Source organism: Daphnia carinata, chromosome 7 (assembly GCF_022539665.2).
Source record: "Daphnia carinata strain CSIRO-1 chromosome 7, CSIRO_AGI_Dcar_HiC_V3, whole genome shotgun sequence".
NCBI lineage: Eukaryota > Metazoa > Arthropoda > Branchiopoda > Diplostraca > Daphniidae > Daphnia > Daphnia carinata.
In genome coordinates, this window is record NC_081337.1 from 9,817,094 (window position 1) to 9,938,989 (window position 121,896).

Below are 121,896 nucleotides of genomic sequence, written 5' to 3' on the forward strand. Positions count from 1 at the left end.
CCCCCCCCCCTCTTCATTAGCTGCTCACCGGCGCACGTATTGACGTTCCAAAATGCTCCCCGATGGAGTGACCTAAAAATATTTTGCCCCCGCACCAACCGGACCAAGACAAATGGTAAAATCATCTTATTTTAACCCTAGTGGCCGTTTTTCTCAGCTCGTCTCAACATGTAGCCGTGAAAATGTTTATTAGTCGAACTGTTGTATTATAAGCGTTCCTGACACTAAATTATTCAGCAAGTAAAGGTGGAGGGGGGGGGGGGAAACAAAAAATGCTGCGTTGTTGATTAGAGGCGAGAGTGGTATTTTAACGGATTGAATTGCTTGTTGGGAAAATCGTTTTCTTTTCTCCATCGCCACTAACGTCGTGTGCAAAACGGTTCCACCCATTGGCGCACGCGTAGCGCCGTATGCACATCAGTCCATATCCATATGGAGAAACATTATCGAGCGCGCTAATTGCCTTACTCGCTTCGAGATCGACTCGTCGGCGTCCACGGCTAGACTTGAAGAAAAAAAAAAAAATGAAAGAAAGACGGTGAGATAACAGACGAGGCAAACAAGAAAACCGAATAACCAGCATTCGCTTCCATGTCTCTAATAACAGGAGAGGAGGACTTGAAAGAAGAAAAAAAAAAAAAACAAGAGATAGAAATGAAGGAAGGAGAAGAAAAAAAAAAAAAAAAATAAAAGACAATACAAAAAGGAGAGACTTGGCAGTGTGGTGGTCGCTCATTTCCATCCGCACCATGGACATCTCTCCTCTTTTTTTTTTCTTTCTCTATAACGGTGAGGATAATGAACACTTGGAATAGATTAGCCGCGTCCTCTTCTGGTGGTGTATACTTTAAAAGACACGCTCAACGAAAAGAAACAAAAAGGCGAGGATTCCAGCTTTTAAAACATTGGCCGTGTCATCGCCATGAGCATCTTCCGCTTGATTTCGGTTTAACCATTTTATTTTTATGCAATTATAAATGGCTGTTTATTTGAGTTTTGCATCAGAATTTACGTGGATGTGCAATCCCCAAATATTATCACTCGCCATTCGATTTTAGTTCTAACAATTCATTCGATTAATATTTTTTTTTTAGTTAACTACATTTCCTTAAATTTTGAGCTTCCCAAAACTGATCGATCAAGTCCGTTACTTCGAACAATTTCCTTCCACGTCGCCGATTCTTGTCTTCCTTTTCCACTTGATCTAAAATCGACTAAACCGATTACATTTTCTTGCGTCTCTCTTTTCCTTTCGAACAAGACGCGACCCGCATTCTTTTTTTTCTTCCGTATCCTGATTACTTATGCGGACGGGAGTGGTGTAAAAAAAAAAAAAAAAAAAAAAAAAGACGAGGCTGTCACCGACTTTTCTTTTATTTCGCGTGACGTTTGCGTTTTTATTCCCCGCAGACACATTTCTCATTTTGATTCGCGACATTGCCATTTTATTCCTCAACCGCAATTTTGCATATTTTTAACTTTGCGTGTAAGAAATTAGAACCCTTAAGCGCTGACGGACGGCCAAAGTGCTTTTCGTTTTATTTGACTTGTTGTTTATTTTCTTTTCTTCAAAAAAAAAGAAAAATAAAATAAAAAAGGCTGGGTTTTTATCCTTGCCAACCTGTTGTTGCATATCTTTTTTACGTTCTAAAAAAAAAAAAAAAAAAAAAAAAAGCAGTAACGAAAACCGCACAGCGAGCCTTAACTCATCAATACCGATCGGAATGAAGAGCTGTCAACTGATAACTGTCAGCCAGTTCGTCATAGTCACTGGGTCGCCAGAAGCAAAAGGCAAAAAAAAAAAAGGGAAAGGTTTTCCGCTTGAATGTCCTGGCGTATGTGACGAGCAACAAATCAAAAGACAAACAAGATACAGTATACTTAGATATATAATTTCATTCTTGTGTTCAGTGGAACGATCAATCGACTTGTCTGGCACCAATCATTTTTTTTTTTTGAAGGGGGATTCTATCTTTTGTGCCTTCCTCCTCCGCTATTCGACTGTTTGTATTTGGAAAAAGAGAAAGAGATTTAACATAAAATTCAAGTTGTTCTTTTAAAAACTGGTCCAATAGCTAGGCTTCTGTACTAAAGAAAAGCAATGCGACTGAATGGATTATTGCTATTATTCCGGATTGTGTTTACAATTGAGATGTTTTTGTGCTGCTTTTTTTTTTCTTTCATCAAGAGAATAGGAGGATATGTATTAATTTTTTTTATTTTGCCTGGTTATATCGTCGAAGAAAATCAGTTGCATGCACATAGGAAACTTTAGAGAAAGTTGTAAAGAAAAGTTTTTCAATGGCGCGGTATTTACCAGTGCTCTACCAACCGTCATTATATCAGCGCAAACAAGCACCAAACTCCGTTTCCATTTCGGCATCAAAAGTTTGAATTTCAAGAGAAGCAGAAAAGGCTGATTAATAAGAGCCAGGGAAAAAAAAAAGCAGATCGTGAGTCGTACAACAACAAGTTTGCCTAGAATTTGCGTATACAACAAGTGATTACCATAAAGCAACACAAGAGATAGCCGCCATCATCTCCAACCTCACGATCACGTAATTCGGCAAACGTGGTGCGCAGACGTCGCATATGCCAACCTAAAGTCGATATTTTTTTTTTTTTTTTTTTTTTTTTTTTCATTCGTTTTTTACTTTTATAGATTCGTGCAACATGGGTCGCAATTTTCTCCCGAAAGTGATGAATTCAGCTTGTCTTTGAAACTTGAGAAAAGAAGGGGTGCTTCTGTTGCTCTCTGAGTTATATTCCCTGTCCCCCCTCTCTTTTTTTTTCTACATGGGTGATTTCCTTCATGTTTTATAGGTCTATATCTACGTAGTATGTAGTCAAGCAGTCAACCGAGAATGCAAAACAAGCCACGACAAGGTTATCCTTTCCTGCTTTTCAGTCCTTTTTTTCAAATTGAAAATTCATGGCACCGCGTGAGTGGAGGCCTCCAAAAGCCCTTGCGATTGTAAAAAAAAAAGACTCTGAATAAAAAAAAAAAAAAAAAAAAAAAAAAGGGAGTAAGTAATATAAAAAGCTGAAGAACGACTGAATCTCAAGTCTATAGCTGAATAATGCTAGCCAGCACTCTTTATGTATTACGTAACGCGTACTCATTTCTTCCCTCCCCGGAAAAAAAAAAAAATACATAGTGCGTCTAAGTTCACTGCTTAATTGACATAATATTTTCAGTATGGCCTTATCGATTTTGTTTTTAAATTTCATTCCTGGAAAATGCTAACTTTTCATTCTCGATCCCCTCCCCAGAAACTCTGGGCAGAGTACACGCTGTGCATCTACTGCATCATTTTGATGATTCGTCTTCTTTATAAATTTTTTTTTTTGTTCTTATAAAAACGGCGCGCCACTCTACCTGATTTCCCGTCTTTTTTTTTTTTTTTTTTAACGCAATCTACGTGGGACTCGGTGAATGTCTGGTTAACAAGTTGGCATCTGTTATAATCTTGTTCTCGTTTGAAGTTTTTGGCTTCACGCTGCTGGGCAAAAGCAATTCAATCGTTTCGAAACGTGCTCATGCACCTAACTTGTTTCACTTAGACGACTCTTGTTCGAATTGAATTTATTTATTCCTTCCTTTAATTTTGATGTGTGTCGCCTGATCTGTTTGCCGAGTTCTCCGGGAATTTTCCTTCCACTTATCTCGTCATGCGCGTATACGTTAAGTGGACGGACGAAATGATTCACGAGACAATCGCCAAACCTGCCAAAGACCCCCCCTCCTCCAAAAACACATTCTCCAAAACATTTAAAAATGAAAAAAAGATTTGAAATGTTCAACGGAAAAGCCAAATTTCTTCGAATGGGTTGCAACAACACCTGTGGGGCTCGTATAAATGACGTGGATCTGCCACTTCGTCAATTACTCCTTTCATTTCATTTCGTTTTTTTCTCCTCTTTTTGCTTGTCTTCTGGCTTTTCCTGTTCGACTGTGATTTTTGTCTATCTCTTTTTTCGTATAATTTAGTGTTTACCTTTTTATTATTATAGAATTTCTCGAGAGATGTCTGCTCTTTTAGTCCCCTCTGCCTCACGACCCGCCAATCACGCCGTGATCTGATCCTGTCCAGCCAGCCACCAAAAACAACCACACAAAAACGCCCCATGTGCGTGATGGAAGAACAAGTGGGCGGAATAAGCTCCGAAACGGAGAGAGAGACTAACCCGTCTCCTCTTTTCGACAGGAGTTTAGATGCCTCACACTGGCCCGTCGCCAAAGAGATGGGTAAATGCCCGGGAAACCGGTCGGCAGAAACTGATGAGAAAGAAAAATGTATATAATGTATTTATTATTTATTTTTTTTAGAATAGATAAGTGAGCGTTTTTTGCTCAATTTTGTACGTTTAAAAAGTACATCAACCAAGATTGCAATAACTCTTACATCGTCGTTCGCTCTCTGTGCTTATTAAATTTTTGTCGCCTTGTCTAGATTGAGCGTCTCGATTGAGGGTACTGCCGAAAACTCGTGTGACGTGCCTCACAACGGCCTGTTTCTTATGTTTCGTTTGATTGTATTGCCACTAATGTTACATTCGAACCCGAATGTTTTCGTCTCCCTAACATTCCGTGAGCCCATATGTGCTGTTTCGAAATGGTTGGCGTCTCCTGTTGTTGTTAATTCTATCTCCCTCATTCTTCAGCTCGACAGTGTTTCACACCCACCACGCCTACTTTGTCAAATGTTCCATGCCATTTTCTTGTGCTTCGATAAAAATCTATCACTCATTCTGTCTTTTCTCGATGTGTTGGATGAAAAATCTGGTCAAATTGCAGACTCGATCTATTCTTTTGACTTTTGCTAGACTAGGTGTCACCACATGTGGTACGAAGTGGGTTAATGCACCTATCGAATTGTTTACAACAAAACCGTTTCGTCTATGCTATTTATGGCTTATTCGTTTTGTATATGGCAAAAGGCAAAAATTCATAGAGAAAATTTGTCAACGCTCAATGCCTTTTTTCTTTCACCTTAAAAAAAAAAAATAAATGTTGGACGTTGTTGGAGCAATGTGGCGTGGGGTTCTCTGCTGGATACATAATCAATCTCTTTACTCCACAGAACTGGACGCTGAGTAATTTCAAGAAATTGAGCCAATGACGTGATCACAAAAAAAAAGAACAGAATTATAAAAGAGAAACGTTAAATCTCTTTCACAAACAGCCACAAACGTCTCATTTCCATAAGCTTTGGCGAGACTTTTTTTTTCAAGTTGAAAGCTTTTTTCTTTTCTTCTTTTTTTCATTACATAGTACTCACACAGACAAGGCAGTTAGAGCAAGACTTGAATTGCTGCACGCAGCAGGAGGTCCGTTTGATTTTTCCAACGTCAAGTAGGAAAAGAAAAAAGATGAAACAAGAACCAGATGTTTTTCGTTCTTTTTTTAAATCTTCATCACACATCTCTCTTTTTTTTCTCTTCTTGTTACTTGTACTACTACAATAAGACACTGGCTAACTTCTTAACATTTTTTTTGCCAGAGCTTATTTGGAGAGGGGAATCTCATCGTTGGTTTGAAAGTTTCTGAAGAGAGTTTGTGATGAAAAGAAAAACTTTGGGGTGTTTTGGATCAAAAAGAAAACGGGGGTGGGCTTCTGTAATGCACCGCCACCATGCAGATCCGGCGCTATCTTTCCAGTACAGCGTTGACTTTTTATTGTTTTCCTTAGTTTGGGCGATATTAAAAACAAAAAATGTGGTGAAATGATTAATTTAATTCTAGAACATTTCGTTTTTTTTTTCCATTTTGAAAAAAAAAAACCTATTGTTCAAAGTCATTAGCAAACCTTTTGTAAATTCTTTACCAGCAGAACATGAAAGGTTGCCAAATTTACAATCTTTCGTCACCCCTTCTCCACACTTTCTTTTCAGATTAGCATGTTTTTCTCGTTTTCGAATCGACAATGTTTTCAAAGCGGAGGGGGGGACTACCTTTCTCAAGGTTAGTAGGTCAGTGTCTTCGCTTGTACTGCGTCGTTCGGTTGATTTCTCGATTGCATAGTGACAGGCCATATTTTTTCCCCTCTTCGTTTCGTGCTTCCATCGAACAGTGCTCAACGTGGCCTTAACACACCAACAATAGTTAAACAGTGATGAAAAACTTGTTGCAACAAAAGACCAACACTTCATCGCTGACTGCGAGAGTCTACAGGAAGCTGTTGCTGTTTACCTGATGGAAACAATAATCTTATTAAAGGTAAAAAAAAAAAGAAAATGAAAAAGCTCAAGGATAGCTTCAAAGTCTATGGAGAAAAACTTCTTTTTCTTGAATATTTTCGTTTATTGTTGTCTGCACTCATTTCGGTCTTTCTCGAGGGATGACTCAGTCTCTTCTCATTGAAGCCAAAGCAAGAAGGAAGAAAACCTCTCAGTCTGTCTATCTGGCTGTCGTTCTTTTCTTCCATCTCTCTTGCCTTGATAAGACTTTTTATACGTTAAGAAAAACAGTAATAACAGAGCCGACAACAGCAACGGCAACAAAAGCCCAGGGAAAAAGGTGTAGACGTTCTCCTTATCAAACGGGCTTTTTCTCTCTCTCTCTCTCTACGTTAGTTTTTCCCCCCTTCTCTTTGAGCTTCCATGTCGTTTTTTTTTCTTTTACTCATTTCAAGCAAAAAGCTTATCTCTTCGTCATTATTTTTTTTTTTTTCGGGACTTGAATTGGGCCTGGGGGGTCTTCGAATGCGTCTCCTACACGTGTACACACTTTTATACACTGCGTTCAATCTCTGTGTATTCTTCCCCTCTCTTTTCGCTCCTTTTAGTCGTCTTATACATGAACTTCAAGACTCACGAAAGATAGAAAACAAAAAAAACTTAATTTGCTTCTTTAACCCCCCATCCAAAACGTAGTCTACCTAAAAGGCAATTGAGACGGGCGGGATATAACGAGCCGCCCAGGATATCGAACGAGAAAAGTCATGTCCCTTTGCACGCGGAGTTGATGACATTGATCTCTCCCAGCCACCAGAGACTCCCGTAGTTTTTTTTTTTTTTTTTTTTAAAGCTCTCTATAAGTACAGAAAGTACGAGGCAGTGAATCGTTTGACTCTTTTATGTAAACTATTTACTTCGTATCAGCAGCTATGCCAACAGCTCCCCCCACCGCCTGAAAACTGATTCCATTTGAAGAGGATGGTGAAGGCAACGCAAAACGGTGAGACCCCCTGTCCTGTTGAACAATGTGAAAGAACTAGGCGAAAGAAAATGAGTGTAGGGGAAACATAGAAATGCATAGCAGTTGAGTGTGTAGTAATAGTAGTTGACTAGTGACGATTCGACGCGGGAATTCAAATTGTATTTGAATTTCAAACGGGTGGGGAGGGGGGGGATTTGTGCCGATGAACTTGAGAATGTCAGTAAAAGTTTGTGCGCTTTCTCCTGCTTCTTCCCTTTTATTTTTTTAAATAAAAAAACTGGGGAGCGGCTCCCGCTGTGATGGAACGCATCGTTCATTAGTCTCTGAGAAATATGATGCTGTGCGATGATTGTCGACGAGAGCCATACGTTCGCTCAATTTAACAAGAGACCCACATCACACACGTAATTTTCTTGTTTTTTTTCTTTGCCCCTTTCGTTCTTCGCTGTGTGCCTTGCTAGTTTGCGACGACGTATACACAGAGGCGCGCAAGTCTATCTATAAATAAGACTGGCAATCGGGGGGCTGCCACATTTGACGGCAGCTCTTAACTTGTTTTACGAGGCCAGCTTAATGGCGGCAGTTTCTGTTTTTGTCCGACTCTCTTGATCCGTTGCCTTTGCTATCTGCTTCGTCCCACATAGGCCAAAGAAACTTAAAACGTACTATATACAACAAACAGAGGCGGTGCGCGCACTACCCCTCCACCTCCACCCCCCTCCCCCCCCCGCCCGTTTCATGGCTTTTTGTAGCAGCTCGAGTTGGAGGATCTCAAGTTTTTTTCTTCTTTTCGCCATCTCTCCTCGCTTAATTTTTTTTTGTTTTTAAACATTTTTCACGAAAAGATGTCGTGGCTTTCTCGTCCAAGAGTTAACGCGCGACCATTTTTTTTTTTAAATAATAATTTATTTAAAAGATTATGCGACCCAAAAGAGATGGCGAATAAACCCCGTTTTCAGTTCATTCCTCCAATTGTTTTAATATAAGGTGAACGCGCGTTATATGGTTGTTCTTTGCGTTCGAGTCGTTGCGTTGCAGCCATAAAGAATGCGATGCGTTTCTGCGTTCGTGAATTGCTATACTTATCCGACTATATAACTGAAAAAAAAAAAAAAAAAAAGTTTCTGCGTTGCATTTTCAAGACAACCTGATTTATCCCTGACCACTTGTTTTTATTTTTTGTTTTGAAGAAGGCGCTTGTTGACGGGCAAACAACTTCACCACATTCAGGTGGGGCGGATTTTGCTGGGTTGATGCTACTTTAGAGGTCCGTTGAATCCATTAAAGGAAAATCAAAAATGACTACCTCCCAGGAATGAGCGTCGGTTATTATAGTGTATCCTTGTACGTCAAATGCAATCGTTCTTTATGACTGTTTTTTTTTTTGTTTTGTTTTTCTTCTCGTCTTCCTTTTATAATAACAACAATCTTTCGACTCTACTGCTGCGGTTCAATAAGTTCAAACACTCACAAAGTCGGCGGCACGATATTTATTATTCGCTCTTTCATTAATGATTGTTTTCTGATTCTCGAATGAGCACTTTTAATGGAGACGAAGGAGAAATCTGTGATCCTAGTGCTAAAGGATTTTTCTTTCTTTCTTTCTTTCTAATCTGTGACCTCGTCTCTAGCCGCTTTCCCTATTCTTCCTCGACCCTACGTCTGCCCGTACGGATAATGATTATGATAATGAGAAACATACAAATATCTAATAAACTCGAAAACAATATGGGCGGCGATAACCCAAATAGACGATCATTTCAAAAAGGTGGCGCCCCATTCTTTAAACTCGTTTTTGTCAGCGAAACGAAGGGAAGAACGGGAAGCAAACGTGAAATGGAGCAAAGAGTTAGTAGAACGCTTTGTTTCTTCATTTCCTAAATAAAACATAAATTTCGGAATTCCTCTAGGAGACGGCCAAGGACTTTGGGTGGGTGGGGGATCTGGTTGATGGAGACAAATGCGCCAAACATTGTGGCGTGTAAATGTCACACTATCCTCTCTTCTAGGGCAACGTTCCGTGCAACGAGTTCCTACCGCCTTCGCTGGTCGTTTTATCACTAAGCAAAAAGAAAAATCAAGAGAAATACGAACAAAAACGTTAAAAGAAAAAGAGAGTTGAAGAATAGAGATGGCGTTACGAATTGCGAAAAAAAAAAAAACAAACAAGGTTTTCCTTGTGGAGAAGATTATTTATTTGCTTTGTTTCTCTTTTTTTTTGTTGTTGTACTTTTCAAGAGATATTTATTCTCGTAAGCGTTTTTTTTTGGGGGGGGGGTGGGGGGGGGGTTATACTCGTCGTCACGGCAAGTCGACTGATGGACCCCGGCTTCGAAAACTAAAAAAGAACTAGAATCGAATGAGCATGAATCATGTTGTTGTGACACATAAATTAAGTCTGCACTCCTTGCAAAAGCATTTATCTTGAAAACGAAAGAAGTAAAAAAAAAAAAAAAAATCCGTTATAAACGTTTCTTATTTTTTTTTTTTTTTTTTTTTTTTTGGGTAAATTGTAGGTGTTGCGTATGATGACGTTGGCGACGTTGTGCGCGCCCGGCTTGGGGCTTGCATCGCGTCGCTAAGACACAGCAGTCCGGTTTCATCTATGTATCTTAGGGGTACGTCAGATAACACGGAAATCTGTCGCCACAACACCCCTGAAATAGCTCGCGACTCCCGCCGAGCCAAAGGACTTGTGTCATTGGGAACCCCCCATGGCAACAACAACATTGGCGACAACACGCATAAACTTTCTACGTAGAAACAGGAAAGAAGACGATCGCAACTTCGTGGAACGACGGCTACAACGGTAAGTCAAAAAGACACACATATTTTTTTGTTTTGTTTTGTTTCTCTAGTTAGATGATTTTTTGGAACGAGCGGGACGAGAACGAGTTTCATTTTTTTTTTTTTTTTTCGTTAGAAGTCTCATTAAAAATGCCGAAGGAAAACGGGCGTACCAAACAAAAAAAAAAAAAAAAATATCCAATTTTTTTGTTGTTGAAGGGCTTAATCAAAGGGTCGTGTGTTTGGACTATGCGTTCGTGTTTTTGTGTTCAGCGTAGCGTGAAAAGGTGCGATTTTGATTTTGTTTCTTCTCCCTTGCGTTGTCGTGTGGGGACGCTCATGGAAAAGACGTACTAATCATCTTGATATAGGCTTTACTTACACCTTGTCCGATCTTTATTTTCTACCACATCTTGTTCACCCGGAAACAGAAACTGTTTTGCATCAGCAAAAAAAAAAAAAAAAAGTACGTCCCAGCGTAAAGAACTTCATTTTATTTGTCCCAAACAAAACGATGTGGGACGTGGTTCCAGCTTCGTTTGAACTGCGCTCTTGTTTTTCGTGTTTCTCGTCCATGGGACAACACTATTTCGCGGCCTCTCGTTTTCGTATGCAAATCAAGAAAAGCATATATATATATTTTTTCCTTTTTACCTGCGGTTCTGCTCGTCACCTTTTTCGAGAGTCTTTCCCTCCCTGTGCTGTTTCTTTCTTCGAGTCGTATTCTCGTCATAGCATGGAATAAAAACAGAAAGGTTAACGACTTTGAGCGTGAGTGATGGCCCTGTGCGTATAGAAATGTTGATTCCCGATGGGCTCTAAGTTGTGAGGAGAAATCCAGTTAGTGTGCGATCTTTTTGGGCACTTTCGCTGGCCTTTTTTTTTGTGCTCCCTACTATAGTGCCTTTCACGTCGTGCAGACGTCTTTAAACACATCTCGCTAAAAGTCGTCAAAAAAATATATATTGACCCACCATTACACACGCGATAAAAAAAGGTTTTTTTTTTTCTTCTCCCTTTTTTTTTTGATTTATTTTTCGAGTTACAGGGTGAGTTGTTCGAGAAAATGATTGCGTCACGTCAATACAAAATGATATCGGGAACCATCAGAACGAGGGAGCGTGACCAATTTCGACTGGCACTTAAAAATGAGAAGGAAAAAAACAAAGTCGTTTCTTCCTCGTCCACCCTAATCGACGTACGTACACACGAAATAACGAGTTTGGTGCATATTCAATTATTCATCGCGCCGTTACACATATCTTAGACAAGGAAAAATAATAATAACAATCGGGAAAAGAACCTGTACACACGCATCAACTCTTCGTTTTTGATTGATACCAATTCGACTCTAGGAATGCTGCACTTATCAATTCGTACAACGGGCGGCTCTCGGGACTGCATTTTTGAAAAAAAAAAAAAAAATCTTTTTTCGACTCGAAATTGTACGTCGTGTTCCGTCGCTATGGCGATTCTGCTCGCTTGAATTTCTGACATGAAGTAATAGAACAAAAAGAAATGCTCGTTTCTTTTCGATGCCATTGAATCGTAAATACTAAAAGAAAAAGAGGGAAAGTCACGAATGTGTTTGCGTGACATTTACGGCTTTGAAAAAAAAAAAAACGATTTTGTTTTTATTTTTGAGGTTTTCGGTTTCGTACTTAATTTTCCCCTCTCTTGATTTTTTAACTTTGGTGGCGTAAGCCAACCACCACCGTGTCGGGATCGCGACGCCGATGGAATGGCTAATGAGTCGCACCGTTTGCGTTTTATTATTTACGTGCAGATTTAAACGAGAGTGTCGCGCTGACATTCCTTGCTCAAATTATATTCGAAAACAATAACAGTTTTCGTTTTTTTTTTTTTTTTTTTTTTAAGAAACCAAATCTAATTTTTCGGGAAGTAAAACAAAATAAATGTAAGACATGTGAACAAAACAGCTTCATTACGGTGCGTGCACTTCAATCTATGCGACCGACTCGAATAACTATTGCCACATTGCTTCTTGTACTTTAGGGACAGAAACACGAATTTCGAGTAGCGTGATTAAAGAAATGTTGGATAGGACGCGGAACAGCCTTTGTCGTGTTGTGTTCCAGAAATTTTGCTTTTTTCTGGGCTTTCTACTATTTTTTTTTTTTTTTTGTGAATTGCAACTTGAATGAGAAAAAGACATTGTCTTGTCAATTAAATAAAAATTTCTTGTCTTTATATAAGCTGGTTTTTTAAAAATTCTTTTTGCCCATGTTGTTTACTGAACCTTTTTTTCTCTATTCGAAATCAGCCAATGTGTTTCTTAAACGAGACTATATAGTAAAAATATAATTTTTGCTCAATGATCGTTTTAAACTGTTGATTACGTTGACTTTGGTTCGGTTCCGCCATTTAACGTTTTCGCGAAAAGGAACTCGCATTTTTCCTGAATTTTCGTGCCTTTCTTTTTCTCAATGTTTTGTTTGGCGGCCATCATCTTGAACGTAATTAACGCGTAGAAATTTAGCGAGCGATTGTACTAGAAAACAAAAATTAAACAGGGCCTAGGTTAACGTTTGAAATATTGCCTATATCCCTGGGCGCCGTCGAAATGAAAGGGCTTGTGCGAGTCAATCTGATTTCACGACAAGTACGCGTGTACAGCTGCTTTGAATTCGATTGCCATTCCCACGGAACCGAAAAAAGAAAACACGCTGGCGCTGGCAACAGTGGGGGAATGCTTTGCGTTCCACTTGTGCCCCATTTCTAAACCGACTAACAAGCGATAGGCAAATTTCAGCTCTAACAGCATTTCTAATAAAAGTGAGGGGGGGGGGGGGAGAGAGCAAGAAACATACGTTCATTCAAACGACTTTGCGTTAGATGCGTAAGTACGACGATGGGATCAAACGTCCTCCCTTTCTACTGGGCCCAAACACGCCGACAGACTGATGTTCATCCTTTTTGTTTTGTACTTTTTTTTTAGCGCTCAAAACAAAACAAAACAAAACAAAAAAAAAACCATACGAAAATGAGCGAAAACAACATAGGAAACGATTAGATTCGCCTTGACGAGCAGGCGGAATGCTGTTGTAAAAGCAATCTCGTTAGATCGAACACATTTCTCCCACGTCTATCCCCGAGTCTTATCATTATCATTCTTTTTTTTTCTTTTTGAATGTGTGGCTGTCTAGAAAATGAACTTTGTTTTCTTCACAACTATCGTTCAGTTTTGATCAAAGATCTGAAGGAAAAATTCAAAACTTACCGGTTTTTTTTTAAATCTTTCGTTTCAATTTTTGCTGTTGAAAATTGTGTGCGTGGTGAAAAAGGACGGCCAACAAGTAAAATCAATCGGTTGTTTCTACGACAGGATGCACGATCGTGCTCGCCCCACCAACGCAATTTTCCCACCTTTCTTTTTACCGTGAACGATTGGGGGTCAAACCAAACAAAAAAAAAATTTATTTTGTGATTTCATATTCGTAATTTATTTTTTTACGTCATTTACTGGTGGGACACTTAAATCAAAAGAAAGAAAAAGAAAGAAAGAAATGAATAAAAAGAAAATGACCGTCCTGTCGTATTTCCGGTCCAGTCAACAAAGCTAATGGCTGGTGTAGATATGTTTGATAAAAGCGTACATAAATTTTAAGTAATAAGGTGGACTCGTAGAAATATTCAAATCTGTTTTATTTTTTTTCAACAAAATTATAAAATGAAACCAAGTGACTTGTTCCCGAAAATGCTCATTATCACCCAACTGCCCGCGACAGGTTCTCATTATCCACTGTCCCAGCAGGTTTTCCGTTCTTTTAACTAATAACTGTCCGTATTTTTTTTGTTTCTTTTTTAAAGAAACGACCGAGGTATTTGTTAAGACTTGATTTAACCATCACCTGCATATTAGTCGTCTGCCTTTTTGCCGTTTGCTTATCCAGCCACCGAAGCAATGATACCGCTGGCTTTTCCGTTTGTTTGATTTCACGTTGCGTTTCATCTCATGCCGCGCGCACACACATGTCGTGCAAACGGGGTCATTTCAATCGACTTTTGCGGGAGTGCATTTTTCGTACACGCGCATCCCGTTAAGCAGTTTCTTGACGGCTAAAACCGTTCCAAGATGCTCATTAATCTCGCTCGTTAGTCATTTTTCTCCTAAGAGACGGCCAAGAAATAGGTAGCCGACATTGAAGTGGGACTTCGCTCCGACCGTTTTTCGTTCTCCCGTGTTATCATCATTGCCCCTTCGGCAGTGGGAAATCTTTGCTTCTTCTTCTTCTTCTTCCGAAGTGGCAATCGCATGAAAAGGCTTCTTGATTGCATTTACTCACCGACTTGTTTTGCTTTTAACTTTTGCTGCCTTTCAAGGGATTTGCTTATCAAAACAGAAAGAGAAGAAGGGGAGAGACCTCCCTTTATTTCTGGGAAGTTGAAAATGGGAATGGAATAAAACATTAAAATAATAATCAACGATGACGAGCCACACGTGTCAGTTGGCCTTTTCTTTCTTGGCTTGTCACATTTGGCAAAGGGCCTGTTTTTTTTTTACGCGTCTATAGTGGGCAAGGTAATACAAATGCGAAGATAAAACGAGAGCCCATAGAGAAGTATATTTTCGAAAGAAGAAAAATCCAAAATCAGCTTTTTATTCTTTTATTTTTGGGCTTTTTCCTCCCCCCTTTTTCTTTATTTTAGAAATTCTTCAACTCGGTTTTCTCCGTTTTTGTTTTATTTCCTTGTGTCTCACGCTCCTCGTTGATTATGCATCGATACGACGAAACAAGCAAGTCCTATCCAGGTAGTAGTCATTCCGAGTGGAGGAACACCCTGCCGTGGATGTATCGCGCTGGAACGCGAAGGGCTTAGAATACAGATGAATCGAAAATAAATATAAAAAAAAAGATAGCTTTTTTTTTCAGGAACGATATCATTTCCCTTCATCTTAGAAATGAGAATTCGTGTGACTTGAATCAGAAAAAAAGAAAACGGTCAGTCGTACGCTTGGATTGAACTGAATCAAAAATGTTCCAACCGAGCGGACTAATAAAAAGAACAACTACAAATTCCCTTCTTAAATTATGAATAATAATAATTTTTTTTTTCTAATCCAAAAGAAAAATAAATTTGTTTTATAATTACTCCAGGTGGAATTGTATCTGATAAGTTGTTGTTTTTTTTTCTTCTACTCTGGCAAGGAAAATTACTTGGAACGCGATAGTCTGAAAAAAAAAGGCTCTTTTTCTTAACAGGCTATTCACTGTACATTTTTGTCTTTCTCTTTTAAGCTATGCGCTGATTGAAAGCCCACTTTCAATTGTTTAAAGCACTGCTGGTGGCTAATGACCGCGCGTAAACATGGCCATTCTCGGCTGCCAAGTGTATAAGGCCCATTTTCTTTTTCAACAATCATTTTCACCTGCCAAGTATGGCGTTTGGGGCTAGGTGTTCAAGGTGAACTACACCTTGAACGCCAGTCATGCTTTCGTGCGGTTTATTCTTTTTTCTTTTTGGGCCCTCCGTACAGCCTCGCATTTTTGTGGAACCGTTTTTTTTTTTTTCTTCTTCTTTTTAAACGATTCCTCCAATCTTCCCCCCTCTGTGCAGCACTTTCTATATTCATCTCGTCTCTATAGCTTCTTATTGCCGCGCAGTTGTCTTTCCCCCGTGTTCGTTGTTGATTCCTTTACACTAACCGGCCGTCGCGCTTGTAATCTGCTGTTTCATCAATTATGCTACTTTCTTTTCACCATTTTTTTGTTTCGTTTTGTTGTGTTTAAAAGGCTCTCCAAGAGAGGCATAGGCAATTGCGCCGGCGGGGAAAGGCATGTGTGTGACGTATCAGTCGGCAATCGCCTGTATATACGCACGCCTTCAAAAGTATTAATATACATATTGATTATGGTGATGAGGGCGTTTGAGTTTTGACACCAGTCCTGACCAGTTTTTTTTTTCTTTCCTCTCTCTCTCTTTCTTTCTTTTTTTTTATTTTTTTTTTTTGAAAATGTATTTTTGGGGTTTGTTCGTTGTTTTGGGCTTATCGGCGGTGTACAGTTTCATGGGGCTGTTGGCCGCCAGGACGGCGCTACCTATTTCATGGTCCCCATATATACGTTGGTGAATGTGCCAGGTTAGTAGTAGTCATCTGGTAGTTGCCTTCTTCTTCTTCGTGTAGACGTTATAAATATTGATGCAAACGCCATTGTCAGCGCACAGCCATCGATGGGCAACAGTCCAGCCACAGAAACGGGGGAAAGAGAAAAGAAAAGGAACTCGCCAGGAGAAAGACAATAAGAGATACACAGGCGCATTGTGTGTAAAGCCTCTTCTTAGACGTGTAGGTGGTATTTGAATGTTGGATGGCGAGCGTCGAGAGATTGGGACAAGACAAACACGCTATCCACCGACATAAACATTTGAAAGCGCTGCCTTTTTTTTTTTTGCCACGGCCTGTCTATTACGTGGGAAAACTTTGTCGTCGCCCCTCGTGAAAGGCTTGAATAATAATAATGAACGTTGGATTTTGTTTTATGAAATGTACGCCAAATGGAGGAAGATGGCCTTTAAAAGAACAAAATAATGTCTCTTCTTCTTTTGCTTGATGTCACCAGGCATTCCCTTGATGCAATCAATAAGTCGTAACAAGCACATATTTTCCAGTATGTTGATGACCGGCACTAGGGGTACGGGCCCAGTGACGTGCCAATAGGTCCCCGAGCCGCGGGGGACGGACGGCCTGAAGCGACTGATGGCCATTTCTTTTTTCTAGACTCCCTTTTTTTTTGTGTGTGTGTGTGTGTGTGTGAAGCTTTTCCTTGCCAACGGAGTTGAACACCATCAGCGCACTTGAGTTACCGTCTTCGTCAACAGGAATTGACAATTCGTCTGAAGGTTCCTTTTATCGGTGCGAGATATTAATCGTGCGGAATCGTCACGCGGACGAGTTGAAAAAAAAAAAATGGGCAACCGAGCGGAAATGTTGTTCCATAATCCAATCTTTTGTAGCCTTGGAAAGACGCGAGTATAATCACCGATTACGTTTCTTCTTTTTCAAGGATATGCGTCTCCTTGATCGTTAACGGAATTTTCTTTCGGCTTTTTTTCTTTCTTTTTCTTCGTAAAATAATCGACAACCATCCACATTAAAAAATAAATTACCGTGTGGGCATGTCGAGCGGAAGTGACGGAAGCAGGGAATTTCAAAGCGGGGAATAGCGCCAAGGCAAAACACAGTGTGTTCTTAAATCCGTGTGCGTTCCCCCAAAACAAAAACAAAAAAATCGAGCGAAAGGGAAGAGCTTTGGGGTGCGCTTGACAACGCACGGATGGTTGCGGATAAAGCGATACGATCGTAAGAAGCGGGAGCACTAGACGTAGCCTCATTATCAACACGAATAATAGCGGAAGAGAGATGGAGGTTAACCAGTCAGTAGAAATATCCCGAAATATGACAATCGATTTAAAAAAATAAAAGGCCCATGTTTTTTTTTTTTAATTTCACTGCCAGGTTTCGTTTATTTTTATTTTTTTTTTTTTGGAACGCGATGGTGCCATTCGGACGGTTTTTTTTTTCATCTGTACAATCGGAAAATTCTGATGCAATTTAACTTGTTTCTCCAGCTGAGAGTAGGAGGATCGTAAGCGACACCTACACGTAACAAGCAAAAGGGGCTTATCTGCGAAAGGCCGGCTGTGTTATTTTAATGCATTGTATTAAGGAAAACGTTTTTGTTTTGTTTTTCTTCTATTTGTTCTTTTAGATTAAATTTATTCGTTGGGCCTCCATGTCTGTTTGAACCTCTCGTCTTGTTTCTCATCTCCTAGCGCTTTTTTTCCTGTCATTATGCGAAAGAAAGAATAGGCCACGAAACAAATGTTTGGTGAAAGATATCCAGCCCGTGTGCCATTTCGAATGAAAGTTACTTGAACGCGTGACTCTCTTCCATGCTTCTTTGTTTGTTTTTGTTTTCTTACCGACTTTCTATTGGTAAAGGGTTAAAAATATACAAAAAGGCGCTGAAGTTCTGCCTTTTTTATAATTTTGTTTCGAAAAGAAATCAGGAGAGAAAAATAGATTTCAGATGGGCGTCTTCTTTTCGAGTCCGCCCTTCTCGTATTTGTTGGACAAGCAAAACATTTCATTGCCAAGAAGAGGAGAATAACCCCCCCCCCCCCCCCCCCAAAAAAAAAAAAAAACGAAGAAATGAAAAGGAAAAGAAGAGAAAAGTAGGGATCCAATTGTCTGATCGCTAACGTAATAGATTACAATAGCACGAAGCCGTGACGAAGGCAATCTTTCTATTTCACTCTTGACTTTTCTTTTTTTTTTTTTCTTTTTTTTTTTTTTTTTTTTTTTTTTTTTACAAACAGAACAAAACCGCTTGCAATTAAATAGAGAAGCATTGAAACAAAAAAGGGGAAGGGGGAGTACAATTTTGTTTTAAATTTATTGTTCGTGTCATAATCGCCGTCACACTCCCGCAGCTGGAGTAGTAATTGATTTTTTTTTCCCCTGTCTGTTAAGAAGAAAACGAACGCTAATAATTTCACGACACGAATTAGCGTAATTTGATTCGTGTATTTTTTTGCTTTTGCTCGCGTTTTTTTTTTTTTTTTATAAAAGATTATAAGACGCTTTCGAACTTGTGTGCTTTACGTTTTGCTCGAGCGATCACGCTGATGGGCAGAACGACACAACGTTTTGGACTCAACGGCGTGCAGTCAACTGTTACCTCTTTCCCTCTACGCCGATAAAGTCCCCCCCCCCCCCTTTCTTTTTTAAAGCATCCGCCCCTATTTATTTTTTTTTCTGTTTCTTTTTTGTTGTTCGATAATTTTATGGCTATCGTTAAAAAAGGTAAAAATTCGAAAAAAACAACGGGAGACGGGAAGGTCAAACCGCTCCCTCCCTTCGTTCAACACCTTTTCGTAACAATTTCATTCGACTTCTTTTCGTCTTTGCCCTTGTGCTGACGAGGAATTATTATTCCGTTGGTTGCATCTTGCGCGGATGACAAAAAAGGGGGGATGGAAATAGACGGTCACTGGTTTTAGTCAGCGATGCAATTAACGGGGACCCTTCATCTTCCCGCCGAGTTTGCCACGATTCCAAACGAAGTCGATGGCAATGCGAGTGCTGTATTACCCGAACTGTATTAGAACACAACAGGGAAACCGGTGCGTGCAGTAATGAACACAGCGCTAGTCGGGGCAGCAGTCGCAGTCTTTGTAGCTCTTTAAATGTTGATTGCGTTTCATTTCGTTTTTCAGGGAAGAGGGAAAACCAAAAGTCTTATTCCGTTCTTGTCTCTCGTTCTTTTTAATAATAAATGACGTAGCACGACTGCGACGGGACCAAAACGTCATCAGTCATGTAACTCGGTAACGGCCACTAATGAAACGCCCGCCTTTAGACGCCGTTACGTCAAAATGTGGGTTAAAAAAAAAAGGGGGGGATAAAGAAGACAAGAGTAAAATAGGACAATTTCAAGTTGGCTTTTCTTGTCCTCATCATTTTCTTTCCCTTCTTTTTCGTGTTATTCAAACGAACCGTAAGGGGACTCCCCTTGAAATCAGAGTCATCTTCTGAGAATGAAGCGAAACACACGCGGATTAAAATGCGATTGAGCCCCCCCGAAAAAAAACACGGACACACGCACAAATACAGGGGAAATTAAATGTTAACGAAGGAGACTCGTGAGCAGTGAAGATTTTTTTTTCCTGCTTGCTGTTGTTTGCCTTTGCTTGTTTGCGTTCGATGCTCCAAAAAGAAAAGAGGATCACGGAATAGGCTGATGTGTGAAATCCGTCTGGGCTGCATCATTAAAACGGCAGCGAGGCGCTTCTTTGATACTCCGCCAAAGTGGGGGAAAACACATGGCAAGTCTGGTTTTGTCTTGATCCGCGTGCGACGTCAGGGCGTTCTCATTAATAAGGATTTGTTTAGCAACAAATGTAAACTTTTTCTTTCTGTTTTTTTTTTTTCGTTACAGCCTCATCCCTCCCGTTGCTTTTCCATTGAAGGTATCCATCCACATGTGACTTGATTTGCGCCCAACTCAGCGGAAACGAAAGAAAAAGGAAGGGGGAAATTCCGCCCTTTATCCTGTAATTTTTTTTATTTGTTTTGATTCCTCTCTGTCCTACCAAACTCATTTGAAATTCTTCCGGATTTTACCGCCTTTTGTTGTTTTGCCGTTTTATCTACATCAATAACAGCGTCGCTCTGATTGTAGATTTCTTTTCTTCTGTCTTTCAGTCCGTCATCAACTTTTTCTTTTGTTTCAGCGTTCCTTTTTTCATCGGAAAGTAAATAAGGGGGAATAAATGCAGGGGGAAAGAAATTCACCAAACAAAGTTCTATTGATTTGTTTGATATACACCGTACATCTCATTATTTCTACGGTTTGATTCCAAAAAGATTTTTCCGTTCCGATCCTTTGACTTTATAGCGACTTAGAACATTCACGCATGGTTGCGTTAAAACTTCAATCCTTTTTGTCTTCGACTGTAGAAAATGTTTCGTTTAATTCATTTGATTTGATGCCCAAACTAAAAATTTTAATAGGAAAAAAAAAATGGCAACCAAAATTATTTTATTAATCGCCAAGTTTTAGCAACCACTACCAAATTGAAATAATTGAATAGTCTGAGAATCTTTTATTTATTTATTTTTTTTTCTCAATGTTTGTACGGCAGATGGTGGGGGATGAACAGTAGTCTGTGCAATATCTTGTCGTACACTATGTACAGTACAAAACGCCCCATTCTTGAGCCGCACTCTTTTCTAAACGTACGTGTATTTCTTTTAACTCACCCCCTCTCTCGCCTTTTCGCTTTCTTTTTCTTTAGCTCCCTTTTTTTTTTCTTCACGCAATAGAAAACGGGCCCAGTCTATGTGTATGGTTTTGAGCCGCTTGAATAGATGCATTCTATAGAGAGAGAAAGAGAGAGAGAGAAGAAACGTGGAAGGCGCTGACGGTTCCACTTTTCCTCATCTCTCTTGCCTAGCTGTTTGCATAATGATGCAGCAGCAGCAGCATGTACTCTGTTGGCTATGAGGAAGGGAGATTGGGGGGGGGGGGGACGAAAGAGAGAAGATGAGGGAACGTGTTACACGCCAAGCGCTGTTTGTATTGACGCCGATGGGGCGCCCCAGAAACCTTTCAACTTGAATTCGGTCGATGCGGGCCACGCGCTTCCATTTTCTTTCTTTTTTTTTTCCCCCAGTTTGGGGGGGGGGGGGGAGAACTTGGCCTTTGCCAAGTCAAGAGAAATAAAAAACTAGACAGACGAAAGGGAAGAAGAATTGGACAACAAATCAGCTGACCGCAGTTTATATTCACGTCCAGCGCCCGCGTGAAATACACCTCTAGCACAAAGTGAAACTGCGCGTTATGCGTGACGACCGTCTGTTCAAACTCCTTAAAAAAAAAAAAACATTTTGCTGCTTTTTGCTCTATCCAAATGACGTTGTTTCTGTATGTGTATTTTTATTACACATACACACAGAATAAGGGAAGAAGAAAAAAAAAATAGGCAAAAGTCAAATCGTGACATTTGAAATGTCTCGTGTCGCCATCGGTGCAGTTTCTTTCCCTTCGGTTCAATGCGAAATGGCCTTGCCCAGTGCCCGGCTATAAATCTCTGTCGACCTCGCCGTAGATACATAAACAGTGTAGGCTGTATACATAACATGTCTATGTATATAGACGGGCTATATAGAGGACTATACAATACACACAGCTGGCGTAAGCTGGCCGTTTATTCGATCGATGGGCCAGGACTTGAGAGCGAGACCCAACACACAAACAACCGAGTTTTTTTGTTTTTTTTTCTCCTCTATTTTTCAGTTCTAAAAGGAGACAACCCAAAAAAGAAAATCTGGGGTTAGCTGAGAGGCGAGCCACCGTGTAACGGCCGTTCACCGTATTGCCATATAAAAAACACGCCTTACTATATAAGCAGGGCACACATACACACACACACACACACAAAAAGAAACATGAGACGCTGCTAGAGAGACAGAGAGACGCAGTCTAAACGTGAAACATAGTGTCCTCTGTGCGTATAATGCCCCTCTTGTTGTTATTCCCTCTTCTGAAATGGAAACTGGCGTGTCACTGATCTCCCGTCGTGCCACGTAGAGCATTAGGGATAAAAAGAAAAAAAAAATATCACGGAACGAAAGCGGGGCGTTTAACGTTATAAATTTGTTTCCGCAAATGGGTGGACGAGATTTTGTTTTTAAATCACGCGAGTAGTTCTTTCGTACGCGTGAATGTTTTAGCAGTTTTTCTTGATCTTGTGTTGCATTTTTTCTGAATGCTGAAATCATTCTTTGGTAAACGGGTTTAATAGCGCGTATTATTCAAATCAAGGACTATGGTAAGTTGGCGTATCTGCTGTATCCACGCCAATGTTATTCAAAATACATGACCTGTTTGCATATCAAAAGACGGTGGCAACTGGCAACGACAAATTTAGATAACGGAGATAACGCGAAACTCGAATTGTACAACACTCAATCATTTTGATCAATAATATAACGCGTAACCATTTACATTATTGACTTCTTTCGCTTACCCTGGCTTATGGGCACAATCAATTATATTAACACGTGCATTCATTTTTGCGATTTCATCGTTATTAGAGGCTCAGTCGATTAGCTTTTGTTTTAAACAGACGAAACCCGGAGGTGGGGATCACTGTTTTAAATGTTTTTCAATACTTTGTTAAGAAAAGCTTCCCCCCCAAAAAAAAAATGATGTTGAGGACACGGGGTACGTTTCCACGGTCGGCCAAAAGAAATGGATTTATACACATACAAAAAAAAAAAACAACGAAAGATTGAAAGCCGATAAAAATAAAAATCGAGATTGGAAAAAGTAGGTTTATAACCAGCGTGAAAAGCCGCATGTGTAGCCAACAGGTTTTGTTTTTCCTCCCGCTTCTGCTGTATAGGCTATGAATCTTATTTTCTTTAACAACATCAATGTAAATGGCTGCCCAGTAGGAATTAAGAACGGACACATGTACAACATTTTTTTCGCCTTCGATTCTCTCAATGGGGCCTAGTTATCTGCCGTTAGATAACAGGCGGTCAGCAAAGCTCCTTGTTGAAGTAATTAAGAGCTGCCTCTCTTATCAGTGCAAGTTGTACACGATGTCAGGAATATATTAGAGCTGTCTCACCTAACAGCTGGAACTCTTTTGTGCATTTCTTTCCTCTCTCTTCTTCGCTACAAATAGAGGTACTCGATTTTCATAACATTTATGGCTGGCGCAGAGTTAAAAAAAAAAAAAAAAAAAATGAAGCGTTCTCTTGTGATGCTGAGAGAGAAAAACACCAAAGGGTTCTAAAAATCTAGATCTAATAGATGTAATAGTTGGCCATGTTTTTCATTCGATGTATGCAATCCTACCGGCTTCTAAAAAACGTGTACTCGTTTTCTTATTTGGGAGGGTTACGTTCACAAGCACCAAGTTAGACGCAGATGATGATGGATATCATGTGAAAAGTACTTCTGAAAGAGCGCCTCCCTCCTCGCGTCCCTTTTATATTCCGCTATTGATAGACGAGAAATAACACTGGTTGTTCACCAGCGATTACGGTGATTTCATTTTGCTGCGAGGATATAACGCTGAATGGCTAATATCCCAGTTGCATTATGAACGGGAAATTGGGCAGCGTGGAAGACGAAACGGCAGCCACTGTAGTAGCTCCGGGGGCCGGAACAAAGTTTCTCCCTTTTTTATTTAATTTTTTTTTTTACGAGACGGCAACGAAGAGAACACGAGCGTATAAGGTGTGGTACAATGCGTCTATAGTACCAGTCTCCCGCTGATCGATTCCGAGTCTTCTCTTCTTTTTTTTTTTCTTCATATGTTTTTGCTTATACGATGTGCAAGTTGGCTGTCGGTAAATGGTTAGCCGCCACCACTATGCTTTAATTATGCAATGCATGTTACGGCCAACTAACGAACTGTTGCGTACAGCACGTTCAGAAATCCATTGAATTCAAGAGAAGGAGATCATTTTGGTAACGTAAAATGTAAACCTAGTTCCCGAGTAAATGTAACGGCCGTAAAATTTTGGAAGCGAGAGGGGGGCGAAATCATTTTTTGAAGAGCGACATAATGTGCGACGTGGTACGGCGATGGTTGGCCTTAATAGATAGGGAATATGTAGCGCCACACTCGGGTTACGTAGGGATCGTGAAGAGCATCACATTACGCGGGGTTGCACGTAATGAGGTAATACTTTTCCGCTCCGTTTCTCTTTGCTGAAATTGAGAGGCCTGATGTCGAGTCATTTTTGTTGTCTATCAAACTGTTTTTGAAAGTCCTTTATTTTTTTCGCGTTACGTACGTTGAGCGCTACATGCCCCGACTGCTTTGAATATAGAGAGATACCCTACAGTATGGGGCCATTTATCCCCACTTTTTTTTCCCTCTTATATACCGGAAGGGTCGTAATATCCTATCGACGCAAGAGCAATCAATGCTTTTGCCTCATCATCCGCTTCTTTCAGTCTCTCTCACGTTGTCTCACGTATTTTTCACCCTCCCTTTCTTTACATTTAAATATATGCGCAGCAGTATTGATAGCAAAATAGCAGCCTATAGTGCGCATGCTGCTGCCTAATATCCGCTCTATCTTCTTTTTTTTTTTTTGCATCTTTCTTTGACAGCGCACGACTATGTCGGCTCAATTTTGTCTCCTTTTTTTTTTTTTTTTTTTTTTTTTTTTCATTTTCCTATTGACATTGGCTCGTTTATTATAAAAAAAAAAGACCCCATCTTTTTTTGTGTGTGTATATTTACATCAAAGTATTCATCGGGGAAATGAATTGGATGGAGGCCGGCTGTGACGATGGCGATTCGAATGCGCATCAACGTCAAGCCACCGCCACCACGTCATACAAAACATAATTTTTATCTGCCCTTTCGGTTCCGACTGCCCCCTTTTTTTTTACTTCAATATATTCAGTAAAGAACCCATAACGAAAAGGTATAGGCCTACTTCAAAAACAATATCGTTGATACGTCAAAACTATTACCATATTTTCTTTTTCTTATTTTTATTTTTTTCCCCCTCCGTTTGAATAAAATCCATCCGCTATTCTTCGACGGTTCATATTCCAGTGAGCATTGGAACGACCCACTTTTTCCAAATATTCCATTTTCTATAGATCTGTATCTATTATTATCCTATTCTACATTTCTCTATCGTCTTCGGGTGGGTTCGTTTTGGCAATGCCTAAATGCGACTGTTGCTTTTACTTTTTACTTTCGATATTACACTATATACCGTCTGTTACATTCACTGTGTACATGGTATGGTCGCTGCTGGTATTATATAGTGATGGAGGGTTGCATCAGTGTGATTACGTCCCGTAATTGTGTGGTGCTGGTGTGTTTGTTGTGCACGCGCCTGTCTGCAAACCTCTCCCCGTTTTTTTTTTGTACATAATAATAATAAGGAAAAAAAACAACAACAAACGGGATGGTGTTTATTTTTATAATATATATAGTGATGGTCGACATACATAGAGCTGCTGATACAGCAGCACTCTTCTTTCTGTTTTTTTTTTGTTACGCCGTTTTCGAACCTCCTCGCATCTGGTTTATTTCATATATATATACGATAATCAAAAGTCCTTTTCCCTCAATCTCTTTTCTTTTTGCACCATATAGGCTATCCTTTTTTTTTTTCTAGTTATTATTATTATAGATGTTGTAATCATATTTCTATCCTACGCCCTTCTTTGGCACACGATGTAGGGTCTGAAGCTAGAGCTTATTTTTTTTTTTTGGGAGGAGACGCAGTTTCTAAATTTATCCCGAATTGCTCTTTCAATCACCCTCGATTCGCTGTCATCTCTGAGTTATTTTTCTTTTTAACTTCACTCTCCTCAGCGTCCCCCCCCCCAAAAAAAAAAAGAATAGAATATTTAATAACACGGGATACCCTTGGCACGACGAATCAATATAACACAGAGGGCCTACACGGACACTTTGATTTCCATAGGATGTGACTCAGCTGAAAAGATTTGTTTTGCTTCTCGCCCACTATATTCCCCCTTTTTTTTCGTTTGCTATTCGGACAGCAGCACGTCGTAGTTTTTCTTCATTGACCAAAAAAGAAATGGTGAATGGGAATCTCCATGTCGAACCGATATTTATTCAATCATTGCTGCCTATTTTCCATATTCTTTTGTCGACGTATATTACTGTTACGAGTGGGCAAACATGTACGCTTGTACTCTTGGAATCACATATTTTAACGAAATGTATATTGAATCTGCTTTTGTCCTTTTCCGTGCCGTTTGCATCGGTAATACGCCTACCTCCGAATGTTGTTGTTGTGTATAGAGAAAAACACTAGACACAACGTATGCTGATTTTTTTTTTTGTGGCACATACACCCATTTCGCTTAAAGTTTGTACGTGTATATCCCGTACAATATGTAGATGAGCATTCTATTCTCGGTGCGAACAAAAAGAATAGAGAAATAATGAAATGTGCAGCTAGCCTCTACATACTGTATACGTCACTCTCTATAAAAGGGGAGGCAAAATAAGCTTTTGGAAAGTGAAGAATACAAAGAGGGGAAATACCCGACGCCAGTAGTCACGAATCCTTTTCTTTCTTTTTAAATTTTGAATTGTGTTCTTGTCGATACACGTGGAATAATGCGATGTAGGTAAATAACAGATAGCAAAGGGAAGACTTGCTCTATCCAGTGTATCGACCTTTCTCACGTTGGATGTAATTCCTGGAAACATCCATCAAACTGGATGTGAACCCCTATTAGAATAATAATATTGCCAGCCTGCGTTTGTTTTGTTTGCTTCGTCTTCTCTCGTCGTCTTTTCTTCTTGGATTTCCTCCTTTTTTTTTGCCCCAGATTGAAACAACTCAAGAAGCTCGTGAATAGCGTTATAGAAATTGATTTTCCTAAAAAAAAAAAAAAAAATCGTGGATGTATTGCTTACATTTACCGTAAGTAAGATGTTTTTTTTGTACAGCATACATCATTAATATCTTGATGGGGAAAAACTCGTTTGTTGCTCCTTGCCAAACAAGTTGAACAGCGTCCGTGTTTGCCCGCACTCCGATGACGAGACAATCACCACGCCAAATGCGCCCTATTAAAATCCATAGAAAAGTTTGTTGAACGCGTGATAATACAGCAGGCGCCTTCTTTGATATTTATAGGCCAATGTCAAGTTTTCTCGTAATCAGACTAAGTGATTTTTCTGCGAATTTATTTTCTCGACATATCGAGCTAACCAGTGAACGCCTTTTAATGAAGTGCACAAATGTGTCACTTCGGAGAACGAGAGAGACGTGTGCAGCACTTCTTTTCTCGGACATTTCGAATATCTCCAAACTTCTTATTACGCAAAGTGCGTTGTTCTAATAAATATAAGAAGACGGAGACATCCGTTTTGTGCGAAGCGAACGAAAAAAAAAAAAAAAAACCGTCCGGCCTGAATTGCGATATGCCTGTAAACATTAATTTGTGGGATTAGATGCGCAATGGATTTCTTTCGCCTTTTTAATACAGTTAATAATAACGATGAGCACTAAAAAAGAAAAGGCTCCTTATCAAATCGCATTATTATTGGCTGCTGCTGGCGCTCTTGTCTCGCGCCAGTTTGTTGACTCTCTTTCTGGTTTTTCTCTACCCCCTTTGGCCACTAAAAAGGCTATCAAGATCCATTCATCTTCATTTCCGGTGGTGTGCGCACACATATGTGGGCGAGAGAGAGGGAGAGAAAAAGAAATTGCTAACGTTATATGGACGCCGGCTAGTGCGTTACGATTCAGGCCGACGTAGGAGGGCAATTCATTTTCATAACTATTGCTCACGCTAATTACTCAAGAGTATAATGCACATGGCTGTGGGCGAAGTAAACAGCGTTTTTTTTTCTTAATCGTTTGACTTGGTGTTGTTGTCACTTATGGCGTGGACGAAAATCATTGGAAACATTCACTAGAATCCATTGATTCAGTTGTCTACGACTTCCCAAAATAATTGATCTACATCGAGCTGTTTTTTTTTTTCTCCTCCAATCGTTCCCACAGAATTAAAAGTGAATAAAAAAGGGAAACCTACTTTGTAAAAAGGACTGTTTGAAAGAAAGGAAAAATCCTTGTATAGCGTCTTAATACTAGACTGTAATAAATCGAATCGTGGAACTTGTCGTCGTCGACTTGTCTTTTTAAATTGACAGTGGCTGTTTGTTGCGTCCCCCTTTTCTTGTGCCTCTCGTCTACGTGTCACATCTCACGGGCTATAGATTTCCTTTTTCGATCCCTCCTCCCTGCTTCTCTTTTCTTTTCTACTGTATTTCATTTTATTTTTTTTTTCATTATAATAATTTAGATCTTCACGCCTTTTTTCAAGTTCTATACATTTCGGGCCATGAAAAAAAACAACAACAGAAAACAACTGCCTTATTGCCCCCGCCACAATCTTGGATGCTTTTCTGATATATACTCTCTCGATAGTCATCAGCTGCTGGATTGTTTACACGTTCTTCTGATGCTTAGCCCCCACTCGTTCTGTTTTTCTTTTGTTTTTTGGTAGTTCGTCTCTTTTTCTTTCCTAAAAATTTAATGTCTTGTTATTTCTTTACGAGTTTCGTCAGAGGACCGTGAATATATCAAAGCTAATGGAACGAAATAAGAAGGGAAACTAAAACAACAAGCATCCTCTTTGCGCCCGAAGGTCGAACGACTAATTAATAACTTTAGAGTATAATTTAACCCTTTTGCGTCTCTTCTTCCTCTTTAGTTATGTATGTACAGGCAACCGATAGAACGCAACTATGCACACCACCGTAGTAGATACACTCGCCTTATTGTTTCCATTCAAGCGGAGGCTCTTTTTTTTTTTACAAGCTCGTTTAACGAAAGAGCTATTCGATGGAACAGAATCCTCTCATTTGTGTTCGTTGAAAAATCCACTAGGTCGTCGTGATTCATGATACTGTTGGAAACGATAGCGATGTTTGAAAATATCGAACGGGTTGAACTAAACGAAGGAACGATACTTGAGGAGAGAAAGTCGTGATGCACTACTTCTTTTAATGAATCGAGTTCAATGGCCGCGTGTCACTGATCCAGATCTGCTGATTGCATTTCTTAAGGCGGTTGTTAATTCACGAAGAAAATGAAAGCTCTACAACATTGAATCTTGTCATCATTTTTTTTTAAAATTTGAATTGATATCTTCTCTTGCGACAGCGAACAAAATCTTGGTCAGCATCGGGCGAACGCATTAAATAGGAGCAATATAACACACGTTTATTATTTGTTGTTGTTGTGTTATCTTTAATGAAGCAGTGCTAGTGTTGCAGGTAACTGCAATCATATAAAAACATATGATAAATTCACCTCTCATGCCAAATGATGCATTCGAGTCTTGAACGTTGAATTAACGAAAAGCTCTCTCCCCTTTGGAACTAATCAAACTTTGTATAAGTAGCAGAATAACCGATTACAAGTCGGCCGCATACTCTTCTGCACTGTGTGTGTGTGTGTGTGTAGGCAGTGTAAAGCTTTTCATTGGGAAGACGATGCGCAACGCCTTCGCTGAATCGCTGTGTGTGTATGTGTGTGTGTGTGTGTGTGAAGTGAACTGTATAGAGAGGTTTTGCTTAGCATGCAGCACTTGTCGTCCTTTCTTGTGTACTCGTCCCTCTGATGAATGGTAATAAAAAGAATTATTTATAGAACGTGGGTCAAGTAACGCTAAGCCTGTGCATTGCGGTTTGTATTTTCCTGTTGAATGTTAGGCCAAAAAAAAAATGACGTCTTTTTTTTTTGTGGCTTCGTGCTGTAACCATATTGATTTCGATATTCTGGCGCTAAATAGGTGAGGTTGAATGCGATTTTTTCAGGCTTGATTTTCTTATCACGAAAAGCTTTCTCTTCCCACTAGTCAATGACCAACCACGGGCTGCTTAACTTTTCTTGTGCGCAGTGTTAGTGACGCAATCTGCTATTAAATCTGCATTTTGTTTAGGACGCATTGTTTCAAATTGGTGGACCGCTGTGTTCTGTGAAAGACTGTTACATAAGAAAATGGCGTGATTTAAGAAAGTGTATATATCTTGCAATCATTAAAAACACATTTCATCGAGATTTTCAAGTGAAGCGTTTTTTTCCCCTACGACGGACGGTAGTTTTATTACCTGACATAAAACAGCTGTCACATTTATTCACTATTAAACTGAATGTAGGAACACAAACATCCTGACGTAAACATGTGAGCAGACAGTCCAGTAAAGTTTGTTGGTTACAAGTTGCGTTAACCAACTCGCATTAATAGAATTCCATTGCCCATTTCACCATTTTTGTTTTTAAAACGGGCGCTTAGCGCATCGTGAAAACCTAAACATAGTCGATGTGGAATTTTCGGCTGTTTAGCGAATGTGATATCATCGAACTTTTTCGTCTTAGCTCATCGATAAAATTTTTTTCGAATTTCTTTTTTTTTTATTACATTATACTTTTAAGCTCAATTTTTCTGACATGGATTATCAAATTATTATTCCATCCGCTTTAACAAAACGGTAGAACGAGTTTCTTCTTAATATCAACATTTCTCTCACTCTCCCCCGATTGACAATTCTCTTGTTCCACGTATTTTCGAATCTAGAGTGATTTTTGAACAACGTCAAAGCTTCGAGGGGGGTACGAGCTTTATGTGTGCCATGTTCAAACATTCATCACGTTGATGTCTTTTTTTTGTTGTTGTTGTATGCTCAACATTGCTCGTATACATTGTCTGCAGAGAAAACACGTAGAGGGGGGAAGGAAACGAGCCTCGGGATGCAGAGGGTGTTCAGTAGGGTCGATATTTGTGTCGCTTTTGATTGAAAACGGAAGGAATGAAAACGAAGATGTATGGAGCGGACATAAAAGCGCAGAGGACTCGTTAGATACAGACATCACCAACTATTTCGTATATGTACATATTCTTGGAAAAAAAACGTTCTGATCCATTGCGTTTCGCAGCTCAGCGTGTAGCGATCGTGATTTATCGAGCCCGATGGCAATAGCGAAAAGGAAGAAAAATATATGGCTCTGTGTCGACCGAATGCATTGTACTGCCGAGCGACTAAGGGAAACTACGCAACGCTGCTGTAAACATTGTTCTCGACTACAGACAACTTTGTTGAGAACAAGCGGCCAGAAAAACAAAAACAAAAGAGGAGCGCCGTTTGCTGCATAATTTACCCCACATTCGATCAGCGCGGTATACTGCGTGAAATATTCCATTGAAAAAAAAAAAAGGGGGAACTGGAGACCAGACAGACGGATCAGTCCGTGACACGCACACGCATCCATTGGCCCACTCTAAATCTCTTGAGCAACGCCGCCGTAAATGTAGCGATCGCTCGGTGGCGCATTCGTGGAACGATGGCGTGATGCAAAGAGGTGAAGAAAAAAGAAAAACCATGTGGAGGGGAATGGGAAATGACTCGGAATCGAGCGTGACGGGACCGTTACGAATCCCTCAAGTTGGATCGATTCCGAGATTGCCGCCATTTTCCGTCTTGTCGGCAGAACACTTGCTTCGGTCCGCACATCTAAAAAGAAAAATGATTACACTTCTTTTTTTTTTTCTTTTTTTTTTTGGCCAGAACTCCAAGCGTCTAGTCGTAAAGAATAGGCCATGAAAATGAGGAAAAGATGAAAGCAGACATCTGCTTGTGTAGTAAAGAAAATCGAAAATGTTTCTCCTGTTTTTCTTTTGAAACCTTATTGTTAATCAATTCGGACGTCAGTTCATTGTTTCCAAACACCAGTCTATTTATAAGCACTTGGCTGGACGTGACCGAAAGATATAGACGTAAGCGCACACATGGACATTTCGATAGTTTAGTATCAAATTTATGTACTAGATGGAAATGAACGAGAAGGTCGTATAAGTCGAAAACTGTTACACAACTTTTTATATAGTGTCCGAAAGTTAACTTGGGCTTGACGATTCGTCATCGCAAAGTCGAGAGTGAACGAGTGATGGGATTTTAAAGAAGGGCGTAAAAAGAGGGCAGAAAGAACGTGCTGTGTGATGGTTGTCGTTGAAGCAGAAGCAAAAAAAAAAAAGAGAATTGGGGAGAACCATCAAAAGTTTCATATTGGAACAGCTTGGTGCTCGTTGAAGAAAAAAAAAAGGGCTATTCGATAGAACAGGTTAGCGTTTCATTTCACGCTCCAACTAACTCTCTCCACTCTTCATGTTCCATAAACGTTCCAGCGTATACCGTGCGACGAAAAAATCGTTGGTGCCGACCGCTCTTCCCGGTCGCCTCCGAGAAAATACAAGCGAACATTGCGCTGTATAAAAAAGACTTAGTAAAGAAAAAGGGAGAACGTTGTTAACCCTCCCCAATCTTTCTAGCTCTTGGGTTGAACTAAAAAGAGAAGATTGGATCCTTTTTTTTTCTATCTCTTTTGCTCACGATTCTTTTTTGTTTTGCTTTTTTAGTCCGCTCTTCCACGAATGCCTCTCCTCCAATTTCCCTTTTTTTTTCCTTCTTCTTCTAGGCTTTTTTTTTTTGTTCCTCCCTGTTATTATAAACGATCCGCCAAGCTCTTTTCTTTCGCTGCCAGCTTTCGTTCAGTTGCGTCCGTTACTTCCCTTCTCACTTTTACATTTCCACGTATACCATACAGCTTGTATGTATCAACTAGTACCACTACTATACGATGCCATTTATTATTATTTTTGTTCCCTTCTTGTTTTCTTACAAGTGATAAATATCCCAGGCGATTGGTTCTGCCGTTGTCGAGGAAGCTCGGCGTGAAATTCAAATGTCGGGCCTCGTTTGATTTGGTCTGGAACATGCATTGAATTCGAGATGCCTCTTTTTTTCCTCTCTCTCTCTTTCTCTCTTTCCAATTTTGTTCTCTTGCACGCTCGAGTTCTTATTATTATACAGCAGTTATATGCTATACGCAAGCTTCTTTTCCTCTCTTATTCTCGCTGCCTCCCGTCGTGTTGGCTTCTCCGCCTTTCGCCGTAACCGATTGAATGACACTGTGGAAAAACAGCTGGGCTCTCTGTTTTGCGCCTTTTGCTTTTACGCCAACAGTCTCGCCAACTCTGTGGAGGCCGCTCCTGGCGTTTTTTGTTTTATAGCGAGATTTATACACGCTTCCAATGTTGTTGTTGTATTGATTCTCCCTCCTCACTAGAGAAACTACCAACCTAACCTTGCAATCTAAAAAAAAAAACAAAAAAAAAAACATCGCCATTTTTCAAGAAAGTCCTGCATACTAAAAAAAAATTGTCTGCCAATCGTGACGGCAAACGACGGGAATATTTCACGAACCCTTCGCATACGGACGTGAAACTACTGGCAACATAACATATGGATTGTGTTAGCTTCGGGAAGGGTGTAAACGTAGAAGAAAACGCTGCCAAATCGATGCAGTCTGCAAATATCGTTGTGCACTACGGACAAATCATGTTTTGATTAGACTGGCAAGAATATTTACACTGTACAATCAGAAGGCTGCTGTCTTTTTTTTTTATTAGAACTGCTCCCTTTCGGCGTAAAGGTCACTGAGAATACGATCTCAATCTCATAAAACGAAAATGGTAGAGTAAGGAAAAAAAAATCAAGTAAAAATAAAAGATTGATTTAAAAAAAAACGTTTCCACGTTATTGCTGTGCATTAGAAGTCGTGTATACATTATGCAATGCATTCTTCCGTAACGTCGTTACGATGCGTCAACCCTTCACCCCTTTCTAAATTTCTCCCACCCTTTGAAAAAATAAATAAATAAGAAAGGAAGAACAAAAAAAAAAAAACTGCCAAAAAAAAGAGAAGGGGCAGGCTGGGAAGGAACAAGAATGAAAGTAATGGACGGAGCTGGGAGAGGCGAAGCGGAGCAGAGGCATGCGGGATTGAATCCAAAGCGGAAATTTTCCGGGTTGTTGGATCCTGGCAATTGGCTGGATTGTTATATACTTTAAGCTATGCAAGACGAATGAAAAAAAAAATGAACCCAACGTTCAATAACAACAACAGCAGGAGAGCAAAACCCCGGCCTGCGCCAGACGGCCATTTGACGCCGCTTGCCAAAATTGCGTGCTGGGTCTCGCAGGCATGAGGTCATGGCGCACAAATCAAAAAGTCGACGCCATCCTGTGTGTGTGTGTGTATGTGTGTGTGTGCTGTGTTAAGTTGGCTGCCTGTTTAATTGCATTCAAGTATCTGCGACGCTTGCTACTCCATAAACTATACGAGAGGAAAGGGGCATTGGCAAAGCAAGAACAGCTAAAATAATAAATAGTGTAGAGAAAATCAAAAGGAGACTCTCGATATGAGCTAGAGCCCTCGATTAGTTTTCAGTTCTCTCATCTAATTCCCGCTTCTGATGTTCCAGCGTTTGTTCTCGTATCCTGTGCGTGTGTGTGTCTAACGAGCAGATTCAGAAAAGGAGGTGATGATGTGGAAAAGAAAATAGAATTTTTAAAAAAATTATTAAGTACATTGCTCGTGCAATGTAGTCTATATGTTTAACAAACAAACCCGATATAGAATCCACGTTTTGCTCCATTGAACGGTACGTTTGGCGCTGATGTTGCGCTCTCATAGCAATTAAGCGGGCGGCTGCCCGGCAGCGAACCAAATGTCACCCAAAACGGCAGCCAGCGCCGTGGAGACAGTGATCCAATAAGCCGACGACGAACCAACTCTATGGTCATTGCTAGGCATAATCTTCGTTTAGTACGTAATAATACTCGACCCTGCAGCTATTCATATTGATGCGTAGCCTTTATCTTTCAATGCTCGTTTTTTGTTTTCAATGTACTGCACGTAAGTAACTTGTACAGCTGTTCTAATTAAAATTTGTGGCGTTTTTTTTTAAACAGGGTTGTCGATCTTCACGAGCAGGCTATCAGTTTTGCACTGTAAAAATCAATCTTCGTAACTGGTGCACTGACATTTGACTAAACTGGTTTTATTGAGATAATGAACGATAAAATCTTGTCCTTGGCCGTGATTAATTCTTGAAAGTAATCTCAAGGAATCACAGTGGTAAGTCAAAGGAGCGAATGCTATTTGTATTTCATTTCTTTTATAATTTATATATATATATTTTTTTAATGGGAACTCGTGATTTATGACGCTGGTCCTTGTAAAAGGCATTGCGGATTCTATGCCCAAAATGGAAGCGACGATTGGAAAAAGGTATTTCAGCTGAATATATCAAGGACTTTTTATTGTGAAACGTCATCCCAAAGTTTTTATTGACGCACATTTAGGATATAGCAACCGAATTTCACTAAACGGCTGAAGTTTTCTGGATGTAACTGTGAAAAAGGTCCCATTTGGCCCAGGGCAAGCATCTTCATCATCAACTGCCAACAGATTTGTAAGCCCCATTTATTATCACTCTCGAAACTGACAATTCCAGCAACACATTTTTCCGCCTGTGAAAAATGGCGAGGAGAAAAAAAAATCAAACGAAAGAAGTCGCTAACAGATCGCGCTTCCCGGGATTGTAAGTGATGGTTGTACACTGGAGCAGAAAGAAAAAGAATTAGTCCGGCGAGAAATTCGAAAATGTATTTCAAAACGTCACCCTCTGCCCCAAAATGTCTCGGCATTCCCGTCGTGCAGAGGCACATGCATGACACAGGTATGCTTTGTAAGATTGCTATAGAAAAAAAGAATTTCAAAAAGAAATTCAAAACGAGACATTTGACCGTTGAAGCTTCAAGTACATCCTTTTCACTGTAAACACATTCGTTGCATACATGTGCTATGCTGTTCGAGCCTTTTTTGCATTGCGTAGTGTCAAGTTTCGGGAAAAAGAAAAGAGAGAAATCCAAGTTGATTAAAAAACTACCACTCAACCTGCCTCACAATCCTCGTGTTATTTTTTCCGAAGGATATGAAGAAGAGTAGATGTAGCGAATGAAACGGAGACTGCTAAAGCCTACTTCATCTCATGCTGCGTTTATGTGATACAGCACTATTCACTATTACTACAAGCACTAAAGCACATTCTGGGCGCCGATTTCCTATTCTTGTATTGTTTAGTTTTTCTTTGGGTGGGAGTGAAGTTTTGGCAGCTGTACATCAACGTGAAGTTTCTACCGCGCTCCCTCCCCCTCTCCATCTAAATTAACATTTCTCTTCTTTATGCACGTCTCTCTTGTTGAATTGAACTTATTTCAGCAATTTATTTTTTTTTTTTATTTTCCATGTACTTTCCAGCGGCTTTTCTTATGCTAACTATTGATATGTGTTAACAGGCTTGGCTGTAAGAAAGGAAACTACGAAGAGCAGGCGCGTGCTCTTAGGAGGGAAATGGGCCAACACGAAATTCAAATTGGATGCGTTATCGCCCCTGGTATTGTAACAACCAATCACGATCTGTTTTAATTCTTTAGAGCTATACATGTTTTCAAATTATTTTGGTTTTTTCTTTCACCTTCGGTTGTTGGTATCCCTCACCCCTGTTCTTTGTAGATCCTGAGAATTGATGAAACGTTCCTGGCAAAGAACAGTTAAAAAAAAAAACACATGCCCTTTTCTTCTTGTTAAAAATTTCGCCAAGTAAATTCTATTGTATGCCATAGCCTATATTGGCATACAAAAGAAAAGGTTTGGAATGGGATAGGCAAGGCGAGTATACATAATGTGATGCCTATGCGCACAGTTCCACTCGATAGCTGCTTTCCAAATTCAATTCATTTACTGTGGCTGTTTTTCACTTTCATTTTCGTCTGTGTCGCCAATAGCGTAGAATTTATTTCCCACTATTCCTTGGTCTTTTCATCATAGAAAGCTATGTGATTATTTCACCTCAGTTGTAAAAAAGGGTACTATGTCGGTTGCTCATTACAGGGCGATCAAGAACAAAGCATCGCAGCTCTTTCCCATTTTACGTATCCTCTTTGATCGAAAGAAATTGTTTGGTGTCAACGCCAGAGTTCATCAACAAGACAAGTGTGGAGTACGGAATCGATTGCAACGAAAAAAATGGAAAGAGGGGTTCGCACCTTAAAAGCTAGAGGGAAATTAAAAGACAGCGGGACAATTATTAATCATGTTGACGGGAAACGTGGGAGGTTTCTTTTCGGAAAGGTCGGGAATAATCCAAGGCTTTAGATTTGGGAAACCTCGGTGCGCAGGCTTCCCTGGCGTGGTGATGTCTGTTCGGGCCATTAGCTCGCAATGACGAGGACACTGGGACAATGTCTGACGTGTCACATGGATGGAGCTCAATAGCGTTTCAGTCGGTCCCTCCTCTTTCGGTTGTTTTCTCGTCATCCCTATAAATCATGCGATCAACAGCGTCAGCGCATCAACTGCAAAAGGGGGAAAAAGATGGAATGTAAGGAGGGTATTTAATGAATCTTACAGGGAGGATTGGTGGGACAGAATATAACGTAAAGCTATTTAGAAAAGTCGCGCTCTGCGATTGAGTCCATGTATTTTTCTCAGTTGTTGCGTGTTTGTTCTACAATTATCCGTGTAATTTAAACAAACTGACATTGAACAGTTCGTGAGATATGGCATCGAATACTTCCTACATAAATATGACACTTTGCAAGCCCTTTAACATACTCAGTTTTGTAAGCGCTTTCCCCTCCTGTTTTATAAAAAAAAAAAAAAAGACTGCGGATGTTCAAAAACGTTAATGACTATTTTGAGGGGCCTGAAAAGGGGAGCCATTTTTTCGAATTGGCAACGCTGTTTTTGACGTCTGCAGTGCATCCTATCATAGAATCGTATTGTGCCACGTATTTTCCTTTTAGGACACATAACTCTTGACAGATCGTTGATACTCACATACCAAGGATTTAAAGTAAATAATTACAATCAACTAAGGGCATATAAGATGCCATAAAATATCTAAATTCTTCTTTACTTTGTTTTAGGAAAATGATTACGGATATTCAGTTGGCTATCTTTTCGAACGTTTTGGGAGTATCACTTTTCCTAATGGTGATACTCTATCACTATATCTCAGCTAATAATCCAAAATCTACCTCTTCATAATCATTCTCCATAGATGGTACTAGACAATAATAATTGTTTAAAAATTATGTAGATGGATTGTTATTGATTTTCATATTTATTTGGATTTCCTAGGTATTGAGGGTTCTTTTGGTAAAAATGTACACGATGGTCCAAAAAAGCAAATACATCCATCTGACTATTGTAAATTTTTTCTTAGTTAAAAGTTGAATGCAAAAATGATGCAACAGATGGATGGCAAACTATCCATGGCAAACCACCTATTTGTTGTAACATGACCAATCTAACACCTGTGATTAAACTTGTCATTAGCACATGAGGATTGAAAGGGATAATATTGTAAACCATAAGCTATATTGAAATTCTACAATGCAAATTTATGGTTTTGTAGGACCATAAATCTGATTTAAATGCGCTGGATTTCATTTTTCAAAAACATGCAACACTCATAACTTCTAGTAAATGCATGAATAAGAGCTAATTTCACGATTGTTTCCAAGTATTCTGTAACACGACAATGGAGCTAGTGACGCGGATGCATTGCAAACACCTGCTTGAAGAATTCCTACAAGACCTAGAATGCTAGCAGTCAATCTGTTTTTTTTTAATACTACTGAAGAAGACTCACATTTCAGTATCCCAAAGAGCCAATTTATGAATTAAAATCCAGCTGAATAATGTTTTCATAGTCAATTAGATGATCACCAATTGGTGTAAATCCCAATGTAATAATGATCAAAATCATCAGATAACAGACACTTATGTCATTTCTTTCCTTCTACCATAATGATGTGATAGCCAAACTTTGTTTTAACAGGTGGGTCTGTATAAATAGGATTGCCTAATGATGAAATTGGTAAGGAGAAGGCAGCATCCTGAAATGGGCCAACCATGGACCCCCTCACCATCCAACCAAGATCTCCCTGCAAAATGGTAATCTTATTGAATTTATCCTACTAATTTATCACTTTATTGATACAAACTCCTGATCTGGCTTTATCTTCACTGTATGTGGCAGCTACTTCATTGAATTTCATGCCAGCCTTTAGCTTTTCCAGTGCCTCTAGTATTTTGGATTGCTTTTCACACAGAATGTGTCTAACCTGCAGAGCATAGTGGTTAGATACACAGGACAAAACCATACATCCTATTTACCTTAATTGTACTTCCTGTTCCTGCTTTTTTCTCTTTCCCTTTATCTTCATCTCCCCCAGCAGCTCCTTTTCCTGACTTTCCCCCAGCTGCTGCTGCCTTTTTAGGTGGCATGTTACTTTAAAGATTTCAAATTTGGCGACGAAACGTTTCCCTTTATTGCCAACTTCCTGGACGACCTATTATTAGCTTCGATCAGTGTATTAACATAACAGCTCTTGTAAATGTTTCTTTGAATTAGTTTAATGCGTCTGTAGTTTGACTACTGCCAAGTACTACTATAGTAGTTGTAGTTGTATTATTGTGGTTACACCATTGCTGTTTACAAACTAAAAAAAAAAATACGAATAATAAGCTTCGAAAAGGTTTTAATGGAGCCAAATTTATTTAAGATTAAAAGTGCGCTGTCGCAGTTTTATTATTTCATTTCCAACTGGGACTGGATACCATAATTTTGATTATATGATTTTGATTTGGCTTGAGGCTTGTTCTTCCTATTCCCTACCTCCTGTACTGGCTGTACTGCAATTACATTACCGTAGCGTCTGCTTGTGTGTGTGTAGATTTCGCCCAAAATTCTTCATGCAATGTTCGCATGAATAGTTTTGGGACCAATTGCTTTGCTTCAAATTGTTTAGATAAAAAATGCCGAGAGATACTGTTAGGCCTAGTTTGAGCTATTTGGCACAAGCTATTTTCTGTCAAAAATTTAAATTTTTGTAAAACAATGTCCAGACAAAATTCCAACTTCGTCTCGAGGACTCAGTCTTTGAAAAGTCTCGTCGATTTATTCAATCTGTATCGGATATTTATGGGAAAGACGAGATGGAAGAGTTGCTTGACGAAATCCGCCATTTAGAGCCTTGCAATTTTCAGTCTGATGATATACAAGATTTTGAAATTGATGGGAGTCGGCACTTGCATCACGCTGGGGAATCAACCATTTCTGTTTCTGTACAGTCGTGGGACTCTCATGCTGTATACCGCCACAGAATGGATAACATGACTGCCCCAGTTGAGGCTATCCAATCTATCCTAGTTCATTTCCGCCCTTCGCAATGCTTGGAAAAGCTTGAGCTATTTCGATTGGCGTTTCTGGTAATTTCTAATGTAGTATAAGCCATCTCAAATCAAAGTAATTCTTCTTTCAAACTTGCAGACATGTTGTATTGGAAGTCTAACCTGTGTATATCTCAGTGAATGGATGTATCTATCGTCCTTCCTTGTCTTCATAGTTTTATTTTCAGCGTTCTGCACCGTTTGGCTGCTTATTGCTGACACAATAGGAATCATATACTTCTTGCCGATACCATGGCCCAAGTTTGTAAGTACAATAGAAGTATTTGACCATCCCACTAATAGGCTTATGTGAGAACCCTTTTTCCAGAATACTCTTCTCTTTCTATGCATTGCTGTGGCTCTTCTAACAGTCTCTTCATTACTTATTCATCATGTTAACCTACCTTCTTTGCTGGATGAAGCTCTTACAGAAGATAGTTTGCATTTTCTTTATATAGCCGGAGTAAGGACTTAGCAAATTGTCTTAAACACTGTGAGAAAAAAAGAGAGATAATTTTCTATGCAGATACTCAGCCTAATGGCCTCGCTCCTAGCCCTCATCCAAAGCCTCTTAACTTCTTTTGGTCGACCTTATCCGATATGGTGTTCGACGTATAAAAATGAACCAGACTGCCCTAGCCCTGTGTCTCCACCAGGTAATTAGTAGTTACGTTTCTCCGCATCGAACTCACCGTAAAGAATTACTTCATTAGCATCAATGCCAGAATCCCCTACAACTCGTCCAGTCATGGCGACGATGGCTGCTCTGGCTGGCATGTCCTCCGCAGTCGTGGCTACCGCACCTCGGCTAGGGAACCGTAACCGTAGTGCTCTGCATGATCGAGAACAAGTACCTCTACGATCTGTCAGAAATTCAGTCAGCTGGGACGATGGAGTCAAACCAAGCAGTTCGCGATTGAAGCAGCTTAATGAATACCCTCCGTTGCTGAATGAAACGTGAACAACAAACAGCTCTTCAAATTTGTCTTGAAGTGTTGTTGCGATTTTTTCTTTTCCAAGTCTAGCAACTGCCCTTTTCCACCGGACAATGTTGCGCTGGTTAGAACTGATGTCCATATGACAATGAAGTTGCAGAGAATATTAACTGAATGTTCAACGATGGCCCGAAGGTGAAATTTCGTTGTCAAATAATTGTAAGCATTCTTCTACTAAGGTGAAAGGACCGCGATTTCTCAGTTTTAAATCTAGTTTTTACAAAGTTGCACATTTCCAGGTTTTAGCCCATTTAATTATCTCGTTGAATTGATTTGTCTTGGACCTTTGACACAATGAATGCCCGTTGAATTGAGTGAATTGAACAGGCATTCTTTCCAATATTTTGTTTAGGAGTGCCATAAGTTGGTTTCGAAAATAATGCATCTTAGTCAGTCATAGTTTGTTGCTTTGTTCGGTAGCCCCAAAGTATTGCATCGGTATTTTTGCAGTATGTAAGTAATTTTATATTGAAATTGGATTAGTGTAACTTAACTTAATGTGAGTGGCGACCATTTAGCTTTTTTTGTTTTCATCGTAAACAGAAAACAGTTGATTGGAACTAGTCTCGTAATTCCTTATACATCTACTTTCTGTTACTGCCTGAAATAGCTCCCTCTTAGCTAATAATTTAATCGAAATTAGGTTGGTCGCGTATGCGGTTCTTCCAGATTTGTATTACCCAATGGTTGAATTTTCCTATTGGGCACTTCATATAATGTTACATCACCAGAGGACCTCCTACAACGTTTGGTACGAACTGTAAAGATATTGTGTATTCGTAGTGTTAATATACATTTGAGGCACACATTGGAGTTTTCTAGGATATAGTCACAGGTATACTAGGCCATATCATGAAACTGTGAAATTAAAATTTGATGGCGAAGTTCCAACATTGAGCTGTGTGGAATGGAGCTTACTTACTAATACAGATTTCGCAGCTGGTTAACTTCCTCACGCAACTGCCTAACTTCTTCTTCCAAATAGGCTTTGTCTTGGATTTGCCTTCTCAGCTGTTCCAGCTCATTCTGAAGAAATGGAATTTCTTTTAAGTATTAAATTTACTTTTATTAAATCAGTAAATGCATTACTTGAAGCGTGAGAAACTGTTGAGCTGACTGGATGATTAGATCTCCGAAACGACAACGGAGGACTTCACGTAAATTATCTTCCACATCATGAACTATGCGTCGGATGAATTCTGCTTGAAAATCCGTAGATCCGCTGGAATTCGGGATAATATCGTCCTCGGTCTGCTTACATTCTTGAAGATTGGGTAAGTCCTCCTTAGGGATGGAAATGTCTACGGATGTCGAACTGACGGGTGCTTCTGTTTCGTACTCAGTTTCGTTGGGTACCATTCGATTGTGTAGTGGTGAATGATGCTCACTGTAAATTTTCCCTTTATATTTCAATAATGGGCTGGTTGCCAAACTAGGACTAGAGAAGACATCCGTACTGGTGTCTCCTCCTTTCAGCGGCGAAAAAAGCGAACTATTTTTGTGCTCCAAATCTTTACTTTCGCTTTCCAATCCTACTGCTGGAAAATTCGCGCTACAGCCGGAGATTCCAACCTCAGGCATCAAGCTTAACGTGGAGTGAGGCTCCAGTTCACAAGGCAATGGGGAAAGAAAGGGGAAACGCGAAGGCTTTTCGCTTCCTTCCTTTGCCGATAATGGCATCAATCGCTCTCCACTGCAAGATAGTGGAAATTTGGTAGTATCCTTGGATGTCGGTATTCCCCATTCAATTTTGTCCTATAATGCCAACGTAACAAATGCTGACTGTCAAAAATGGTGACGAATAGATTTGTGGGATACCGGAATTTGGGTGCAAGCGCGACAAATTATTTTTGTTATAGGTGACGTATGTGCAACCATGCTTTGTACGGGAGTACTGATGGAACGCAGATCATAAACTAGAACTTTCCCACGACTCGTACCAACAACCAATGAAGTACCATCTGGGAAAAATTCAATCGCTGTAACTGGAGAATCAATTTCAATTTTCTTGAGAATCCTGCAACGAAAATAAGACACCAATGATTATTCCAACTAATTCCAATAGGATATTTGATAACTTACTTCTTTTTTGGCCAATCATACAACATGACATTTTTGTCCAAACCACCAGACACCATAAGGATATCGGTGACCGGAGATAATGCAACTGCGCTTGCCGGGGACTGGTGTGCGCCTGTAAATTCAACGACTAACGAATTGTTTCCTTTGCTCGAAACGGTATTCCAGGCGGCCACTGTACCACTATTAAAGGCTGCAGCCATTAGTGAATTTTTTACTGAGCTAATTTTCAGGTCTCTTAGCCCCTGAAACGTTAACATGGCTGGTTAGCATAAGCAACTTGACAAAAAAAGTGAATAGTATTTATTTGTACAGCGGAATTTTTTATTGAGTACTGCCCAATTGCCTGTCCTGTTTTAATACCATAGACTTGGACAACACCTCCATGATGACCACAAGCAATGATGGAGTTATTGCTTTGAATACGACACACAGCACTTCTATCGACCTGAAGGAAAGACAGTTAGGTGTTGATAAGATTATTGTTATGAATAACAGAATACTCCATCATATTTTCTGATCAATTTGTGTTTTGTATAGTCCCACAAAATAATATTTCCTGTGTTCGTGCCTGCCAGTAGTAGATCATTCGAAAATCCTACAGCTGTTGCATCCCCCTAGAAAAACAATGAAATTGTTTCAGTCTTCAAGACACCATTAAAAGGGTAACTTAAACCTCTAATAAACTTGTGCTGCTTTCAGAAATTTGAAGGCCAATAGATGCAGTAAAAATTTTTTTGCTGTTCTTTTTTGTAAACGCCAGAATGCTACCATCATGGCTCCATGCAACATCCAACACATTGCCTAAACATTTTTTTATTTTTGAGCAATTATTGATTTCATGAAGTTCTTGCATCAATTATGTTACCATCATCAAACTTGTGGAGGGTTTCAAAGTTTTCATCCCAAATTTGGCATGTTTCTGCAGCTATTACCCAGCAGTACTTTCCTGGTCCCATAGTGAGGTTACCAACAAAACTGAACAGAAAACCACAAGTCCACAAGTAAACTTTGGACCGATGAGAAAATGAAAAGCAGAAAATCAGATTCCTCGTTTTGATTTACAACACTGCGTTCAAACCACGAAAAACTGCTGAGCAAAAAGTGACTCTAATTTAAAAAAGCAGTTACTACAGTCTGTACGACATTGTCGGATACAAGAGAAAGACGCAGCTGTGCTACAGCACAATATTCAATATATTCAAAAATCAGCTGCTTCCACGAAAAGAGGAGAGGAGCTAAGCTTTTTGAGATATGACCTTAGAAATGGAAAAAGTCATATTCACTGAGGCCATAGTTTTTTAAATAACTTTATAACCGATTGGCTTTCGCCAAATCTGACTTAATATTTGAACTCCTCTATGAATTTCGATCAAAAAGACTTAATTTCATTCAATTCTGAGACATGTCCTAAATTCTCAAAAATTGAAAAACACCAAAGGCTATAGCCTTCTCACTTTTGCGATTTTTGGTCAAATCCGGATATTGGCTAAAAACACTTGATTCCTACTCAAAATTGAACGAGGATCATGAAAATCGGAGTCGTTTTGATGTGAGGCTAGTAGTTTTTGAGATAGGACCTTAGAAAAGGAAAAAGTCATATTCACTGAGGCCATAGTTTTTTAAATAACTTTATAACCGATTGGCTTTCGCCAAATCTGACTTAATATTTGAACTCCTCTATGAATTTCGATCAAAAAGACTTAATTTCATTCAATTCTGAGACATGTCCTAAATTCTCAAAAATTGAAAAACACCAAAGGCTATAGCCTTCCCACTTTTGCGATTTTTGGTCAAATCCGGATATTGGCTAAAAACACTTGATTCCTACTCAAAATTGAACGAGGATCATGAAAATCGGAGTCGTTTTGATGTGAGGCTAGTAGTTTTTGAGATAGGACCTTAGAAAAGGAAAAAGTCATATTCACTGAGACCATAGTTTTTTAAATAACTTTATAACCGATTGGCTTTCGCCAAATCTGACTTAATATTTGAACTCCTCTATGAATTTCGATCAAAAAGACTTAATTTCATTCAATTCTGAGACATGTCCCAAATTCTCAAAAATTGAAAAACACCAAAGGCTATAGCCTTCCCACTTTTGCGATTTTTGGTCAAATACGGATATTGGCTAAAAACACTTGATTCCTACTCAAAATTGAACGAGGATCATGAAAATCGGAGTCGTTTTGATGTGAGGCTAGTAGTTTTTGAGATAGGACCTTAGAAAAGGAAAAAGTCATATTCACTGAGGCCATAGTTTTTTAAATAACTTTATAACCGATTGGCTTTCGCCAAATCTGACTTAATATTTGAACTCCTCTATGAATTTCGATCAAAAAGACTTAATTTCATTCAATTCTGAGACATGTCCTAAATTCTCAAAAATTGAAAAACACCAAAGGCTATAGCCTTCCCACTTTTGCGATTTTTGGTCAAATCCGGATATTGGCTAAAAACACTTGATTCCTACTCAAAATTGAACGAGGATCATGAAAATCGGAGTCGTTTTGATGTGAGGCTAGTAGTTTTTGAGATAGGACCTTAGAAATGGAAAAAGTCATATTCACTGAGATAATAATTTTTTAAATAACTTTATAACCGATTGGCTTTCGCCAAATCTGACTTAATATTTGAACTCCTCTATGAATTTCGATCAAAAAGACTTAATTTCATTCAATTCTGAGACATGTCCTAAATTCTCAAAAATTGAAAAACACCAAAGGCTATAGCCTTCCCACTTTTGCGATTTTTGGTCAAATCCGGATATTGGCTAAAAACACTTGATTCCTACTCAAAATTGAACGAGGATCATGAAAATCGGAGTCGTTTTGATGTGAGGCTAGTAGTTTTTGAGATAGGACCTTAGAAAAGGAAAAAGTCATATTCACTGAGGCCATAGTTTTTTAAATAACTTTATAACCGATTGGCTTTCGCCAAATCTGACTTAATATTTGAACTCCTCTATGAATTTCGATCAAAAAGACATAATTTCATTCAATTCTGAGACATGTCCCAAATTCTCAAAAATTGAAAAACACCAAAGGCTATAGCCTTCCCACTTTTGCGATTTTTGGTCAAATCCGGATATTGGCTAAAAACACTTGATTCCTACTCAAAATTGAACGAGGATCATGAAAATCGGAGTCGTTTTGATGTGAGGCTAGTAGTTTTTGAGATAGGACCTTAGAAATGGAAAAAGTCATATTCACTGAGATAATAATTTTTTAAATAACTTTATAACCGATTGGCTTTCGCCAAATCTGACTTAATATTTGAACTCCTCTATGAATTTCGATCAAAAAGACTTAATTTCATTCAATTCTGAGACATGTCCTAAATTCTCAAAAATTGAAAAACACCAAAGGCTATAGCCTTCCCACTTTTGCGATTTTTGGTCAAATCCGGATATTGGCTAAAAACACTTGATTCCTACTCAAATTGAACGAGGATCATGAAAATCGGAGTCGTTTTGATGTGAGGCTAGTAGTTTTTGAGATAGGACCTTAGAAAAGGAAAAAGTCATATTCACTGAGGCCATAGTTTTTTAAATAACTTTATAACCGATTGGCTTTCGCCAAATCTGACTTAATATTTGAACTCCTCTATGAATTTCGATCAAAAAGACATAATTTCATTCAATTCTGAGACATGTCCCAAATTCTCAAAAATTGAAAAACACCAAAGGCTATAGCCTTCCCACTTTTGCGATTTTTGGTCAAATCCGGATATTGGCTAAAAACACTTGATTCCTACTCAAAATTGAACGAGGATCATGAAAATCGGAGTCGTTTTGATGTGAGGCTAGTAGTTTTTGAGATAGGACCTTAGAAAAGGAAAAAGTCATATTCACTGAGGCCATAGTTTTTTAAATAACTTTATAACCGATTGGCTTTCGCCAAATCTGACTTAATATTTGAACTCCTCTATGAATTTCGATCAAAAGGACATAATTTCATTCAATTCTGAGACATGTCCCAAATTCTCAAAAATTGAAAAACACCAAAGGCTATAGCCTTCCCACTTTTGCGATTTTTGGTCAAATACGGATATTGGCTAAAAACACTTGATTCCTACTCAAAATTGAACGAGGATCATTGAACGAGGATCATGAAAATCGGAGTCGTTTTGATGTGAGGCTAGTAGTTTTTGAGATAGGACCTTAGAAATGGAAAAAGTCATATTCACTGAGATAATAATTTTTTAAATAACTTTATAACCGATTGGCTTTCGCCAAATCTGACTTAATATTTGAACTCCTCTATGAATTTCGATCAAAAAGACTTAATTTCATTCAATTCTGAGACATGTCCTAAATTCTCAAAAATTGAAAAACACCAAAGGCTATAGCCTTCCCACTTTTGCGATTTTTGGTCAAATCCGGATATTGGCTAAAAACACTTGATTCCTACTCAAAATTGAACGAGGATCATGAAAATCGGAGTCGTTTTGATGTGAGGCTAGTAGTTTTTGAGATAGGACCTTAGAAAAGGAAAAAGTCATATTCACTGAGGCCATAGTTTTTTAAATAACTTTATAACCGATTGGCTTTCGCCAAATCTGACTTAATATTTGAACTCCTCTATGAATTTCGATCAAAAAGACATAATTTCATTCAATTCTGAGACATGTCCCAAATTCTCAAAAATTGAAAAACACCAAAGGCTATAGCCTTCCCACTTTTGCGATTTTTGGTCAAATCCGGATATTGGCTAAAAACACTTGATTCCTACTCAAAATTGAACGAGGATCATGAAAATCGGAGTCGTTTTGATGTGAGGCTAGTAGTTTTTGAGATAGGAAATGGAAAAAGTCATATTCACTTAGAAATAACTTTATAACCGATTGGCTTTCGCCAAATCTGACTTAATATTTGAACTCCTCTATGAATTTCGATCAAAAGCCACTGACTAATTTCATATCATATTCACTGAGAAAAACACCAAAGGCTATAGCCTTCCCACTAACTCAAAATTTTTGTGAGGCTAGTAGTTTTTGAGATAGGACCTTAGAAAAGGAAAAAGTCATATTCACTGAGGCCATAGTTTTTTAAATAACTTTATAACCGATTGGCTTTCGCCAAATCTGACTTAATATTTGAACTCCTCTATGAATTTCGATCAAAAAGACTTAATTTCATTCAATTCTGAGACATGTCAAATTCTCAAAAATTGAAAAACAATATTTGAACTCCTGTGAGGCTAGTAGTTTTTGAGATAGGACCTTAGAAATGGAAAAAGTCATATTCACTGAGATAATTTTTTTTAAATAACTTTATGAATTTTTCGATCAAAATTTGAACTCCTCTATGACGATAAAAAGACTTTCATTCAATTCTGAGACATGTCCCAAATTCTCAAAAATTGAAAAACACCAAAGGCTATAGCCTTCCCACTTTTGCGATTTTTGGTCAAATCCGGATATTGGCTAAAAACACTTGATTCCTACTCAAAATTGAACGAGGATCATGAAAATCGGAGTCGTTTTGATGTGAGGCTAGTAGTTTTTGAGATAGGACCTTAGAAAAGGAAAAAGTCATATTCACTGAGGCCATAGTTTTTTAAATAACTTTATAACCGATTGGCTTTCGCCAAATCTGACTTAATATTTGAACTCCTCTATGAATTTCGATCAAAAAGACTTAATTTCATTCAATTCTGAGACATGTCCTAAATTCTCAAAAATTGAAAAACACCAAAGGCTATAGCCTTCCCACTTTTGCGATTTTTGGTCAAATCCGGATATTGGCTAAAAACACTTGATTCCTACTCAAAATTGAACGAGGATCATGAAAATCGGAGTCGTTTTGATGTGAGGCTAGTAGTTTTTGAGATAGGACCTTAGAAATGGAAAAAGTCATATTCACTGAGGCCATAGTTTTTTAAATAACTTTATAACCGATTGGCTTTCGCCAAATCTGACTTAATATTTGAACTCCTCTATGAATTTCGATCAAAAAGACATAATTTCATTCAATTCTGAGACATGTCCCAAATTCTCAAAAATTGAAAAACACCAAAGGCTATAGCCTTCCCACTTTTGCGATTTTTGGTCAAATCCGGATATTGGCTAAAAACACTTGATTCCTACTCAAAATTGAACGAGGATCATGAAAATCGGAGTCGTTTTGATGTGAGGCTAGTAGTTTTTGAGATAGGACCTTAGAAATGGAAAAAGTCATATTCACTGAGATAATACTTTTTTAAATAACTTTATAACCGATTGGCTTTCGCCAAATCTGACTTAATATTTGAACTCCTCTATGAATTTCGATCAAAAAGACTTAATTTCATTCAATTCTGAGACATGTCCTAAATTCTCAAAAATTGAAAAACACCAAAGGCTATAGCCTTCCCACTTTTGCGATTTTTGGTCAAATCCGGATATTGGCTAAAAACACTTGATTCCTACTCAAAATTGAACGAGGATCATGAAAATCGGAGTCGTTTTGATGTGAGGCTAGTAGTTTTTGAGATAGGACCTTAGAAATGGAAAAAGTCATATTCACTGAGATAATAATTTTTTAAATAACTTTATAACCGATTGGCTTTCGCCAAATCTGACTTAATATTTGAACTCCTCTATGAATTTCGATCAAAAAGACTTAATTTCATTCAATTCTGAGACATGTCCTAAATTCTCAAAAATTGAAAAACACCAAAGGCTATAAGCCTTCCCACTTTTGCGATTTTTGGTCAAATCCGGATATTGGCTAAAAACACTTGATTCCTACTCAAAATTGAACGAGGATCATGAAAATCGGAGTCGTTTTGATGTGAGGCTAGTAGTTTTTGAGATAGGACCTTAGAAAAGGAAAAAGTCATATTCACTGAGGCCATAGTTTTTTAAATAACTTTATAACCGATTGGCTTTCGCAAAATCTGACTTAATATTTGAACTCCTCTATGAATTTCGATCAAAAAGACTTAATTTCATTCAATTCTGAGACATGTCCTAAATTCTCAAAAATTGAAAAACACCAAAGGCTATAGCCTTCCCACTTTTGCGATTTTTGGTCAAATCCGGATATTGGCTAAAAACACTTGATTCCTACTCAAAATTGAACGAGGATCATGAAAATCGGAGTCGTTTTGATGTGAGGCTAGTAGTTTTTGAGATAGGACCTTAGAAATGGAAAAAGTCATATTCACTGAGATAATAATTTTTTAAATAACTTTATAACCGATTGGCTTTCGCCAAATCTGACTTAATATTTGAACTCCTCTATGAATTTCGATCAAAAAGACATAATTTCATTCAATTCTGAGACATGTCCCAAATTCTCAAAAATTGAAAAACACCAAAGGCTATAGCCTTCCCACTTTTGCGATTTTTGGTCAAATCCGGATATTGGCTAAAAACACTTGATTCCTACTCAAAATTGAACGAGGATCATGAAAATCGGAGTCGTTTTGATGTGAGGCTAGTAGTTTTTGAGATAGGACCTTAGAAAAGGAAAAAGTCATATTCACTGAGGCCATAGTTTTTTAAATAACTTTATAACCGATTGGCTTTCGCCAAATCTGACTTAATATTTGAACTCCTCTATGAATTTCGATCAAAAAGACTTAATTTCATTCAATTCTGAGACATGTCCCAAATTCTCAAAAATTGAAAAACACCAAAGGCTATAGCCTTCCCACTTTTGCGATTTTTGGTCAAATACGGATATTGGCTAAAAACACTTGATTCCTACTCAAAATTGAACGAGGATCATGAAAATCGGAGTCGTTTTGATGTGAGGCTAGTAGTTTTTGAGATAGGACCTTAGAAAAGGAAAAAGTCATATTCACTGAGGCCATAGTTTTTTAAATAACTTTATAACCGATTGGCTTTCGCCAAATCTGACTTAATATTTGAACTCCTCTATGAATTTCGATCAAAAAGACTTAATTTCATTCAATTCTGAGACATGTCCTAAATTCTCAAAAATTGAAAAACACCAAAGGCCTTCCCACTTTTTGATGTGAGGCTAGTAGTTTTTGAGATAGGACCTTAGAAATGGAAAAAGTCATATTCACTGAGATAATAGTTTTTTAAATAACTTTATAACCGATTGAATTTCGAGTATAAAGGTTTAATTTATTGTATAATTCCAAGTGGTTACTTTTTTCCGCAACCTATTGGGCTCTAAAATAAGCCCGACAAAATAAGTAAGCCCGACTTTTCCACCAATTGTTGAAAAAAAGATGCTAAAAAGGTAGAGAAAGTCGTTTTGTCCTTTCTCGAATTAATTAATATTTTAACAAATAAAATAATGTATGTATAACAAATAATAATCTATTTGAAAACAATTAGATACAAAATTTACCTGTACAAAAATACCTATGTGCATTTGTGGAGATTGAATAGAAAATATCTAGCAATCAACGCCGATACTTTAATCGGTGAGCTACTTTTCATGTCCGCTTAACTTCATTATGCATGAAGAAATTTCAAAAGAGCCTCCTCATGTACATTAAACACTAGCCTTAACACTCAGTTGATATTTATTTTACTAAAATCTGCTACTTCCAGTTCTATTCCATATCTACTTAATTGGCTGCATCTAAAAAAGACCGACCCCTTTAGCTGGATTTATTTTGAGGTTGTACAATAAAGCCACGATTTCCTATCTGGAGACGGTTTTTCTTTTCTTTAGAGGGGTTCTTGAGAGAAAAAAAGGGAGCGTAGAACCACTTTCATTGCATTCGTCAGTGTCGCTACAGCTGAGGAGAGTGGTGGTACAACAGTTCCAAAGGCTAAAAAAACAAACGGCAGGAAGTCTAGTGCTTATTTACAAATGCTTTACCCAACTGTATTACTGATTCTTCAGGTAGGTTAGTCGACGTCCAAGTTTTACCTAAATCGCAAAAAGTATTTTTATGAATCTAGTATTTTTTTATAACGAATTTAAAAAGGTGAGAAAGTCGTATTATGTGTCAACATTTTTTTTGCTACTGGGAAACCCTAGCTCAGAGTGAAAAGTATTCAACTGTTTTCCCACGCAACGTAAAATCCAAACAATCTTTGGGCGATGTATTTTGAGCTTTCTCTCTCTAAAACAGTTACAACGCCCTGGCGCAACGCATACTACATGAGACTAGTTCAAAGCAGTTAGTTAAACCGGCGGGATCAGACGGGAGGCGACTATGTGGAATTATTTCATGTAACATAAGCAAAAACTAATACACCCAAGTGGAGGATCTCTCAGTGCACCACAAATTTTAATTTGCACGGCAGCTTATCAAATTAGGAAGCCATGATAGATGCGTCGGAGATGCGTAGGAGATGGTGATTAATAATTCATATTTAACCGGATCGTTTTAACAGAATCAATGTTCCTACGTAGATGGACATAAAAAAGAAAAAGGGGCTTGCAAATTATAAAGCGAATGTTAGTTTTAGCTTTTATTGGTGCCACCCTAATAACCTGCCAAAACAAAACCTTAGGCGATGTGCTGCATGGGTGCTTCCATACTTTCACCAGCGATGGAGAACGGCAAGACGACAGAGCAGCACGTTGCTCAAGAAAGTTGTTTATTTTTGCAAGAATCAAGTCATGAAGAATGTCCTTTTTTCTGGGCGGATGGACAACCACCCGTCATTTTGATTTCTCTAGACGGGTTTCGGGCTGAGTATTTATCAAGGTTTGCACTGGAAAACACAGAGCATCGCGGTGAATTTGCAGCTGCGACAATCAGGTGTTTGGCTGAACGGGGAGTATCGTCTCCTTACATGATGCCTTCGTACCCAACAATTACCTTCCCAAACCACTACGCCATCGTAACCGGTTTATACCCAGAATCGCACGGAATCATTGGTAACCAGTTCTACGATCCGGATTTGAAGGCTACATTCAGCATTAATACGGAAGGAACTGATCCAAAATGGTGGCAAAATGGAGAGCCAATTTGGACGACTGTGAGAAGACAGGTTAGCTACCCCACAAAAAAAGGTTAAGTTAGGTGGAATAACAATCAATTAATCGATATGATACCAACTTTCAGGGAAAAGTATCCGCCACTTATTTTTGGCCGGGCTCGGACGTTAAGTTTTCCGAAGAAGAACAACGTTCACCGAATTACTTTTTCAGATACAACAAAACCACTAGTTTCCGACAGCGCGTTGATCAAGTTTTGGAATGGATGGATCTGCCTGCTGGTAAACGACCAGCACTGACTACACTCTACTTTGAGGAACCTGACTCAACTGGCCACAAGGCAGGCCCGAATACAGCAAATGTAAATTTCAAAAACGCAATTTTTTTTCGTCCTTGCTCTAAATTGCACATAACAGTACGATTTTCCCCCCTCATTAGGTTACCGAAAAAGTAACAGTAGTTGACCGCCAAATACGAAGACTAATCGACGGGCTAGTTGCACGCAACATTGCCAACTGTGTGAACATAATAATAGTTTCTGATCACGGAATGGCTGACTCACCTCCGGGCAAACAGCTAGTAGATTTGGAAACGTACGTCCCTGATATACAGCAATCTACTTTGACGTTTTTGGGTCCAGTCACGTCGATCCGTCCTTTAAATGAGACGCAAGGTAAATAAGGCAAACGCAAAGGCATAGAGAAAATTAACAAACTACAAGGTACCTCTGGAATTTCTTCATAGAAGAGGAAGATCGAATTGGCGAGGCCTTATCATGCAAAGATTCTCACATGCGCGTTTTCAACAAATGGGAACTTCCTTATCGAATGCATTCGGTTCGTTCGCGGCGAATTCCGAACCTTATGGTTGACATGGATCTCGGCTGGCGAGGGGTTATCAAGCAAGAGGCATGGTCGGGAGGCGGGGCTCACGGTTGGGACAATGTCTTTCTCGACATGCAGGCAATTTTTCTTGCTCACGGTCCCTCTTTCAAGAATCAAGAAGTTGTCCGTCCTTTTGAAAACATTCAACTTTACAATCTCATTTGTCACCTGGTTAACGTCACTCCGTCTGAAAACAACGGTACTTGGGGAGCCCTTCATCACCTCTTGATCGATCCGCCAACATTACCTGTGGACGCAGATCAGGAATTCCCCGATATGCCGTCAATTCTTCGTAAACTTGCCGACAACAGGGAAGAAACATACAAACCGTCCGCTTGTGCTTACGTGAATCACCAAGAAACGAGGAAAACAAGTCTTGCAATGGTAAGACAAATGGAATTATTTTAATATGAAGCATTAATAGTGTTATCCAACTACACTACCATTATTACCTTTTAACACAGGAAATAGAAATGAAAATGACCGAGGAGCGAGAAAATGAACTTTTCATCCTTCACGCTCCTCTTGGGATTCCAGTCGTTTTCCCCATAGAACCTTCTAAGTCGAATGTGTCCAGTGATCCTAATCACGTTCTGCTGGTGAACGAAGATTATTTGACAGGTTAAATACGCATGTAGCCAACATCAAACGGCAGCATAAAGACGAAATCATTTGTAGGATTTGACGTGGAAGTCGGCATCCCCTTATGGACAGTTTACACCATTCCAGGCAATACAACAAACAATATCAACGATGGCTACTGGATTGAAGACCCACGCCTCGACCAAAACCACACGGGAAGTTGCCAACGTCTGAGTAACATCGTCCGCAGGAATGAAGTTGCCTATACTCACTTGTTTCCGAAAGGTACATGCAAAAGACAAAGTATCTGTGCAGTACATTAAACACCATAAAACAATCAACAACTTTACATTGATTCGTAGAATTCGCTACACAAAATGTGGACGCCTGGCTTGATACTAACCTTTTGGAAGTGCCATCAGGCATTTCCCACATTATTGAGACAATGACAAACATGTTGGCTGAAGCATCAATTAGCCGTGGCCCATTGAACGTCATCAGCGGCCCAACACGTCATCGCCCTGCTTCCATTTTCTACGTTGTCACCGCTTGCAAGATGGACGGCACCGTTGGCGAATGGAACCATACCACATGTCCTGCTGAGTACAGAGATTTACAGGCATTCCTACTGCCAATTGGGAGATGGAAATACCAAAGTCCATGCACATCGGATAGAAATTTTATCGCCTACAACGTGGCCAGTCTCAAAGATGTGGAACAGGTTACTGGTTTCCAGTTTTTCCCCGACCTACCTTTGGAGGACAAACTCAGCTTGTTAGCTAGAACTACACTTGATTCTGCTTTGGTACTTGACCCTACGAGATACTAAGGAATCTTTAAAGAGTCCGAAGAAATTTCACGATGTAATTCGTGCATACGCTAATGCTAATCTTTGTTTGTGAGTTCCAAGTGCAGAAGATGTTTAGAATACGGGATGTTTTATGATATTTAGACTACAGTGCATATAGTTTTATTAAAGAGTGCGGCAAATTGGTGCAATCCGATTTTTCTATAGGTTATGTGGTACGCAGGCGTAGTTGGTGTTTACAGGGTACTGGGATCAGGATTGACAAGTAATGTCGAGGCCAAGGGAGTGCGAGATAAGATGTCTGCTTTGTCACCGTAAGACAGTGAAGGAAAGAAACGGATGCCAGTCAAATGTTCAACATCAGGTAGCGATGCTAGGTGTGCGTTGAAAAATGCGGCAAATTTGATGCAATCACGACTATACCTTACGTTGGTTGGTATAATGAATGACTGCATGTCTAACTGATCAACGGAACAGTCTGCCAGGGCCACGCCATTGGATCGGCAAGTGGAAACTATGAAAAACAGGCCGGAACTCGGTGAATCCCTGACAGGTCCCACTATGACATTTGTTTCTCCATTAGTTTCAACAGAACGGTTCAACATGGCATGGAATTCGTTCCAGTACGTTTCGAACGGCTTTGAAATTTCTATGGCATTTGTATCAACTGCTACGTCAGCAGAGTTCAATGGTGTGCCTTAAAAAATGAAAAGAAAAAAAGTAAGACAATATGTTGTTGACCTCACAGGAATGCAAGAAGATAAAAGTGGGAACGAACCGAAAGGGAAAAGGGGCACCGCAGACCAACCGCTATCGATTCCGTCGGGAAATCTATCACAGATGGAAGCATGGGTTGCTTCAAGGCGGACATCCAGACGCCATTGGGGCTGAACAGTGGCTAACCCTGGCTGATTTATTGTGTACGAAGTCCAAGATGGCATACCGGATACCACATCAAACGCTGAAATAAAATTCGTAAACGATATCAATCATAACACGAGATGTTATTCTTAGCTCAGTCTGAAACCAATTTTACCGGCGACATAATCGTTGCTAATAACTCCCTTGATTTGGGTTGCGTCCTTGGTTTGAGGAGACCCCCAAGGAGCGTGCATCTTGAGGGCTGCACTGGCAGCGTCTTCCGTTAGATTCAAGGTCGAATCCTACACCATATGGCGAACAGGAGGAATAAGTTTAGCATCTGAAATCTATCTGAAGGTTTTGACCTACGAGGCTTGGGGTATTTGATCCAGTAAGGAGGTTGCATTTTTGCCGCGTGAGGTGTGTATTGTAGGTTCCCTCATCCGCTGGGAATGGTAGATTGGAAATCGGATTCAAAGGTTCCGGCGAAGGATCTGCCGGAGGTGACACAAGCATGTGATGTAGGGCGCCCTGATGAATCATTTTAAAAAAATTATTAACAGACAAAACCCAATGAATATAAAAACTGCCACTAACCCAGGTGCCATTGTTAGGTGATGGATCGACGCCTATCATGGCGCACATTAGATTGTACAAATCTATATTGTGGAAAGGTCGAACTTGAGTGCCCTTCTTGAAGGAAGGTCCCTGAGCAACAAACAAGGCTTGCATTTCAGAATTCAAGTTGTCCCAGCCGTGATTTCCAGGCAAAATCCACTCCGACTTGGCATACGCTATTAATGGAGGAAATCTTTATTTTTAAGATGGACTTCAATTTATACTTTTAACTATCTGAGGAACGCTGGAAAATAAATTAAAGACGAACCACGCCAACTGACTGTCATGTCAACTAGAATATTCGGTATACGGTTGGTATTGGCATAGTGGTGGCGACGAGGAAAATCCCTGAAACGTGGCAAAAGATTGGATTAGTTATTGAAATATTGCCGGTAAAATGTATAAAATTGCGGTGCACCATTTGTTGTAGACGCGCATGTTATCATCTTGGCACTGCAATCCTCCGGCTATTCTGTCATGCTCCTCTGAATAGAACCATTAAAGACAAATCAACATTTTTAGCGTTCTTAGTCAACTATCAAACAAACAAATTGCTTCATTCAATCAGGATGTTTCCTTGATCGGCTTGTCGAAACTTAGGCATTTTGATTTCGTTTTATTTCATACTTGTGAAGCGTAAGGATAGTTCAAGGTGCAGATCAAAGGTTGTTAATATTACCCTCTCCCCCTGCTTGCTATTTCCATATGACATCATAATCTTACCATAAATTTGAATATTTACATTTCCCTAAGCCGCCTTTCCCTCGCCCCTATCCCACTTGGTTTGTCCAACATGGGATTTAACGGCGATACGTGTAAAAGGCAAATATTTAGAAGACGTTAGCATCTACTCTAAATACATAAGCACTTTACCAGCTGGTGACAAAAAACCAAAATGTTCTACAATGTTCGTTCATATCATCAAATTAAGCGTAATCTTTTCCTTAAATCTGGGAATATAGTTCCTTGTTTTATTTCTCGAAGTGCTCTCTTTTCGCTTAACAGACGTAGATATTGCAATTGGCGAAATGCTATGAAAAGTCAAATGTTTGGCTTACCTTCTGTATCGAGTTTGGGCCGGATGGTGGGAAATACACCATCATAAATTCGAGCATCATTTAGGATATTTGGTACGTAATCGTTCATAATGAGAAACTTCTCCCCGGGAGGTGACTGTGCCATGCCGTGATCGGCAAGAACGATTAAGTCGATGCAGCCGAGAATCCCGACCTCTTCCATATTGTCAAACAAGACTTGAAGCTCTTGATCTACAATTCGAACTTGATCAGCGACCTGGGGAAAGAAGACGCGGTAATTCGAAGTTTACGAGGAATACAAACAAATAACGTGCAGTGCAAGTTTACCAAGGGCGAATCGGGACTCTCGCCGTGTCCGGTATGGTCTCTACGGTCAAAATAAAGAAATCACAATTGGTAGACTATTCGAAAAGCTGTGATTTCGAAATAAACTTACGGCTCATCCAGGTAAACGGTAACGAAATTGGGTCGCTGCGAAACTGGTAAAATAAGCCAATCAAAAACTTGACGCATTCTCTCCGAATACGTCACAGTACCATCTATATCGACATTTGGAGGAAGATAAAAATATCACACTCATTTTTAGTAATAAACATTTGTGTGTTGTACCATACTGAACCCAATAATTTGGCGCTCGAACTGGGTCTGTTTGATCAGAACCTAAACAACAGTAAAACGTAAAGGTTAACTGAACAACTGATAAGTAATCGTTGGTTTGTTTTATAATCTACCTGGCCAAAAGTAAGTTGCGCTGATTTTTCCCTGTAAAAAAAATCAATAAAGGCCTTTAAGACAAATCAACCAGATTGAAACTATAAAAAAGCAACGAGAACGAACCTGGCGTTTGACGTCGTACCAAAGTGGATCACCAATCCACCATGTAGGATTGGTCTGTTGCGATGAAGACAAACTGAACGAGGCGTTCAGGTCCGGATCGTAAAAGGAGTTGGCGACGATGCCGTGCGACTCTGGATATAAGCCGGTAACGATGGAATAATGATTAGGGAATGTTAGCGATGGGAAAACGGGTGTCATTCCTGTCGGAGAGAAGACACCACATCGGGACAAACGGTTAAGCAGGAGCGCCGCCGGTTCTTCCACACCACCAGCATTGACAGTTCTCTGCAAATAATCTGGCCGGAAACCGTCTAGGGATACGACCAGCAACGGAGGTTTTTCACCTGCCCAATAGGCAGAACATTCGTCCGGTGTCGGATTCAAAGCTTCACATTCGTCCGCCTGCCGTTTTTGGGCACGATGTATCGACCGTCCGGACAATCCGCCAAACTGAAGAAGAACAAAAAAATAAGGACCGAATTTGTACAAGTTGTTACAAAATTTTTACTTACCGCCGAAATCAGAAGAAAAATTAAAAGGAAGCACTTCATCTTTTCAGACAATGCACCAGGGCTCGGCAGTGATCGTCGATGAAATAAACGAAGGCAGAAGTCAAGTGATCTGTGATATCATATACATACCTGGTTGACGGATATCAGTTGGTATCGTCTAGAGTTCATGTAGTGGTATCGTATGGCTGCACGACAAGCGTTTGTATCTAAAATGTAAGGCATGTTACTGATTTAAGCCGTCTTATCTTCCCTCATTATCTGCCGGGAAAGATGCTGACGTCATATTAACATAGTGTCGTCTAAGTGCACTGTTGTTTTGTATTTGACGTTCCAAGCAGTAGGTGTTTGTAGCAAGTGTTTTGTACATAAACGAAACGACGTAAACAAGTGAAAAAATGTGTGGTGGCCACTACGAAAAAGTAATGGCTGTTTGATAATTCGGCGCAGATCACAAAGTGGGACGACAAATCGTTGGGAGTTGAGACACGTTGGGATGATGAGCCGGTCAAAATGTGAAGACGGTACAAGGAGAATAATAAGATTAAAGAAGACTAAGCGCAAGAGACAAACTAAATTCAAACAATGAAAATATGACATTTTGCTTCTCTACAACGCAAAAAAGAAGCCAATTACGTTCTATTACCCTTAATATTTGAGTGTGTTCAATAAACCATACCATCATACTTGATCTATTATTTTCGTTGTTGCTTTGCTGCTGTCAAGACTTGTGTTGGAGAAAAATGAAGAATAGATTTTTCATTAAAAAACTATTCCGTCACGTACTTTGTTACTGAAAGAAAGGCAATCTGTAACTCCCTGAACTATCCGAAGGTCTAGTAGAGAAGGATACGTTTCTCGACGGCCTTCCGGCAGATGGGGCATTCGGACATGCGATCGCCGCACATTTGACACACTCCGTGACCGCAGAGGAAAATCATGTTGCGCAGCCGATCCATGCAGACGGGGCACATCGTCTACAGGAGTTTGTCAAGATTGGAAGGCACGGGAAACAAGAAAACAGAAAATGTGATGACAACGAACTAAGAAAAATTCTACGTTAACGCGTCACTCTTACTTGTTCTTTGATATCCTGGAGCTGCTGCTGGAGCTTCTGAATGTCCGTGTTGCTGTTATCGCGGCAGCCGTTGTTCATGAGCGGGCCCTCTTGGGGTGAAATCCCGGTAGGACGGCCAATTTCGTTACTGATCGGACTACGACAGCCGGGCGAGAGCGTGGCTGGATTATTGAGGCCGCAGCAGACCACATATGGGATGACGCGATCGATCTGCGACCGGCACTGGACGCATTTCTTCATGAGAGCGGCACAGCCGTCGCAGGCGCACATGTGGCCGCAAGGCCGGAACAGGACCGACGCCTTCTTGTCTGAGCAGACGACACACTCTTCGATCTAAACCATCCATCAAGGACGTAGGCAAATAAATTTGGGAAGGAACAACAAATTATAACTAAATTCAATTTAAAAGCAATAGGAATACCTTAGTACGAGTCGTTATCGGATCCTTGCAGACGAGGCATTTTTTGACGCGTGGGGCACACGCCGAGCAGCAATTGACATGGCCGCAAGGTCCGAATAAGGTATCGCGCTTCATGTCCGAACACACCATACACTCATCGGCTGTGTCGGTCAAATCGCAGGCCATGTCGGTCAAAGCTACAGCACCCATTTCTTGCGATAACGTGTCACCGTGAGCACCGCATTCGCCACGCCTAAGAATCCAATTCGTCGCAACGAATCCAATTCAAATCCAATTTAAAAAACTTAACCGAAAAGAAACAAATAACAAATTTATATATATAATGTCATACGTCGACTTCTCTCCGTAGCACTTGGTCAAGGCTCGGCACAGGTTCGGATCCGGGCAGAGATCCAGCGGAGTCAGTCCTTTTTTGTTCTTGATTGTCAGGTCGGCGCCGTTGGCGGCCAGGAAACAGGCAATCGAGGCCGAGGATTTTTTGCTGGCACCTTGTGTCCCGAGGCCCATCAGTAGCTGAGAAGGGTGAAAATACCAGATGTCAGCATAAGCTACAGACATGCAGGCTGGATGGATACAAACATACCGAATAATTATGACCAGACGTGGCCGTCGACGTCTTGCCGCTTCCGTCTTGCAAATCTTGGAGCTGGCGCAGCTGAGAGAGTGTGTGGTGGCGGAGGGCTTCATGGAGGGGCGTGTCGCCGTCCTTGTCCGCTAAATTGAGACTGCAGTTTTCTCGCACCAATAGCTTTACGACGAGAATATTGAAACATAGTTGAACGTTTACCAATTCTTGTTACTAATACCCGACGCAACATAGAAGAACAATGGAAACGAGAATCTAAGAAACGTACCCGGACGATTTGCGTGTGCTGTCTCTCGACGGCCAGATGCAGGGCCGTTTGCAAGTTGACGTTTTGCAAATCGAGTTGCGCCCGGCCGGCGCGGACGAGGAGCTCGGCAACTTCGACGTGATTGTTGAGCGCGGCCAAGTGAAGGGCTGTGTATCCGTCATCTTTCTTCTCATCGACGATCCACGGGCGCGGAAGCTTCGACAACAGCACGCGCATGGCACTAAACCAAATCAAATTGCAAAATGATATTCACGTGTACAACAACACTTCAAACTAGAAATAGTTCGGTAATTTAATACTAGAAAATACAAAAATAAGTTGAAGAATTTCAGGGATTCATTAGTCAATTTCAGGCTGTCGGCTCGAATGATACGGGCCCCAGGCGTGGCTGAAATTTGGCGGGCGAAGAAGGGAAAAAAAAGGCGCACACACACAAAAAAAGAAAGAGGAAATATGCCCACAGTTGTCATTTACTTCCACTGGCGCACATCCATCAAAAGAAATAGAAACTAATGAACGGGAATAGAGTTCTTGTGGGCGGCTCCGGTTATATCTAATACCGGCCGGAATACTTGACGTAGTCGGGTTGACGGGGTTTAACGGTAAGTTGTTGACGACGGAGAGCTAAATACGAGTAACCGTCAGCCGCAGATTTTGTGAAATAAAAACAAACACAGGCAAACAGACGATTTCGATAGCCAGCTGTCGTAAAAAGACAGATGTGGTCTCTGATACATGCAAATCTCCTGGTGACGATCACGTTCTGATGCGTCCATCGCCTTGAATGTCTAATGCTAAGCTAGCATTTTTATACGGCGTGAAACATCGAAGCCCATCGCATTCGCTTCACAGATCCGCATCTAATGTGAATCGCGTATCACGGTCGCGAATCTTCTTTGTGGTTCTCAACGACTCGATTACTGTCCATTCGCAACAAATGAACGGTTGGCATTGTCTCCCAAATGAATCACATTCAATCAACTTTGGGCCCTCTTTGGAAATCTTCCAAAAAGGAGAAGTCGACTCGACTACAAACAAACTTGATTATTCCATATTTCGCTGTTCAAACACATCACCCTCCAAGGCAAAACAAAAACAAAACAAAAACAACAACGTAAAAACAAAAAGGGGATGAAGGATGGCATGCACACGACTACAAGACGTGGGAAAAAGGATCTGCAACAGCCGGCCGAGATACGAAAGGGGTTAAAAATAAACAAGCGACTTTGGCTCGCGTTATGTGAAAAATAAAAAATAAATTTAAATAACATAACTAAATTGCAATAAAAAAAGGAGGGTAGAGAGTATAAGAAGGGCTTTCAGTTGGAGAAAATAAAAGGGACTGATGGTTTGTTCTTCTTCATTTTTTTTTTATCATGTCAGTCTGAAAGGCCAAAAAATAAAAGAATTGTTTTTGCTGCAGCTTTGGCTGACGTGCCAGGCCATAAAAAAAAAATCGTGAGAAGAAGCATGTAGACAGAAGGAAAGAAAGAGTAACAAGCGAACGAGACGCGGATGGAACCAAAATTCTTTTTTTTTTCCCCTTATTGTCCTTGCCTCCTATTCCCCTACATATCGACGGCGACGCTGACGGCGTCGGCAGTAAGCAGCCGAGTTTGCCGGCGTGAGCTCGAGCTAAAATTGGAATCCAAACTTCCCGTCTCCTGGATTTTTTTCTCCCTTTTCCTTTTTTCTTTTCTCGGCATCTCGTAGCTCTGCTCCCACTCCTCGGATCCCTCTCCGTTTCCTACACTCCATCGAGTTCTTCACGAACAACATCTGCAATATGCCCTCGACCAACGAGCCAGAACCCCCAGCGGCGTGGAAATATTTAATGAGTGGTAGTCTGCGTGTTGGCCAGCCTCTTTCTGGCACAGGCAAGCGCGTGCGTGCATTATCTATTTATTTATATTTACACCATGTACTACTTCTACTACTACTACTACTAATGGTCCGGCTGTACACCAAACGGCTCTCGTGCACATACACAGGTCGCTCTTGGGAAAAAAAAAAAAAGGCCATGAAGATGCACCATAAACACACATGTGTACCGTCGTAGCCCTACGCGCCCCAATGGCTCGACATACTGCAGGTTCTTTCAGCGTGTCGGGGCCAACATTTTTGCTTGTTTGGGATCGATTATTCTTTTCACTTTGGTGTATTATTCACAAGAGTTTTGTACCGGGAGTTGGATGGGTATATACGTTAATGCCTGATAAGCAAACACAAACGAAAAGAATCGTTTGCGTATTGTATTTGGTTTAAAAAGAACATAGACGTCGGTTTTGGGGAGGGGGGGGGGGGAGATCTTGAACGACGCCAAGAACCTTAAAAAGCCACGAGGACACCAAACGTTGAACGCCTCTACCGCCACCTCCAAATAAGGCCATACAAACCCATAGCCAGAAAGGGCGTCGTCATCGCCGTCGTTTGAATTCCAACAATGAAGAAAATCGAGTTGCCGCACCGAATTGGTCGAGCGGATGTCTCATCAACAGAGAGATTCAACGAATTAAAATCGATTTTAGTCGCAATCGGACCTAGCAGTAGCAGATCACTCGGGAGGACGAAAGATTTTTAGAAATCCTTGACGAGAAAATTATGAAAGAAACGGAGGTCTTTCTCTCTTTCTTCCCCGTTAATCACGACCCCATCCATCTCACAGGACTTTCAAATAAGCATCCGAGATCGATGTCAAAGAGCGAGCCGAGTGGGATAAGCGCTGAAGGACGTCAAAGAAATAACCTACAAAGTGTATGCAGTATATCCTTGTCCAGTTCCCAATCCGGAGAAACAGGCAACAAAAAAAACAAAACACGAAACGAAACGAAACGAAACGAAACGAAAGAAAGAAAGAAAAAAGGGGGACTACAAAAATGATGGCGGCCCAGCAGGAAGAAGGGGGTTCAAGAGGACGAGACAACGTTCTTTCATGCCCAAGAAAGAAGTACAGGAATCGGTTTAGACCAGTTCCGCAGACTTAGAAGCTCGGAGAGCTCCGGCGCCTTGGAAAATAAAAGGAAGAAATACAGGGAGAAGAGAGTGAAAGAGAAAGCGAAAGAATACAAGAGAGTTCGAGGCGGTTGGGCCAGCTGCCAGCCACATGTGGTATGGCCATTACGACACATGACAAGATGTGGCCCTTCTTTCATTAGTTAGGAACTGCAAACAGCCCCCCCCCCTACCGTCTTTCTCTCTTGTCTTCCTATTCCGTCTTTCTTTCATCCCCACGAAGGTTCTTTTTTATATTTTTTTATTATTATTTTCTTCGCCGAGTTTGCGAGCAAGTGTAGAAGTTGGCGGTTCTCTATGGGAGCCCACGGCCGGGCCAGGGGGGTCGCCATGACCAACGCAAGGATGGAATCATATTTTACCTCCCACTTTCCTCTGACTCGTAACTTTTAAAAGACAACAATTTCAGGCGATTGACTTTCCATCAAATCACACTTGTTCCATTCCTTTTTCAAATTTTACTTTTGGGTTTCTCGTTTGTCTAAAAGGTTATTCAAACCGATTTATGCTGGTTTCTCCCTTTTCCTAAGTGATCCCCAAACGAATACTTCCGACCGGAAAGGTCGTGTTCCTTTATTTTTATTTCTAAAATTTTTTTTCTTCAATCTTTCGCGTCTTACGTTTCGGCATTTTTACCAACACAATTTCTAAAAACGTGGAAGAACTTTGGGTGATGTTGAATTTGGTTACGCTAGGGAGTAAAGACGATTGAATATGCAATTGAAGTGCATCTCAATTTAGAAGCAAACGCAGGCCGGGAAAGAAAACGAGAACAAGAATTTAAAAAAAAAATATGCCAGAAGGGTCAGCAACTTCCTTTTAAAAGGATTCTCAAAATTATGAACATCCGATCCTGCCGGAGAAAATCCGTTCAATACCATATCAAATGCATTCGATGCTATTACGATAGCGCAAATACAGCTGCATATACCACGACCGGGGTTTTTGCCAGAAAAAAAAAAAGAAAGTCCTTGCGAAACAGAACAGGAAGACCGAAAGATAAACAAATACAGAAAAAAAAGGAGGAGGGAAAAGGAGAAGGTTCTCCCTGTGAATTGTGTTGACAAACGAAATGGGCAATTTGGGCGAGTTGTTTCGCGTTGGGAGTCGTGCGACACGGGAGGGCCGTCTGACACTTCGCGAAGACCAACCGAGAGAGACAAGTAAAACGGGCGAGGAAACGAAAGAAAAATGGACCAAAGAGGATGAAAGACAAGGGAAACGACCGAAAGTAAGATTATAAACATTGAAAAGGGGGGTCGTCGTGAAGAGGTCAACCAACGCCAAGTCAGAAACGACCTCCAACTGGTCGCGAGTTGCTGGGCTCGATCCGTTTCGATTCCCCCCTCTAGTCCCCATTGCGACGCGAAAGCGTGCACGCCCGCGCATACAGACAAATCAAACAAATGAACGGCTCCCAACCATTTTTTCGTGTGATGCTTTTCCGGGATAGAGGGGCATGACATAAATTGCTAAATGAAACGCAAAGAGGGGCAAAGGCCACAAAACAACGTGATGATGTAACAGGATCTTTGAAATGGGCGAAACAGAAAATCAAAAACCGCCTGGTTTAATGGCCCAAAGTACAACACGCATGCTGTGTTACATGCACTCGCTTTTTACTATTATTACTTTTTCTTTGGAAACGATAACGGCCCATTCCTGTTGAGGCAATGCGTCATTTTTATCGGTCACTCGCTAACCATGGAATCCGGCTACCATAATCGAATAGACTGCCAATAGAAATCCAAGCAATCAGCTAGGTCATTCATTGCCTGAATAACACAAATTTCATGTTTTTGTTCAATCGGCATCCATCTCTCGTTAGCCTTTGTTATTGGTTACAGCTACTTCATCGTCTCAGTAATTCAATCACTGCGATGCTCTCCCTCAACGTCTCCAGCGGTGCTGAACACGGCACGCGGGCGGCACCGACCAAGAAATCACATGCCCAATAATAGGCATAAGTCTAGTCTACAACGGTGTCGTCTTCTCTACTCCAAGGGGGTATTACAAAAAAAAATAAAATAAAATAGAAAAAAAAACTGGAACACATCTGTATAGCAGCGCATGTATAACTAGAGGAGCGAGGGGGGTGGGGAAGAAGAGAAAAAAAAAAAAAAAAAGAACACCACGGAATGCGATCTTATTTTGGATATAAATATACCCCCAAGAAAAAAAAAAGAATATAGGAAAAGGACTGGGGGTGCAGAGGATATAAAAATATTTCGAGGGCCATGTTGTTCGTGCATGTGTTGTATATACTTGTAGAACTACACTACTACACCAACCAACAGGCATACAGGGTAGGGTGTCGGCTATTTCATCCGGATTTCGGATGCCACAGCTAAGGAATAGTAAACGAGTAAAAAAAGCGGGAAGAGCGCGACAGGATGAACGAAAAAGAAAGAAATGGAGAGGTGAAAGGACCCCACTCCAATGATGGACGACTTGCGTGTGTGTGTGTGTGCGTCGGTGGGGGGAAGAATCTTTGAGCTCCTGTGCCATCTATAGCCATCGACGAGGATGTTCTGGTTCGCGGTTGGCGGGACGTGAAGGGGGACGGAGGTTCGGGACCCGTTGGAGAAGCTCCGGCGTGAGTGGTGGAAGTGCGTATGCACAGGGTGGGGGATTAAAAAAAAAAAACAAATAGAATTTTCTATCCTGTCTTTAGGGCGGCTGTGCTTTACCGTCACCTCCACCACCTTCTTCTATCCCTCCCCCCCCACCTCGAAGAAGGGAATTCTAAAACAAAACGCGCGTTCCATCCAAGAAAAGAGTAGGGGAAAGAGAGGGGGATGATTAAAAAAAACCCAAGGAAAAAACTTTAAAAGAAAAAAAAAAAGCGAGTGCACAGATACACACACACACAGCCGTTGAGGAGGAACCTAAATTTAGTTGTTGCATCCCGCCACCCCTGGGCAGAGCAAAAGCCGGCCCTGCCCGGCTCGGGGGATAAAAGGCAGAGGCTGCCAAACGGTGCTTACCAGTGATGGTTACCTCCACCAGTGTGACCGGTAGCATGCGCGCTCGCCGAGAAAAACAAAATTCGGTTCCACATTCTCAACTTAACAGAATTTGAAATCTTTCCCTTGAGTCAATTTTTTGGTTTGGGTCCCGTCAACATAAAACAAAAAATCAAACAAACAAACAAACGCCCATAACAGCAAAAAAAAACAAAAAAAAAACAAAAAAAAACAACAACAACAACAACAAGAAAACAAAAAATCGTGCGCCTGGCGGACATTTCGACTCAGCTTGGCCGTCCGCCTTTCGTGTCCGATTGGCTGAAGTGTTGCAGAGTGCGGCGGCTGAACGAACAGGAGCAACGACGCAAGCAACTGGTTTCCCCCAAAGTTCCTCATCACGACCGGCCCATGACGCAAATCTCATTCAAAAGGCTAAGTTTCGTTGGAGAATTCAACAAGGAAAAAGAGTTTGTAGCCTTCCATCCTTTTGCCTAGCGCACCTCGTTTTAACTTTTATTTCTTGCTATTTGTTATTTTCACTGGCTTTTCATGTTTTCGTTGCCTTATCTTGCCCACCCTAAATCCTCCAGTTTCCTCAGATGGTCACCACATTTGGGTCAAAAAGTCTGTTCATGTTTAGAGTAAAAAGAAAAAAAAAGGGGGGGGGGCGCGATATTTGAACGGTAAATGACTTGGACCGGCTAGAAAGGAACTAAGACTGTTGTACATGTGTATACTATACAGCATGGGATTTCTCCTTGCACGGCTGGGAAGCGGCTGGTATCCATCACGATCAGATGGTTCCAATTTTAGGTGCGAGCAGCCTCCGCTCCCTACCCCCCCCCCTTCCCAACTCTCCCTATTTCCAGACACGAAAAATTCCCAGTCTCTTTCTCTCGCTCTCTTGCCAGCCCGAATTTCTATCCAAATAGAAGACGGGCCAGCACGGCGAGCCAGCCAACGCACATTTTATGCTCTGGCCATTGGGGGGAAAGGATGCGGGGGTGGAGTCAACTTGCTTCTTCCTCTCTTTCTTTATTTATTCTTCTTCTTTCTACCAACTATTTCCCAGACAGGATGCGAAGAGCAACAGTTTGGATGACTAAGAACGTAAAGAGAGACTGGAAAAAGAAAAAGGAAGAACGCAGGGTGGAAATTTGAGGACCTCGGCAATGAGGAGGAGTCTCTCTGTCGATGTCTCTTTGCTTAGAAAAAGAAAGAGAAGCAAGAGGCGGGAGAAACTTAGAGGAAACTATTAAGAGCCTCCTCCGACTGCAAACGGAATGTCTTGATCGACTCGTCCTAGACCTGATCCTTCAAACTCTTGGCCACTCGCTTAACGCACTCGGACTGGCTCGCAAGGCTTTTCCCCTAAGCTACGCAGCTGCAAAGTTCAGACTTTTTCCGTTTCGTTATCGAATTTTGTCTCGTGTTTCATTTCAGACTCCGGTTTTTTACAGTTCATCGCACACGCACATAGACTTTTCATGTTCCAACCGCGCGCACACTGTTTCATCGCATCGTGCTCCAAACTGCTTTTTTTAAATTTCACTTTTAGTTTGTCCTTCTTTTCTCTTCTTCGCAGCGTGACTGTGCGCACAGAGTGGACTGTTTTTTTTGTTTTTTTTCGAGTGCGTGTTCCGTTCGGGCAGGGCTAGACGCAAGAGAGGAGCACCAACCCCATTCGATCAAGAAAAAGCGGAGCAGCCAGACAACTGGATCATCGTCATCAAGATTTTTGTTTTGTCTGTTGCTTTAAAGCGCCTTGGCGTGGGTTCCGTGCTTCCTTACTTCCCATAGTCTAATGACAAACGTATGGAATGTAAAGAAGTATGGAGCAAATGCCGGGCCATCTTCGAGACGTTTGAATCTTTCCAAATTTGTGTTCCAAATGGTTCGTGACATTAGAAAAAAAAAATACACTTGACTTGATCGTCGTCCATTTTGGAATAGCTTTTCACGAAACATTAACGCTGACTGTCGCATGTTATTCCAGAGGAGCGGACTTTTATAATGAAAGTGTTATCAATTAAAATTTGACTTTGACAGGCGAGAAGGGCAACTCGTCTGTCTGATTGATTACTCGAAAGGGAAAGCGAAAAAAAAAAAATAGAGGAAAACAAAAATTGACTTTACAAGTTCCCATAGTGTAAAAAGACGTCGAGTCTCAAGCACGCACTGGCGAACTCATCTCGAATTTCATAGCGCCAATGGCAAAACGAAGGCAAAAGCAAGACATTGAAAACGAAAGAGAGAGAGAGAGAGAAAAAAAAAAGAGAAGTGCCATTTCTTTCATTCAATAAGACGGCGCTTGAGTTTTGGGTGTATCCAACGACAGCAAAAAAAAAAGGAAATAAAACAAAATAATAATTTAGCCATAACAAAAAAAAAAGGGAAAAGAAGAGGAAGAAACGCAAACTACTGGAAAAGTAAAGTACAATATTATACCAATTTAGTTATCGTTTCACTTCACGCTTAAGCGATTAAAGACGATTGCAGATCTATTTTCACCCTACCCGCATGTGCTCACGAAGGATCAAACGAGTTCGCCTAACCGCCGCTAGGTGAAGAGTCGTTACCCGCACGCAACGACGGCCTGTGCTCACGAAAACCGGCATTCCATCAACAATTTTTTTCTCTCCCTTCCCCCCCCCCCCATACAATTCCATTTCGATAATACAAATTTGTTTGCCATCGTTACGGGAGGCAAAAGAAATAATAATAATTCAAACCAACACACTTATCTGGTGATCGACATGGATTTCAAAGCTTTGCCGTGTTCTTGTTCTACTTTCGCAGGCAGGACAATTTGGTATTAGATCGAGTGTTTGACGAAACCGGTAGTGATTGTGTACAGTGCAGAGGAAAAGAGCAGGCAGACTTATTGATTCAGTGCTCCACCCTGTCCGTCTTTCGACTACAACAAGAATCCCCTGTTTCCATCCTTTCTTCTTTTTCTCTTTGCGGTTCTCGTTAGTTAGTGAGCCCCCCCCCCCCCCAACCTCTAACCAGAATTCCGTGTCTCGACTTCAAGAAAACAATTCAACAGAGAGAAGAAAACAGACACACATACACACACAAAAAAAAACGTAAAAAATGTTCGATCAAACTATTGAGAAAAGGGTAGAATTGAAAAAACCAAACGACTATGGTTTTTAGGTTTCCCTTACAGGCCTCCGTTTTGTTCTTCGTTCTTTCTCTTTAGTTGTTGGTTACAGAGTCTTTCTTCTTGAAATTCCCACTGACTTTTCACGTCACGTGCGTGAACGGACCCTGAATCCCGGATACCTCAAAGCCGGAGAAGATTAAAGGCAGAAAACGAGGGGACGGAAAAGCCAAAACGATACGCTACGACAGTTAACTAAGGAGCTCCTCAACTCGCTGCGCAAAGAAGATGCCAATAGGCGCCAGTCTCACCGTTGATCTTCTCTTTCTTGTTCTTCACGCTATTGCCTGTGCGTCCCTTTTTTTTTTTTTTTTTTTTTTTTTTTACCAGTTTCCGCTTTTTTTCTTGTCTCTTCCTTCCTACCGCAGTGCAATAAGGGACTGCTGCTCCTGGCACGCGAGCGCAGACAAAAAGGCCAGGGTGGGGGAAACACACACACGTATGTATATATTACCAAAGCCAGCCAACTGACGGGAATATCCTTGAGCCATTCTTTGAACAAGGCCGGTGAATAACAATCAAACGGATGAGAGAGGCGAAATTCGTTGGTCCGTGGGTAAGAGTGGAGCGGGGAAACACGGGAAAGCCCGACCGTTCGCCTACACAATTCACGAGCGTCGTTGCAGAATGCATAAAACATCGACTAACAAGAGCGTCAAGAAAGACTTGCTGTCTGTTTCTTCTCCACCAGGCTGGGGAGTGTCTGTCACTTCGAGATGATTCACTTTAGCGGAGTGTGTCGCTCGCAATTTGCATCTCTTTTGTGTCTCTTTTGGTTTTGAATACATTTTCATTTGCCTCTCTTTTTTGGAGGGGGGAGTCCCGACTTTCAACGAAGTGGGGGAAATAGACAGTTCAATTCTTTCACTCACGAGATCTCGTCTTTATTATTGGCGACGTCATCGAGAGATCTTGATTGATTCATCTCTATTTGAATATTGAAGTAAAAACCTAGCAATGGTGCTCAAAGAAACAAAAATTTCAAAAGACAGTTAAAAAGGAATTTAGCGTCAATAAGGAGGGTTTTCAAGAATAGGGCGATCGATATTAGACTGCAGCTCAATTGAATAACACAAAGCTCTCTGCAACCAATTTTTGTTTTTCTTGTACAGGTCTACTTTGCGCAGCGGTTGCTTCATTTGTTTTGATCAAATTCTTTTGGACGAGCTTCGAATTCCCATTTCAATCGCAATTTCTCACCGGCTGCTCAGAGACAGTGAAGGAGGACAAAAAGCCAACAAAAAAAAAAGCCAACAAAATAAACAAGACCGACGGAAATACACAAGATCTTTTTTTTTTTTTTCCAACATGACGTTCGTTGGCACTACGGACCTACAGGCAAACTCTCTTTCTCTATCCATCTCGGCGCGTCTGTGTCTCCACAGCTCCTTGCAAGGCGATGCACGGCAGATGGAAATAGAACTAGCAACGGAGCGGCATTAGTTCTGCACTCTGCCAGAGTTTCTAAACGCATATTCAAAAGAAGGCAGCAGACAATAGCCTAAAAAAAAAGAGAGGGGTGGGGATTCAAGCCCTCTCCAGCCCCATCGGATGATATGCGAATGTCGTGACTGGCTCGGCCAGTTTCCGTCTCTTTATTGATGGGCCAACGACGCTAAAGAGGATTTTGGACGGATCTCATTCAACTAGCAGTTTTCGCTCCTTCGCTCTTTCTGCTATTTCGAAACGCAAACGAAAGGCGATCGTATCACAGAAAAATCCCTCCACTCTCCAGCCTCTTGCCAATGCCAGATCAGATTGCCAAGAATCTTTCACTCATAAGGTAGTGAGCATGCGCGTGTAAAACATAGCAATTGGTGGGGAGTGCGGAATGTGGCATTAACAAACACCGAGAAAATGCTGTCGGCAACCGCAAACCTCAGCGAGTACAAAAGTTGGCCTCATCAGTCGCTGCATCGGTTCTTAAGAAGTAAGTTGAAAAAAAGATAAAAGCAAGCGAACGAAGGTACATACTATTTGATGTCAATCTCGGATAAGTTGGCATGGTAACCCATACTTGTGAATAAAAAATAAATAAATAAATCGCTGACCAACATGGACGGTGAAATACACACAACATAAATCAATAACCCTTTTTAATGTGGTCTAATAAAGTATGAAACGAAGACAAAATTGTTCGACCAGCAAGAGATTTACTGCGATCATATCCGGTACGGCAGGGATATTTGGGTTAGTAACAAGCCGTAATAAAACAAATATTTGGTCTACTTTTTGACATCGAGGGGGGGTCCTGAACACAGGACGACAATTGCAGACTTGTTTGGTGTTGTGCTATACACCATACGCAACTTTTAGCTGTGCATTGCACCATTCTACATGCAAGAGCGGATCGGTAAGCAGCAAGTATGGCGCAGTCAACTTGCAAGCCTCATCATTACGAATCCATTTCCTTCAAAATAGCTTGAAGCAAAACTATCTATCCACCCCAGAAATGGAAGGCAGCCACGTTCGGTACAACGCATTTCATTCGTCATCATTTTCGGCGTATTACTTTTGTCAATATTTGGGCCCGACGAAAAAAAAAGAAAGAAAAAAAAAAAGGAGTAACAAAAAATTCAAATTGAAAACGTCATTCGGTAGCAACATCTGCCATAATATATACTGTATATATATATATATATATAACGTGAATTCCAACCCCCCCCCCACCCACCTCCCAAAAAGAAAAGGGAAAATTTTTTTTGGATTGAGCGTTGAGTGTCGGCAGTGATTTGGCTGGTCTCTGATGTCACACAAAACGTCTTCCGCTCCTGCGCCGGCCCACACTAAACGGCCAATTGAACTTCGCACGTATTGACACACAAAGGCCTGCCTTCTGCATCCTACAACGACGTCGATGCAAAATCGTGCAGACTGGCGTGGGACGCCTGGTCTGTGGCGATACTGTCGTAATCGAAGACGCCCAAGTCGTTCACGTAATACACGCTCTTCATTACGGAGAGGGTTGCAAACGACCCGTCGTTCCATTTCAAATAAGGCCACCAAAATGTCGTCATCCATGTGATGAGCACACAGGGGAATCGGAACACGGATGCAGATTGAATTTCGGCCAAGAGACTGAAACATTAGAAAATGGTATTGACAATAGAAAATGTCATCATAAAAAAGCAGTCCATGGCGTAATAGAAGCGGAAATAAACAGGGTCGATAGATGCCTGTTCGTTGTCTCGGCTAAGATCGAGCTGGCAACTCGCGTAGACGAGCAGCAGCAGCGATTGTAACGAAACGGTGGGGGTGGGGGGAGGGCAGAGTATGGAAGGGAGTGAAGAAGAAGAAAAAAATAAAGAAGGGCGAACGATAACTCGATATCAGATGGAATCGAAGCCAACACGCCAAGGGCCGGAATCTCTTTAGAGAAGGGAAGTGAAGAGAGTGTGTTACGCAGAAGCGATAGGGTACTGATCAGTGTTGAGTAGAGGAAAAAAAAACAAACAAAAAAAAACAAAAAAAAAAAAAAACGCTAGGCTCCCGAAATCATCGACTCACGACCGGAATGAGCATGTAAGCTCTTGGTACGGTGCTGCAACACACGCAAGCCAAAGAGAGAGAGAAAAAAAAACTTTACGGAGAACGGAAGCAATGAGAAAAAACAAAATAAAGAAATAAACAACGTTAAAAAATCGGATAGTTCTAATATCCTAACATGGAATTTTGTTTAACAAAAGAGAGAGAGAGAGAGAGAGAGTCGACGATACTATGCGTTGAATCCTCCAAATCAAAGGCAGGGCGGCCCCCAAGTCCGTTGCAACTTTTCGAAATACCCTCTAGTGATCAATATCGACGCAAAAGAATTCCCTGAATGAATCCAAACCAATTCAATTCCAGGCACAATCAAACTGAATACAATTCAAAAATTCAGTCGATTGAGACGTCAGCGACGGTCTTAAAAAGTACAATCAAAGTTGTGAGGAATTGGGAACGGTAGACATGTAGCAAATAACGTTGCGTCCATCGACCAAACCCCGGGAATCTAATGACTTGACGAGCCCACGGCTTTTCAGTACGTCATGAACTTCTGTTCCCTTTGGCTTTCTTTTTAAAATTCCCCTTTTTCGATCAAATCTTTTATGTTGCGTTCGTCACTTGTTTAAAACCGCTTCGTTTTCTCAAGGGTTATTTCCAGTTAGATATACTACTCTATTGGCCTAAAAATGTGTCGAAGTGCGTTTCCCACTTCCACCACGCAATGAAACACCACCACCAAACGATCTTTGCAATTCTCTGCGTCCATAAGCACCTGACGTTGTTCCAGCTTGAAACGGGAAACGGAGCTAGTTCCGGAAGAAGCCCTTCCCGCAATAGTTGTATAGTATAGTATAATACAACTGGGCAACTTGCCTGTTTCCAGCAGCAATCTTAATATACTGCCAACCCGATTTCTTGTGTGCGTCCGGGGCAGTCAGAGCTCATCACACGGACCGGTCCAATGCAAACAAATACGTCACTTGCCACATATCCCAACCTGATCGAATTACCAAAACGTTGCCTAGACATACAAACGGGCAAAACATCTAGAGGGAAACTCGCAAACCATTGCGATACAATAGGGCGCAGATTCAACGACACTACGAAAATAAATCAATAAAAAGCCGGGCAGAAAAAAAGGCCATAAGCAAAGTCTTCGGTCTAGCGGCGCGGACCTGTTTTTTTTTTTTTTTTTTTTTTTTTGGAAAATGGATCACTTTCCTTGCTTGTCCTACTCCAATCACATTCCGTTTCATACTCTCATTCTCTCTAGAGGAAATATGTCATCGCGTTAGATTCCCTTGTCCAGTCCAGCGTCAGATTCCCATTCTGCGGTTGGTTTCTTACATGTCAGCAACGGAGCGAGTGACAATACATACACATTACTCCCAAAAAATATGCCAACTCGACCCCGACGGTTATTACCCTCTCCAGTCAGGAAAGAAATCAAAATATGGCAAAAATTAAGATGAAAATAAATCAACGCTTATAATAAATAACGGTACATGGATGGATCGCTCCCACCCTCTATCTCTATTTTTTTTTTTTCTTCTTCTTCTTCTTCTTTTTTCATCGTGATTTTGGGCGTAAACTAAAATTAGTCTCCTAAGCTGTGCAGCTGCCAAGCTTCTGCAAAAGCATCACGTCCTTCTTGACGCCCTTGGAGTTGCTGCTGTTGCCGTGTACTTCATCTAAATCTAGCCCGGCAGCGGGCAGGGCCGATCTATTCTTTCCGTTTGCGACTATCTAAGCATCGTGAATTTTTGACATTGCGCTTTTGGATATGTTATTCAGCCCATATTGACATCACTCGACTTGGATAACCGGTTGTTTTTAGAAGTACACAGGAAAGGCAGACTAGCAAGTTAATTCGGCGATCTGAACAAAACTACGGTACCCGAAGACGTAAAGCGCATGTTTGCATGACTGGACATATTTTGGATGGGGCAACGGCATTTCTTCAGGGCTAATTACGTTAATGCGATCGTGCGTAAGAGCACAAGCCGGCAAACTTGGATCAATCGAGGAAACACGCGTTACTATGCCAACTCGCCTGGACACGGTCGCCCACGCGACGGAATGCGGTCCTTAACGAGAATGTGTACAACGCTACTTTCGATATCGCATACACATTATTTCTATGCACGACCCAGACACGTACGTTGCTATCGGTCCAGTCAAAAGATTACGCAAAGCCCACGGATCCTTCTTCAAAACTAATAGGGGAATAGGGTTACCATAGACGCTACTTTCTTGAACCTACGAATTTCCCTTCTACGGAAATATCTACGAACTCCACGGTAGACTTTACATATAAAGTGATACGAAATAGCAAAATGCTTGGAGGAACGTGGTAAAAAAAAAAAAAAAAAAAAAAAAAAATGTGGACGACCTAAGTTTCCTGTGAACCTTTTGGACGGCGGGCAGCAAAATAACAACATCGCCATATGGTTTCGAAAGTTCTGCTTCTACTGGGAAAAAGTGCTACGCTAGCAGGCAAGCAGGCTACATGGAACATCTAAACAGCATTCTCCCCCCCCCCCTTTTTTTTTTTTTCCCTGTCAGCTCGGACAGGCGGCAAGCCCCTTATTATAAACCGTACAGTGTGACGGCGTGCTGAACCATTGGTCTCCTCGTTTTTCCTTTTTTTGTGTGTGTGCCTCATTTTTGACGCAGACCTACCAACGCTATTTCGACTTTGTGATGGATCACGTACAGTTGCTTTAGTGCCTACATTGCTTCCACCTCTTTTTGCCGAAGCATTCGTAAGTCCCCGTCGATCAATAAAAACCGAATTCATTACATTTAACAATTGAGGGAAACGCCTAACTTTTTAATCTAACTGCTCAAATACCAAAAATTCATCTCATTACTGGAACCTAAAGCCAAGTCCTAGTGGGTCGACGTCACGAAGGAAAATACGACTGACCACCTACTACTTCTTCATCAACATTGCAAAGGTTGCGATATTGGTTATACTGGGCCCGCTGCCAAGTACTGAAAGAGATTGTGGGCAATGCAAGTAGCCCTACCAAGAATGACCGAACTCCGTGAACCCTGAAAAAATCAATAGTAAAGCCACATCATACATTAAGAGTTTTGGGGTCGGATATCCTTGATTGGCCATTAGCGCTGTCTATTCGATCCGGTCTACTAGTCCTACTTCTGCTGCATTCATCACAAGTTCCCGAAGCAGGATCGATTTCCTGCACGAAGAGATGTCGCCGAAGAGAAGGCGCTGTACTAGTGTGACACGAACATTTTTCTTTCATTATCACCTAGCACGAGATGTCTCTTCTTCTCTTTCACTCATCAATTCCGCGATGCAACATATTTGAATCGCAAAGATTACGCATCGTAGACAAGATGTGAAACAAAACATGTGCTGGAGGAATGCAGCGACGGAGTAAACGCAGGGCAAATACTACTATTCAAGGCGGACCACGGTCTGAGTAATAGATGGCGCAGAAACGCGCGGACACCGCTACCAATGAGACCTAACGACCGCTAGTGCGGCGAAGTCGACGTTCTCCTTGTGACTCTCCTTCTCTCACCGTATGCCTCCACTGCATTCCCCGTGCGCGGGCGCAACGTACGACACACGCCCTTCTTTTACGGGGTAGCAGAGGACGATTGTATCTAAAAAGACGCTCGACTCGATTGTCACTTGTAATTCGTCCAGCGTTGGTGGTGGCTATCGAGTTCATCTCTTTTCACCTCCGCAATTTCATCCGTCATTCTTCCCCCTCTCTCAATTTTGTTTGACTTTTCCTCCTACGAATAACACCAGAGATCAATCCATTAGCATTGCCGCCCCCCCTCCAAGCGCACCGCATGTTTGAAAACACGAGGCTTGTTCTAAATATGGCGAGTATCAAGATACCACAGTTGCTAGCTCCTGGGCGTGACTTTAGAACCTTCGCCGTCAGTGTGATCGTTTTGTCGGTGTCTGCGACAATGCCGAAACGTCGGTGGCAAATCTTATAACGATGAAGAATAGAGTGACGAATATGGAGGTATTGTACAGTACGTAGACGTCTATCATGTCGTTAGGGAGCGCTTCGCAATGAAAACAGGGTGAAGCATCGTAGGCAACTTTTTGATGACGTATGACTGATTGCGCCCGTCACTAAACTACTGAACATGAACGGCAGGATCATAAGACAAAACTTTGGATCCAAAAGTTGACCATAACTCTCCCTCTGTCCTCTGTCCTAAGCTTAATTATCTAGCCTGCCTTTTCTTTTTTTCTTTTTTTTTTTCCTGTTCGTGATTAAGCGGTTTATGATTCTGCGGCATGCCGAACGATAAAAGAAGGAAAACAGGAAAGGTCCAGTGGTGCACAATTGGGCTTGCCTCTCGTAACTGGCGTGTTCCATCACTTTATTTTAACGTATGCGTGTGTTTGTGTATTGTGAGGGTGTGTCTATGTATGCGAGTGAAGTAGAAAGGGAGGAGGGAACGTGGGTGTGTGATGGGGAGGGTGGGAGATGCTCATATAGATCGACCGTCTTAGTTGTGTGCGCGGCCCAACACGAGGATCGTGCGCCGTCCGAGACTGCGGAAGCCGAAGAACCGTTCTGCCAACAGACAGTACAGTCGTAGAACTGGCCTAAGCGACGATAGTTCCAGCAGAGGAGCTATCAAGGGGGGGAGGGGGTTTAGCCGGGACGGGACCCTACCCCTACTCAAGAGACTTACGAATACGAAAATCAATACCACACAACAGCAGCTGAAAACTTCTGGCTTTGGGTGTTAATATTCGTAGTTAGTAAGCAACCTGGAAAAAAAAATTGACGATCTCTTTCTTCTAGATCGAATGGTTGAGTATCTATCTATTTGTTGTAAAAATCTGTGTATCACTTTAAAAATGTAGTCATTCTGCGGCATTCGCTGTTTACTTTCTTATTTTCTCACAGTACTCGAAGCTTTTCACAAACAATCGAAAGACAGGTTGTTATTGTAACCGTTTTAACTGCATTTCAGGATTAATATTGCGAACCCATATCAGTTCTTTTGTCGTTCTTGGCATCCCTATTGGATCCTACCATGCAATGCAAATCCTTCTTCGATTGTTGTTACTTTGGCACTACTCTAATGTGACGTTTTCCATGACAAAGACTAACGATGAACCCGATCCTTTTAACTTTGAAAACTCCTGAAATCTCCTTTTTTTTTGTTTTCTTTTTCTTTTGCCTTCGGTTTTCATATTCTTCGTCGCGTTTCCAGGGTGAAGGAAGTGGAGCGGCCTCAAGTGAGGAAAGGCCCAATGAGCTACAATCCTGGGGATTTCGGAGGCCAGTTGGCCGTCGACCGTCCAACCAAGTGGAACTATGGAACTTTTTTCTCAAAAGATGGACCTTTTTTTTTTGTCAGTGAGTGAGTGAAAAAGAGAGCGCGTGAGTGAGCGTGTTGGCCGCTTCCAGGTGGTGCGCAAACCGCAGCCAGAATCTGAAAATAGTTCCCACCCAACTAGGAACTGGCATTCAAGGAGCATACACATCACAAACTTGGGTAAGGGCGATTTCGATTTGTACAATATATCTGGCAAAGATATTTGCCCAGTGTTTCAACAATTTTCGAATCCGATTCGAAGTAAAAAGTCAGCCAAAAAGAAAACAAAAAGATAAAAATGACAGAGCCCTGCTTTAGCTGGCTGAATCCGGGCCAAATTGTTATTCATAGAGCAGCATTTGGTCCCCTTCAACCAGCTGTAGTTGGTATTCTGAGCAACGATGGTGTGCATATATTGGCATATTATGGTTTATGTGGTGGCACTAGTCTTCATGTCCGAACTGTTTGATGTTTCGTCTGTACAGTCTGCTGCCCCCCACCCCCTTGTCCAACCTTCCCCAAAATATGTGCTTCAATCTCAATCTTTGAGCTGCGAACTGGAGGGCCTAGCCTACTGGCCACCCTGGGGAAATTCGCTACGTCCCAACTTCATATTTTTTTTTTTTCCTTTTCCGTAAAACATTTTATTTTAGCTTCTTCAACCATCACGCCCGCCAACGACTCTTTAGGAATATTTTGAACGCGTACAACCGGCAAATCCCCGATAATACCCGGTGCATATGATAAACGTATCGGCTGCAACCGGCTCGCAAACTCGCCAGATGAGCCAACAAAAAAAAAAATTCAAGAAATCGATTTCTAGCCAGAAATGGATGAAAGATGGTGTTCGTCGCCGTTACGTACTGCATGGCAGCCAACGGGGTAGGAGAGAGCCTGATCAACTACTTTGGGCTGACTATATTGTATATATTTACTTCATCTATCCCTTTTTTTTCCCCTCTCTCTTTCGTTTTTCGTCTTGCTCGTCTGTGTGTACATTGCTCGCTTTGGCTTGTGCTTGCGTGTGAGTGTGTGTACGTGTGTGTGAGCGCTGACTTCTATTTCCATCCGGCAGATTCCACCTCGGCCAGCCAAAAAAACCCCTGGGTCAGCCCGACATTCCTAACCAATGTCAGCTAACCACCGAAAAAGGGAGCGCGCAAGAAAAAGAAACAGAAGGAGGGAAAGATCGAATAATACGAACAATCGAAACAAGCGGCAATAAAGAAAACAATTTATACAAGGCAAAAAAAAAAAGCGGGCGAAAAAGACCGACGGAGACGGAGAAAAAGAATGGAGATATACAGAACACTTTCCGAATAATCCCCTCCTCTTCCTTTCAGGGTGATGGATGGATACGAAGCACGACGGGTTGGCTCTCAATATCGACTCAACGAGCTGCTCCCGGATACCGAGACAGACACGGAAATATTCCCTTTCAATTCTTATGCTTGTCAAACCCAAACGACCTTATCTTGACGTTTTTTGTATCGATGCGTACGACACGCTTAGACGATGCAAACCAAAATTGTAAAATGGGGATATATGAAAATAAAGATCTCCAAAATTCATGACGGGAAAAAAAAAACCCATCCAGTTTTTGTAGCGTCTTATGTTGGAAAGAGTCCCTGCGCTTGACATAACAGTCTATAGATTGACGTCGCACTCAGCGCAAAATACAATAACCAGTCGACACCATCCAGGTTCCATCCAGGTTCCCCTTTACAGTTACAATCTCCTGCCTGAGCGTCTCGCAATGCTCTTAATGCTTAGCTTGTCGTTACCGGCTGGTCCATCACAACGATATTCGTTTTTCCTAAAACTCACATTCCCCTATCGAGGAAGAAAAGTGTATCGCCTTAACGTCGCATAACCTTTCTGGGGGTATTCGTGTAAGGAAAAAATGTTGCTCAAAAGTTTACCTTTATTTTATTACACAAAAACGAAAGAAAAAGATGAATTAGAAATGTTCATCCCTCTCTCCCCCCCCCCCCTCTCTACTATTCCTTGAGAAGCTCTAACCCAATAAATAGGGAAGAAAACATAGCACTAACATTCTGGGGCTTCCCTTTCCTTTCGCATCTCGAGATCGCTATTGATCGGGCGACGCGCACGCCCATGGCGGGAGTCCCGCGGCCGCCACCACTTTCCACTGTTCCCGGTATTGCGTGAGACGTTACAAAAAAAAAGAGGGGGTCGCCTCCAGCTGGTGGGGTGGGAGGGTGGTGACGGTATAGTGGTCACGACGAATAGGACAATCCAAGCGTAAGCTTTACGACTAACGGACATCAAGGCTGAACTAGCTACGATGTCATGCGGAATCCAACTAAAAATCACCTCCATCGATGCCCTTTGCAATGGAACACGAACCCTTGTCTTTAAAGGAATCGACCAACGTAGCATGCGGTTATGCTGTTCAGGTTACTCTGCTTGCAATCGTGAAACGCGAAACGGCAAAAGGTTAAAATGGCACATACAAGGAAATGTGGGTGGCAACCGAAAAATCGTAAAGAACGATCGAAAACATGACGAAAATTAACGGGCATCGGTTGCAGCTCGCGAGCGCAATCGCCGTTTATAAAGTTAGGGCAACCCGCACAGCACGGTGTTGTTACTTCATTCTGTTATTTGGTTGCAAAAACAGGGTTGGCAACAACAATGAAATTGACCAATCGGTCACGCAGTTCGTGTGTAAGTGAGGCGGGGGATGTGCAATGCGGACGGACGCCAAAACCAGCAATGACGTCAACAAACGCGATTTCCTCCGTTTAAAAAGGAGGAAAAAAAAGAGCGGGCCAACTAGGCGAATCGTCAGCGATATTCTATATGCCTCACAAGGCATATCCAATCCTTTCGTGTCTGTCTGCGCGTATTAACAACCCGAATTAATGAACAAAAAAAAAAAAAAAAAAGAAGAGGGATGAAGTAGTACCGGGGAACCGATCGTTAGTGAGAAGCTTTATGGGAGTGGTGGATACCGGATAGCAACGAAAAGAATTTTGTTTTGCTCCCACATTGATTCAATTGTCTCAAAAGTGGAGACGTCAGGAACCATAACAGGAAACATCATGGAGACGCAATTCAATGGCGGATGGATTTTAACCCCTCACACAATGATGGACACTTTATCGTTGACAAGGGCCTGGCTGTTTTATCGATTCATGAATCCGTCGCGGGAAATGAGCGCATAAAAAAGCCGATGAATCGACGGGTCTAATCGCCATCGGGGACCGATAAATCTAAGATTTATATTTTTCAGTAAAGGTGACGGTACCTGGGATTGCCTCGTAGAGCGGCGTGGTGCAGAGCATTGAATCCGTTGTTGTTGGTGAGCGTGATGTCGGCATTGTGGTCGATGAGAAGCGTCAGCATGTCGTCTCTCTTCTTGGAAATGGCGTCGTGCAGCGGCGTATCTCCTTCAGAGTCCTGTCATAGAAAATCACAATAATATGAAAAGAGTCATCATCCAAACGACGCAAATCAGTCTTCTATTCATTGTCGTCATCTTTCACTTCGTGATTGATCGAGAAAATGACCTCATCAACGACCTGATTCAATCCCCGACCAATTACGACAACTCGGCCGGGTTATACACATAGATATACACCCATACTGTCCCTCCTTGCATTCGTACATCGCGACATGGAACTGCTAAAAAAATGTAACGAAGCTTGTCCGCTTTCGCGTACCCGTGACTGATTGGCACAGCCATTTTGGGGCGAAACAGGCCCTTGACGACAAGATCAAAACGCCAGATATGGAATCCGTTCAGGAAGCCAATAGCTGCCAAACACGACGACGAGTCAATAGGCTCATCTCTCCCTTCCCCAGATTTTTATTTTTGCAATAAAATACAAGCGCGTTCTTCGTTAAGGCTGTTTACTATTCTAGCATATTTTCCATTTCGCTTCCAAAAGCTTTTTTTTTTTTTTTTTGGTTGGGTCAGGAAAAAAAAAAAAAAAAAAAAGGAAAACTCGACTTTTGGTTATTACTTGGTTTGATTTGTTGCGTTTGTTATCGATAATAAACGTTTGTTTATAGAACCAAAGAGTCTCTCCGTTCTTTAAGGTTCTCTGTTTTCATGGAAGCAACCAATAACGCTTGCGTAAATCTCAATCTCATTTCCCACCTTCTCTCTTGTTTGCTTCGCAATACAATCTATCTCGCTTCAAAGGAGAACGTAACCTCGGAGAAAACTTTTTGTTATATCGCTACATTATTGGCGGCCGTTGTGCGTGTTAAAAGCTGCGCTCATCATCTCTGATGGATGAAAATGGTCGCCCACGCACACTAGCAACAACTAACGAAGACGATTCGCTAGAAATACTTTCTCTTTAAAATCTAAGAAATTAGGTGAATTTTAAACGAATAAAAAAAAACAATAATCGATTTAACGAGGAAAACACGCACGAAAAATACTCCGGGGAAATAATTTATTCAAATCGAGATCGAAATGAATAAGAGACTAAATGCCACCAACGTTGCGGACGATGGTGATTCACACTTTGTCAGTAGCAAATAAAAACGGACCGACGTTACTCTCGATATACCACACAATCGTGGAATAAAAACGAAGAAGGAAGAAAAGACAAAGGACCAACAACGCCAATCAATTAGTCACGCTTTTCCTGTTTGGTGAAATCCTTTAGACGCCAATAATGAGGGTAGAATAGTAAAAGCAGCGACAAGATTGCGAGGAAAAAAAAAACGGCGATGTTAAAGAGAGAAAAAAAAAGAGATGGAGACGGAAAGGAGAGAAATCGGTAGCGGAATAAGACGGAGATACAATTTCTGCAGAGGACGAGATGATATGTCAAGCCGAATCAGCGCAAAGGCTGGCTAACGACTCACAAACATCACACCTTGGCCGGAAAGCGCAAAGAAAGAAAAAAAACCTTGTTACACTGCGAGAACGGTGCGGGACAAATCGTAATCCATTAATGCGTTGTCGGAGGCCCAGACCAAGTAAAAAGGGTTAAGGAAAAACAAGGACGTTATCAAGGCAGTCGAGTAAAAGAAGAATTTGGAAGAAAGGGGGGGAAAAAAATCTACGGAATCACAAAATCTAGTCATACACGAATGCATTAGGAGAACCAGCCAAGTCCAATTTCCTGTACACCCTTGAATATAACGAAGAGGGATTACGTTAGTAGTATGCAGCTTGCAATATCTACGCTGCTACTACTGCCGTATAGCACAAAAAAATCGACTAATGAATAAATCCCTGAAATCGTATCCAATGCTTCGAGTTTTCATTTCCCATTTTTTTTTTTTTACTGGAGGATCCCTCTAAAAGGAATGTCGAAATGCTGGGGTAAGCCGTTTCCGTAATAGTGTTTGTTATTTCAACATGTTCCCAATAGGGAATTTTTCATGAAAACTATAAGGGGACTTTCAAAGAGGAAAAAAAAAAAAAAAAATTCAAAAGAAAGAAAAAGGCAAGAAACATCACTCGCTTTCCCATTCTACCCAATATCCGTAAATGAAATACCGAATAAAAAAAGACTTGCAAAAAACTTTCGATCCAAACGATGGACAACGTCAGCTGCTTCACTTCTGTATTATTATTATTTTTTCTTCGTCTTCCGCATTGCTATAGATGGTTCTAAAAATCAAAAGGGATAGCCTGTATCCCATCATCAGCATCCGTCGTAGCCCGCGAGTATGCAGTGCAACAATTCACATCAGAAGTGACACGTAACACTGGGTCTCATCCCTAACTCACCCAAAACCCGTGGCTTCAATCCCCAATCGGGAGTTCAGTAGACTCGTTTCGCACTTTATTTCCTTGCTGCAGATAGGCAGAGGAGACAATGAACGGGAGCAGAGGGAAACGACAATTTACGACCTCTACTTCAAACCAGATTAGCTAATCGTTGATTTAAGGGTGTCGACAGCACCGTAGGACGACAACGGTGCAAAGCGAAATCAATACAGGCTAGAAAGATTCCACGGACGTAATAAGTCACGAAGAAAGGCGAAAAGAAAAATGACACTACGCGTTCTATTGGCGTACGAATAGGTCTGCACGCTAGCTGTCGTAAACCCGAGCCATTATCGATTGGCAGTAATGATATCCTGTTGTCGCCCTCTGAGCCTTCATCACCGAACTTCTCCTGCTGCTCCCCACCTCTACGTCTCCTATTCACCGTAGCGTGTACCATCCAATAGATTTCTTGATTCCGTTCCCGTCCGTCCGATGGATCACCGCGGCCGGGCACGTGAATTTCTCATCTCTCTTGGCGTATTTAATCTATTTATTTAAATGGAGGTGGGTTCGTGTCCGGTCTACCATCTATTTCTACCCTTTTTCTACGAAAATCCTCAATCTTATTATTATTATTTTTTTTTTTTCCTTTCCACCTTTCCTCCTTTTGATAGCGTTGTTGTTTTTCGTAGCGTAACAGCATTGACGTACAAATAAGACAGCGGTAACGGCTTCTAGTTCTTTGTTATTCTTCTGGGTCACACTTACGTTGTCATTAGCCATGTCGTTGCTGCTTAGCTGAATGTGATCTTCCATCAAAGTCTCACCGCTCGGAGCGTGTGTACGCACGTAATAGAATTCGAGGGAGCCGTAGAAGCAAACGGGGAAAAAGAAAAGGAGAAACGGAGGGAAGAGAAAGGGAAAAAAAAATCCATAGAGCTAGCCGGCTGACAGCGCCTCTTCACGGGACAGTAGGAAAGAAAAAAAAATAGCGGGATTTTAGCCATCTTGACTTTGATGCGTTTCCGTCAGCCTCTCGATCGTTCAATCTCTTTTTGCTATGGCGTCTCGTCTTTTTCGATCGCTTCTCGACTGTCCTTTTCCTTCCGCTTTTCTTCGGTTCCGCGGCAACCAATAAAAAGAAGTGGAATAAAAAAAAAATCTAGCGAATAAATCACAAAGCCTGCACACGACACGCTACAGACAAAACTCTTATTACCGCATTGCGGATATCTGCGCTCCTCTAGTACGCTGCCCAGCAGAACAGCTACCACATCTAGGTTACTACTCCTATTCAATCGCATCTAGCACGGTCCGTGTGCGGGTATTCAAGTTGGGATATGTTTCGAGCTGTCTTTTACTTTGGCGAACGTGAACGAAGACGGTGGTAATCTCGCTTAAGACAGCCAAAAGAACGGGAAAAGTAAAATCGAACACGCGTTCGTCCAAGGCTATGGGCCACGTGACGGAGAACAATGGAGTTCGAGAACAGACGGACGGTGCTGTCAGAACTCGAGCTACGGCAAAACAGAAAATGAAAGAAACGTAAGAAATGTCAAGAAGTTTTGTCTCTTTCTTTCATTTTTTAAATTTTTTTGTTTAGTTTAACGATTAGAGATGCAAAGTGCGAACGAATGGACGACTAAGCAGAAAAATGTGTTTGTCTCTTATCTTTTGATCCGATTGTCTTCATTTTCAAATTTTTCTTGCTTTTACAGCTGACTGATAATTCAACGCCTTAATAATGAGTCGGTCGGACCCGATGCACGCGCAATCGATCGACGCTGTTTCCTGATGATCGCTTCCACTCGCTTTCACCGGCGAGAGAGACGGACAGCTAAAAGCAGTATATGCCTTGCATTTGTGCAAAAGAATAAGATGGAGAGAACAAGAAAAAAAAAAATGAAACAACATAAAGAGGCCCAAGCGGAAGCCCAAAGGGATTCTCTAACAAAGCTGCTGGTCGAATAAAAGAAGAAGAAGAATAGGCTAGCTTATTCCGTGATGGACCAGGCATCCATCTTCGTCTATCTACTCGGCTCTAGGAAGAGAAGGACCGTAATAAAAGGAGGATCTAGCGAATGTGCTACTGTCAGAAGTTACTGTTACTCACATCAAATTTGAACGACAAGAAGATTTTCAGGCTTTCTCTCTCATTGTGGTTGGTCTGGTGGAAATGGCGGCGATTTGTTAACTGGGCAAAGTTCAGATGACCCTTTGATAATACGTCATTTTGAATGCTGGGATAGACAACTGCTCAACGACTTGTTTAGTTATTGGCCAAAGCGCTTTTACAAACTGGATTTACCCTCCCTGAAGAAACTGAAGTGAAAAAGATCGATAAGGGCTCACTACACAGTTTTCTGCTTCGTGCACGTCCAGTGCTTTAAAAAAAAAGAGGGAAAAGAAAAGAAAAAAAGTGAATGCTCAGCAATTTCATTCTATAGGCTTTTCATATTCTTTTCTGTTTTTGCCAGGGCTCTAATCATTGCACGTAGAAATCAACCGCATTATCGAAACGTGCAGGGAGGCAACGGCGTAATATTATACTTGGCAAAAAGAAAATAATCAGCTGTCAAAAATCTATCGGAAAAAAGTGATCCGGTATCCCACATTCGACGTTCCTATGTGGACGAACCAAGCAAAAGAGGCAAAAAAAAAAAAAAAAAAAGAAAGGGAAACGTCACGACTAAATTCGTTGCCATTGAAAGATGATAAATGACGGAAAAAGCGCAAGGGATCAAATGTCGGCTAAGCGAAAGGAAAGACCCTCAGCCACAACGTCTTGGGTGAAGAAAACGGTCGGGAAGACACATCAGTAGTAGGAGAGCATCCAATCAGCCGCTTGTGTCAGCCTTTTCTGCTTTTCAATAACGAGCAAAAAAAAAAAATAAAATAAAAAAAAAAAAAAAGGGAAAACGAAAACCAACCGAAGGTGGACTTAAGTTTTCCCTTTTCGTCGATTTTCCGTCCCTATCTAGCAGAAAACCTACTAAATCGGCTTAGACCGAGTTACTTCTCTTCCTTCTTGGAATTGAACAGTCTACTCGGTCAGCCAAAAACAATACAAAAAAATAAAATAAAATAAAAAAAAGGGAGGAAGGAAATTCAGCTTGCAATCAAATGCAGTGAGGCAAATGTCGGAATCGCATCACCTGGGAACCGGAGTAGGACAGAATGGTATTGCGTCTTTGTACCGGCAAAAATGACAAAAGAAATCGTTCCGGTCGGACGGTACGAGGAATGGCATCTATCGATCTACTTACGACGAAGCGGAATAGCTTCTCGAAACTTTGAACGGCGTGAAATGAACAGCCGCATCGCTCACCAAAGGGCGACGGCAACGGATATGAAATCGCAGACAACGAGGGGACGAACGAATCGGACAGTAGCTTAAAGCAGCAATTCTATTGGCCAACCTTGTATTTTAAAAAATAAATACAAGAATCCTCTATTCTATGGAACAAGTGCGAAAGAGTGCAGCCGAGTTGTCACGGCGGAGGAAAAAAAACGGCCTGACGATACACTGCGAGAAACACAGCGCGCGCATTTGCCCTGTCATACAGGCATCGATTTGCCTCTAGCAATGAAAAGTGTTACGGAAAAAGAAAGGTTATTAAAAAGATTTCAGTTTTCGTGCGTGTGTGTCTATGCGCTCGACGAAGGTTATCACAAAAAAAAGAAGTACAAACGCAGGATACGTGCAGTTGAAACGCGATTTCGTGCGCCCCTGAGCTTCTTCCCCAGCTTAGCATAAACCAATTCGTCGCCGGTTCTCGCTCAAACTCGCTCGCTTTCATTGCACAGGGCTTTAGCGAGTCAGCAAATGGGGAAGAAAATTGGATAGCAATGGTAGGAGACAAGAAATGTCTAATAAGACAAGTGAATAAGAAATAAAGATGACTGATCTCGACGGCAGTTGGGACTTGGGAACATTGTCTCTTATTCTGTTTACACGGTAACACCGTCGAGTCGCAAAGGATCGCTGCAGGGGACGGAAAAGAATCCTCACCAACATCGAAAGCGAGGGAGTGAACCAAAAAAAAAAAAAAAATGAATAAACAATCTTCCTTTCTTTGTCCGTTTTTTTAGTGGAAGTAATGGATTACACTATAGCAGCTTGAGTACTTAGGTCCCTAGGAAACGAACAAGCCGTTGCTTTTGTTTTCCCCCCACTAAGTTGCCTGCTGTGTCGAAAGCTCTAGTTGTTATAAATCATTTAACTCATAAACCTTAACCATTGCCACTTAAATATCTATGCGCTTTTCCCGTTTAAATAATGCACACAAAAAGGCTCCCTTTCCAAGAGCTTATCTGTCACTCGTTACGTGGCAACGAGACAAAATGGCAACGATCAAATTCATTGGGTAACGCCTCAATTGTTAACTAATAAATTAATGGCCTTCTAGAATGAATTTTAAAAATCTCACCTGCAGACTCGGATGGCAACCGAGCTCGAGGAGCGTTTTGACGACGCCGACATGGCCTTTATTGACGGCGATGTGCAATGCCGTCTGGCGGCGTTTGTTGCGAGCATTGAGATCAGCTCCGCTTTGCGCCAGCACTTCCATTACGGACGGCTCATCGCCGAAAGCCGCATGATGAACTGCTCGGTCTCCGTCTTTATCCTACATAATGAGAAAATATTAGATTTATACATGGCACCTCAGCAAGTCGCTTTAAATTAATTACACTTTTCATCATTTCTAGTGTTCCTAAAAGACAACTTTTTTTATCAAGTATGCGACATTTGACTTTTTGCACCACCAGAAAAAAAAAACGAAAGAAAAAGTAGCTAACACAAAACAAAAAAAAACGAAAGGGCCGCATCAAAAGTGTTCCCCCTCCAAAGAGGTAAGAAAAGCATGTCGCAGTAAATGAACAACTTGGTGCAACTGACGGTATTCAGCAAACCTATACAAACCAACTAGGTTAAGCCGAAATGAACATCTCAACGATATCCTTCCATGGCAAATCTTTCTGCATCACTTTTCATTGTAGAACCAAAGAGCTGTAGCATCTACGATGGCGACTGCTTTGGCATTTGTTGACATATTGTACGGTTCCGGAAAGGATATAAGCATTTATCGATTCACGCTACCAGCCGACCGAGCAAGCTGGGGATTCATCTACAACGACCTCGACTGTTCAAATACGGTTTTTCGCAAGCAATAGCCGACATATTTCTGGTTGAAAATCGTATACAGGCAAACGATCTCTTCACTCTGTGAAGCATCCCAACAAATCTCTTGGCACCGATTGCAAAAGTTAAACCGCGTGCCACCGTCTACTGCAACGTTGATGACACAAAAACTATTGATCCCAACCCAGTGGCATAAAAACAGGGCAAGTGGGTACTAAATTTAAAGTAATAGCAAATAAAAGCCGCATAAACGGTTGGAATACGATTACAGGCCCCGGACTGAATACTATCCTATATGATAATGTTTGGAATGCAATTTAAACGATTACAGACTCCAAAAGTAAGTAATCAGCAGTGATTGATTCACTAGATGGTAAAAATGGAGGCAAACCAGCCGTTTGATATTTCAGTTAATTCAGTTGGTGCCGAACGAAGTTACCTGGCATATGATACTCTACTGACGGTGAATGAATCAGACAAAACGAACTCGGACAGCATTAATCAACCGACATGACAGAGTTCACACGGATGCTCGATCAATACGCCACAATTAAAACCTTCCCCATTGACTTTCATGGCAACTATAGTAGAGGCGGAATTCTTTACTAAAAATTTATCCATAATTCTAAAAGAAGAACGAGAAAGAAAAAGTGGGACGAGCTGCGGAAACAGCTACCAACGACGGGCACAATCCATAAATCAATACCGACGCGTCAGCAGCAACGATTGTCTTCAGACAATTGGACATCACAGCAAAAGAAATGGACCTTGGACAGGCCGGATGACGACAAAAGCAAAGTAATACCCATTCACCTCAAAGAAAACATCCTTTAACAGTATCGGGAAGCCTCTGGTCATAAAAACATGTCTTGCTTCGAAAAAAAAAAAAAAAAAAAAAAAATCCATATCCAATTTTTTTGTCTTAGAACAACGAGCAAAGGGAGGTGTCTTCCAATAAAACACAAGAAGTGATAAACATAACGTTATGATTGGAAAACCTATATAGCGACCAATCCCAACCCACATTGCCTATTACATATTCCACGGCGTTCCTGTTATAACGTTTTCTAGATCGGAGTACTAGATTAAAATTAAAAACTAAAACCCCAATAAGAAAAAAGATAATTATAAATGGGAAAATATGTTTGGGGAACTTTAAATAGGTGAATTTGCATTCCTGGCCCAACGTTATGGCTTTTTCGAATGTTACAGCCAACCGTACAACAAGAATTGAAAAGCGCATTTAGCCATAGAAAGGAGGTGAACGGGCACTAACCTCAATTTCGACGTCGGCTTTGTATCGCAGAAGCACTTTGATTACTTCAAGATGACCATTCTGGCTGGCTGCTTGAAGAGCTCTGCAAAAGAACACAGATTCCCTTTAACTAAATTCTTTCTGGTTTTTTATTAAAACTTTTTCAATTATTTCAAGCTGAATAGATTTTAAATACAACTAATACAATATAAAATAAATTAAATATACATACGTGTGACCAGCAAAGACTCCATTGACATCGGCGTCCACTCGTTTCAGAATCTCTTCAACCTTTTGGGTGTCTCCATTGGCAGCAGCTTTAACCAATTCCTCGTGGACATCTCCAGTGACATGAGTTTCGAACAACTTCTTTAATAAAGCGCTCAAATTTTCTGCGAATTAAAACGATAGCCGAACACTTATTAAGCCTGACAATTCCTTCGTTGAATCGGAAATCGAAAATGTGTTTGAAAATGCTCTAATTTACCTCCGTTACTCGCTCCTGGCAACGAACCATCGGACGCAATTTTGGTCACAGCCGCGGGGTTGTAGGTCCACGACGTGCCACAGACCTCCACTTTAAGATCGTTGTCGTGATAAATTTGCTGAACGCGGCCAACCTTTCCCCAACGTCTATAGATAAAAAATAGAGAACTGTTAGAAATAGTCCCGACATGTCCATAAAAAAATATAACGAATGACAAATATTTGAAATCATTTAGAAAATACTGTTATAGGGCTTTTAAAAAACTAAAGGACAACCCCTAAATGGATTATAAATCTCTTTTCTGTACCGTCAAGAACAAAGCTTTATCATACCGGTGCCATGGCTTCTGCCCATTCTCCGTGTCCTCGCTGCAAGATCTTTATGCGCTCCAGGTCGCTGCAAATCTGCACGAGATCCCCAACAGCGAATTGCAGCTGAACGTCTACGTTGGTGCTGCCCGGTGGAGGACTTGTCACCTAAAGTATAACTCTGAGAATCAGAATTTCAGGAAAGGAAGTTTCAACTAAGCTTTCACTTACGACGACTCTAAGGATTGTTGGATTAAACGTCCACCTTAGCAATGAAAACGAAAAAGGAATAAGTGCAAAAATTCATAAAATGAACGTTGAAGTCATCAAAACATAACTAAAATTTTTAGATAAATAAACGTAACAAGAAACAGAAAGTAAATACCTATTGCCACTTGGATAAGAGACTACAATATCGTGATCTTCATCTATTCCCACGACAGTGCCAGTCGTTCCCAGACATTCAAACATTCCATCAGTCCAGCCACCGTGACCATGTTGTAAGGTCTGCACTAATTCCAGATCTAGGTCGACATTGACCTGCACGATACAGGGAATCTCTTCAGTACAATAGAGAGTTAATCTTTTGTTTTTATTTTTTGTTTTACCTGGTCACCGATAGCAAATCCATGGAGACCGGAACGACCTGGACCTTGTTCTCCTAAAAGTGGTAAATGATCTCTGTAGAATGTTCCTCCTTTGGCATCGTTGACAACTTTTAGATCCGCCTGAGGGCGAAAGATGGAAAACGTTGAACTTCAGATCAGCAAATGATAACAAAGTTTCTTTTACCATTCCTTCAAAACCAACGCGGTAAAGATTCTTTGCACTATTATCCCAAATCACGTAGGCGGCAGATCGAGGACTTGCAGCTGACCAATCCTGAATTTCTGTCACCTTTCCACGTCTGCCATTCCCACCGTCTTGGTCTTCCCTACCATCATAAATTGAAATTTTATTTGTTGATTTTCTACAAACGACGAATCCTATAAATAAAACTTGTAACGAAATTGGTAATACCATTGCCAATCTACTCCCCGGACAACCCGTGCACCAGCAAAAATACCACGTATTCCTATTTTCTTGCTTTTTCGCCTGGGTTCAAGCAATACCCTAATCCAAAAACAACTTTAATGGCAAAGTACAATGAGTGAACTGGGGTAAGTGAAAAACAATTGTTTACCTTTCTGTGCCAGGAGTGGTAATTCTGTAAAATCTATGTCTGAGGTGATGCTTATCGCTATGATAGCATATTGAGCACAGATCATAGTTGGTGCACTCTGCACACTTCCATCTAATTCCATATATTGGTTGCTGATGGCATGTATCACACATTGTTCCTTCATGTTTAATTCCAGTAGGTGCACTGTCAAGGTTACGAAGATCGTAAGCTCCACAACAACGATAGTTAGCGGCAGTTCTGTGCATAAACAAACCAATAAGTCAAAGTAAATAACAATATTAAGTTCTAGGCTTGTCATACCCATTATCCCAGACAACAACCACTTCTTCGGGAGATTCAAAATTCCTCACAGTTCCAACATGGCCTTCTCCTCCATCCTGAAATAGGAAATTACAAATTCATTTGTATGCATTGTTGAGGCTATTAGTTTTTCAGATGTAAACAAGAAAGTAGCCTTTCTTTGATAAATCCCACATATGCAAATTTCAAGAGGATACTCACTTGTTTTCCCCATTTCCAGTCTGGGCCACGTATAACGCGAGTTCCCACGCCTTCCAACATAAAACGATTTGCTCTATTGGATGGGGCGGGAGTGATATCCATTCCGTTTAACGTCAAAGTTGTTTATGACGAATTCTGATCAGTTGAAAACAAGAAAATTTCGAACGACTATTGCCTCGAATTCGGCTATGTAAGGAATACCAATAGCAGACGACGTTTCGGAAGCTGCCACTGCTCTGCATTCAGGTATGTTTTTGATCGGAAAACGTTGATGGTTCGGTAAGTTAACCGACAAATATGCGTAGTATGGTTTTTCGCCGTTGCCAAAGACATAATATCACTCATGGTCATACGATCATATTTGCTATTTCCAATTTTGTGTAATAGCCAGAACAGGAAAACTAATCATTTTCGTGACAGGTTGATTCCCACCTCCCATTCATTTTTTTTCGGTGGCTTTGCGTAAGGAAGTAGGCTAAGATTTTTTAAAATGTAAACCTTTTTGTTTTGCAATTCTAACCCAGAAAAGATTGGTATAATAGGCATCTTGCATAAGTAAGCGGCAGACCCTTGTTTCAACTGCTCGAGACTATTTTTGGTACAGAAAAAGCTCTTTCTTTAGCTCTTAGCTTCTGAACAGTACGTTTCCTAACCTAGATATCAGCTGTCATGTTTCAATCAATTCCTAGATTCTGTCCTTAAACTGCCCTTCAATCTCACAAGTCTTATAATGATACAACAAGTAAATAAAACCAGAAATGACGCCAAATGATGGGTGTAGTTTCGACATCTGTATTTAATCTCTCTAAAGAACATAAGCCCTCTCGCACGATCTTTTTTCCTTGCGATTTCTCAGGTCACCTGATTTCTTTTTAGTTCCATTTGCTTATTCATATGCACAAGTACTCGAAAAGTACAAAATCGTTTGACACTAAAGACAAAGGAACATTGGGTTAAAGAGAGATTTATACATCTTCAAGCTCCCACTCATGAATCACACTTTTTTCGAATTATGGGAGCCGCGAGAGCCATAGAAGCTCATAAAAAAACTTGGCAAAATGGTAACGTATGGCAACAGGAGGACGAGAAATAATTAAAACGCAGAAAGAAAATGAAGAAATATTGAGATAATTCTATAAAACAGAAACCAGCGATTGATTCGTATGGATGTAACCACTCGCCCTTCTCATATTATGTATATACCACACGCATAATTTTTTTTTCTTGCTCATAGGGGATTAGAATCAGAAGAGAAAAGATATATATATATATATCATGCTGTTGATTATCAACAAATTATCCAGTTGCAAGAACAAGAGGAAAGAGTGAACAACGTTGCAAATGGGCAAATGGTGAGTTGCAATCACAATGTTTACGGCATGAAAAGCAATCGCCCACAGATGGTTGACGTACGAAACACTCAGGTTTTTACATCCAACAAGAAAGATAAGGAAAAACAACAAGGTGTACATATGCCGCAATGTCTGTGCAATGAACACAATCACTCTCCTACAGAAACAACGGCTGGCTTATTGGTTTCTGCCATGGTGACACCATTCAGAGCATCTCGTAATTCCCTTGAACTTTCTTCATCATCATCCATCATTGCGATATCCTCACATGCTGCTAAAGGTTGGTCCAAGGTCTCCGCCTTGAATGCCAATTCAATTTCATCATCAGATCCCGTTTCTTCTGGTATAGTGCCAGTGTTTTCGGCGTCGGAACATAAACTACTCTTCTTTGAATGGCCTGCAAACGAAACTAAAATAATTCAGCGTATAACTAATAATGATGCGAGCTTCTCATTGTATAGGAGAAAAATCAAGAAAACTCACGGCTCGGTTTCAAAACAAGTTCTGAAAGAATGTCAGAGAGCGAAATGACGCCGATGACGTGATCCTCGTTATCCACGACAACAAGACGGTGAACCTGAAAAATGGTTAAGCTGATATCAAATCAATATCCAACATTTGGTAGCCTTAAATTACCTCGGCTCTAACTATTTTTTCCATTACGGTACCAAGGGGATCGTCCAGGTGGCATTTTGAAACACCTTCAAACCAAGTGTTTCGATGCTCGTTGGCTTGGGTCAGGGTAATGTCCAAGTTGTTGTAGGTCTTCTCCGCAGCCAAATTCTATTATAAAACAAGGAACGTCAAACCTTTGATTTTTTTCTTCATGGTCATACAGTATTTTAATTACGATAACGTCAAATTTGGAGTAGATATCGACCAGCCTGCCTTGCGCATCCACAATGGGCAAAGCAGAGACTCTTCTTTCGACGAATTTGGTAAGCGCGGTTATGATTGGGGTATCAGGGCTGGCCGTTTCGACATTAAGATAAGTGCCAATATTCAATTCTCTCAATGTCTTGTTCATGAAACTGGGTTTCGGCATATCCTTCAACTGTTCAAAAACAAAGCCAAGATAAATACCGAGTAATAAACAACAGATATTCGATTTACTTACATATAGAAAGAGAAAACGCAATATCCTCTTATGTGTGACAATGTACAATACATTGCCTGTTTGCGGATCGATAACAGGCAATCGGTGAATTCGGTTGGTGATCAACGTGTAAATCGCATCGAAAAGGGAGGCATCTGGGCTAATACTCTGAAGTCCTTTGTAGTCCTGCTGAAGAACGTCTATAGATGAATAGAAAAGACAAACGCACACGATTAAAATTGCCGTTGCTTTTGCGTTCTGTATTGACCACTTACTTCGCCAGGTGTCTAGTTTGTGCTCCTCCAGTTCTTCCATTTGCACCAACGGGGACTTGTAATACATTTGCAAGATGCGGATGAAATCTGTGATAGTAAGCATGCCAACAAAACATTGTTTCTTGCTATCCCACAATGGCGCAGCACGAACTCCTGTCAATCGCAATGGAAACAACTGATAATTTTATACCATACACGAGGTAGCCAACTATGCTTATGCATTTACCGTTATGGACTAGCGCGAAGAAAGCCTTTTTCACCAGTAGCTGAGTGTCGAAGACGACCAGCTTGGCGCTGGTCGGTATGAGATCGTAGCATTTGTGGAACTTGAAGAACTTGACGAAAATCTGGTTCTCATCATCTATGGGATATTCATTGAAATGTTCATTTACAATCACGCGACGTTACTATCCAACATTTTACTCATGGTCAAAATACACGAAGGGCACCCTAAAAAAACATTTGCTCGTGGCGCTCCATCCCAAAAAGGATAATTCGCATTTCGAAGCCGCACACTGGCGCAAGATTTAAAATTAGAATCTGTGAATTGATTATCTAACGGCGGACGGAAGAATTCTGTCTTACTATACGTCACTTCCCTCCTTCCCTGCAACGCATGGTTCACGACAATCGATTTATAAGGAAGATGGAAATAGCGAAATAACGAAAACATTGTCAGAATGCCAATAGAGCTTTCAGGTATGCTTAAACAAATACTGGTAAGAAACAAAGGGAATAACATTTAAATCCGATTTCACGCCACACGGAAGCGTGTAATATGGAACGCAGAGTAGTGAACAGAGATAATGGGCCTGGCCAACGTCCAAGATCATCTTAATATAAATAGGTACAAGACAACTTCGCGTCGTAGATTGACAGAATAGCGTGAAAACCCATCGGACAACCTCCATTTTCCTTTCGTCAAAACATTGGCGCTGATGACCGTTGCGGTGAAACCATCGATAAAACAGAGTTAGGATCAATACCACCAACGATCCCAAATTGGTTTTCGCCGTCTCAACATCGAAAACCTGTTTCCCCATAAACACCTGCAATATCTGAAATGTCGCTCCAATTTGGATGCTGCACGTTTTCAAACTCTTTAATCTGATCCACACTGTATTCTTCATCGTCTTCTTGGATGCGCAGCGTCACGTAGTTGGAATAGTAATGCAGACACAACATGACGTCCCCGTTCACAATCGTCACCGACTATATTTCCGACATTCACACCATCCTTCTTTGATTGGCTGTCGCTATTCTTCTAACTGTCGTTGATGTTGTTGTTTTCGACAACGACCTCAACGGAGGACACGTTCGAGTTTTCACCGACTGATGGCATGGTACCCTTCAGGGCTTTCATTGCAAAATGGGCAGCGTTCCATCTGTGGACAAACGGCGTCAGCTCCCGACATAAATCAAGTACACGCGGCGCTCTTCCACTGGCTAGTCTAACGAGAACTTGGTGCTAGACGGGTTGAGGCGAGACTGCAAACGGTTGAGGAAAGCAAGGCGAGCATACCACAGGTTACGCATCGAGTGTCGGCTGTGTGCGTGACTTCTGACGGGCAGGGAATTCGATTCCAAAGTTCAAGATTATTTTTGCTCGATACGGTTTACGTGAGTCCTCGCGGCGCCATGCTCGAAACGCAACACGATGAGCACAACTGAAGAACTAACGCGATAGTGCTAGGCATGAAGTTCGATCCCAACTGTCACTGCCAGTCGTGGCCGCGCGTCGTTCAAGGTGACATTCGCCGACCTGAATTCGCTAGTGCTCTTCACAACAACGTAACGTACGGAATCTCGCTTGATCCACGGGAGTAGGCAACCCATGTGTTGTCTATATAAGTAATGACATTGTTGATTAATAATAAAATAACTATGCGCTTGCGCCCGCGGGCGGAGAACAAGAGGGTTCCGTTACTGGATGGGTTGCTGATCCTACTTTTTGGCGGGCGCAAAAAGGACGATCTGTCTTCCATCCAGGATAGAGGTATTGGCGTCAAATCTAATTTTAGAAAAAGAAGAGAGGCGGGGCTACGCACTCGAATCTTGGCAACGTTATTAGCCTACGACGGTGGCAAACGCCAGTTTCCCGCGGCAGATACGATTGACCCCATCCATCAGACCCCAGCTCTAATCACCTCTTCTTTTCGTGATTCACATTTTGATCCACTGCCTTCTTTCGGCCGCGCAAGGAGTGGCATGTGTGCGTCGAAACAGACTGTCCTTACCCAAATCTCCAAAATCCAGCTTATCCAGGAAAGGATCGGCGACTGGAAGCTGTAAAGAAATAAGAAAAAAAAAAAATAGAAAGACATGCTTTAGAAATGAGTCAAAGCAGGAAACATGACAGAAACAACTCGATTCAAACGCGTCATTAAATACAACTAATGAAAAACTAATATTGCTTCTTTCGTATTCATTTGCTACGTTTGTTTTCCTTATTTAAAAAAATTAGGGCAACGAACGCTTTTCCCGATTTTGAGGAAACAGTCGCCTTACTAGACAGTCAGGCAGCCTTGCGCGCCTGTAATATGATACACGGCGCCATAATAGCACTTTGTGCAGTTCACGACACTATTTAATAGATGCCAAAAAGTGAAGAATTCAAACTTACTCCTCTGGAATCGCGGAATAAAATGGCCGCATGGTTGGGATCAAAAGGAGCGGCGCTATCACCAGTGCGGAGCGCGCCCGGAATTCCGGCGCCTAGGGAGGCTCGTCGGCGATCATCGCCGCGCCGAATCAAAGCTCCTATACAAAGGAAAAGAAAAAACAAAAAAATCCATACGATAACAATGGGATCGTGATCCATTTCTTAGCTTTCGATAAGTGAAAATCTCATCATGACGACTCAGGTACCAAATCTCTCTTTTAAACTCGAAATGCGGATGAAATTGTGGCTAGAACGGACAGCGAAGGGAGGACGGATCAAATAAGTAGAAGGGATTGATAGGGCGGGCGAAGGAGGCGGAGTCAGCATAAGAGAAGGAACAAAGGGTTTGTCGATCGGGGATGGAATGAAGAGACGGGCAGCCGGTGCGCAGTTGGCTGTGTAGCTCACTTCGCACATGACCGGATTCCGGAAGCGTAAAAAATGCAGCGTATGGCTCAATTCGTTCCAAAAATCAGATAATCGAGGACTAGGAGGACGTGTTTGCGTCACACGACGTCTATTTAATCGAGATCGGACAAGATCCGATTGCATGCGAGGCCTAAGTCCATTTCCTCGTTCAACAAGCAATGATGAATCACGAACACTTGCATTCCCCGCATTGTTAGAGCAACATTCTGGCGTTGGCGGGCAGACGACTTTAGTAAACGATAATGGCTGGGACTGTACGATTTGAACCCGGACGGAATCATTGGCAAGGAGTGGAGAAAGTTCGAACGTTATCGGTTGGCACTCGGGCGAGTTCCAGCCCTTGGAATAGACAGGCAAGTTGCGACGCCGAGCATCAAGATCCGCACTGCCAACGGATGTCAGTGAGGACCAGTGGAAAACGTATCTGTGCGGGGAAGTACCCTGCTCTCTATCGACCGGACGACGTGATGCACAGCAACGGCAGCAACATTTCGGAAAACAACCAAATTGCAATGATGGCAACGAATTGCATAGTCCCATAGCCCTTGCAAGGCCACTGGAACAGGTCCGAAATGGCCGAGCCCCAACTGAACACCTGCGACGTGCCAGGCAGCCGAGAAGCTACTGACAATAGTGTACGGGTTTTGGCAGAACAATTAAAAATGACAACAAGGAAAATGGTGACGCTTCAAACGTATTTTTTTTTCTTGGCTCGGTAAACACTGGAACGAAATGATCGACCGAGAACAAAAGATCAGTGATGAACACACGCTCTGCGCATGTGAAAAGAAAGTTCACTGGCGTGCATAAAGTATCTATCATCACAATTTTATCGATTTCTTACGCATTTACTTCAGATTTTTCTATACATTGTATCCATCTTCCCTGGCTTGTGATCACGTCGACCAACGTAAACTAGTTAATTCCATTAAGCAGTCGGATCTCGTCACGACGAGACAACCAAAGGTCGTGTGACTTGCATTGCCAATAATTTATTCTTCCAGAAAGAAAGAAAAGAAAGAAAGAAAAAACCTGGCTGCCGAAACAACGTTAATTACATTCCCTACTTACGACGTTTTTCTTTTTCGATTTTGTCGTCATCTTTGGCCGCCGTCTCTTTCGATCTTAAATTTTTCTTCGTGTTGGAAGAGCCGAAACTGGCACGAAACATTTCAATGCGGCACTTGAACAAAAAGGGGAAAGCAATGCGAGGAACTTGAGACGGGAAATGTAGGCCCGACTAGGTCTTGGCACGACTATGCGGAATCTGAATACGACGTGACAGAGGCAGTATAGGGTACATACACTCGCTCTCCTCGTGCCGATAAGGCAAAGGGCGCACCCACACGACACAATGACGAAGAAGTAAGACAGATTTACAAGAGACGATAAGATAAGTGGGCAGGCCCAACCGATCGTACTTGGAACTGTGACTGGATCAATCCCACACACCCTCCATCCTTTCTTTACCTTCCGACACTTTTACACACGTCTTGACCGACAAGATCTAACAGCTCTTGCACCCGGAACAAAGAGGGCTCTCCCCAACAGTAACCGACCTTACATGGGAATTTGTTTGCTCGGCGTGACTGATCGTTACCAAACAACCGGGTCAGCCATCTAGCGTCGACAGCTTCAACTCGGTTGATTAGCAACTAGCATAACTTATTTATTAATCTATATTTACCTTCTTTTACAATAGTCTCATAAATATTGTAAACAGTTTGGACGGCTTGAGGGCTGGTGTCGATTTTATCATTGCGCTTTTTGGGTTTCGCACCCATCGAATGGGAACGGTCTCGCATCGCTACAGGAGCTGGTTTTTCGCTATCTTCGCTGTAGGATACTCGATGGACACGGGTGTGCTTACGGGGCGGTTCCGTTCCGACTTCCTTATCGTGACTGGAGATATGTGAAAAGCGTCGTAGATAATGGCCCAGTTCGTGTAAGATATGCGAACTGCCATGCGAATGGCTAGTGGAGTTTGACGAATCAGTTTTTTTGTCTTCAATGCTACTGTGTTTCGTTCTGTGAGACCAAAAGTGGCGATGACCTTTCTCTCCAGCAGAAGATGACATCTTTTGGCCATCAACAGAGCAATCCATTTTAACAGAGCCGCTTTTTGTTTCCTCATTCGGGTGCGAATGGGATTTCCCGAACGAAAACAGGTGATGGAACGAGTCGGCACTTATTTTGGAAGAGCTTTTAGCGCGTGTGGGAAGCTGTCGGCTGACCTTCGGCTCGGGTTGAAACGGAAGACTTGACGGTGAATCGACAGAGGCCACTGCTACGGGATTTTCATCAACCAGTGATAGCAAATCGCTGATGAACTCATGGTCAACCTTAGGTACGGGTGAAATTGCTGGTTCAGGAGTCAAGCAAGACTGCCACATGGGATCGTCAGATTTTAATGCCACGCTAGAGAAGCTGTTAACAGGCATGCAAGGGTTAGTGTACTGAAAAGAGTTGACACTCTCTGTAGCATCCATGGTACCCAATGACCCCAGCAAGCTGATTGTGCTTGTATCACTTTTCTGGGGTATGTTTACACTTTCAACTTCTAGTGGTTCAAGCTCTGTAAACACTTGCGAAGGGTAGCTTTCGTCAGCAATAGACGCCATGGAAACAGCCGTTTCCAAATCTTCCATTGAAAAATATTCTTGTTTTCTTGCCATTTTCAAGGAAACTTCAATTTCAATCAAAACTGTGGAGAATGTTTTCAAATTCACTGGGGCTCTGCTGCAGACCCTATTGCTGTTCTTAAGTTGAATCAGTCCCACAACTTGAGTTCCGAGTGAAAGTCGTAAACAAGTTATTTAAGAGTGCCGAGTGTTCACCGATTATGGGTACGCACGAAAAAGTAAGAGAGGCTTGAATGTGTGACGCAAACCACGTAGGCAATGGGACGACGTTCCACAAGAATTTTCGCTTTGCAGCTTTGCACTTAATGAGTAGAAATATGCAAAACAGGCACGGACTTTCTTTGAAGTGGTGTAAATAACACAACAATCTCAAGGAACGAACAACAGTTTCAGCGTCGAACTGTTTTCTGATTGCTACCAGACGAGAAAAAACTTCCCCAAGGAAAGGAACACAGTGAGAAAATGCAGAGGTGCCACATTTTCCAATTTACGACCCCCACGGCGGCATTAACTGTTTTGAGTCTACCTAGCAACAAGAAAATCGGTTTCACCGAGCCTCGTGTTACAAAAAGAAGGAATCTTTCAGAACAGGTTATTGAACCGGTAGACTTCTGTGGACTCGTTTTTGACTACGATAAATGAACTCTAACTTTGTCGACGTTTGGCTCTTTGGCAACGTCGGATCACAATTCCTTTTGAAATGTAGGAGCGCTTCATATTTCTAGGAAAAGGGGCGACTAAATTTTTTCTGCTTATTTAAGACTTACCATGACTGTTGTTATTGTTGCTAATGACGACGGTCGGCTGCTGAGTTTTTTGCTAATAAAAGAATACGAGAAATAAAGACGTACAATTAAAAACGTACATATGACGATTAATTTTTAAAATATTACTTTGCGTTTGTCGTCCGACGAAGTGACGCTCTGCGAACGATGGCGAAACATATCCATGACTTTCGAGACGGGTCCGCGCGACGCCGAGGATTCCGTGATGGATCGTGTCCTGTTCTTGTCGTTGACGCCATTACCACTACCGTAAGTAGGAACTTCATAAGGAAGAGAAGACGGTCCCGGGCTCCCGGGAGACGCAATGCGACCAGCCACAATTGGGGATCCCATCAGCGAGTTCTATATATATAAAAATACGGTCGGATTCAATCACTAAAACGAAACCGTCTCAAAAGCTGTAATCATATGCTTTTTCAAACGAATGAGTGGAATGCAACCATGGTAACCGCAACCATGTAATTTATTCGTTTCGCTACTCTGAAATTGAAGGTTGTGTAATCTAGCATTTCAACAGTTATTTATGCGCTTGTTTGTTTTTTCCGATTCATGTAAAAAATGGTGAAACTCACTTGAACGGCGTTCTTGACTGTACTCATGATGTTTGGTTTCTTAATGGCGCGCTGGGCATCAGATTTGGAACGCGGCCGAAATGCTTCAAAAATATGGGCACTTCCAAGGGCCTTATGACGGCCGGGCGATCCGAATAAACCGACGTCGTCACCAGATTTCCGACGCAGACGATCATCATGGGCGGCTGTAAATAATGAAATCAAGTAACGACTAGAATTTAGTTGATAGTCATGGACGTCATGTTCCAGTGGGAGCACGACCGCACCGAATTCGACGACACAAAAATTGACATGCTGTACGACACTGTCTTCATTCCAAGCAATTTTGATTACTATCAAGATTAGAGATTAGAACAGTTATTGTTAGCGCATGCGGAAAAGAAGATCCCGATTGGATTTTTGTAACATGTTTTTTAGCGCACACATAGGACTGTCAACAATGTGTGGCTGTTAGGAGTCTCTATTTCTGGATTGTTACACTGGGTTAGGTTAGCATTCACAATCCAGTATTTTGTAGCTTCGAATTCGCTGGAAAAAGGGATTATTTTTGGCAAATCAGGTGAGCCATTTTGTTTATTTTTGGGTAAGTCCCAGCAGGCTGGGGCCATATCGTCCTAACTCATGACTCTTAACTGACACGGAATAACAATAATAAACCCACGTCGGGCAAAGCGGAAAAAAAAGCGACAAAGAAAGACAAAAGCATTGCGGACAGATTCAATAAATTGTACCAATGAGCGTTGAACTGGAGGGTATGGCACAACTCGGCGTTGCGCCATGTCGTCCGGGATTAGGTTGAGGCATACTCCACGTCCCTAGTCCATTATACATTATACATCATCATCCCATTCGCTTATTGGAGATGTTCAATTTTTGTAAGATAAGTTAAACGTGAAAGGGGGGAGAATATAAACAAACGTAACCGATATTCCCGGGAACCAGGAAGTCAAGTCTCTTCTATGTTTAAATTCCTACCTGCTCGGGGTCTGGCTCCGCTGTCTTGACTGGTCATAGCGCCGCTAGGACTCCGGCTCCTGTCCACTTCTGAAGCGTCCACGTCTTCGGTCACGATTACGGGTAGCGGGAGCGAAGACTAGAAGTAATAAATAAACATTAAAATATGTTTTTTTCCATAGATAATTCTGTGCGAAATAGTTAGTTATATAAAAAATATTCATTTTAAAAAATTTTGCTAGAAAATGTTGAAAAACCGACTGTCTCTACTTCAGCTCGCTCTAGTAGAAAATGGCATCCACATTCAAAAAAGTAAAGCTTTTAACCGGGATTCAAACAACAACAACAACCACAACAACAAATGACGTTGCTCCATTCCAAGCGTGCCTTTCTTCAACATATTTTTTTTTTCAATGCGACGGCACATTATAGGTGTTCTGCAGATAAGCGTACGTGACAAGTCAGCTAGTGGGCATAAAGCCAACAGTTCCATGGCCATGACGCCAAAACGGCATTCGACGGGGAGAATTGACAATGTTCAAACGTATTCTATAACCACTGCAAAAATTCTATAGATTAAGATATGAGCTAGCTGCCGGACACCGATGGCGTCATTGTAAAATGATCGCCTAAAATGGGTCAGTTGCACGTCCATTTCTCAACCATATCCTTTTCGCTACCCGTAATCGATATCAAGTACATATTCCTGCCCTCGTAATTGACGCGGGAATCAATCGCATCCATCAGGTTTTGGGCATGAAGCCAACATAGTCAATCAATCATATCTAGTCGACAGGCTTCATCATTCCAGTAGGAAGGCGACAGTGAGTAAAAACCGATAAAAGAACAATGGCAGGGGAAGGCATTGGATGATTAGGTCAGCATGTTGCAAAAATCAGGAAGAGGATTCCCTACGGAAATTAAGGAACAATGTATTCCCATAAGTTTTTTACGTCTTTCAGAAATCAAAAGAAAAAGATCAAAGTTTTTGAAGAATCGACATTGTACGCTTCGGGGGTGTTTGAACCCTCGACAGTCACGAGAGGCTGCTGAGCTAATGATCTTGTCACGGGGCCAAGAAAAAAAAAATCCAGAGAAGGGCCGGCGTGACTTTATCTGAACAGTCCAGTCCAACGATGTGCTTACGGACAAGCCCAAAAACTTAAAATAACGAAGAGGGTAGCATGACAGGAAAGAGGATAGCTCTTTCTCTGTTCAACAGGAAGCGTGGTGTTCAGTTTTACTTAACATGCAATCCTTTGTCATAGTAAAGTCTAACGTGACACTTCAGACTACGCTCGAATTCGTTCGCAGGAAAAGATTAATAATTGCAGAGTTTTTAACTGTTGGATATAAACAATTCCAAGGTCTGAAGTCCGTACGCTTTGGGGATCAACTGCTTGTATTACGGGAAGGAATACAGAACGGCCTCTTGCATTACCGAGTACGGAGATCAATACCTGGCTACTACAACATGCTTCATGGCTCTAGAGTACCGTCACGTAGACAAACGAGATACGCACTAGATATTGATATCACGTGAAATGTTTCCTGTGCAGTTTACGATTATATCTGTTAAGCTAAACGTCAGAGAGCTATACATTTATGGTTGTATAGCATATTTGAACCAATACAATAGTCCTCATTTATTTCAAATTTACCCGCCATTGTTTAATCAGATAAAAAGGGATATGAAAAATACTGGAGTGGGCGAATAGCTAAACGAAAAGTAGATTAATAGTTATGGCTTTGTCCTCGATACACCACTGCAGATCAATAAGACAATAAGGAAATTCTTTAACAAATGCTTCTATGGGTTCACTTGGTGACATGGCAAATGTCACCTAGTTATTCTCTTTTTTTTCTTTACGCTATCAACAAATAATATTTTTTACTTGTGAAAATTTTTGCGAGTTAACTGATTTTTCACCACCCAAGACAATCCAGTAAAAAAATAAAATGTGTGAATAGCAGTGAAGAGTTCCCAATTCAATTTCTTGGGGGATCAAATTAACACAAACACTTTACACCAACTTTGATATGAGGAAGGATATAATGATTGGATTCTTTTGTCAAGCTTCTAGGACGCACGCGGATGGAAAAGTTAATAGCGTCCTGTCACGTAAAAAAACGAAATCTGAGAAATGCACTCGATTGGATCACGCTTCTAATGTAACTGCGACCGAACAAAACTAAGGTTACCATTGTTTGGAGAGTTCAAGGTAAAAATCGCATGCGCAAATATAGAAGATGAAAAGCCAAAAAAAAGGGGGAAACCAAATGTTTTCACTAACTAGAGAAACAAACATTCTTACCCACAATCGATAAAAAGAAAACCAACAGGAAACACAAGTCCTCCAGCCCCAGAAATGCAAGGAACGTAGGAGAGAAAAAACGCACACACACAAGGAATAGGTAAAAACCAAAAGTGTTTCTCCAAAGTTTTGAAAATATTGATGAGTATACGGGCAGCCACCACCAAAGAATCGATACAGAGTTCGCGAAGAATTGAACCAAAAAAACCGTTTTGGAAAAGACGACAGAGGCTTATGTTTTTCCAGTTCCCAGTTTACGCCATCATTGTGCCATACTCACCAAACTACAATCGCTCAAAGTGTGATTGCCGGTAGGGCAAACTAAACAGCGATTCATTGCACGCTTTTTGCTAGGTCGCTATTAAAAAGAACTTCAAGTTTTTGATAGCGTAATTTCCCAAGCTTTGCCTAAAACTAGTACAGGGGTGGACTATTGATTTCAACCTTCACCATTGACATGTACTACCCAGACAAGTGCACAGAAGGCTACGCAATGTAACTGTTTGCACAATATTGAATGCGAAGACACAATTTCTGGCGACACTCACACATGGACTACGTGATCTGACCGAAGATGCCAACAAACTGGGATAAGCCAACGCTTCTTTTTCTATTAACCCGTTGCTGCCGATGCCACCGCAAGCTGGCACATCGTCATGCGTTTAAGAGTAACATAGAGTAAAGACGGTGTAGGGTGGAGGAGGAGTTGTACACGGAGCATATGTGCATGCGCGGATTCCTTTCGCTCTCTCTCTAAGGGCCGTGAAAAAAGCGTGAGCGTGCGCACGCTCTTAGTATCCAATACGCGGATTTCAACCCGCGGGCTGGACGAAAACAAAGCAGCCAAAGGCCAATGAACGTCTCCCAGCTAAACAAAAATTCCATATTTCTTTGAAAGCATTAAATAATAAAGAAAGTTGCAGACTATCTGACGACCTGGCATTTTGTTTAATTACATGCACTCCTCTTTACGGAGATGAGTCGATCGTTTGTTTGTGATATTCAGACTTTCAAAAAGAGGGAAAGTGCACCCTTTTAAAGACAACGGCTTGATCATCCCTGTTCTAAAAGACCACCTATTCTCGCATAGACATTTAAATGGGATTATACGACCCCAACGACCTGGTAGAACGCGACGATTAACGTTACTGCCAAAGTTAGCGCGGTATCCCTAACATAGTAAAGCGACGCACGTACACAGTTTATAAGTAGATACAATCAACTGTGACTAGAAAGTTAACAATGTCGCAAGACGGGAAAATCCTTTCTAGTACCCGGTGGTTTTTCGCTCACGACCCAGTCTGCAGGGCCGTCAATCCTTTTATGGATTTTTATGACCGCCGCTAGTCCAACAAGACACACTTACGAAAAAATGGGGAAAAAAACGCTAATAATAAATAAAAGACAGGTGCCCTGTGGGTTAGTAGATTAGAAAGGAGACGAAAATGCTAGGAAAGCTGTTATGCAACGTAGGTGTTCCATGCACACCTACATGGAAACAACAATGCGATAGTCGCCATGGAAACAGGCAATGAGACACATTACATGAGAATGTAAACAAATAATTTTTTTCCTTCCAAATACGAAAACAAAAGCCATAATTCGACAATTCGACAAAGTGCCTAGTTATTCTAAGGGTGACACCTTTGATTAGGCGATTTTGACCTTCCCACCAGAATCACGAAAACGTGCGTCTTGCTATGATTCGCATTAGAAAAGCAAACCTTGAAACCAGTCGAGTCACGTAGACCAAGCGAATCTGTTGGCAATCAGCCGGCTTGAATCGGATAAAGGGAACGCGAAGTAGTAAAAACGAAAAGGAAATACCAAATCGTTATGAACGTAGGTAAGATGAAGAATATTTGAATCGTTAGTAACTTTAGACCCTGGGAACCGACAACAAACTGGCAAAACTAGTTAAAGAAACAAGAGACCTACCGATTAAACCAAGGCACGACAATTACTTATCAAAAGACTCTGAGCCCCCTGTTTACGTGATAACATGTACAATCGCGGTCTAATCTCACATATGGATCAGTCAACACATTTTCGTTAGCCAAGGGTGGAGCATTTAAATACTTTTTGTGCGATTTGCAAAACAATTGCAACAAAACCAATGCCAAAACTTCACGGAGAAGATAAGAGACGAATCAACACTTCAGGGCATAGGATAAAAAGCGACGATCGCCTTGAAAGAATTTTTTGTTTTCTTTCTTGAAGGACGTTTTGACTTTGAACGACAAAGAAACTCCTTTTTAAAAAGCAGGGTACGGATGAAAGGTGGCAGTTGGTTGCCAGTTTGATAAAAAAAAATCAACTAGAGCACGGCATGGCATTTGCTTAGTCAGCAGCAAATACAAGAAGGGGGATTTGATACAGCGACGTTCGTAAAACCAAAACCTTTTTTTCAGGTTTGACAGTTAGGAAAAAACAAATCAAAACCAAAACGGCTAAAATAACATGCCTTGCCCAAAGCATGTTGTTTCTCTTTCTTCCATTCGCATTTTTTAAACAAAAACACGTGGTGACTTAAAAAGAACATTTTTAAAGAAATCCAAAGCTTATAAACTGTAAATGCGGGGGTGTTGTCAGAGACATCTAGCGAGGGGCATAGAAAACTGTCCTATGCATTCGCCTTAAGTGGATTGGTGATGAAACGCCTATCTGCATTGTTGTCATCATTCATTGTATGTATAGGTGTCAACGACAAGGTTACCTGTGATCTCATGTCCCATTTTATAAAAAGAAACAAGCGAGCGAACTGATAGATTCAGAGGGCGTGATCAAGTGGTTGTATAAATATATACCTTTCTGTAGACGTAGTTCCTCCGTGGAATCCAAATGTCCTTGTTGTTTGAGCGGTCCTCATTATCTTCTGACTCATTTTCACCGCCATCATTTGTATCTTCTTTAACATCGATAAGATTTTTATCGACGAAATTGGGATCAAGTCGTAAAGGTTGGTTGGGAACTGGCGCCGAGCTATGCCGGACACGCTGCCTACTGCTCGGGGTGAACATTCCGGTGCTAATGGTGTTATTATTGGTGGTGTTGGTTTGAACAGGACGTCGATGATAGTGTACGGGAACAGGCTCGTTTAACAATTCACCACGCCGATTAAGAGAATTCGAACTGGCTGACTCGTCAACTGAACGATTTCGACTGGCCATCCAGCGTTTAAATAGAGTGTTATGGCGATGGAGACTTCCCTGGTAAGAGGGCAAACTGTGATAGACGCTGCTTTCAGTGGGCGATGAGCCAGACTCTGTACTGGGAATCTCTTCTTCCACATCTTCAAGAACGCTGTCGTTGGTCTCGCTAATGCTGCGCCCTCGATGAAGTTTTTGGCCGTTGACTAGACGTCGGCCCACATTTTGGTTCGATTCAGTGGACCTACGAAAACTTCTCCTTTCACCGAAATAAGACCACAGCGCCATTGCGCTTTGATTTTACACAAAAATACTTGCCCTCGGGAGGCAGCCAGGTTTTGCGTCTTCCTATATTTAATGGCAAAAAAAGACGTAGTTCGAAACCCCAAGGCGATGCACGTGGCAGCTGATAACGATTCAGCCCTAACAATCGCCGGATTTGAAGGGACGTTCAAAAAAGAAAAAAGATTTTTTGTCAATTCCACGAAATAAAAATGTCTCTGTTGACACACGTGCAATTCGACAAGGGAGACGCAACGCAGACGAAAAAATGTTGATGTCAAACTTGACAATTGTTGCGAAGTCACATGACACGAATAAAGAATAGTATGGCAGAAATCGTTTTGCTTTTTTCACGACACACACACATAAAAACCAAACGAGAAAATGGCAGAGAGAAAATTTATCACGTCTGCACGGTTCGGGGAGTAGAAACCTATTAAGTGTGGAGAACAGTAGAATGGTGGTACTAGCAGTCGAAAAAGGAAAAGATGGTGGATGTGTTCGGCGGGTAGGGAGGTGGATAGCGAACCATGTGAATGCCTTAAAGCATTAGAGAAGCCTCCTCTTATACAATGGTGTGTGTGTGTGTGTGTGTGTGTGTGTGTGTGTGTGTGTGTGTGTGTGCGCGTGTGTGTGTGTGCGTGTGTGTGTACACTATATAAAGTAGTCTGCCGCCTCGTGTCGAGCGGGAGGGTTGGGTGCCGATGGGAAGGAGGTTTCTTTTTTAACTACTATTTAAAAACCGCGCGCACGGACACATGACCTTGAATAGTGCATGTACACCCGACAGCAACATTGCTGAGCGAACGTCTCTTAGCCGGCCTTTCTACAGCCGGGCATGACGGACGGCAGAACAGAAGAGACTTGTTGTTGGAGGCATCCCACTTCCAGGGAAACAAAAGAATGAGAATGCAGTTTGAGAAAAAGAAAAACTTCTTGTTATTTAGGTGTGACCCAACCAACAAAACCAGTCTGAGAAGTCCATTCCTGTTTCGTGATTCCCTTTAAGGTATTTCAAATCCGAAATTCAAACCGCTGTGCATCAGAAGATGGAGTACATCAAGATCATATTATTAGACACAATTTTTTAAACCATTCTACGTAGCGGACGCTCGACTTTCAACGATTTCGATGGCCTTTAACAAGACGTAAACAACCATTGGGAGGTAGTCCTTAATTATAATAGATACAATTTGGACTTTGAAATGAAAAAGAATCGACTCTGAAATAGGAGAAATAGTAACTATTTTGCCATTGGTTCTTCATTGCTCTGACGTCAATTGTACTTCGTTGACATTGCAATCTTCAATCGAGACTGTGTTCCCAACGGCCACGTACAAAACAGAGGCAATTTGAACAGCGTTGACAATATGGCAAAACAGGAAACCACAATTTTTCTTCAAGACTATACTGTGGGCTGACATGGCTCGGCAAACGTCTACAAGCCACACCATTTGGCAAATTATTTATAGAGGAGGTGAAATGGCCTCGTCCACGTGAATCTGTTTTCCCGAGGTTTTGGCATAGTGGAAAGTGCTCACCATTTGCGTCGGCCGCTTCTGTGGTGGTCTGCTGCGTTGTTTACCGGGCGTGCCCAATCGTGTGTATATAAGACGGGGCGTGATTTCTTCGCAAAATGGCCACGATGCCTTCAAAGCGGGAATAACGCTATACTAATTTACGCCCCAAATCAGGACATTGGGGGAATGCAAATCTATTTGGATACCTTCCAGTTCAAACAGTTCCTTTTTGGCAAATAAAAACGCGAGTTTCATTTTCTGAAGGCCTGGAGTCAAAGAGGCAACAAAGGTGGCCATAAAAGGTGACCAAAGAATTTCGATAAAATGAAAAAAAAATATCGTGGAGTAAAACTGCAATCTACGATATCAACAGAGAAACTCTATTCACAAAAAAGGTTTTTCGTTGTTTCTTTCTTAGCTGATTGCAACAATTTGTAAAAATTCCTTATCGTTTGAATGAGAGAGCCGATGCACGTGCTAGCCAAACAGGCAATAAACGAAAAAGGTTAAGATCAGTGATTAAGTGTGTAATCTACTGATAACTCTTTAAGATAAAGGACAAAAAATAGCTCAAAGGTTCAGTGACCGTTGCACGTGGCTCACAAACATGGCAATAGACGACGCAGTAGAAATCATATCAGGGAAACCAACAATGTAAATAAATGCCACTTGCAGTATGCAACCATTTGAAATTGTTAAATCCCAGTCACTCAATTGCGACTCGCATTTCTGATCAAATGGCCATCCTACAAATGTGCAGTTTCACTTTACGGACTTTGCCTTGCACAAATGTGTGCATTTCCCACTTATACAAACATCACGGCAACCCTATTTTCCTCTTTCACGGGTAATTACGTAAGAAAACATGGAAAAATTTTCAATTACTGCCTTACCTGTCGAAGATTGAGAGAGAGATGCTGAAGAGGCAGAAGCTTATGGTGACGTCTGGGCAGCGGGAGAGTAACTGCAATTTGTCGACGGGATCGCGTCTCTTCATTTTCTAATTGAAATCCACCTGGAGTTTCTTCAGGAATAGTTTCGCATATATCAGACGTGACTGGATGGTTGCGTCCTATCCATCTTGCCACCGACTGGCGGCCAGGAATGAGCTGATGCCGCCGGCTGCTTGGCGAAACAGTTGCTACTATCATCTTGTCTGGGGATAAATCACACACGTCGACACCCTCATCCCGATCGTCGATCGTGGACAAAATCAGCTTCTGCTCCAAGGATGGATCCTTCATTTTCCTTCCGCCAACGACGGACCTCTCAGGCACCTGCTCGCCAATTTTCGTAGAGGAAGAAACAGCACTCGAAACTGCCAAATAAAATGTCACAAATGCAATTTATTACTCATTCGTTTTCAAGGAAGCCAACATGTAATAAAACAATCAACAATGCTGTTATTATTTTGCTTAGGATTATGGTCTCCAAGGGAGTTCTTTTCCTTTTCAGTAGACTTGGTCAGATTGTTTTGCCCTCTTTTAGATTGGATTCTTAGTGGCAAGGAAACTTTCGCTTCGCTAGCTCAACTACTGCACGTTGCAAATTACTTTCCTTTACAGAGAGTCTGCCCACGTTTACACACGGAAAGATTAAATCGATCGCTGTGTAGCCAAAAGGGAAAGCAAGAATGGCGAAAGCTCTTCATCGTGACGAGAAAACGTATACTTATAAGCTGAATAAAAATAGACATTATAATCAAAGTGTCATTACTTAAGAAAGTGCGCTTTCCTCAACTTGTTTCAAAGCCTGCGGGATCTGTACGAACGCTATTAGCGCAACGGTCAAACATTTCCTAAAACATTAGGAATTGAATGGTAATGGAATGCTTGAACTCTCCCACAAACAAAACTGAAAGATAAAGCTGTAGAGGTGACCAAATTGACCGGTCAACAGAATTCTTTGAGGTGGTGGTAAGCAGGGAAACGACGGAGCACGTGCCAAATGCGCCGCGCTGACCGCCGAGGGACTAAAAAAAACGACGTCGTCTTTAAAAAATAAAGGGAGGATCGAAACAAGATGGCGCTTATATGCTTAAAATCGATAAGCTCTCTCAGTGGTGGACGCGTATAGTAGTCTCGTAGTCTTCCCTTTAATAGCTCCATCAATAACCGGAGCAAGTCCCTACAATATGTAACGTAACGCAGGATCGTAAAGAAAACACAAAAAGGGCATGATAAGTGTCACCAAAAGGAAAAGAAATAGAAGAACAGTATTAACAAAAATACATGTGTAACATTTGGACATGTTCCCACACGCAATGACGATTGCCAGAATTGGCTAGTTATAACCGCGGAGGATTTTCGGACGCTGCGCGGCATCACCAAATTTCTCGTTAATGACACGGGCTTGTTTGTACGTGGCCAATTCTCGTCCCATCAACACAAATTGTGTATGCAGCTGTCGGTTTAGAAAAAGGACAAATTATAGGAGTTGACAGAAGAGATTGGATAAGATAAACAAACGGGGGGGGGGGGGGCTAGTTAGGAGAGAGGCGCTTTACTGAAGGATCCAGCGCTTTGTTCATTTTTGGTCGATCAATGATCTCCCAGCAACAGGCCTGCCAGCGCTGCTGCCACTCTTCCAAGTCCTTTTTCTTTGTCAAACATATGAAATGTCCACAGAAGCTCTCGGTTGAGCCACGCCTTAGCATTTGACGCAAACTCATATATCTCGCGAATCCATTTATTAGAAAACCTCCGGAGCATTCGGTACTTCATATCCTGCATATCAGTAAAATCCTTTCTCCTCGCGGACTCTACAAAAATCACGATATTTAATCAACTCCCGTCATGAAAATAAAAACGTCCTACAAAGAAACGTCGTTGATAAATCATTTAAGCGACGTAAGGTTTTTATTTTATGCGCAAGTTGTACAAGCGGATGAACTTCTATCATTTTTTTTTACATTTTCGCCTCGAGTTTTAAAAGCGGTAAAACTCAACCGATCGATACCCTAATGTCTTCATCTAGGGCTTCGCGATTCGCAAGACTTGGTCTTCCTAACTGAAGCCTGAAGCTGTTTTGATAGAAAAGAAAAGTTGGCTCTAACATGTTGGCTTCATCTGAGCATGCAAGACAGTTCTATGACAATGTGACACAAAGACGGCCCAAGAAATTTAAATACCTGCTTTCAAGGATTGGCAATGACGCTAGTCATGGAAATTGTTAACAAGGCACGTGCCAATGTCGTACAGTAGAACGTAACGTCTTCAATACACACACGCAGAAACAGGTTATTAATACACTAAAAATCGAGTAGACGAGCTAAGGAATGAATCCATCTGTTTCGGATATAGCCATTCAAACAAACAAATCGAAAGAAAAAATGAGCAAACAACAACAACCAGCAATAACTTCACGCCAGTGTAGACAAAAGACTAATGGAAACAAATAAATAGAAGAGGAGGAAAAAGAAAACAAATGGGCAGTGCAACGCTGTTTTCATGACTATTAATACTGTAAACTTGTAATGTTTTTTTGACGCACGAAAAATTTCCGTTTCGATGCGATTAACACAGCGCTTCAGGATAGACTGGTCTGACACGTAAGGTAGCAGCAACCTAACCGATTCCTAACATCAAGAAGAACAGTGTACCAACTCGTTTCGTTGTGGAGAGCGCAGAACGCCCCTGCCCATCCAGCGAGATAGGGGGCAAGCGTAGGCGGGGTGGAGTTTCAAACCGGTGGCGTATCCAACGAACGGAAGACTCCTAACAGAAAGGAAAAAGCGGCGCATTGGCTGTGCTAGACAGAAAGTAAGGGGATTTCCGTTCCTATCCGCACGTACACCAACGCATGGTCTGTCTATATCTGCTAATGTTTCAGCATGGCAAAAACGGGGAATCGATCAACGACGCATTATCACACGAGTGACAACACCATCGCTAATATGCACAAAAAGACCTTAGGGTTTCCACGTAGCGTAAACTCTTTCGAGTGTAAAGCCTACGATCAATGATATCGTGTATTTTGTGTTGTGATGTGTATGCTGCTTTTTCTTTCTTACTTTGCTTCTCTCTATCAGAGGAAAGCAGAGTCACGAAAGGCCCAATAATCTAATCAATAAAAGAGAAGGCGAAGAAAAACATGGGGTGCTGTAGAGGTACTACTACTGAGAAGCGCCGCGTGACCGTGGCAAACCAATGGTGCAAAGGCACAATTCGATATGGAACAAGTCTAAAGGATTGAAACAAGAAACGGTGAAAGAACAAAGGAAACGATGGAATCTGTGTACCCATGGGAAGTGTGCGTTTTCTTTTAATGTTTTTATGGAGTACTACCTTTTCTTGCTTTTCTTCTTGGTCACGTCGTCACCGCCGGACGAAGCGATGTAAGTGCCTAGCTCGAGAGCCTCACGTGCCGCGTTGTTGATGAGCTTAAAACGGTCTCCACCGAGCAGAATGCCTCCAAACCAACGAGAAACAACTACAATGACGTTTTTTACGTCTAAAATCTGCGAAAGAAACAAAAAGAATATAAATCAAGACGATTTCGACGCTAACATCAAATAAGAAAATATCTAACAGATGAAAACAACCGTTGCCAAGACGACAGGATATTTACGTAACAAAGAAACAAAAATAATGACCAGCCCACAGACATTGTTATTTAGTGTATCTTTATGCTTAGGTACAACTGACAGGTTTCTCATTAGAGGCACTATTGTACAGCTTCGCTTCGACCCACCCAGTCTTTCACTTTTTTTTTCACGATGGACGATAAGCCCCTACTGTTACGAAGGTGTCAAAGGTGAATAGCTAGACAGTAACAACAATGACAGCTGTAGGACAAACTCCTTATGTTGCGGTAAAATATCGTTAGTTTTGTGGACGTGAAATATAGATTTTTGGACGGGCATAATACGTACGAAAAATACAAGTTAAAACTTTAACATGCTGACAACCTACTACGTGTCAGCGCAAATACCATTTTACAAAACACCGATAAAAGTGGATATGTGCGTAACCGAACGGTAAAGCCGAATTGTCGGGTTAATCAAACAGTAGCCTTACATGTGCAACTAAAAAATATCGACACTACTTTGACTTTGGAGATAGATTAAAGAATTTGCGAAGTATAGTTAACAGAATCCCTGCGAGCACCTATACAAATCAATACCTGAAGCAGATGCATCAACCGTCCACCGGCGTGAGTTTCACCATCATCATCACAATCTTGAAGCCACATTTTCGTCTGTTCATTGTATATTCTGTAGGCGTAGATGTTGTGTGTAGCTTGTGCAATCTTACGGTTTTCGTACAACTTAGCTAAAACCAACCTAAGGGTTTAGAAATGAAACAAAAACTTAATAATATAGATACAACGATATATTATAGAAATGTTTTATCGTACTTGACTTGGGTGGTATTAGTGACAGTAGCTACGTGACCCTGGAAGGTGCTTTTTCTTTCTGTAAACGGAACAGCGCTTGTTATAGGTGGACATTCTTGTTCCGAGTCCTCGTTTTCTAAAACACGAAACTTTTTGGGAATATCCTCTTTGCCCAGAGGGACTGTTTCATGGACCTCATGTTCAGTTAAGTTCACAACTTGTAATAGTTCTCGTAATTTTTCAATCCAAAGGTGAAGAATACTTTCTCCAGCATGGTCTCTAGTAAACATTGTAACATTTAGTAAACCATTGCTTCCAATAATGTGACAGAAATAACCTACAGGTATATTTGTTCCAACTGATTGTAGATTTCGTCTCTGTCCTGTTCTTTCATCCATGGTGCCGTCAAAAGGTAGAATGGAGGTGATGTGGCTGGATACTCTGTAAAACCCTTGTCGGCATCTTAATTAACTTCCACGCAGGATGTGTTAAGAATAATTATACCTGCTGGCAATGTGATGAGAAGTGTTGCCGTTCTGTTATGTTCAGTTATTGTTGCACTAAACGTTCTGAATGCCTCATCTTCTATTTTCCATTCGTCAGGATATATAGCTGAAAGTGCTTCAATTTCATCAACCTAAATGAAATATGATTGTTAAATGTCACCTCATGAATAGGTCACATTTGTTTAATTGCTCTCGCTCATGCCGGGTGATTTGAAGTGGAAAATATTAGCTTTGTGTTTTTCTGATTCCAAGTTTAGTCAGTGGCTCACAGCTGCCAGAGACTACATTTGCTGTACACAGGATCAAAAACAACACAAGTGATAGTTTCCATTCCAAATCAGAAGCTATGTGATAATCATATGAAAATGTGAGTCACAAAGGTGAGGGTTACCTGTATGGATAAATTTTCTTCCTGATCCATTTAATGTAGTTGGGTCACTTTCTTAATAAAAAATATTTTGTTTAGCTTTCAGAAACGAAACTTGCTAACCGACTAGATTACTAATTAGGAAATGAAAGTTTTGTATGAGGTCAAACAGCACCAAAAGCAGTAAGATTCAAAGCTACGAAAATGACAACTTGCACGGAATAAAAGGCTAATAAAATTTTACAGTAAAGAACAGGAGGAAGAAATAAACTATGGCAATCCGTTTTACCCAAAAAAAAAAAAATTTTGGCCTTTTTTTTTCTTTTTTACAGCTATGGCCATCTAGCGGCCAGATTCCTACTTAATTTTCTCATTCATTCCTTCAGACATGGATTGGATAATATGGTTACTTGAACACTGGATTGGCAAATGCAGTACAGCTGACTTATGTTTCACATGGTCAGTTGGAGATTTCCCAGGCAAAATTTCTAGTAACTCAGCATTTGGTACCATCTTTACTATAATTTTATACAGTATCCTGCATGTCTCATTAATTAAGACTTAAATCCTTTTATAGATTGTCACATCAGTGAGCAAGGTTCAGTTTAGGGATTGAGAGCCCTCAGCGACTGTAACACCTAGCCCATATTCAAATTGTAGCACTTGATTGCTGCCACTGATTCTTCAAAATGCCTATTTTGTATGGAATGATTGACAGCCAAATGGTACTCCGATGTCACATAAATATCAATTGTTTACTTTATTTACATTTATTAAAAATTTTTGAAGGAATGATTTAAACAAATGCCAAAGGTGAAACATGCTGGAAAAGCTTGATGTGAATGTGTAGACATAGTTTTGGAATTCAGAGGTGCAGCCGGCTGTTGGGTAAAACTTCATCTAAATTTTGTTTCAATCCAATATGTTTTAGTTACTATTTGTGTGATTACGCAAAGGATTGGGCCATCCAGGCAATGTGGATATTCTGCCATGTACATGACAAACTGAGGATTCTTCGTCAACATGCAAGATGTTACTCCCTGGTAATGCTTTTCTGCTGAGTTTTTTTAGTTTTCTAATTTTAATTGCCAATGTTGTATTAGTAAACTACTGTTGGCAGAAAAGCTGATACATTGGGAAAACGGTTATGGCAAGTGCGATGAATAAATCACCATAGGTCAGTTGTCTTGCATTCACAATTGCGACGAAGATGAATCATGGAGTCAAAAACATTAAAAGGTGGAACTATTTTAAATTTTTAAATTGTTTTAATTGGTGTATCGCTAAGTGCTGATACATGTGTAGAACATGCTGGAATTCATGTCATCCTGGAGAGGACTAAAAAAAACGAGCTTTATCCACAAAGCAGCTCATTAATCATGTCCCAAACGATTGTCTGCGTCAGCCAGCAATCTTTCAATGGCTAACAAGCATTTAATAGTTTTGAAAATCGCGGTTTGCACTCCCTAAGGCGACATTCCTTAATCCTCACCTGTCAATAGATTTGAGTGCAACCATTTCTATTCTGAACTGTCGCCTACGAAATTCTTTTTCCATAAAATGAGGTGATATGATATTATAATGGAAATTGTTGTCAAGACTGCCGAGACCAGGTACATTGTTTATCTTAACGTTTAGTGATCAAAACAACCAACTTTGTAACCTATCTGTTTTTTGTGGTGCATGGAACGTCCAACCGGAAAGCCCATGGAAGATCTCTGTGTCCAACACGAAGGGTTCTTCGAAACTTTCGTATTCAAGTTTTGGCTATGGTGATCATTTGCAACTGCATAGCATTTTAGAAGCTCCTGCCAGGAATCTACAGGAATATGGCAGATGATGAATTTATGTACCATGTAAGCGATATCAATAAGAACGTCTTATGCTTATCTATGTTTTATTTTCTTAATTTAGATTAATAGCAATAGTGAACCTGCGAAGGTTTCTGGTTGGGATGTGATGACAAAAAGTTATAATAATTTGAAGTACGGAATTGAACTTCCCTCCATCAGTCGGCTGTGTATTCCCGCGTATTACGGTATTAATTATTTAAAAATTGAAGTGGATATCTGTGCTCCCTTCCTTTCCGTAGCCCCGTTTCCCCTTGACTCGTAATAAGCCCGTAGGGGGTCATGCCCCTACTGTACGGTATATATAAAAATAACATATACCGAGGTTTGGAGGGCTCTGGCCGGAAAGGGGACGTGGGGTCCGCTTAGTCCGATGATGTGTTCACGGAGGGCGACGTGGTTACCCACAAATCCGAACTAAAGGTTAATCGCTCCAGTAAAAATGTTCCAAATCTTCGGCTCTTCTTCCGGCTTCTCTTAGCCAATCACCGGGTAATCTCCCCGGTGGGTCAACAAGGCAGTGTCTCCCCCTGCCTGGGTTGACGGCAACTTTTGAAAGGGCTATTATGCCTTTTTAAAGTTGCAAAAATAATTCTAATGTGCAGAAAATTGTCAATAAAATTTTTCTTATAAAATATTTTTTCCAAAATTTGTTTCTTTCATTGTCTGTGTTCGCTGTGTTCACACATTACGTTTATCAACTTTTTGCCATAATAGCAATCTATTATGGCATATGGCAATCCGTTTTACATAAAAAAAAAAAAAAATGGCGGAAAAAAAAAAAAATCGCACTTTTTTCTCTTTTTTCTACCCGTAGCCATCTATCAGTCGGTTTCGTTATTACAGGCATGTAAGCAATTTCAGTTAATTGTATCCCATTAGCAGTTAATTGAGTAGCGTGGCTGGAGAACAACGCGTGGCTGGAGGAACAATTGAAAAATGGATAAGATAATAAAACAAAAAATGGTAAGTATAAACATTATTATATTGGTTTTCAATTATTAATTATTGTTTATTAGATCAAATTATGAAGCTGCAGGCCCAGTTATTGGAACAACACAAAATATTAGATAACAAAGCTAAGGATCGTAGGCCTAACACGTAATGATTCTATTTATTTGCTTTTATTCATTCGTGTTTTGTAGCTCAAATTTTGAGTCTTCAAGCTCAGCTAGGGGAAAAGAACAAATTGGAACGGAACAGTTTCCAAACAGTGAAGGAGGTTTTTCAAAACTCATCTCTAACTGAACGTGAGGATGAGTTGGCATTAGGCGAACACAGCCAGGTACCTAAACTTTTCAAATAAGAATTCAAAATAAGTATAGAATTTTAAAAAACAGTTATTTATTGCTTAGTTATTCAGTCCACCACATGACAGTGTGTTAAATTTAAATTCTGTTAGTGCTGCACTAAAAGAATCGTTAGTAATAAGCTCATGCAGTGAAGGAACTGAACAATTGTGGGAACCTATTTTTTTGCCGAAAATGGGTGTGGTACAGAAACCCAGAAATGGCACAAGTTCAACATGAAACATGGATTAGGTACTTTTCGGTTTTTTGTCTATCGAAAAAGTATTTTTAATGCTATTATTTTACATTCACAGAATTTTAGCAGGGGATCAAGTCAAGTCTGGAAGTGTTACAGGATGGAAGAGTGAGCCT

At 41.1% G+C, this 121,896-nt stretch overlaps 8 protein-coding genes and 2 long non-coding RNA genes across 13 annotated transcripts; 4 read left to right on the forward strand and 6 right to left on the reverse strand.

Moving 5' to 3' along the window:
- Positions 1-9,694: 9,694 nt before the first annotated feature.
- LOC130699219 (uncharacterized) lies at positions 9,695-37,991 on the forward strand. Of its 2 annotated transcripts, XR_009003396.1 has the most exons (6): positions 9,695-9,971; positions 34,835-35,000; positions 35,108-35,153; positions 35,228-35,337; positions 36,224-37,782; positions 37,856-37,991. It is a non-coding gene; the product is annotated as an uncharacterized LOC130699219 (long non-coding RNA). The 2 variants fall into 2 exon arrangements; XR_009421447.1 differs by having other exon boundaries at positions 35,228-37,782.
- A 680-nt stretch (positions 37,992-38,671) lies between these two features.
- Positions 38,672-39,368, reverse strand: LOC130698392 (peptidyl-prolyl cis-trans isomerase NIMA-interacting 4-like). The gene is made up of 3 exons (XM_057521072.2): positions 39,111-39,368; positions 38,939-39,058; positions 38,672-38,878 (listed from the first exon to the last, which is right to left on the reverse strand). The coding sequence occupies exons 1-3, from the start codon at positions 39,219-39,221 to the stop codon at positions 38,720-38,722; spliced, it is 390 nt and encodes a 129-aa protein (XP_057377055.1). The 5' UTR covers positions 39,222-39,368; the 3' UTR covers positions 38,672-38,719.
- A 252-nt stretch (positions 39,369-39,620) lies between these two features.
- LOC130696370 (uncharacterized) lies at positions 39,621-41,967 on the forward strand. Its single transcript, XM_057519490.2, is given in 6 exon segments — positions 39,621-39,871; positions 39,874-40,205; positions 40,267-40,431; positions 40,495-40,629; positions 40,693-40,822; positions 40,880-41,967. Coding segments are annotated over 6 exon segments (1,047 nt in total). The 5' UTR covers positions 39,621-39,834; the 3' UTR covers positions 41,128-41,967.
- On the reverse strand, positions 41,918-44,242 carry LOC130694908 (protein NEDD1-like). The gene is made up of 8 exons (XM_057518066.2): positions 44,109-44,242; positions 43,917-44,044; positions 43,744-43,857; positions 43,554-43,688; positions 43,244-43,485; positions 42,980-43,178; positions 42,251-42,916; positions 41,918-42,187 (listed from the first exon to the last, which is right to left on the reverse strand). The coding sequence occupies exons 1-8, from the start codon at positions 44,197-44,199 to the stop codon at positions 42,083-42,085; spliced, it is 1,680 nt and encodes a 559-aa protein (XP_057374049.1). The 5' UTR covers positions 44,200-44,242; the 3' UTR covers positions 41,918-42,082.
- A 7,704-nt stretch (positions 44,243-51,946) lies between these two features.
- On the forward strand, positions 51,947-55,512 carry LOC130694149 (ectonucleotide pyrophosphatase/phosphodiesterase family member 3-like). The gene is made up of 8 exons (XM_057517318.2): positions 51,947-52,055; positions 52,673-53,155; positions 53,230-53,463; positions 53,541-53,775; positions 53,847-54,370; positions 54,451-54,607; positions 54,665-54,853; positions 54,931-55,512. Exons 1-8 carry the CDS (start codon positions 52,023-52,025, stop codon positions 55,395-55,397), a joined length of 2,322 nt encoding a protein of 773 aa, XP_057373301.1. The 5' UTR covers positions 51,947-52,022; the 3' UTR covers positions 55,398-55,512.
- Positions 55,513-55,524: 12 nt separating this feature from the next.
- On the reverse strand, positions 55,525-59,401 carry LOC130694434 (ectonucleotide pyrophosphatase/phosphodiesterase family member 3-like). The gene is made up of 14 exons (XM_057517551.2): positions 59,242-59,401; positions 58,730-59,179; positions 58,624-58,654; positions 58,502-58,552; positions 58,329-58,431; positions 58,220-58,259; positions 57,914-58,148; positions 57,274-57,340; positions 57,124-57,203; positions 56,835-57,031; positions 56,607-56,768; positions 56,413-56,539; positions 56,155-56,337; positions 55,525-56,073 (listed from the first exon to the last, which is right to left on the reverse strand). The coding sequence occupies exons 1-14, from the start codon at positions 59,278-59,280 to the stop codon at positions 55,613-55,615; spliced, it is 2,226 nt and encodes a 741-aa protein (XP_057373534.1). The 5' UTR covers positions 59,281-59,401; the 3' UTR covers positions 55,525-55,612.
- Positions 59,402-59,631: 230 nt separating this feature from the next.
- Positions 59,632-94,360, reverse strand: LOC130698587 (E3 ubiquitin-protein ligase MIB1-like). The gene is made up of 20 exons (XM_057521298.2): positions 94,143-94,360; positions 93,942-94,018; positions 93,642-93,878; positions 93,479-93,571; positions 93,251-93,392; positions 93,067-93,186; positions 92,844-92,998; positions 92,690-92,723; positions 92,481-92,626; positions 92,151-92,293; positions 91,896-92,055; positions 91,685-91,766; positions 89,696-89,893; positions 82,833-82,984; positions 61,592-61,811; positions 61,321-61,485; positions 61,069-61,250; positions 60,738-60,969; positions 60,317-60,649; positions 59,632-60,215 (listed from the first exon to the last, which is right to left on the reverse strand). The coding sequence occupies exons 1-20, from the start codon at positions 94,242-94,244 to the stop codon at positions 60,075-60,077; spliced, it is 3,114 nt and encodes a 1,037-aa protein (XP_057377281.1). The 5' UTR covers positions 94,245-94,360; the 3' UTR covers positions 59,632-60,074.
- A 560-nt stretch (positions 94,361-94,920) lies between these two features.
- LOC130693856 (uncharacterized) lies at positions 94,921-110,995 on the reverse strand. Of its 3 annotated transcripts, XM_059496021.1 has the most exons (15): positions 110,032-110,995; positions 104,931-105,048; positions 104,687-104,770; positions 103,956-104,140; positions 103,492-103,725; positions 103,366-103,417; positions 99,489-99,625; positions 99,103-99,151; positions 97,092-97,226; positions 96,866-97,018; positions 96,612-96,790; positions 96,345-96,548; positions 96,131-96,277; positions 95,978-96,071; positions 94,921-95,903 (listed from the first exon to the last, which is right to left on the reverse strand). In XM_059496021.1, the coding sequence occupies exons 1-15, from the start codon at positions 110,659-110,661 to the stop codon at positions 95,644-95,646; spliced, it is 2,661 nt and encodes an 886-aa protein (XP_059352004.1). In that variant the 5' UTR covers positions 110,662-110,995; the 3' UTR covers positions 94,921-95,643. The 3 variants fall into 3 exon arrangements, with proteins under 3 accessions (XP_059352004.1, XP_057373114.1, XP_057373086.1); XM_057517131.2 differs by lacking the exons at positions 103,366-103,417; positions 103,492-103,725; positions 103,956-104,140; ... (1 more) ...; positions 104,931-105,048; positions 110,032-110,995 and adding an exon at positions 101,644-102,934 and having other exon boundaries at positions 94,921-95,891; XM_057517103.2 differs by lacking the exons at positions 103,366-103,417; positions 103,492-103,725; positions 103,956-104,140; ... (1 more) ...; positions 104,931-105,048; positions 110,032-110,995 and adding an exon at positions 101,644-102,934.
- Positions 110,996-116,127: 5,132 nt separating this feature from the next.
- LOC130696475 (protein IMPACT-A-like) lies at positions 116,128-118,616 on the reverse strand. The gene is made up of 7 exons (XM_057519583.2): positions 118,410-118,616; positions 118,017-118,149; positions 117,854-117,953; positions 117,534-117,791; positions 117,300-117,459; positions 116,462-116,634; positions 116,128-116,357 (listed from the first exon to the last, which is right to left on the reverse strand). Exons 1-7 carry the CDS (start codon positions 118,437-118,439, stop codon positions 116,237-116,239), a joined length of 975 nt encoding a protein of 324 aa, XP_057375566.1. The 5' UTR covers positions 118,440-118,616; the 3' UTR covers positions 116,128-116,236.
- A 241-nt stretch (positions 118,617-118,857) lies between these two features.
- On the forward strand, positions 118,858-120,228 carry LOC130699481 (uncharacterized). The gene is made up of 6 exons (XR_009003445.2): positions 118,858-119,110; positions 119,175-119,273; positions 119,342-119,428; positions 119,489-119,624; positions 119,691-119,998; positions 120,090-120,228. It is a non-coding gene; the product is annotated as an uncharacterized LOC130699481 (long non-coding RNA).
- The last annotated feature ends 1,668 nt before the right edge of the window (positions 120,229-121,896 follow it).

Excerpts from the sequence above, each read along its gene's own strand:
- LOC130694149 (XM_057517318.2), top strand. The coding sequence starts at position 52,023 with ATGCTTTACCCAACTGTATTACTGATTCTTCAG. Across the intron at positions 52,056-52,672 it reads CTGTATTACTGATTCTTCAG|GCGATGTGCTGCATGGGTGC; the intron begins GTAGGTTAGTCG and ends ACAAAACCTTAG. Across the intron at positions 53,464-53,540 it reads CAGGCCCGAATACAGCAAAT|GTTACCGAAAAAGTAACAGT; the intron begins GTAAATTTCAAA and ends CCCCCTCATTAG.
- LOC130693856 (XM_059496021.1), bottom strand. The coding sequence starts at position 110,661 with ATGGCGCTGTGGTCTTATTTCGGTGAAAGGAGAAGTTTTCGTAGGTCC. Across the intron at positions 104,771-104,930 it reads CGGAGCCAGACCCCGAGCAG|GGACGTGGAGTATGCCTCAA; the intron begins GTAGGAATTTAA and ends ATAATGGACTAG. Across the intron at positions 96,549-96,611 it reads TGCGTTTTCTCTTTCTATAT|TTGAAGGATATGCCGAAACC; the intron begins GTAAGTAAATCG and ends GTTTTTGAACAG.
- LOC130694908 (XM_057518066.2), bottom strand. The coding sequence starts at position 44,199 with ATGGGACCAGGAAAGTACTGCTGGGTAATAGCTGCAGAAACATGCCAA. Across the intron at positions 43,179-43,243 it reads TATGATTGGCCAAAAAAGAA|GATTCTCAAGAAAATTGAAA; the intron begins GTAAGTTATCAA and ends TTTTCGTTGCAG. Across the intron at positions 42,188-42,250 it reads AACAGTTTCTCACGCTTCAA|AATGAGCTGGAACAGCTGAG; the intron begins GTAATGCATTTA and ends CCATTTCTTCAG.
- LOC130698587 (XM_057521298.2), bottom strand. The coding sequence starts at position 94,244 with ATGGATATCACTCCCGCCCCATCCAATAGAGCAAATCGTTTTATGTTG. Across the intron at positions 61,812-82,832 it reads GCTCTACGAGGCAATCCCAG|TGCCATGCGCGTGCTGTTGT; the intron begins GTACCGTCACCT and ends GATTTGGTTTAG. Across the intron at positions 61,251-61,320 it reads CGTCTGGTCATAATTATTCG|CTACTGATGGGCCTCGGGAC; the intron begins GTATGTTTGTAT and ends CACCCTTCTCAG.
- LOC130696475 (XM_057519583.2), bottom strand. The coding sequence starts at position 118,439 with ATGGATCAGGAAGAAAATTTATCCATACAG. Across the intron at positions 118,150-118,409 it reads AAGAAAATTTATCCATACAG|GTTGATGAAATTGAAGCACT; the intron begins GTAACCCTCACC and ends TATTTCATTTAG. Across the intron at positions 116,635-117,299 it reads GGTTGATGCATCTGCTTCAG|ATTTTAGACGTAAAAAACGT; the intron begins GTATTGATTTGT and ends TTTCTTTCGCAG.
- LOC130694434 (XM_057517551.2), bottom strand. The coding sequence starts at position 59,280 with ATGAAGTGCTTCCTTTTAATTTTTCTTCTGATTTCGGCG. Across the intron at positions 58,655-58,729 it reads GGTACGACGTCAAACGCCAG|GGAAAAATCAGCGCAACTTA; the intron begins GTTCGTTCTCGT and ends TTTTTTTTACAG. Across the intron at positions 56,540-56,606 it reads GATCAAATACCCCAAGCCTC|GATTCGACCTTGAATCTAAC; the intron begins GTAGGTCAAAAC and ends CATATGGTGTAG.
- LOC130698392 (XM_057521072.2), bottom strand. The coding sequence starts at position 39,221 with ATGCCACCTAAAAAGGCAGCAGCAGCTGGGGGAAAGTCAGGAAAAGGA. Across the intron at positions 39,059-39,110 it reads GAACAGGAAGTACAATTAAG|GTTAGACACATTCTGTGTGA; the intron begins GTAAATAGGATG and ends TATGCTCTGCAG. Across the intron at positions 38,879-38,938 it reads AAGATAAAGCCAGATCAGGA|GGAGATCTTGGTTGGATGGT; the intron begins GTTTGTATCAAT and ends ACCATTTTGCAG.